Source organism: Panicum virgatum, chromosome 4K, assembly GCF_016808335.1.
Source record: "Panicum virgatum strain AP13 chromosome 4K, P.virgatum_v5, whole genome shotgun sequence".
Classification (NCBI taxonomy): domain Eukaryota; kingdom Viridiplantae; phylum Streptophyta; class Magnoliopsida; order Poales; family Poaceae; genus Panicum; species Panicum virgatum.
The window spans coordinates 46248105-46385565 of NC_053139.1; the positions used below are offsets into that span (position 1 = coordinate 46248105).

A 137461-nucleotide genomic window follows, 5' to 3' on the forward strand; every position below is an offset into this window, starting at 1 on the left:
AAGGCGTCCGCGCGGACGCCCCCGCGGCGCATGCGGCGGAAGAGGAGGACCGGATGGTCTGCGCCGGTCGACGCGCGGAGGCAGGCACGCAGGGCAGTGGCGAAGAGGAATGTGGAGTGCAGAGGCAATCGATCGAACAGGCTGAGCGCGTAGCTGAGGTGGAGCGGCGCCGAGAGGCAGTTGGTGAGGGAGTTGAAGAGGTGCCCGGCGGAGGGCGGGTGGGCGATCTTTCCGGATGTGGTGAGGACGGCGTGGAGCTGGGACGCTTGCCGCACGGAGCGAGGGGTCGGCCATGGCGACGCCGGCATGGCACATTGGGGGCCGCCGCTCGCAGCTGAGGAAGAGCGTGTGCGGTTGTGTGCCGGCGCGGCGCGGTGAAACGAAAGCTCGAGTTCTTTTGGCCTGTTTTTTTTTCTTTTTTTTTTTTTTGAGAGAGAGAGGATCTTTCGGCCTGTTTTGGTTGAGAAAAATTGCAGGAGGCCGTGACAAGAGGTGGTAATGGGTCATGGCTCTAGTAGTCTCTTTATAGTCCAACAAGACTTTTAAATTATTTAGTTTAAAATTATATAAGATTAGTCTGGTTTTTTTAGTCCGGTCTTTAGATTTTTTTTTTAAAATCTTAGACCCTTTACCACCCCTAGCCGTGACCAAGCCCAAGTATACTGAAAGGAAGGCCTGGTGGCCCATCTTTCCAGTGAAACCTTACTCGGCCTGATTAAACATTTATTGTGTTTCTACCGGAGCTAAAAAAAGAAAGTATAAATAAAAAAGATATAAATCAGCCAATAAAAAACAATATTTATCATATATAATGTTGTCGCTCCAAAAGTATTGAGATAAATTAAAGGCAAATGTTAGGAGTCGCTCGGGCAAAACCATCGTATAAGGCCCAATAATTATTTTTTATTACCGAATAAATTTTTATATTGCTAGAACAATTAAAAAATTGTTCCAAAATAAAATAAATTTGTTCTAGAATAAATTAGACTATGTGCCAGTTTGTTGGACCAGTTTAGGCCTAAAAATATAAAATCTGGAGTGGGTGGGTGACCCCAGCAGCCGGGGGTGCTCGCAGTCACGCGGGTGACTGCGATGCAATCCATCGCAGCAAGCTGCCCCTGCTTCAGATTTCATGTTTTGGGTCTAAACTAGCCCAATAAACCAGTCCATGTATATAATTCAGTCAAATTTGTTCTAGAAAAAAATTATTCCAGAATAATTTTTTAATTGTTCTAGCAATTCAAAAAATATGTTCGGAAAGAAAAAGAAATTGTTTCAGAACAAAAAATAATTATTGGATCTTGTGCGATAGTTTGACTCCCAATCGCCCGGGCGACTCTTAATATTTGCCCCAGCAGCCCCCTAAATTAAATCCATATGTACACTATTATTATCACCAAGGTCAACAAAGTATCCAAATAAATATACAATAAAGCCAAATAAATCTGTCTAGATTTGCGTTGCATGGGTTGCTCCTGCAACCATCGCCCGTTGTCCCTGCACATGCGATTCCTCTTTTACATGGCAATAGAACGGCGGCGACTAGCATGCAAACAGGCCTTTCGTGCAATCGTGCAAGCAGTGCACTCCGTCCTCACGATCCTCATCCAATGGTGCATGCAGGTTTTGCTCATAAACCCCTCCACTTCTCCCCTCAGTCTCACGCGCAAGTTGCCAATAACCCCTTCAATTACTCAATTGCTAATGTGATTAGCCCACGACCAAACCCAGAAGATCACGTCGATCGTGATTGCCGCGCCCTCGATTGTGGCCGCCGCGCCGCTGCCGTCAAATGGATGGCGCCACCGGAACTGCAAAGGAAGGGAGTGCACGACCTCGAGCGTGACTGCCGCGCCGCCGTCGTCAACTGGACGGTGCCATCGGAACTGCTGCCGCGCGAGTGCGCGACCTCGATCTTGGCTGCCGCGTCGTCGTTGTCAACTGGACGACGGCGCCACCAAAACCGCAGCCGCGCTCCTGACAAGGCCTGCGCATGGAGCGCAGCCTCATGTTGTGATCATCCCAGCACGCTATTGCGGCGCATGTTGCAGTTGGTTGTCTTCACATTGTTCTGCTTGTCAGGTGAGGAACTAGGGCACTGATTGCACAAATGCAAGCAAATTTCTGCTCCAAATATGTGGCCAAGTATGATCCGCTGCTAGCTTTGAGAAGGAAGATGTCAAGCGCGTACAATAAGTTTGAAGATACGTTTCAAATGGCAAAGACAGCAGACGGGGGCATGGATATTCTATTACAAAATTTAGAATATCTATCATTGTTGTTTTAGCCTTGCTCTCGCACCAGACAAGAAGAACATGAACTTTTTATTGGCTGCAGCATTCCAAATGATGTACAAGTTCACCCACCTACGGATGTTCTTTCAAAAGGGAAGTGCAAGAGAATATTGGGACATGCAGACAAAGCCAAGAACAAAAAAAAAAGAGAAAGAACCAGGGTCACGCAAATGCTCGAGATGCAAAGGGCCTGGATATGATAGCCGCAATTGTCCAATTAAGGAGGGCTGAAACATCCTATAAATTTTTATTGGTTTTCAAACATCTTGCTTTTGTGTTTCAGAACTTTCAAACAGCCTATAATTAATGTTTCGTGCTGGTTAAAATCTATTTGAATTTATATAGTGGAATATTATATATAGAGTTCATTAAAATACTGACACATCAGTTTATACAGACTGTTAATGCTTCAGACTGTTTCTTTTATGTTTGAAAGGACGGGAAAATAAAACATCACTTTGTACAAGCTGAACATTGAACTGAGTTACAAACTGAACATTAAACTCAATTACAAGCAGTGACAGATTGAAACATATGGCATAGATTATAAATACAAGCTGAACATTGAACTCATTACAGATTTGAGGCAAGTCACACTGACCCTCGGTTCTTTACACTTGCAGAGGGCACTAGATTTCAAGTCATTCTCAATTTCACACAACACATGGCAGCAACCTTCATCGCAATTATCTCACAAGAAGCTCATATTTCAATCAGTCTTTATTCTGTCAGTACATGCTATTTTTTTTTCACACCACATAACAGAAAATCGATTACAATCATCTCACAGCCGAGAGCAACAATTACACAGTAACATCTTCCATTCCATAGACGGGCATCCCTGCAGGCAACCGTTGCAGCCTACATGCCAGCTTGGATGGAGGGGCACCGCTGCATGCCGTCTTGGAGGAGCGGTGGCGCAGGTGTATCAGCTTCGAGGCGGCGCCGACGCAGCAGCGGCCCAGGGGCAGACCTATTGAAGCCTACAGGCCAGCTCTGATGGAGGTACTGCACGCCCGCTTGGAGGAGCGGCAGCGCAGGTGGATCCGCATTGGCGTTTGGGCGCGGCTGCCCTGGCCGCCTGGCGGCGGCGCGGTGGCGGACCAGGGGCTGGGCACTACCGTGCATATCGGAGGAAGGAGCAGACCTCCATTGACGGCCAGGAGGCCACGAGACAGGTGCAAGCCCGTGGACCTAGTGGCTCTAGAGGCGGCGCAGGACCTGGGCGTGCCCGGCGGCGACGGTGCAGGGACGCCCGACGGCGACGGCGCAGGTCGTCCCAGGCCGAGCGAACAGAGGAAGTACTCAAACGCAAATGAATGCAAATGAAGGGAGGTTTTGGTGATTTCCCTTTGCACCGGAGAGAGGACCGTCGGGGGCTTCTGTGTGAAAATACAAGGTACCGTAGGATGACCATCGGGCGGCCCAGGGGCGCTGCTTGCACCTTGCACGGGTGTGCTGTTTGCACCCAAGTTGGACCCCAATAGAACACCTTCCTAGTACGACAAAGAAAAAGACTAGTACACATCAGCCAATTAAAGGAAGCATCATGATAAGATTTTATATAGTAAAATAAACAAAAAATAAATAATATGTTGTAAATATATTACCTCATCTATAGATCTCCTTGTACATAATATTTTTTGTGTATGTATTGTTTCTCGTTAGTGTCTTTTTCTTCTTGTTATTCGGCAATTTTTTTCTTCTCCTTTACACTTGGTTTTTTCTTGTCATTCTTTTTGGATTTCTTTATATCCTTCTTTTCATCTTCCTCGTCGCCTTCATCAGTATTAGGTGCGAGTGCTAGGATCTTAATGTTTGGCCTGACAATTGCTCTACATAGCGCAACGTACAACTAACTATGTGAGAACATGAGTTCTGGCAAAGTATGGGAGGGCGATGTGCCGATGTGCGCGTGGATCAATGTGGATGAAGCTGCTTCGATCCCCTTTGGCCTTTAGACTTTCTCCAGCGGTGAACTGGACATAGCCCGGTATCCCGTTTTAGGGGGTGGAAAGGATCCGGCAAATATGAGGGGAGGAGAGAGAAACACCATTTGTGGGGGTGTACGATCGGCTTGTATCCTGCGCGTTGTCGGGCCATCAACGCTGACGGAGGCCAACGGCCATCCTTCGCTGCCGACGTGTTGAGGAAAAAATAAATATAATATTAGATGGTGGGGTATAGAGGGTGTGGTATGGAGTGTATTGTTGAAGAGGATTTTGATATGGAGTGCAGAATCTGTTTAGAGTGAGGAGAATATTCTTTTTAGGGGGTGGATTTTAAAGGGTACCCTGGAGACAGTCTTATGTCTCCCAGTGGCCAGTGCTAGAGCTGCTGCTGCCTGCTGCAACCATGGGGCCAATGAGCCATGAGATAGCGGTGGTGTCTATTTATAGCTTTAAGCGTTTCGATTGAGTCGCAGAATAAATTGCTGAAGGTGAATGTGGGCAGGCGCGGTGTATGCACCGTGCAGACGCGGAAGCTAATTGGAGGCCCATGAAGCCGTTGCCCAAAAGCTAACAAGAGGCCAGTCATTTGCTGCAGGTTTTTCTATTTTTTAAATAATTCAAAATGTTCTAAATGTTTTTGAACAGTTTGAAAACAATTAAAAGTGTTCCCAGAAAAGTTGATGAAATAGTTCCCAAAAAATTATTTCGCACTTCTTTAAAAGTTAGTACACATTTCGTAATGTTCCGAATGTTTGAAATATTTCAAATTTGTTTGGAAACAATTAGAAGTTTTTCGAAAAAAAATGGTGATTCCCAAAAAAATGTTTCGAGCTTTTCTAAAAGTTAGTAAACATTTCAAAATGTTCCAAATGTTTAAAATATTTCAGATTTGTTTGAAAAACAATTAAAAGTGTTCCTAAAAAATGTTGATTCCCAAAAAAATGTTTTGAGCTTTTCTAAAAGTTTTGTAAACACTTCAAAATGTTTCGAATGTCTGAAACATTTTAGATTTGTTTGAAATCAATCGAAAGTTTTCCGGAAAAGTGTTGACTTTTCTTCCATTTTAGAATGTTCTCACTTTTAATCTAGCTTGAACCTTACAAAAAAAAATCTGGGCCAGGCCAACTGTACGCCTTCCTGGACTAGGCCTTAACCAAGTCGGTCACTGCCCACCAAACTGCACGGGCATCCTAAAAAAAAACAAACCGTACGCGCCGTCCGAACTCGAAAGGAACAACGGGGCGCGCAATAAAACCTTCTACAACACAACAGCACCCAGCACCGCGCTACAAATAGACGTCATGGAGATGGCTGACTAGTGCTGCTCTCCTGATATGATGGAATTGAAAGTCAGTGCATTTCAAATGTTTGATTTGAACAAAAACTTTGTCAGAAACTTAAACATTGTTTCCAGTTATTGCGGAATCTACTTGAAGCACTGCATTCATGTGTGTGTGTTTGTTTAACTTGCAATTGCTTGAAAACATATTGTTCTTATCAGAGTTCCATGTTTGCAAGAAAGTCTTTACCAAATTGAAACTATCCTTTCAATCAATAAAAGAAATATTGAACTGTCGAAATTTGCTTGAAACATGTTCTTTTTTTTTTTTTGTCCAAGAGCGGGTGCGCAGCCTTTCGTCCAATGGTCAAGTAGTCAAAGCATCTCTAGCATGGTCTCTAAACAGGGCTCCTACCCTATTTTGGGGCTGGAGGGTAAAAAATGAGGTCCAACATAGCCCTTACTCCAGCACCTAAAATGAGCAGGAATCCCATACACCGGATGTCTGGCTCCGGTCCATAAATCAGTCAGCTTTAAGATTCGAGATCTGACGGCTATGATATCGTCTCCTTCCTCCCGGTTGCGACGGCAGAGCTCGCGTGCGCGGACCCTTTCTTCCTCCTCCTGCTGACCCTGTGCCTCCTTCTCCCTCGTGTCACTGCCACCCTCCTCTTCCACGCCCACCTGCGCCGCCACCTCGAGCTCACCCACCGGGTTAGGGTTTTAGGGGTTTGGGTTGCCGAGGTCCTCCATTTCCGACGGGCCTAGAGGGAGGTCCTGGGGGAGGCCGGTGGCCCAACGGCGGTGAGCACGGGGGCGAGACAATGGGCAACGAGGGCGCAGCGCTGTCGTGGGCAGTGGAAGAGGACGGTGAGGTGGGGTTGGTGGTGGGGAAAGGTCGACGACGATGACCTCGGCGGAGCCGGGTTAGGGCGGCGGCGGATCCAGCAGTGGTAGCCACCAAAGATAGAGGAGGAGGGTGCGGCAGGAGAGGCGGCGGCGGCGAAAATTAAGGTTTCATGGGCTAGATTGGGCTCAGTGGGCTGGTTGGGCCGTCCAAGCGTCCACCGCACTTGGACATTTACTGCATAAGAGTGGGCACCAAAATACCCCACCCCCTAGCCCCTATCTAGAGATGGCAACGGGTACATACCCGTCGGGTATTGGCCACCCATACCCGTACCTGCTAGAACTAAGTTTTACCCGTCGGGTTACCCGTACCCGTACACGGGTAGGAAAATGCTTCCATACCCGTACCCGGCGGGTAATTTATACCCGACGGGTAACCCGTACCCGAAAAGCATACCTGAGAATTACATATAAATATCACATATTCATATGAAAAATAATTCATTTCAAACTAAAATTGGAGTGAGTGTGGAGTAGGATTTGAAGGAGAGTTCAACAATATATATACTAGGAGGGATTAATTGGATTTGGGCCAAATTCATGGGCATATGGGCTAAAATGAGTTAGACACTTAAGATGGCTTATTTTTTTGTGCGGGTATTTCTTACCCGCGGGTAGGCGGATATGGGTAGTATACATCCATACCCGTACCCGCCATACCCAACGGGTACAAGATTTTGCCCAATAATATACCCACGGGTAGAAAACTCATTCCATACCCGTCTTCTTATCGGGTAAAACCCGTCGGGTACTCGGATTTCGGGTACCCATTGCCATCTTGACCCCCATCCACTATAGCGGTGGGGCCCACAGCTCCAACTACTCTCTGCCTTCTCTCTCTTCCCGCGTAGCCGCTAAACACGTCGGAGCTGTGCCTCGCCGCCCCCATCCCCGTCCCCGTCCCCGCATGCAAGCTGCTTCATTACGTGCGCCGCCTCCTCCTGACGGCCTGATTGGGCCTCCGGCCAGCCGCCGCTATGAGCTATGGTTAGCAAAAGTCCAGGCGTCGAACATTATATTGGTTGTGCGTTATGTATCCGGTGTGCCTGCTACTTCTCGACATAGGTCTATTGGAATTTCATGATGTCTCGTCGTTCGTGCGCTTGCATTTATGAACACATATATAATCGGTCTGCACTGAGTGTGGCTTAATTTCACAAAGCCTATATATCCAATATTTTATATATCTTGTTTCTTCACGTGTGTGGTCCAAGTATAAGGGCTATGAATATTCATCATAGCTTAAATAAAATGGGAGGGCATCGAAAAATAACGTTTGGTCCACACTGGTGGCCAGGTATATTATGGAGAACTTATTTCAGAATATGCCTTTATATTGTCTTTACATGATGACATGGTGATGGTTTTGGACTGTTGTATATAGGTACTATTGAAACTAGGTGATATCCCGCGCGTTGCTGCGGGAATTTTTTTAAACAAAAGTTAAAGTTTGAAAATAAAAATACTGAGGTGATTGTATGACAACATTCATTTGCTAATGATATTATATATCAAAATTTGTTTATTTTGTTGAGAACGGCTCTTAAGTGATTGATCTTCCGTGTAGAAATTTTATAGCGTGCTACTTGCAAAGACTAATAAGTTGCATGCATAGATGCTATTAGTCATAGAAATTGATGTTAGAAATAAATAAATGATCTTAGTGGATGGTGACGTGGCGTCTGATATAGTGGATTTCTGTATGACATGTCTTTATAGCAATTAATGCTACTTAGTGGGTTGCACGTAAGATGGTTGGTATTCCATAACGGATGGTGAGGATGTAGTTTGTATCTAACATCGAACGGCTGAAACAAAAAAAGTGACATGGATGGCTTGCATGCCAAGAGAAATAGCAATTAATGAGTTGTAGTGGGGAGCTTTTTTATAAGATATATATGTGCTCTGAAGTTAAATTCATATCAACTTATGTCTTTAAAATTTCTGCAGCTAATTTTCTCAGCTTACTGCTATCAATAACTCCGTTTATCTTCTGTTGGCTTCATGGGAATTGGACTGTCACACGACAAATACTCCCTACAAAGGAGTGTTTTGAGGTTTTATGTCATCTACATCATGGACTATATACATGATCCTTGAGATGTATATTGAAAAAAACTATGACAACCAAGATGCACTAATGGTGAACTGCCTCACCATAGGAATGAATGTGGTCACTTTATTTGTCTACTTCTTTGGTAAACTCACTTGGATCTCCTTTGTGTTCATAGAAGGGAAATTGTTTGCCTTATTCTTTTAGAAACTTTTGTATCCTTTCAGTTCTGGGTTTCTTTACTGGTCTTCATGTCGATGGCACAGTGGTGGCATGGTGTGGCTAGTTTGGTACCCAAACATTATTTACTCTTAAGAAACAAAGACTACTTTAGAGAATGAGAGTAACTTATTTGGTTTCGTCAGAATGGTCCTATTCGCGTTCCTGATCTCGGTATGTCCTTATCTACAATCAACTACTACGGGGATACCTGTAGTAGGCTTGGCGGTTAAACACCGATAGTGTAGGGATCTTTGCTTCTTAGATGCCAAAACAAGGAGCATGAACAGTTGAAAATGATAATAAAAGTAGGCACTTAATTCTCCAGTAATAACCAGAAAATTCTACCCTTTATATTGTGGCGATGGGGGCTATTTATAACCCTGGCCCTCGGCTAGATGTCCCCAAATTGCCCCCTTCCAACTCATGTACAGCTCATTTACAGACGGTTTCAGGGTAAAATTACAGGGTGAGAGGTGTACAAATCCGACCTTCTCACGTATTCACGTTCTACACGCACGCCTTATTCCATCGAAGGTCCAGCAACCCTCGTGCGGCTTGTATCTTGTTGTTGGTATCCTTCGGGCTTCGAGGTCCCAGGCTGGTCCCTCCTTCGAAGGTAGGTTCCCTCTCAAAACCTTCGGTCGGCACCTTCGTTACCGAAGGTTATCTTCCCCGTCCCTTCGAAGGTCTTGTTCTCCTGGCTTGTGCTTCCGGGCGAGCAGTTGCATCCTTCGGTCCCCCGAAGGTGGGTTTCCTAGCCTTGGGCGATCTCGCAAGCGATGGTCGCCCTTCGGGTGTGCTCGCCTTCCTTCGTTGGAGCCCTGCAAATGAGTTAGGGAGCGTTTCCGAGGGTGGGATCGACCTCCGGGAGTCTATCCGAAGGTCCAATCCCCAACAGTAGCCCCTCGGGGGCGAGGTCCGAAGCCGACGGTCCGAACCCGTGTTATTGAAGGAAATTGCTCGTAACCTTCGGGAAGCTCTTGAGGAAAAACGTCTCCCGAACCGTCGGCTGCAACAGTTGTTTTTGGGTGGGTACGTGTCAGGCTCCGATTGCGCCGCTTGAGCGGCCGACTCCTCGATTTTACCGTGCCTATATAAGCGAAGGGGAGGGGGGGTTAAACCTGTGCCCTCTTGAGCTTTGCTTGCCTTCGACGCTTTTTGCCGATCAAGCTGCTCGTTTTTCTCGGTGTAAGTAGATTGGCGATTCATGGCTCGCACTAGGCAAACAACAAGGTTAATCGAAGGTTCGTTTGAACCCTTTTTTTCTAATTTGCCTTTCTTTGCTTTTATGTAGATATGGCATTCATTAAGAGGGCGGTTCTCCACGCAGACTCTGATCCCGTTGAACATCCCGAAGGGTCTGAGGTCTCGCGTCCGCCAGTCCAACAAGAATAGGCCAGTGGCAGTTTTTCGGGGGTTTCAGCAAGTGTTTCTGACCTAATGGCTCTTGAGAAGCATAAGACCTTGCTCTTCGAGCCATCTGTCATCTCTCAGAGTACGATCGATTTCTATGTTTCAAAAGGATATTTTCCCGAAGGTGTGTGTCGCGCTCCTGGCCCAGAGGTTTTCCCGGTGCCTCGGTCTAGAGAGGTGGTGGTGTTTAAGGATTTTTTTACCGCTGGGTTGCGCATTCCGATGGATTCAGTAGTTTCGAAGCTGCTGGAGCCATTCAACGTGAAGCTTCACCATTTCACCCCGAATGGGATAGCAGCATTGTCCAAATTTTTGTGGGTTGCGAGGACGTTCGGAGGTGGGGTGTCCGTTGATGCCTTTTGCAGGCTCTTTCAGTTGCACTGTCAGCCTCGGAAGGTTTTTGTGGATGATGATGATGAAGAGAGTGAGGTGCAGAATGGGTGTTGCACCTTCATCCCTCGCAAGTCCAACAAGAAGACAGGCTTGACGAAGGTTGTGCTTGCCGTAGCCCAGAAAAATAAATGGGAGGGGAATTGGCTGGAGTACTGGTTTTATGCCAAGATCGGTTTTCCGGATCCCGAGGGCTCGAGCGAGGAGAGGTTTTTGTTAGCTTCGGATATCGAGGCATTCGATCATAATAATCAACCTGCGTACAACAAGCGTGCGCCGGGCTTTAAGCCGTGTGTGTAAGCCTTCATGACAACTTGCCAGGTTTGTGGCGGTAGAGATGTGGTGGAAGAGTTTTTGGCCGCGGGGATTTGGCCTTTGTCTGCTGGTTGGGCTCCTCGAGGGTTCGAGCGAAAGCGTTTTGCTGGGATGGAGTATGACTTGACCTCTCCAATTTTTGGGCTTCGGAGGCCCGAAGGTTCTAGAGATGAGGTGATTATTGCCGAGTTGGAGCGGGAGGCCTCGGACATCTTGGGGCCTTAGAATAGGAAGGAATATCTTTCCTTGATCGAGGTTTGCAAGAGGAACCTTCGTTTGAACAGATGCTTGGTGCAGATGGGCATGGAGTACGGCCTTCGGCCGGTGCCTGCGGGTGCGGTTCCGAGGATGACGCCTCCGGGCAATGTTGGTTCCGAGGTGGTGTCGAAGAAGTCCAAGGGCAAGGCTAAGAAAGGGGAGGTGGGGACTTCGGGCGAAGGTGGCGGAGGGGGTGGTCGGGGTCGCGGGAGGGGGAGGAAACCTTCGAGCTCGAAGGCTTCGGTTGCGAGGGCCGAGAGCGCTAAGAGGATGGCACGGGACGAGGAGGTTTCTTCGGGAGATAGTGGTACGCCCTCATTTATGGAAGAGCTCATGGGGACAGTGGGCGGGAAGATCGTAGTTCCCGAAGGGAGATTTTTTATATCCCGTTATGATCTTAGCGATGAGTACGAGACCATGCTTTTTGGTTCCGGCCGTCGGGTTGAGGTGGCGAAGGCACTGATTAACCTTTATTGTTCCCCCCAAGGTATAACGAAATGCCGGAGGATTCAGAGTCTTGTTAAGACTGGCGCCAAGCCTTCGGACATTCCGAAGCCGCCTGAGTCGAGGCCCACCGGGCCTGCGGACGGTCCTCCGAAGGCTCTGGTGCCGATGACGGCGGTCGCCACACCTACCCTTGCAGCGGGTGCCGAGGATGGGGAGGTTTTGGTTGGTGAGACGCTGCTCTCTCTCAGGGGCGGGGATTTCCCAGGTGGGTCCTCGGCTCTACCTTCGAATAAGGAGGTGGAGATGTTGGAGGGATTGAACTTCGACGAAACCGGTAAGCTTCATTTCCTTATTTTTGTGAGCTCTTGGTTTGTTTGTGACCTTAGAGGATCCCTCTTTTTATTTCCTTTGCAGCTGTGTCTGCGTCGATGAAGCAGCTTTTGGCTGTGATGCACGGGCCTGGCACGACCGGGATTCTTCCCCCGAAAAAAGGTAAGTTGGCGCAGGGTTCGGTTTAGCTTTTGCTTAAGTTTTGTGATAACCGAAGGTGACCTTGTGTTTGGTGCAGAATTTAACGCAGCAGTGGCGGAGACGTCTACCTCCGATGCTGCCTTTATTGTGGCGGAACTGAGCAAAAAACTTGCCTTCACTAGCCAAGCTTTGGAGAAGAAGGCTAAGGCTGACGAGGACCTACGGGTTAAACGGGCTAACGAGAGGCTGAGCCTGGCGGAGAAGCTGAAGTGGGCCGAGGTGGAGGTTCAGTCTCTGAGGGATGAGAATAGGCAATTAAAGGTCAAGTGTTCGAAGCTAGAGACAACTGCCTCGGACAATGAGAAGGTTCTAGAGAGCCTTCGGAAAACTATTGAAAGGGATGCAAATGAGAAGGCTGCCCTCAAGGGAAGGATCACCGAGTTGGAGAAGGTTCACGCTAAAGTGGGTGAGCTCGAGCAAGTCTTTACTTAGGTTGCCTCGCGAGCCGAGGGAGTGTACCAAGAGTACAAGAAGGCTCTTGCCGCTCTCGGAGCAGAGCCTCTGCCCTTGCCTAAGCCGGCCGAGGGTTCTCAGGTTATCTTTCAGCTTCTGGACTGGTTGCTATCGAAGTTTTAGGGGCTCGGGGAGGTGATGGGCGTTGCAAATGATAACGCGGCATCCGTCTCCTTCGAGGGACTTGTAGGGAACCTTATCCGCGCCGGTGCCGTCGACCTCTCTAGGCTCGAAGGGGACTTCCAGTACGTCCCCTACGAGGGTTTGTCCGAGGAGGTTGCCAAGATACAGGAGGTCAAGATTGCATATTTCGAGCATTTCTGGGAATCGTCGGGTAAGGTCGCCGTTCGGACCCTCGCGGCTGCCTAGACAGGGGTAAGCTTACTTTCAACTGGCTCTGCATTTTTGGTTTTTTGCTTTCTTGTGGTAAAACCTTGATATTTGTGCAGGAATTAATTCCTGACCAACCTTCGGGGGGCGGTGGGACGACCGAGGCCAGTAGGTCTCCATCGGGACGCGACGCGAACGGATCGCCGAGGGCTCAGGTCTAAAGACTAGCTTGTAGGGATTTGTTTTGGGGACTTTAGATTTTGTTTGTAAATATTCCCATGTTGCAGGATGTGAACAGCGCTATGGTATTGATGAGCTGGGAGGCTTTCAGCCTTGCTCGTCCAGGATGCAGCGTGGCAGAATACTTATGCTGGTCCGGTCGTGATTCATTGTAATCTAGTGTTTGTTATTGTGACTTAATTTGACCTTCATGATGTTCTACGAAGTGCATCCTTCGAGGTGCTTTGTTGTGTGTATCCTTCGAGGTGCTTTGTGTATGCATCCTTCAAGATGCTTTGTTGTGCGTGAAGGAAAAACGTCTCTTGTATCCTTCAGGGTCGTGATTAGAGTTGGGACTCGAGGAGTGGTGTGCGAGGGAAATGTTGGGGAAAAACGTCTCCCCCCTTTCTCGCACATGGCTCGTCGAAACTCTTCGTCCGAAGCCTTTGAGGGTGCTTCGGGTGTCGTGTGTTTGAATGTTTTAGAAAAACATCTCCCACTTTCTGGCATCCGTTTAAGGGGCCTTTTCGACAGTTGCTTTTGGCAAGGGTGAGTACCTTCGTGTGAAGATTTGTCGGGCTTGAGTGAGAAAAACGTCTCCGTGTTATGTTGGATGTTGGTTGTGCCCTTCGGGAAGCGAGTTGTTGCCATTGAAAGTAACGAGCGTTAGGGTTATGTTTTTTGGAGAAAAACGTCTCCCCCCTTTCCTAACGGTTCGTTGCTTGAGGGTTACCAGTGTTGGTGGCAATTTGGGAGGAAGGTTCCCTTCTTTCTGTTGGCCTTTGAAAGGTAATTTATTCACTGACGAGGCAACGTGCACAAATTTGGTGTTTTGGAAAAAACGTCTCCCCCCTTTCTTACGCGCTGTTGCCTCGAGGGGTTGTCTTCTTCCTAGTATTTGCTTCGGTCGGGTCGAATGATGGATGACGAGGGTTCGGATGGAAAAACATCTCCCCCCTTTCTGGCATCCATCTTTTAATTCTTCCGAGGGTATTTTTGATCCACGTCTTCAGGGGATCGAGGGCACTTTTTCCTTCGTTTAGAGCCGAAGGTTTTTGATTTGTTTTGGCAGTTATTGTGTTTTTGTGCCAAAGGTTTTGATTTGTGCCTTTTGAAAGAAGGCTGGAGCCCCTTGGCGTTGGTCATGTACTTGTGTGCCTTTTGTGCCGAAGGTTTTTTGATTTGGACCTTTTGAAAGGTAGGAGTGGCGTTGGTCTTGTACTTGTGTGCCTTTTGTGCCGAAGGTTTTTTGGTTCAGACCTTTTGAAAGGTCGGTGCCCCTTGGTGTTCGGTTTGCACTTGTTGTGCCTTTTTGTGCTGAAGGTTTTTGGTTCGGACCTTTTGAAAGGTCGAAGCCCCTTTCTGTTTATTTAGCAAGCACTTATTGTGCCTTTGGGTGCCGAAGGTTTTTGGGTTCAGACCTATTAAAAGGTCGAAGCCCCTTGGCTGTTGTTTAGCAAGCACTTTTTGTGCCTTTGGGTGCCGAAGGTTTTTGGTTCGAACCTTTTAATAGGTCAAAGCCCCTTGGCTGTTGTTTTAGCACTTATTGTGCCTATTGTGCCGAAAGTTTTTTGGTTCGGACATTTTAATAGGTCGAAGCCCCTTGGCTGTTGTTTTAGCACTTATTGTGCCTATTGTGCCGAAGGATTTTTGGTTCGGACCTTTTTGAAGGTTGTTGGTGCTCCTTAAGTACCCATTTTATCCCTTGTTTATCCTTGATAATGGAATGAATTTAATATCAAAATCACTAACCGTCCTAACCCCGGCCTAATTATTGGTCATTTTCATATTTGCACATATATTTTGGAGGAACTTCGTTTTTGCAGATTTTTAGCCTATTTTGGAGCATGAAATGACGAGGCCCGTGATCGAGAGCTAACACAGAGAAAGACGAAAGCCAAAGGCCATGTTGATTCGAAGCCCATTCATGCACATCCATCCTCCAAGAGAGCCCAAAGGACCAAGCCCACGAAGATGAGATCAAGATACTTCGGGATTAAGCAAAGCAAATGAAGATTTAAGGAAGGATTCCCTATCCTATCCTTTCATCGAACATATCTCCAAGATAACGACGTCCAAAGGGGTGCAATCATGAAAGACATAAACTCTAGAAGATGCGAGGAGTCTACACGCGAAAGATGAGACCGAGACAGGCCCGAAAGAGGGTAGGGCGGCCGGCCTAGCCCGTCTCCGAGGCAGTTCGGCCTCCCCATCAACTGGTGGCTTCCTAGGCTCATAAATAGCTCACATCTTATTCAACTCGCGGCATCCATCCACCCAGAACTCGACGAAAACCTAGGGTCAAGACCGGAGGGAGACGATGGCCGCCGCAAGTCTTCAAAGTTGTCTAGGAGATGGCTTAGGCCGCCCCTAGCCGCCATGGCCTCCCTGCGTGGTTGTGCCATGGCGGAGTTCATGAGCTAGTTGGATTCATCGATGGTGTGCACACGGCGATGATGATCCAAACACATCTATTATGTGAGTAATGATAATCATGTCTTCCGAATCTATTAGCGATCATGTCTCTCCTTTTTTATTTCGTTCTTGTCTTGGGTGTGCTTATTCCTAGATCTATTCTCGAGATAGATTGCATGGGGTGTTCTTGTAGCTATGGTGGCTAGGAGTTCATACCGGATCTACCCAAGGGAGTTCGACACGTCTAGTGTGCTTCGGAGTGCTTTTGCCCGAAAGAGAGCGTCGTGACAGGGCGTGGCCTGAGTAGAAGGGTTCCCGAGGGGTTGGATTGGAGGTTTTGATTTAAGGATACTATTGATTGAGATGCATGACTTATTTGCTCGTTAGCTTGAACTACAACTAGATGACGATATGCCTAGTCATGTCTTTGGTTTTGCTATGGTTACGCCTATGTTCATGGATGAGATCAACCTTTACACAACACTCATATCTATCAAAAGTTTACTCTATATGTGCAATTCATGCTTCATGTTAGGATAGATCCGTTAGATTAGATAGAAAACCTTAGGTAGTTCTTTGTCGATCCACGGATTGATAAACCTTGGGGGAGTACTCTAAGGGAAAAACTACCACGATCTGTGCGTTTGCGGTACATAAATTGGGGCGCTAAGGAGCATCAACAAAGGTCGAAGCCCCTTGGCATTTATTTTAGCACTTATTGTGCCTATTATGCCGAAGGTTTTTTCGGTTCGGACCTTTTTGAAGGTCGAAGCCCCTTGGCATTTATTTTAGCACTTATTATGCCTATTCTGCCGAAGGTTTTTTGGTTCGGACCTTTTTGAAGGTCGAAGCCCCTTGGCATTTGGTTTGGATAAGTATGCAAAGTTTGCGGATTCTGCATACTTTGCTAACTTACTGTTTTAAGGAGCATATATATGCTTGCCGAAGCTTGCCATTTGGGCTGCTTAGGCGAAGGGGACAATTTTCTTGGGGAAATTCATTGTATTGAATTAGCTTATAACGGGTCCGCCTCATCAAAAACCTCACCTCCGGTGTGGAGTTTCCCCCTGTGAGGAAAAGAGTACGGCCCTTTACAATGTAAAAAAATGAAAACAGCTACGGAGGTCCGCAATCGCTTATAGTCTTGCGATGCGGCCTTTTTACATGCTCATATGTAGTACTTCTTGAGGCTGTCAGCATTCCACAGATGCAGTAGCTCGTTGCCTTCAGCGTCGGATAGGTGGTAAGACCCTGGCCTGTTGCTTTTGGTCACTAGGAAAGGCCCTTCCCACTTTGAGTTAAGCTTGCCGGAGGTTTCGGGGTTTGGCTTTCTTTTTAGGACCCAGTCCCCGACTGTGATGTTCTTTTTCACGACTTTTTTGTCTCTCCACTTTGTGCTTTCTTGTTGATACTTCTCAAGGTTCTCCGAAGCTTGAAGGATATCTAGTTCCATAAGGTCCTTGTCGCTCGATGGTATGGCCTCGACTTGGTGAGTCACCCTTAGGCTTCGGTTTTTAAGCTCCTCTGGTGTCAATGCTTCGGCACCATAGAGTAGCCTAAATGGGGTGAACTTCGTTGTCCTTGATTCTGAAGTGTTGTGGGACCAGATGACCTTCGAGAGTTCATCGGCCCATTTGCCCTTTTTCTGATCAAACATGCACTTTTTGATGCTGCCTAAGATGATGCCGTTGGCTCTTTTTACGGCCCCGTTGGATTGTGGGTGGTACACCGAGGCGAAGATTACCTTCGTGCCCACACTGTAACAAAATTCTCTGAAGAGCTGTGAATCAAACTGTTTGCCGTTATCGACAGTGATCTCCCTTGGGACCCCGAACCTGCAGATGATGTTCTGCCAGAAAAATTTTCTGATTGTTTCTGATGTGATGTTGATGAGTGGCTTGGCTTCGATCCACTTAGTGAAGTACTCAACAACAACTGCTGCATACTTGTAATTGCCCTGAGCTATGGGTAGAGGTCCCACTAGGTCAATTCCCCATCTTTGAAGAGGCCAGGTCGGAGGTATCATCTGAGTTGACTCCGAAGGTTTAGAGGACTTCAGGCCCATTATTTGGCATGCTTGGCATGTTTTCACTATGTGTTGAGAGTTCTTCAATGCCGTTGGCCAGAAGAATCCTTGCCTGAAGGCTTTGGAGACAAGTTGTCTGAAGCCAATGTGGGATCTGCAAAACCCGAAGTGAATTTCTTTGAGGAGCTCAATTCCTTCGGTTGTCGAGATGCACTTTAACCCTGGGCTGGTGATGCCTGACTTGAACAGCTCGCCCTCGGAGATGACATAGCCCCTCGCTCTCTGGAACATTTTCTTCTCCTCTTTCTCATTTGGCAGCTCGATGTTTCCCCGAAGGTACTCCATTATAGGTACTGAAACTTGTTTTTCTTTTTTCGGCTTGACCGAAGGTTCCGTAATCTCTTCGAAGAATATGTCCGGAGGTAATTGCTCCTTTATGGACGCTGCTTTTGCCAGTTTGTCAGCTTCGTCATTCATATGCCTCGGGATATGGACGATATCGAAGCCCTTAAAATGCTTCTCCATGGCTCTTATGGCATCGAGGTACTCGATGAGTTCTGGTTTTCTTGCTTCTGAGTCTTTTTCAATGTGGTCTCTGACAACCTTTGAATCTGTTCTGACTATTAAGTTTTGATGGCCGAGGGCTTTCATTTTGCGAAGGCCCAGGAGCAAAGCTTCGTACTCGATGGTGTTGTTGGTTGATGATTCTATGTTGCCGAAGCTTAGGCGCGCTGCATATTTTGTTTTTGCTCCTGAGGGAGATTTTATGATTGCAACGATGCCTGCTCCATCGATGCACCAGGCTCCGTCGCAGTGCACGATCCAAGTTTCGGTCGAAATTCCTCCTTGAAGATTGGGGATTCCAATCAACGATGAAATCTGCCAATACTTGTGATTTAATTGCCCTTCTCCTCTCGAAGTCAATGTAGAACTCGAAGAGCTCCGAAGCCCATTTGGCGATTCTGATTGATGCTTCTCTGTTCGTGAACAAATCATGTAAAGGTTGATCTGTAACTACGATTATCTTGTGAGCTTCGAAATAATGTCGAAGCTTCCGAGCAGACAAGACTACTGCATATGAAATCTTCTCTAGCTCTGAGTACAGAAGCTTCGAGCCTGCAAGAGCTTCGGATACGAAGTAGACAGGTAGCTATTTCTTCTTTTCCTCAACTTCTCTCTCGAGTCAAGCATTGCACTGACAGCAGAGTAGGATGATGCGATGTAGAGTAGCAACACATCCTTCGGATCAGGCGAGGTCATTTTGACCATGTTCTGGAGATGATTTTTGAGTGCCTGAAGGGCTTCGCTTTGCTCGAGGCCCCACTCGAATTTGTTCGCATTGCGAAGGACTTGAAGAATGGTAGGCTTCGGTCAGCGGAGCGAGGGATGAATCTATTTAGTGCTGCTATCCTCCCTGTGAGTTTCTGAACGTCCCTGATGGACCTGGGCTCCTCCATGTTCCAGAGCGCCTTCACTTTGTCAGGATTTGCTTCGATGCCTTTTGTTGATACGAGGCATCCTAGCACCTTTCCTTTGTGAACTCCGAAGATGCACTTGTTGGGGTTTAAGGATAACCCTGCTTTTCTTAGGCTAGTGAAGGTTTCAGCCAAATCTGCCACATGGTTGCTCCTTATTGAGCTAGTCACAATAATATCATCAACATAAGCCAAGACATTTCTTCTGAGTTGGTGCTCTAAAACCATCGAAGACATTTTTGAAAAAGATTGTCCTGCATTCTTCAATCCTTCGGGCATCCTCACGAAGCAGTAGGTGCTGAAGGGTGTTATGAAGCTTGTTTTCTCTTCATCTTCTTTTCTCATCCATATCTGATGGTATCCGGAGAAGCAATCCAGCAGAGACATCAATTGACTGTTTGCCGCATCATCAACGACTCTGTCGATTCTTGGCAGCGGGAAGTCATCATTCGGGCAGGCTTTATTGAGGTCAGTGAAATCGATGCACATGCGCCACTTGCCATTCTTCTTTTTGACCGGCACAGTGTTTGCCAGCCATGTTGGGTACTTGACTTCTCGAATAACATTTGCATCTAACAGTCTCTGGACTTCGGCTTTGACGGCCGCAACTTTCTCATTTGCCATTATCCGAAGTTTCTGCTTCTTCGGCTTGATGTCGGGGTCGATATCCAAGCGATGCTCAATGATATCTCTGCTGACACCCCGAAGGTCACTGGCGGACCATGCAAAAACATCTTGATTTTTGCGTAGGAACTCGAGAAGCTCTTTTTCTTCCTCAGGCTCGAGGGTTGCATTGATAGTTACCATTTTGTTAGGAAGGTGCTCATCTAGGGGGATTTTCTTGACTTCGCAATCTTCTTCGAAGGTTGCTTTTTCTTTGTCTTTCTGCCGCTCTTTGAAGGTATGGAACTTGGATTCGGTCCGAAGGTTGTGGACATTTTTTGGCCTGGGGTGTAGCCCCACTCTATGTCTCTTGCAAGCTGCTGGTCGCCACGGACAGTGATGACCCCCGCATGTGCTGGAATCTTCATGCATAAGTACAGTTGGTGAACAACAGCTTCAAACTTATTGATGGTCCCCCTTCCTAGGATTGCTCGATAGGGATAGGGCATCTCTACCACATCGAAGGTGATATGTTCTGTTCTTGCGTTGGCTGTCACCGAAGGACACAGAGAGTGACAATTTGTCGATTGCATTCACTCTTTTTCCTCTGAATCCCATTAAAGGGATTTCCGAAGGCTGAAGCAGGCTTCGGTCGATGCCCATTTTGTCGAAGGTGTCAGAAAAGATGATATCTGCAGAACTGCCAGTGTCAACTAGTATTCTGCCAATCCTCCAGCCCTGAATATTTGTCTCGATGACAAGAGCATTTGTGTGTGGATAGCTGATGAGGTTGACATCTTCTTCGGAGAAGGTGATCGGAGAGTGTGACCACTGGGTTCTCTTGGTTGGACCTTCGGAGACCAAGCAATGGACTTGTCTGAAGTAGTCTCTGCGCTGTCTCTTGTTTTCGAAGTCCAGGGTGGAACCTCCGGAGATGGGCATGATCATCCCGAAGGTTGGTAGTGCCGCGGGCTGGCTATTTGTGGCTTGGTTTTCTTGTTTTAGTGGGTGGATTGGGGGTGGTGGTAGCTGCTCTTGTGTTGGCTGAGCTTGGGTGGTGGGTTGACTGGGTTGCATTTGAGGGTTTGGCTGTGGCTGCCAGTTGTGGTTGTAGTTGTAGTTGTAGTTGAACGTGGGTGGGCGGTATGCTTGGGTAAATGGGGGGGTGGAACGAACGGAGGTTGTGTGTACTGTATTTGTTGAGGTTGAGTTTGTGGAGTCTGAGGCCATATAGTATGTCCAACTAGTTTGGCTTTTTTTCTCGGACTCCATTCTCTCAAGGGTCTTCTTCTTCTCCAGGCACTGGTTTGTTCTATGATCAGAGTCAGACCCGTGGAAGTGACAGAAAAAAAATTTGGGCTCACGCGAAGGTCCGCGACCTAGGCCTCTTCCTCTACCGCGACCTCTGTCCCGTGCTCCGGACGAAGGTTGCTTGTTATTTGTGTGTTGAGGTTCCGACTCTGGTGGTATCATGAAGGGATCAAAGGTTAAATGTTCCTCATCATCTTGTGAGGGTTCCACAGGTAAAATGAGTTGCTGAGCTGGCTGCTTCTCTTGCTGGCATGTTTGCTGGTTGTATTTTTCTGCCTGACGCATAATTCTTCTTTGCTCTACCCTTCTGCGGTGGTCGGCATCTGACTTCGCGTACTTCTCTGCTTCTATATAGAGCTCCTCCAGGGTCCTCGGGGGCTCTCTTGTGAGATGAGAAGCAAGCTGGCCAGGCAGGAGGCCTTCGATGCATTTCTCAATCATATCTTTCTCTGGGAAGTTTGAGATTTGAGCCTTCTTCTGAACGAACCTCCGAAAATAGTCATAGAGAGGCTCGCGGTCATGCTGCGGGCACTTGAAGTCTTTCACAATGTTGGTATTTAGCCTTTTGAAACCCTGGAAGTCCTGGAGGAGCCTTCCTTTCAGCTGGTACCAGTTATTGATTGATTGTTGGGGAAGGTATGAGTACCAGTTGGCCACAGAACCTTCGCAAGCCATGACGAAAGACTTGGCCATGGTTGAGTCGTCACCTCCGGCCGAAGCAATGGTTGCTTCGTAGGCCATAAGGAACTGGGTTGGATTAGTTGTAGCATTGTACTTGGGGAGCTGTGTGGGCTTCTAGCCGAGCGGCCATGAAGTTCGCTGTAGAGCGACTGAGAGTGGCGAGGTTGGGTCAAGTGGGAGGTTGACCGGTGGTGGCTTTCGGTCTTCATTGTGAGCGAAGGTTGTCTGGTGGATGACGCGGTTTTCTTGTTGGGCAGAATCTTCGGGTATTTCTTGGTATGTCCTCTGCAGATTCTCAACTTCTGCCTCCATTTCTGCTAGTTTGCGCCTAGCCTCGGCTAGCTTGTTTGCCTGGTCCAGTGCCCTCTTTTTGGTGGCGAGCTGAGCTTCGATGTTTCTTTTCCTCATTTCAAGGGCCTTGAGCTAGAGTGCTGCTTCTGTGAGCTCCGCGGATTGGGTTTGATGCGCTTTGGTGTCTTCGCTATCTTCAACCGAATCTCCATGAAGACCAGCTTCGGTGGTGATGTTTTCAATTCGTGGGTTGGCTTCTTCGTGCTGTGGTGGAGAGCCGTCGAGGGCAGGGCCAGGTTGAGTGGAGTTGCTAGTGGTGCCGGCGGGGGTTTTCCTCTTTGCTGGGGCCATCGAAGGTTGTTTTTCGAGCTGGAACGGTGGGCGCCGCTGTTGGGATCTTTGCTTCTTAGATGCCCAAACAAGGAGCGTGAATAGTATGAAAATAGCAATGAAAGTAGGCACTTAATTCTCCAGTAATAACCAGAAAATTCCTATTTAGCAGGCTAAGACATTTAGCGGTTGGTGCTTATATAGGCTAAGAAAGGCTATAGCTAGCTAACCCATTTAGCGGTTCTGTAAATACCATGTGTTGAGAAATCAGCACTCCTAACCTTAACACTGACTTCCGAGAAGCGGTACCAAAGTAATGTGATACCACTTCTTCCATCGAGCCTATACTCACACTACACCAATAAGACTTTCACCTAGATACTAATATAAGAGACCAACTCTTTATTCACCATAACATAGTACAAAACAAGACTCTTGCACTTTTTATATGGCTACCCTACCATGACATTACTAAATTATATGGCAACCTTACCATCTCCTACTTGAGACCTCTTATGTCATGCTATGACAAGAAGAGAGGGAGCACCCCTTATTTATAGGACTCTATGTTTTATTTGGTTTTATCATGTGTCCATTTTCTACACACTTCTTTACAAAATATCTAACTCTAGAATTTTTCTCATACTTATCTAACCATATTACCATATAAATATTTCTATAGTATTTTATATTTCACCATGAAGCATGGTAACTATGGTTCATGTATATACTCTCTGATCTTCTAGAATTTTCCCACAATTTTACATTTTTACTTCAACATCATGTATAAATATATGGGTAATTTTGCATATAAACATGAAATCAAGAAAATTTCATATACTGAAGTATGTCTTGGGCTTCATTCCCTCGTTGTATCGTTGATGAAATACTAAATTTTGTAAATGATGAAGTTCAATGCTAAACTAACGATAAATAAAGACTAATTATATAGTTTAGGTGGCTAAATAACTATTAATTTAGCGGCTATAGCGGGATATAACCGATTATTAGCGGATTTAGTCTTTTAGAGCTAAGAGATGGATATCCTATCTTCTCCTCTCCCAAAGTCTATAGCAGGCTAGCCAGCTATTTAGAACCTTGGTTTGCAGTCATGAATGCTATTCCTTTTCTTGATCTGGTAAGAAAATTAATTGTTATTACTACTTAGCATGAACCTTTTCAATCCATCGTGTCTTCCCGTCAAAAGTAATCCATGGTTCCATTTTTAATTGCCTGCAAATTGTGTTAGTTCACGACATTCTTATATTTTTTTTCCTCTCTGTTTTAGTTATTTCATTGTGTCCCTTTGGGGATAGTTGTATTTATTTTGATAAACTATATATGGTACTATAATAGACTTTTAACAGCCAGCCTGATCAAAATTCTGTTAAAAGGCTTGGTTACTATGTGTTCAGCTTTTAGCAAGTGATGATCTCTGATTGGCTGAAAACTCAATATTATTTCCGGTTCCAAGCTCCTAGTGTATCAAAATAATTTCATAATAAAATGGTTTTGTGAATTCCTCTGGATTTTCTGTTATTCAAGACAACCTCCAGTAACATTAGCACTGTTTGGCACAACGTGGCCTCTACTCTCGACAACATTGTTAACTGTTGAAAAACTCAAACCTAGTCTTGCTAACATTCCATCAAATTTGATTCTGCACTATTTTTACTAACACAAACACACCCAAAAGGCTGAAAATGACCAGATCATGATGCTTCAGTTAACCAATCAGCCACAGGCATCATCATCAATTGCACTGCTGTATTATTTATTCTTGCCATTGTTTTTTTGTGAATGCACACATCATGTTATTCTGTAAATTATTAAAGCATCTTTTTCTTTACTAATCAGAACTAAATTTCCCATCAAAACTGGTGCCTTTTCATTTATCATTGTGACATCAACCTCTGTCGCTCCTTCCTTCCCTCTTTGCAGTGGGATATGACCAAGAGTGACAGGAATGACTTCTTGCTACCACCAATTACGCTTAATATTATTCTCAGTTCTGTAGAGGATTTTCTCTGGGGATTTTATGCTAAGATGTTTGTACAACAGGATCCCAACTATATATTTCATGGTCAGTAATAACCTACCTCCACTAGGATGCATGAGTATTGTTACAATTTCTACCTATTTATTAGTAATAAATTTTTCTTTGCTTTTAAATTGCATTGCAGCTGCAAACTTCATGGCTGGTGGAATGATATTCATCCAAGCACTATGGCTATTGATTCTGACTCGGAACAAAAAAAAAATGGAAGGGAAACTACTCGAAGTTGAGAGCTTGAGATGTGTCTTTCTTGATATCTCAAAGTCCTTGAACAGATTAGGAGCAGCTCCTCCACAAGAATCAGTAATCCGGCAGAGGAAACGTGATCTCACTAGGTCACAGGAGAGTCTGATAATTGGAGGCCAGTCGTTTATTGCTGGTGGAAGTTACTTTCTGTCAACTCGACGCTGAACTAGTGGAGAAGATCAGTAATGCTACTGCCATTGCAAGAGAAAACTTGGAGTTGGTGGCTGCTCTTGCCGAAGCAACTATTGGCCAGCGTGAAGCAGCTTCAAACGTGCAGCTGCTGAGGCATGTCAAGCGAGGGGTATGGGACGAAGGCACATTGAACGTACTGAAACACTTTTCGATCGCTTTCGAGACGTAGAGATTTATTCCTTGTAGTTTTGCATTAACCCCTGTAATTTTTCTTTTCGCTAGATATATTCCCCGAGCCTGAGAAAATCCCCCAAACAGCCCCTGTATTTTTTTCCAGTTTTGAGTTTTAGCCCATGAACCTTGTTTAATTACTTTATATATTTGGATTTATAAATCCATTTTTAGCGACCTTTATATGCTTGTGATTTTTGCAGGGAGTATTACACAATCATAGGCTTTATTTCTAGATGTACATTACTGTTGTTTGGTGTATTGCTTATTTTATTCTTGTATGCTTGCATGTTGTGATGTGTGTGTGCTTGGTTGATCGTTTGGCTGGAGCTGTTCGTGGATCTGCAGGAGCAGAAGTTTGAGCTTGCTGAAGGCAAGTGTTGTTAGACATCTTGCGTGTATTTTATTTCTATTGATTTAAATGTTTTATTTAAATTATGTATGTTGGGTTAAATTTGAATACCGGTACAACCTCGGATGCTCACTCGCCTCTATATACACACATACGCAATCCCTCCTCCGCCTATTATATTCCCCCTAAAATGAAGGCATTCGAGATAATTAAGGGACAACTAGCTGGCGGTAAATCCTAAAATAAATTCAAAAAAAAAAAAACACGAACACATGTGTCAAATCAAGGATTTGAACACCACCACAAACCTAACCATGCACCTGAGCGTTCAGTTCACCATATATATCATGATGTTAATTTCAACGTACGTTCTAAATATACGAAAAACTAATCTTACCGTACGTGTAGCTCCTTGTAGAGTAGTACAAACAGTTCCAATACAAGAACGAAATAAATTTGTATATAAACGTACGAATGAGATCGATGTAGCTAGCTATGATCCATAACAGGAGATGCAGCAGTCTTTCCGCAAATGCTGGTCGCATCCGCCGTCCCGACGAGAGCCAAGCCGGCCGTGCAATTGTAGTAGCTACGCGTGATCTCGCCGGTGGTGACGTCCAGGTCGAGAAAGCTCAGGCGTACGTCGAACTCGGCCTCGCCGTCCTGCTGCCGCTGCACCCATATATGGTCGCGGAACGTCTGCGGCAGCGGGGCCTGGTCCTTGCCCGCCGACGCCACGGCTCTAGTCGCCTCCACCAACATGGGCCCGCCGGCGACGTAAAACTTGGGCACGGGGCCCTCGGCCAGCTTGACACCGGCGAACGAGACCGTCACGTTCCCGCCGTCGTGGGCCACCGCCATGTCCTTGCCGAGTTGCAAGAAGCCGATGGCGACGTCGAACTCCACCCTCGCCTGCTCGTCGAGCCCCCGCGAGCCGAGGAGGGTGACGGTGACGTAGGTAGGAGGTGGGAAGACGTAGGCCGTGTTCAGTTCCAAAGTTCCAAATTCCAAATTTTTTTTCCGGCACTTACATGGAGATTTAAATCTAGACGAAATAAAAAACGCATTGCGACTGCTGTCTGTAAATGGCGAGACGAATCTAATGAATCTAATTAGGCTGTAATTAGATGCTAAATTACTACAGTAATGCTACAGTAAATAACCTCTAATGACGGATTAATTAGGCTCATTAGATTCGTCTCGCAATTTACAGACGAGTACTGTAATTATTTTTGTGATTAGTCTATGTTTAGTACTTCAAATATAAAAAAATATCTTTTCAAAAATTTTACAGGCCGCAACCAAATACGGCCGTAGGTAAAGAGAAACCCGGCGCCAAGTATGCCGATTGAAAAAATGAAAACAACAGCAATAGTGACTACGACATCTCTTTCCGGCCAGGCCATCGTCTATCGATCAGCGTATTGCAGTAACAATTTAGCCAATGTGGTAGCGTCGTCGATGGGAGAATAATATAATCTGATGGAGCTTGCAACTAATATATATAGCTCGGGTGCTCCAGCCCTTACCTCTGTTTTAGATTAGATTAGATCCCGGAAGGACCGAAGGAGCACGGATCGGATTGGATTGGAATTTATATAGGACTGGCTATCCTACAGCCGGCTGTAAAAGTTACACCCGATACAACCTTTCTATTTTTGGTAAAACTATTAATCCTATTGTTTGTACTTTACTAATCAGACCTAGCCCATGTGGCTGCTTTTGGATCACGTGGTCCAAGCGACCCGCTGGGACAGTGACACATGCCAGCAACTTCAAAACTAAAAAAAAGTTGTAGTTCTTAAATCATCCATCAAATTCAAATTCCGATTGCACAATTGTATCTCTTTCGAATAGACCTTCAAAACAAGACCCCACTTGAATATATTTCAACGATACTTTTCAAAACATATAAATTACTTTATGTACTGTGAAAAAAAATACCAAAATCAATTAGTCAAAATGCTCAGTCGATCAGCTAAAGTTGCCTATCATTGATCATGCGATCAACATTCACCTACATAACAAAGTTGTTTACCCTTATCCACTATTGACACTAAGCATTCTATCTTCACAATATGAACACCAATATCCACTTAACTGAACTCGGGCATGCAAAAGCAACATTATGTAAACCTATGAGCATTTTCTGCAAAAATGATAAACAAATTAGAATACGCGAAAAAGTACTTTCTCTCAAAAAAATTTATATCATCAAAACATAGTGGTGTGAGATCTTGTTTTGAAGCTTTTATTGAACCAAACACACCTGTGCAATCGGATTTTGATTTCGATGCTCGGTGTTCAAACTATAGTATTTTTTATCTTTGAAATTATGTGCATGCATGCGCTGTTGATTCTGTCATTGTCCCTCACATGCATGCACACATTACTGACAAAGGGCAGTCGTACCATCGATCCAATTTACGGCCGGCCCAAAATAAGTCTTTACCATTTATATAATATATATCGATATATGCACAAACTGCCTACAAGCGGAGAGAGAATCCTTCTCCGCGCGCGATTGACCGCGTGGGAGGAAAAGGAAAGGAAAGAAAAAAGGAAAGAAATGAAAAAAAAGGAAGGAGAGATTATTTCGGCAGGAAACGCAAAACGGGCAATGCAAGCAGCCTGGCTCGCCTCCCACAACCCGTCGCTCGCCTCGACCCTGGTACCGAAAATTCCTAGCTTCACCCCTGCCACCGTGCGCCGTCGTCGGTGCATGCATGTGAGAGCTCCAGGGGCAGGAATAATGGCCAAGCACGCCCACGCCGCGCAGAGCGTGGGTGCCCATGATCAGCCCATGCACTGCACCAGCAGCATCGGCGTCCACCGTCCACGAAAACTTTCCACGTTCCGTTCGACATGCCACGCAGAGCCAGCTCTATAAGTAGAGGCCTCGCTCAGCTCATCAGACGACCAGCCCTCTCACTCTCAACGCCCACTCGATCCCCATCTCACCACCATCACTCCCCACCACTTGCTCGGGCGGCGCTGCAGAGAGATCGATCGGCATCGGCCATGGGCAAGGCAACGGCCACCACCGTGCTCGCGCTCGCGCTCTGCGGCGCCGCCCTGCTGCTGCTGGCCGCGCGCCCGCTGGACGCGGCGGCGTGCAACCCGGCCGCGCTGAGCCCGTGCGGCGGCGCGCTGTTCGGCGGAGCGGTGACGCCGGGGTGCTGCGTGCAGCTCAAGGCGCAGCAGCCGTGCCTCTGCCAGTACGCGCGCAACCCCGCCTACAGGAGCTACGTCAACGGCCCCGCCGCGCAGAGCGTCGCCAAGGCGTGCGGCATCCCCAAGATGAAATGCTGATGAGAGAGCTCCTCTGCCGGCGCGTCACCGGCCGGCCGCCGGCACGCCGTACACCGTTACTACGACGGCAGATCGACGATGGTGAACGTCTAAATAAAAGGCCACGACGGCGAGCTCTAGCTTGAGCTGTTTGTCGCCGGTCGCCAACTCCGGCAGCTCGTCAGCTAGCTTAGCTCAGCTTTGAGCTTGTGTGTTATGCCGGTTAGTTTGGTTGTTTTCGTAATGTTGTTGAGTTTTGTTTCGTGCGAGTAAAGTTGTGTTGGTGTCCTCTATCTGCTTTTCATCTAACTGCAACAGCAGCTACGACCTTGTGAAAATGGCATGAGATTTCGCGCTCACAACACAAGTTTGAACAAAACCGGCAATCAAACACATGTAAAACGACTGAAAGTTGCCATGATCTGATAAAGTTAGTATTCATATATGACTGGTAATCCAGTAAACAGCACCACAAGCAGTATGGATAAACACTCCCAGAACATCACACGCAAAAGAGCTGTCGCAGCATAGCTTGCAGGGTTCGAACTGACTTGAGTACCAAAGCCCAAAGCACCAACCAAGGGGTGTAAAAATCAAGACGACCACCAGGTATTACTCGGTCTTGATGAGCCAACCAAAGGGTGTCAACCGCAAGATAACCACCAGAAATATCTAGCTACTAGTCCAAACGAGCTGAACAAGGGTAACCACCAGAAATATCTAGCTACTAGGTCCTAAAGAGCTGAACAAAGTATTCGAAACTCAGAATGGGGAATGGAAATGGAATCATTGCTTCCACTACTTTGTCCTCCAAGCCACACTTCTGGGCGCAACTAATATGTACATCAGAATGCAGTAATTTGGGTCAAACTGAGCATCTTGACATGAAGATCACTTTGCAGCTGAAGCCCCCGCTGACTTATCATCAGGCAAGCCCTGCTATAAATAAGCGGATCAGGAAAGGTTGTTCAAGAGGGCAAGCGGTGGAGTTACTACGTTACTTCCCACCATTTATCTTCAACAATAATACGTGTAAAGGTATAAACAGCACAAGAAACCCACATACCAGGTCATTGTCGAGCAAATTGATATTTGAGAACTTTGGCAGGACAGATTTCACATCAGAAGTTGTTGCTGAGTTCTCATTCTGCAGACCTTGATTGAGATTGCTGCTACTCTCAGACACTTCAACACAGTGGTAGTTCTCACTAGATAGGCCCTGCGATGAATAAGATGAAAAAAAAACAGAAGAAGTGAGCAATGCACAAGAACCTTGTCCAAAAGGGCACAATCAGAGTTTCGCATCAAGCTTACCAAAATTTAGAGAGAGGGAGGGAGGAAGAATTTAAAATACCTGGTCATCATGCAGATCATTGATATCTTCAGCATCATCATGAAGCATATCTTGTGAGCTCAACTCATTCAGCATATCAACAGTCAGATTTATGTCAAAATCAGTTGACTTGAGTAACTCATCAATGAAATCTGTGGACACATTTGGGAACATTGAAACGACCATTTTGGCTAGAGCAAGTGGATCCATGTCATTTTCCTCAAACTCCGAAGGATCAAAGGTGTCACCAGAAGAGTCACCCTTTGATGATGACTCTGAAAAAATGTTAAGGAGGTCTCAGCTCTGACTGTAGTCATATGAATAAACCAAATTTGAGTATAGAAAACCTGCAGAGCCATCAGAAAATTGATCTTAGTCTCACCTGCTTGGTTTTCTGGGGCCTTGCCTGCGAATGAACTCAGGGATCCAGGGATGAAAGGACTGGCATTTGGGTTCAACTGGAACGACCCTTCCATGGTTCTTTGATCAACAAATCTGTAAATGAGCAGTGGGGAAAATTCAGTGCAAATATCTATGTGGCAATCACAACAACAAACAACACAATTTACAGACGTAGGAAACATAGCTAACAAGTGGCTGGCCATGCATGCCTTATATCAAGAGACAATAATATGGTCCCAAGTGTCAATTCCAAACTGAGAAAGTTAAGAGACTGAGCAAAAACGGTATCAAAATCAGAAGTCTCGACAGGGTTAGTGTTGGAGTGCATCAAATTAATCTTGTTGCACTAGAGTAATCCAGAATACATTAAAGAAGAATAAATTTCCAAAGGCATGCATTTTGCCTTTAATATCACCATACAGGATTCCCACAATAAACATGCGCACAGAATTTCTCAAACATTGAGAATGATAACTACAAAGAAAAAAGTGAAATAAAACAAAATTATTTCATTTTTTATCTAGACTAGAAAAGGCTCCAACGTGGTACACGCACGTTAATCAGAAACTATGCCATTTGTTCATTTGCAGATAATAGGCATAGCTCCCTAACTAGCATCAAGAACAACTAACTAACTGTACACAACAAGCCCATGAAACTTAAGCGAAGATCGCACTGCTTGGAACTTTTGTGGCATAGTTTCCTTCTAGTGAACAATAATGCCTTGCATGAAAGTTAAAAGTGATCATCGACGAAGTTATACACAATCTGTCTAGTGCCTTGAGATATCAAAATGGATTCACAAAAAATAAAAGAGGAGACAGGCTCCTAGATTGTGATTTGCTTGTTGCGCTGGAGTTCTAGAACTAAATTTCTGAGGCAACAAACTGTTTACGGAACCCATTTAGTAGAACAAGTAGTGAGTTCGTAAAGTTACAGTCAATGCCTCCATTGCTGGCCAAGATCTAGTAACTTACATCAAATGGAGAGATTTAAAAGAACAGCATTGACTGCTTATGTGAGCCTAGAAGCAATCTGACCGAAATAACGCCGAAGAACAGCATTGACTGCTTATGTGAGCCTAGAAGCAATCTGACCGAAATAACGCCGAATAATCATAGCAATTAGAGTCAATATGCCATACCAGATCAGAATCAGAATTACAACTAACCTAATACATCAAGATACCACACTGGACCGGTAATAATGCAAATAATAGACACAAATCGGTGTAGATCTTGCTATAACAAATAATTGCCTATTGCTGATAATAATCTACCTGAGCTTGCAGGTTACCAGTTCGTCCATTCCGTGCGCAGGATAAAGCAGCTCTAAGACTAACATAAATCTGGACCAGATTCCAGTCTACTGAAGGAACACCATCACCGCAAACAGAGACAAACCAGCAGCATTCCCCTCTTCGCGTCACTCACCCGATCAAACCAACTAGGGCCTACGAATCCGAACCTCCCGAGACGACCCCCGCAGTAAAAGCGCACGCACGGGAACACAGCAAGCGAAGCAAGCGGCCGACCGAAAAATCTCGCGACGACACGAACGGATCAGATCGGCGCGACGACTCGACTAGACTTGGGGGGTCCGAAATTGACCCGAACGGGACCGCCGAGTGAGGGAGCAGCGCTAGATCGGAAACACGCAGGCAGCCCAGAGAACGGGATCGAGATAGGAACCCTCACCTCGGGGCGGTCGGCGGAGGCGAGGCGGCGCGAGGGGGGTCTCCGCGGCGTCGGCAGTTTGCTGTCGGGGCGGTGGTGGTCTGGCGAAGTGGGAAGGCACCAGAGAGGACGGGGGGGGGGGGGGGGGGGGGGGGGGTATGGGAGTAGAAGAAAGGGAAAAGGCGTGACGAGGAAGGGGAAACGGCAGTGGCGTGACCAGGAAGAGAAATGGGGGAAACATTCTAGCCGAAGGATTAGGCCCATGGGCCTCATACGTTGGTGCGAAAGTTTCTGAGTTGGGCCGAGACCGATACACTTGGGCCCGGCTTTCCGGGCTCAAACAGTCAAACTTCGAGTTTGAGCTCTGTCTGGCTGTACGGCAATACTTCCTTCTCCCAAAAAACATTGCAACTTCCGTTAATAATTTTAAATTTAGTTAAATTAATATAAAATTACTAACATTTATATCTCAGATTTAATATAAAATATATTAAATAATTAATGTAATGATATTTATTTTATAATATTAATATTAATATTATTTTATATAGATATGGTGATCTTTATTTTGTAATATAAATATAAATATTATTTTATATCTCGTCCGTAAATGGAGGAGGGAGTACTTTGAACGGTGGACAGTGCTTAGGTGTACTACACTGTCACACAGCACTCTCGTCTCCAAAAAAATCACAAAAGAAAAAAAACACTTGGCACTGCACCTTGCATTCACCTTGCACGATCCCTAGCTGATAGGTTGTTTGAAGCGAGCAAACCGAAACGACATGTAGAGAAGGCTATCTAGGCTGCTGCCGCCGCCGCACCTTTACATTATTTAGAACTACTGCTATGGACGCTCACGGTCCATGCGCACGAACACACTTGCAGGCAGCAGCAGCCTGCACAGGCAGACACGTTCTCCGGCCACAAGGCTCTACTTGCCTCCCTGGTGGAGGCCTTGGAAATAGCCCTGCGGGTTGGACTCGAAGCCGGCGCGGGAGATGCACCCGCCGTCGCCGCCGGGCGCCTTCATCATCCCGCCGCCGCAGCCACCACCGGCGCTCGCCTTCCCTGCACCGCCGCCGCCGCCGCCAGACTTGGCCGAGCCGGAGCCGTGAGCTCCTCCTCCCCCGGAGCCGCCTCCCTTTCCTCCGCTGCCGCCGCTCCTGCCTCCACCTCCACCCCCCTTGCCTCCGCCACCACCACCTCCTCCGCCTCCTCCCTTCCCACCCCCTCCGCCGCCTCCTCCCTTCCCACCCATGGTGCCTCTCTCTCTCTCTCCTAGCTAGCCTAACAGGATCAGTGATCAGTCGAGGAAGAACGAGAAGCGCACGAATAGTGGAGAGCCCGGCGGTGGCCTTTTATAGAGGAAGGATGGAGCTCGCCGGGACGAGCTAGGAGCTGCAAGCATGGCATTGGCTGGCTTTGCGACTCGTCGCTCGACACGTTGGAGCTCTGCATGCGGTGCACGCACTGTCGATCGATAAGTTCCCACGCCCGGAGAAGTAGATAGGAAGGGAGTAACTGCGGCTGAATTCCGAAGAGTCCAGTCGAGTCCCCTAGCATGCATAGTAATCCGTACGCGCGACTCGCTCGGTCACTGTGACTGTGAGTGATGCGAAGAATGCATGCGCATCCGTGCGATTTTAACCTGACTTTGACTGCCACGAGGCCAGAACTGACAACTGACGCGCGCGGATATGCACCAAGCCACTGATCACCATTGTGGGTAGCGTGCACGTATCTATCCGACGCGATCGATGGGTATGCGGTATGACATTGCCACGGTGAATGCCCCTCACTCTCTCTCACCGTCTAGTAGCCGGAGAGAATTCTTTGGACTTTCAATCTATTTATATGGAAGATAGATAAGCCATTTATTTTTAAAGTCTAATAAAATCTATTATTTTACTTCAAATATATTCCACATTTTTATATGATTAATTCAATATTTTATTAAACTGGTTCAGCGTTCAACTATTAAAATGTTGAAATTGTACGAATGAAATGTTGAACCTAGAATCACAAAATGTTGAACACGATCATCATGTAGCTTCTTCACCGTGCGACGGCAGCGGGAGCGATGGCAAGGTGGCGGCGACGCAGGCATGATGACGGCGCAGAGGGAGGCGGCGGCGGCGCAGCGCGCGACGGGGCGGCGCGGAGGCAGGCAGAGCGGCGCGCGGGGCATGCAGCAGACGGCGGCGGTGCAGCGCGCGGAGGCAGGCGGGGGCGACAAGCGGGGCGGGAGGCGGCTGACAACTCACCCATTAATGAGAGGGATCAAACTCTAAGTGATCCTAGCTTGGAGTTTTGTTGACTAAGTCAATATTGGGTCAACATGGAAAAGATATAGAGAAGTATGCACCTTGCCATGAAACTAAACTGAAAGGGTTGGAGCAGTGATTCGAGCAAGTTTGAAAGCTTCCAAGTTACAAGAAAGCAAGAACAAAAGATTTTTACCAAGTCTGAAAACAGTGACAAATGACTGAGTTTATAGGTGAATAAAATGATGTATGATGTAGCAATTTTGTATAACATGTACCAAAATGAAAACTTGGATGTCCAGGATTTACAATGATACTATTGGTTTATATGTAAAACGTAAGAAACTCAGTTAAATTTGAATGCAAAAACTGGTAAATGGAATAAGTTTGCTGAATTTCTGAAACTCGTTTGAACCAGCCATGTTTCAGAGCAAATTTTGACTATGTTAAGATGGGATGGATGAATGGCATTTCCTGGGCGGATTGTCATACGATGGAGGCTCGTACTGTTGTGGTAGAGCAAGAAGGTTGGGAGATATCCATCCTGTCACAATTAAGGACCGAGTTGATGTGTCATCTTGCCTAACTCAACTATCGTGCAAACCACTCGACCGTTGTGTGTGGCAATGGCTTAGCATAAACCCCACTAGCTAGTTTGATAGCCATCAGGGGAGCTGAGAGCAATGGATGGTTAAGGAGAAGGGATAAGGTTGTGATGACTTATGCCCCGGTTAAACCTCAGTGATAGGTCAATGGCCCCTTGGTGGAGTCCGTGATGGCTAGTCAGGTCTAGCTAAGGTGAGTAATGGCTTTGTTGGGATCTGCACCGACACTAAGGTGATCGTGTTGTGGTACCCCACTTGTGGGTAAAGTTGTACACCTCTGCAGAGTTTAAAACCTATTCGAATATCCATGCCCACAGTATTGGGCGAGTTACGGTTTGGTCACATAACTAGATTTCTAGGACGGATGAATTTATGGTGTGAGTTGTTTTTGGAAGGTGTCTGACAGTTGTGCCGTAAGCTACTGCGGATGAGGAGTCCGGTAGCATTAAAACTTGGATCATTTGTGTAGGATCAACCCCACCCAATATTCGGTAAAGTAAAGAACTGCTTTAAGAAAATTCTTTTCAAAAATAAACCCTTGCATGTGTAAAATCTAGCTTTACTGTAAATAAACCTCAACCCTATCCTTATTTATCTGGTGCATATCTGTGTTATCCCCCTCCGTGGATGGAGTTGGACTTGTTGAGTACTTTTATACTCACAAGATATATATTTGTGGTTTTCTTCGGAAGAAGATCCGGACTTCGTTGTTGAAGACGTTGGGTAGAGGTTACGTCCGCACCCAACCTTGCCTGTGGTGTTGACCCTCTGCAAGATGCTTCTGCTAGCGCGTTACTCTGAGCTCGAGCTGGAAACCGTCTGGGCCGTGCTTTGGTGTATCACCGTAGCTGTTTTACTACTTATTATCGTTTGTATCGAGTGTTCGCCTCCTCGAAGGTTTGTACGGTGACTGAACCATCTGTTGAATAAATGTGTTATCAGTCTCTTGGGACTGATATTTGTATCACATTTAGTCTCTACTTATGTGGGGATGCTTCAGTGAAACTTTCAAATATATATGCTGCTCAGATGCAGTTCACCGTCGTCCTCCCGCCATCTTTCTTTTTCAAGCTGAGCTCTCTGTTCCTGGCCGAATTCATCGCCCTCACGCGTTCTTGGTTTGATTCCTCGCATACACATCACCAACAGCCCTATCTCGATCGATTTGAAGAGATTCTAGTCCCTGCCATCGACCACAGCTGCTAGCTCACCGTCATCTTCTTCCTCTGGCCGTCATCGTGCAGAGAAGCTAGGTCGCCAGTGAGCTCTAGGTTCCCGATCTTTTGGGTCTTGTTTGGGTAGTCTAGGATGTTGGTTAAGGGTCATGGATAGTGAGCGTGCTGGTCGCTGTGTTGGTTCCTGGCCGGGGTGGCCGGAATACGCGCGCGCCGCCGAGGCCAGGCGTGGCCGCCGGGGGGGCGTGAAGCTCTATGCTCCGGCGGTCCTGTGGCCCGGGTTTTGGAAGGGATGGGTTCAGGGGGTGGAGGTGGTGCTCCTCGAGCCCCCTCCCAGCATGGGGAGGCGCCGCCCGCCGCTCATGGTGTTCCTCGCCGGGGCGCGCTGGAAGATGTGGGTTTGGGGGCGCGGGTGGCGCAAGGAGAGGGGGAGCAAGGACGCGCGCCTGGGGTGGCCGCAGGCTACCGGCAGGGCGCCGGAGCTGCTGCTCCCTGCCGTGCGTGCGCCTGGGGAATAGAGACGCAGAGGGCCTTCCGTGAGGGGGAAAAGAAGAAAGGAGAGAAGAAAAAGGTACAGGGGGGTTTTGTGTAAATGGTTTAGATTAATTTTGTTCTTGTGTTAAAAATTCTGTGTTTATCCAAAATTAGTGAAATAAACTTTGTTAGTCTTCTAAAATTATTCTTTATGTTTTAAAAATATAGAAACCTTAGGTTGTGAATAAGGATTTGTATTTATTTAATTCCTTTATTCATAGAGGACTTTAAATAAATGTTTAAATCTGTATTCCTTTTAAAAATAAAATTTCGTTAATTCTTAATTATTTAATAAAAATAATTAGGAATAATAAGAAATAGGAAATTAAGGTTTTTCTTAAGTAGAATAATTCAAGCAACCTTAATTAAATGTTAAAACTTTGTTTAGGCTTAAATAATTAGGATTAAAGTGTTGTTAGGATTTTTAAGTGTGTTTGGGTGTTGGATTACAACTTTATAGAGGTATAAAGTTGTAATTCAATTCTTCCAAATGTTTTGCATTCATGCACTAACATTGCATATCATTGCGACTAGAACTGGGAGTCGCGGCATCGAGCTATGACCCGAGGAACCCGCTGGAGGAGAAGAGGTGATCGTGATCGAGCACGAGCCCGAACTACAAGCCGAAGTCCCACCTGCCATGGCTGATCAAGGCAAGCACCGGAGCATCTACGCCTACTAATTTTCATTAATTTATGTCGTTACTTAAGTATTGCATTTGAATGCTTAAGTCTAGGAGTTGTTTGACTACCCATCTTATGCATGTTTAACTTCCTTGATCTAAGGACATCTATGCCACTTTTCAACTAGTTTAGATGAACCAAGTTGTCTAAAAGTATTCTACTTTAAAAGCAATAATAGCAAGATACTAGAAAAAGGTTCACTCCACTCAATCAAGGAAATACAGGACAAGTATGGTGGTCGTTGAGTGCAGAATAGAAAAGGAGTTCTGATTCTGTGCTCACTTCCGAAAAAAGAAATAAGGATCTATGGTATGTTTAACTATGCATCAAGTATTGAACGTACTGACCTGCATGCTGGCTGAGTAGGACCGGTAAGCCCAGTAACTTGGTTGACCTACATTTTTGAACTCGGTCACTTACCCTGCTCGATGTGGAGAGGTGGCGGGGTCGTAGCCTGAAACTCGTATTGTGGTCAGGCCCCGGGGGGCAATACGGGGGTGCGAGCCCGGGTTCGGGTAAGACGGGTTCAGGGTCTAGTATCTCCCTCGCCAAAGGCTGCCACGTGCGGTTTTCATAGAACTCGTACGTGACGTGTGATCAGGGATCCCCTGCAGGGTGTATAATTGATTTGAATCGCCGCACTTCTCGGATGTGAATATCGCTTGATCTCGCTTAAACATCGTAAAGTAAGTACGATGCAACCTTGATAAAAGTTTTGGTTTGCTGAACCTAGAAGTATCTTGATGAATATGATAACTAAAGTTTAACTTTTGGTTTAATTAGTAATTGGATTTGTTTGAATAAAAGTTAGTATCTAGTAAGTTCAAATGTTTCCACCAAACAAACCAGTCCACTCAACAAGCCTTGCATATCCTTGAAACTTTTTTTTATACTGGTTAGTCGGGTTAGTCTTACTGAGTACCTTTTTGTACTCAGTGTTTGTGCTTGTGTGTGTTCAACTGCTACAGAAGGATCCCGGAAGTCAAGATTTCAAGACCTCAAGGCCCGGAGTGCATGCTGAGTCCATATACCTCTAGATGTTTTAAATAAACTCCTGTGAAATAAGGCCTGCATGCTAACCAACCCTACGACCGTAGGATGTACGTATTTGAAACTCTGTAGAACTGGTTTGCACTAAGGTTTGTGCTTATTGTGTAATAAATCTCATCTTTTTTTCCAATATACATTCAACGTCCATGTGTAATATCTGATGATCCAAAGCAGAACGATCCAGTATGCATATCTGAGATATGGTTGTATGGTGGATGATTCGGGCGAAACCCGACGGACTACTGGATTTATTCCGTTTTAAGAGCGTTGGCTGTATCATTCCTTTAAATGATGATCGGGCGCTCTTAAGGCGGGATAAATTGGGCGGTTCCGCCACAGCGGCTGCGGAGCGGGGTGCGGACGGCGCAGCCGCTGGGCGAGCGCGAGGCAGCGTGCGGACGGTGGGGAGAGAAGGTTGGGAGAGAGAGAGGAAGCTAGGGGTTGGTCTCAAAAAAAAGAGGAAGCTATGGTTGAAGTGGATCCAAGGGTTGTCGTTGTTTGCACGAATCTCAAACACTGAAAGATATGGAAGCTAAAATCTACCGGAAGATATATAGAAATACTGAGATTTTGTGCATCTTTCTTTCTCTGTGTGACGGGTCCAGCTAATACTGGGCCCTGGACCGAGAATTTTAAGCAGAGCACGTAGTTGCAGGACGAGGAAAGGGCCCGAGTAATTCCCCATGTAGCCTTACAACTAGGCTGGGCCCGTTTTCCCTGGGCCAAGACACGGCCCGTGTCCTTCCACGCGGTTTTTTTTTATTTTTATATTTTATATTTTCATTTTTTACAAAAATATATTTTCGTTTTCAAAATTTACAGGAATATACCCCGGCCGCCCCGCTGCCGGGTGGCCGGGACCTGGTCGCCCCGCTGCGGGGCGGCAGGGTTTTTTCTGCAAAAATTTTGCGAAATTTTTTGCAGAAAAGCCCCTGTTGGATCGGTCGCCTGGCAGCGGGGCGGCCGCCTCCCCCCCAATATAAGGGGTTGGCTGCCCCCCACCCCCTCATTTGCCTCACTAAAAATCCAAAAAAAATAAAAGAGAGGGAGGGAGGGAGGGAGAGGAAAGGTGAGGGAGAGGCAAAACGGCGAAGCCCTGTCGGATTTTCAAGCCGGCGACTGCAGGTATCAAAATTTTCTACACTTTACAAATAGATTATGTTATAATTATTTTTGTTGACACAGTAGATTAGCAATCAGTTTAATTATTGTTAGGGGTGATTAGTGATACATTAGCAATTATTTTAATTAATGTTAGTAGTGATTAGTGTTAGATTAAAGATTTAGGTTCGGTTATGTATGGATATGTATTTGAACCAGATGGTAGCATGTAACAATATAATTTTATTATGTATGTATGTGTAGTTGAACCAAATGATAGCATGTAACAATATAATTTCGTTATGTATGGACATATAGTGTTGTACGATGGTACTATTTAATTTAGATGTGTGTGATTGTATTGCATTGTTTTGATCCTACATGGTAGGTATGGCCGGGGTTACTCCTGCGTTGCTGGACCCAACAATAGACTCGGGTCACCGGTCCTTTCTTGCTGTGGTTCAGCACCAACAACTCAACGTGCTGCGTCCACATCCACCTGCAGAGTTGATTCCTGTAGACCCATGATGGCTGCCCAGGTGATATGTCGTCTATTTTCTGTTTTTGTCCGTTATACATTTTGTTATATAATGTACTAACGTTTGTGCACTATACGATGCAGACTGAGCGAGGCAGGTCTTCTTACTGTGGCTCGTCTTGCTGAGAGTGCCTTGATGAAGTTGACAGGTCTCTACTTTCAGCTCTCGTTGACAGATGGAGACCTAAGACACACACGTTTCATCTCCCTTGTGGGGAGATGGCACCGACCCTGCAGGACATTGCGATGCTGCTTGGCCTTCCTATCATCGGGGATGTTGTCGGGCCCCGCGTGGTACCTTCTACGTGGCTGCGGCAGCCCCGCCTAAATTAATCCGGCTTAAGTGCGCTAACCATCATCAAAACGATAATCAGGGTTAACACGCACATAAAACGGAGTAATCCGGCAGTGTTGTCGGGTAAAATCCCGATTAAACCACTTGAACAGGATCGACAAAGCAGTCCAGAGAATGCAACATTCCACAAATTTTACAGTACAGAGTATGAAATTGAATTAATATTACAAACCAAGTTTGAATTTTATAAAAGAACAACAGAGCTCAAGTTTGACGTAAAACGAACGATAGTCTAGTGTCGAAACCAGACGTCATGATGAAGCCCGTACATGACGTCAATCGCAACCTCCGATGCACCACCTGAAAAACAAAGCCACAAGCAAGGCTGAGTATACTAATACTCAGCAAGGCTTACCCGACTAAGGGTATACTTAGCCCTTTATCTAGACATGCAAGGCTTTTGGCTTGAGGGGTTTGTTTGCCGAAAAGCAATAGAGAGTAGATCCTTAATTTCATATTTTAGCTTTCAAGTTCTAGTTCAATTAACCATTCTAGGTGAGCATCTATCCAATAGCATACATGATGGAAACAATTATCTTTCATCATCCAACCAGCCAAATTTACCATCATCATCATCATCATCATCATCTTCCACTTCTTACTCTATGTGGCAAAAGGGTTAAGCAGTCCCAAACCGTGAGAGGCGGACGATTCGAATCGAATTTGTTAACCTGGCCAGGCAGACCTAACACACACGTATGGGAACCAAGTCACCCACACGACTTTTCCCCTTTCTTTTCGGGTTGTGGATCAGGGTCACCGTTCTCGACTACAGAGTATGACGACTCTGCACCCGCATGTGCACGCATGAGAAACGACGTTCAAAGAAGGTGAGGGAGAAGTCCACTCGCCGGGCCAATCAGGTACTTAAGCTTACCGATTACCATATTTCTCGGCATGTGGTTAGTACGTTCAAACGCTTAACCACTACTACCACACACTGCGGCCTTATCATCTTTTACTAAACAGACGGGGTATCACAAGTACCACAACCCCGCCCGTGAGCCTTATAGTTGCAGTATGTAGTAGACATTCAACTCCTATAGTTCTCGCGAGTGACAGGAAATCACTCGACTTCTACCGAACCATTAGCCTAGCCATCTAGCAACCTACACATACTAGTGTTCAAGCATAGGTACCTAAGATTATGCAGCTAAGGTTCCAAGCAACTCCTGCAAACTTAAATGCGCAAGTAGATAAGAATAGTAATAAGTTTCATAAATTTAAAATAGATAGCACATGCTCCGGGACTTGCCTGGAATTAACACTAGGTCAGTGTTAGTTAGAGGACAAGTGCTCGGCGAGCATCTTCCTTCGGTCGTGCACATCGGGATCCATCCGTCCATCTTCTAGACGTGTCCACCATTCACCGTCTTCTGGCTCGGTTCCAACATCACATCCTTCACGCGATACATCTATCGTACCTAAATGAAATGCAACAATGCATATGTATGAATGCACAGTTTCGAGTTGCTCCACAATGTAGATGTTATTTTTTTTCTTCACGATAAAGTTGTAGTCCAACATAAACTGAGTTTGGACGTGAAACTTCCTAATTAATATTTCATGGGTAGTCATTTATAGAGTAGTAATTTAACACAATTTAATTCATAAAATCAAAGTGGGGTTTTCATTATATACCAAAGCATACAAAAGTTATTTCTTCTAACAAAACTAAAGATAACATGCTTTGTCCAAAACTATAGTTACCCATAGCTCGTGGGCTTGAAATTTTGATGCAAGAAACAAAACTGAAGTACCAACTTACAATAAAATTTTCAGCTATTTTCATGAAGCAGATTAAACATGAACAATAAGTTAAACAACTTCTGCTGGGATAAAGATCTATTTTTACAGAACAAAGTAGGAAGTTATTGATTCTCAAAATTGGCATGCATAATCATCTACTCAGAACCAAGCTCTAGTAAAACTATGAGATTTTTCTAATGAAGGAAACAAGGGTTTTTTATTTACAAAGTTTATTCATGAATAAAACAAAAGAACCAGCTATACATTACTAAAAATTCCCAAAAATTTTCTATAGCATCTAGAAACAAATGTAAAACTGTCATAAAAATTTCAGATCAAGAAAACTAGTATATAAACTTGTGGATTTAAATCTATTTAACATAGGCATAAACCAAAATCTAATGAAACCTATAGCTAGATTTGTCAAAATATTCATATACGTTCTAGCACACTGTCCAAAAACTAGCCTTAGTTAATGACTACAACAGAATATACATTTGTGTGCTATTTAATCTAATCTTTATCCTAGATTAAAATAGAAGAATAATATGAATATGTGACTGTAACAAAAGTTGTAGGTTTTGATCTAAGGATTCCAAAATATTTTAGTTTTAATTTTTCTTATTTTTATACGATTTTATATGGAATTTACAAGTTTGCTGTTTTTGAAAACAAAAGAAAAAGGAAACGAACTTTTGCATCTAGGCCCCTGGATTTTTGTTTCTTCTCACGGGAGGTCCTTGGCGGAACTAGACAGAACAGGGGAGGGTCGGGCGGCCGTTTTCCGGCGAGGTTCGGCCCCGGCGGCGAGGGGAAAGTTGGGGAAAAGGGTGAGGGAGCTCGTGCGCACCTTCCGGTAGTCTCAGTTGGGGCTGAGGTGGCCTGTGGTGGCCTGTCCGCGGGCGCCGGCGGCCGGCGGCGGCCCTGTACCGCGGCTGCGGCACTCCGGCGAGGGGGAGGCGGCTTGGCTGGGCTTGGGAGCTCCGTTGGGGCGAGGTGAAGCCGTTCCCGGGGTTGATTGGAGCTGTGGGAGGGCAGAGGTGGGAGCTCGACGTGGAGCGGGCGGCCGGCGGCGGTCTGAACCGCGGCGGCGCCGTTCCAGTGGGTTGGGGCGGCGGTGGAGGGGTCGGGGAGCACCAGTGAGCCGAGAGGGACTCGTTCCCGGAGGTGGCTCGGGTCGAGGGAGGGCGGAGGAGGGGGCTCCGCGTGGAGGCCGTGGGCGGCAGCGCCATGGACGCGACGGCGAGCTCCCTAGCGCAGGGAAAAACTCAGCTCGGCTCTGGAGAAAGGGAAAGGAGTGGAGAGGGGGTCGAGCACGTCTACTGCACGGGCCAAAGGGGAGGAAACAGGCGAGGGAGGAGGCGAGGCGCGGTCGGCTGTCGCTGCACGACGTCGCCGTGGCGCTTCGACGTCCATCCTCGGCGTGCGTGCAGGGGACGGCGACGCGTGGCGGTTCGAGAAGCTCCAGGAAGGCACCAGGGGCGCGGAGAGGGCTGGGGCGCGGCGAGGGAGAGGCGCGTGGCCGACGGCGAGACGGCGAACGCCGTCACGGCGAGAACAGAGAAGGGAGATGGAGGTGATGGCATAGCTGTAATTAGATCGAAGTTCAAAATTCGTTTTGCAATCTCAATTTTTCTCTTTCTATATGGCCTCAAATGAAAAACTTTTGAATACCAAAGTTGTTCAAAATTTCGAGATCTACAACTTTCGTTTTAGGCACTCTTTCATTTGCACACTGGTTTGAAAGATAAAAATTGAAACTTGAATGCATTTGAAATTATCGTATACGCTTCGAAAATCAACTTTTTGTCCCAGTTTTGTGTAGCAACTCGAAAAACTTTGAACACGAAAATTTTTCGTCTTTTGAAAACCTATAACTTTGGTTTTGGGCAAAAGTTCATTTGAGCTATATTTTAGAAATTATTTTCAAAGCATATTTGTTTAAAATTCGACATATTATTTAAAACCTCGAATACTATAGTTGATTTGACATGTCATTTTATGTGCAAAATTTCATATACACAAAAACACACTTAAATTATTTCCCAAAAGAAAAGTTTAACTTGAATTGCTCTTGCTTATTAATGCTGTCCTAACGGGGTGCCCAATTCTACTACAGCTTTGGTCTTACGAGAGGATTGCTATCGGTCGTCCCATGATTGACCAGTCACCATACAAGCCGGATATGTACGGTGACACGGATGACGACAGGCCCACCATGGGGACTCTCTGGTACTCTCAACAGGTAAGGACCCGATAAAAGTTTGTATTCTATGCATACTATGGTTATACATTGTTCCCTCAATACATTCGTTATGGACACATAATTTTTATTTTTGCAGAAAACATGGCCACATGTACAGACCCGGCGGTCTTATCCTGAGTTTGTTGCGGCATTTGATCGATTGACCCCGGAAGATATTGTGTGGGAGCCATACAGACCTTCGGCTATAGCCACACGTGCACCGCTTGAGATATCTTCGGTTTGCACACAGGACCAGGGCCTATGGATGACTACTGCAGCTTTAGTGTACGACGCTGTAGTTGAGGCCCACTGTCCGGACAGAGTCATGAGGCAGTTTGGTCAACGCCAGTCTTTCCCTGTGCGTTCAGCGTTGGATCGTGTTCAGCGCCACGATCATAGGTAACAAAAACGTATAAGTCCCCATGTACTAATAATATGTCACTAATTTCTATTTAACGTGCAGTTTGTCAAGGGCTGGACATCCTTTCTCCACCATGTGGGTCACTGGGTTACAACCGTGGGTGGCTGCGTGGGATAATGCAGACGAGCAGTTGGCTGAGGACACCGGTCCACACACTGAGGCTTCATTTAGGGCGTACCTGACCTGGTACGAACCTAAGACTCATTGCCGCTTGACGTATGTTGACATGCATCCACAGCCGCATGTTGCAACTTCGCAGGATGGCTATGCACGACACAGGGATGAGGCACTAGCTGGGGCGGTGAGTAAATATTGACTGCATTTTCAATCTTTTAAGATTTGTGGACTAAGTTTTCTTGGTTGCAGTTCGAAATGTGTAGGTTGCTTGAATTAGATTGCTCACTGAATGTAATGAGGATTCATGGCAGGTCTACGATGAGCATGACGGCGCAACTCGAGGCCTGGACTACTCAACGTGATAGAGCCTGAGGCATTCTTCAGGTCTTTGGTACGCGGACGGAGTACGAGGATTCCTACGGATCATCGCAAGCGTCCACGTCGGTTCCTTGTGGTGCCGCAGTGCAGCAGCCTTCCCCATACCACCCACAGTACGAATGTATGGTGTGATATTTACCGATCCGTATGTTTGTAGGCAATATTTAAGTACGACTCCACACAGGGTACGGGTACCCCGGTTCTCAGCCCTATGGAGGGTCAGGTGCCTCGCAAGGGGCTCCGTTTCAAGGAACCCAGTTTACCTCTATGACACCAGCTGCAGGGACTTTAGGTAAATATGTGGTGCATAGTTTTATTTGCCTATGTTTTATGGTCGAAAGCTTATACATTACTATTTACACTCAGGATCACAACAGTTCACCGGAGCGGGGCCTTCTTCGTATCACCCTATGCCGCCACCAGGAGGATAGCAAGGAGTTTATTCCTATTCACCACCACCACCACCTCCAACACAGGGTACGTACAATTATTTGTACGGAATTACATTCACCTATTTAACATTGCTTTAAAAAAAAGTTTTTTTGTGATCCGTAGGGTGGTCTCAAGACAACGACGATGTCTCATTCGACGACTTTACACGGTTGTTTGTTACGCCTGCCCAGGACGATTATCCCATCTTGCATACACCTCTGGCTCAGTTACGCCGTCCTGCCAGAGACGTGAGGCCACCGGACCGTCATAGCTACCCTACAGATCATGTACACGCACAACGTAAGAGAGGTCAGCACGGTATGGGTGGTTAGTTGTTGCCACTTGTTTCTCTATTGTTATTATGGACCTGTCCTCTTGGTTTTTATATTTTGTACTCAAACTTCGTTTATGCTACCTTGCAATGCAAGGACATTTTTGCAGTACCAATGAACTGTTAGACCATTATATGTTATATGAATAGTATTACAATAAACCGAGTTCTAAGTAATCCGTGCAGTACAAAATTTGTGGTAGGAACTTCTTTGAGTCATTGTATTTTTATGTTCATACGAAGGAAACGAATATGTGATTTTCCAAATTGGAAAATCGAAATGAAGCCCTTTTTTAACGTTGTTTTCGGGGAGTTGGGCAGAAGGAAAAGAGGCTCCTAGCTAAAGTTGTCTCGCCCTGCTTCAAAACTACAGGGCGCGCTACGGCTTTGACCTACGGATTTGCTGGGAAACGAAGTCATAGGCACATAGGTTCAGAGCCAGGCCAACTACGCCAATAGCACTCATCCATAAACCGGTGACGGGTACAAATAGCATAAAGAAATGTAACCCGCCTATCCGCGAGATCGACTCTATAGCATAAATAAAGCCTTCTGCTGCCAAGGTGTAGTCGTTGGTCTTCTAAATGCACGAGACTGCGCTGATTAGTTCGAATTATGCAAGTACGGGAACCGCCATTGTTTACAAACCAAAGGCACATTCTTTTTATTGTCTTTTATACGAATAGTACTACGACAAACTGAGATTTTTTTCTGATTTTTTTGTGAAGCAAATGAGGGTCGGCGGTATCTGGGAGGCGGCCGCCCCGCTGCCGGACGGCCTGGGGGGCCGGCCGCCCCGCTGTTGGGCGGCCGGTCCTCCAGGGGCTTTTCTGCAAAAAATTTCATAATTTTTTTTGCAGAAAAGCCCCTGCCGCCCCGCAGCGGGGCGACGAGGTCACGGCTGCCCGGCCGCCCTATATTCCTGTAAAATTTGAAAACGAAAATATATTTTTGTAAAAAATGAAAATAAAAAAATAAAAAAACCGCGTCCTTCCCCACCGACGACGGACGTACGGCCCCAACCCAACTCCCGGCGTCGGTGGTGCCGCCGCGAATCTTTCCTGCCGTGTGGGTGACGGCCAGCACGAGCAGCTGCCTACCCGGATCACATGACGTTGTTCTGTTTGTTGCGCCTCAATCAGGGCAGGGGACGCGCACGCTTGCCATAACTCCATGTACTCACATTATCATACAGCAAAATCGTCGCCGCTTTTGCTTTGAGCAACAACGGGGACTCTCTACTAATTGGTTGTACAGCATCTGAAATTTTACATGCCCTTGTCGTGTGATGAAATTCCAAGAGGAGAGAAAAAAAGAAAGGAAAAGAAACATGGTGTCTGTCTGTCGATCACTGTATCTTCCTGTTCCTGTAGTCACAACTCGCATGGAGGAGCCGCCGCCGGGTCAGGCAGGCAAGCAAAGCAAGCAATCAGTGTCAGTTGAGGCCTTTTCCGCCGGTCACCGGAGCAGGCGGATGGCCTTCTCGAGGACGGGCCTGAAGCGGCGCAGGTCGAGCCTGACGTCCTGCTGGCCGAGGTAGATGTCCTTGACGAGCGACCAGCTCTGCTTGTGGATGGGCATGGGGTCCAGCAGCACCGGGTGCGTCCTCGGGAACGCCTCCGACAGCGTGCTCTCCTCCGCCGTGATGTTGTACTGCAGGTACCGCATGTTCATGTCCCGCGGCGGCACCCCGTACTCGTCCATGGCCAGCCCCTCCATCCGCCCCAGCGGCACCACCTGCACCACCACCGCGTTCATCGGCAGGAACACCAGGTTCGTCAGCCCGGACCCGTGCACCGCCACCATCGCGTCGAACGAGTTCACCAGCGCCGACGCGTCCGCCATGCGCGCGTGCCCCTCGTCACCAGCTGCAGCTAAAGCACCCTTCTTGTTCTGCTTCGGCGGCGACATCACGTCCGACGTCGTCACCTCGAACCCGACCTCCTCCGCCAGCGCCACGATCTCCGGCAGGTTCACAAACCGCCGCCGCGACCGCCGGGCGATGATCAGCAGCCGCGGCCTCGCCGCCCCCTCGTCCTCCTCCGTCCGGATGGCGTGCTCCCGCGGCAGCGCGTACCGCCACATCAGGAAGCGCTTGAAGTCCACCATGGACAGGTTGCGCGGCGCGCGGCGCGGGTCGATGCTCAGCTCCTTGTGGCTGCGCAGCCCCAGGGTGGCGCGCCGGAAGCACCGCACCTCGCCGCCGTCGCCGCCCAGGTCCACCGCCTCGTAGTTGGTCAGCCCGTCCACGATCTCCCGGTACTTGTCGAACCACCACCGCTGCTTCTGCGCCACCAGCAGCTGCACCTCGCCGCCCAGGTGCCGCGACGTGATGAACAGCGGGATGATGTTGTCGTTGAAGTCGTGGTAGTAGTTGCCGCAGTACCCGCCGTTGGAGTACACCACCGCCGGCACGTCGTGCCGCACCGTGCACGCCGGGGCCTCGCCGGCGCCCACCACGCGCACCGTCAGCTCCGCGATGCCGCGCATCACGCGGGCCTCGCCCTTGCGCGTGTACGGCTGGATCGTCCACTGCGTCGCGTTCATGCCCGCGCCGGCACCGCCCGGGGCCACCACGAACACCTCCGACGTGCTCCCGCGGATGCGGATGGCGCCCTCCAGCTCGCACACGTCCGACCTCGGGTCCGCGAAGTCGCACGCCACGCGGGGCTCCGGGACGAACTCCTCCACCACCAATTTGAATCCTCTCCTGCCATCCAGCAGCAGCGATGGGAACCCAGGCTTGCCTGCAATCAAACTGGTCTCTGTCAGACGAACTAGCATCAAGTCAACTGATGAGCTAGCCAGATAACTACTCCGACAAATTGGAATGCAAGCTAGCCAGATAACTACTCCGACAAATTGGAATGCAATGTGCGATGATCGAATTTTCGAATGAAACAGCAGCTTGCATACCTTTTGTGATCATCACCATGTACCGATCAATGGCGGGGGAGTAGATGACCAAGAACTGGATGGCCCCAATGAGGAGCAGCAGCGGGAGGTTGCAGAAGGCCCCCCTGCCCTTCTTGCTCCTCGCCGCCGGCTTCATCTCCGCCCAAGCACCCGCACGGCCACAGCTCCCCGTCCTCCACCCACTCCACGGACAAGATCGGCAGCTTTACAACCATACAAAACCGAGAGCCGCTACCCTGGCACCCCATAAATGCATGGCGATTTCATCAGCTTTTTGAAGCACAACAAGAAGTACAATGGCAGGCAGGGGGCGACTGATTATGAATAGAATACCAGCCCGGGATTAACAATCCGATTTGTTAATCGCCAAGAACAGCGGGGCAGGCGGGTAGTGGCCGTGGAGAAGAATCCACGATTTGAAAGGGAGGTGGGTTTTATAATTCGCCGGGGCTCGTCGGTTGGACCAGCTGGGACTGACGTTCATGGAAACCACGTTTCCTCGACGCTTTTCTTTTTCCTTTTTCCGATCACGGGAACCGACGTTGCTCGTCGTGTTCGTTGGCTCCGGAATCGATCGATCGAGCAAGTAGACCTGCGAGAAGCCGCTGGAATTTGCAGGCGAGCCTGTCGCGGATCTTCAGATTGTGTGCGATCGGTTCCGTTCCGTCTGATCGATCGATCGATCGGGATCGAGCCGCCAGATGTGCTACATTTGTAGGAACGATCGTGAGGTCAAACGTGCGCCATGTGGGGATCGCATCTTGGAAAACCGAGTGAATCTTTTCTAAAACAAAAACCGAGTGAATTCAGAAGGCCAGCCGAATGAACAAAGTTTACAGGCAGCAGGTGGGGATGCTGACTGATACCACTGACAGATCTACGAGTTTGGCATCGCCTGGCTGCCCCGGCACAAGGAATTGTCCGGTAGCCGTGGGCACATGGCCGCAGAGGAATCACATGAGCAAAGGCAGCAGCCAGCAACAGAATGACCTGCAGCTGCAGGGGAGATTAACCGGATTGCAAGCTTGTGGGCTGTGCCACACCCTTTCTTTTTCCTCCCTTCTTGCCATTTTTTTCTTTCTTTCCTCCTGAATAGGACTATCTATACTTTATGCAAAGCACTCCGTATTAAAGTGGCAGCTTATCATTAGGTAGTGAACTACTGTCAATTAGTAGTACAGGTATTTAGTGGCGTGAGTGATTTGCGTCATCAGAGTGAGTGGTTGCGGCTCCGTCCCCCTTTCGACCGCCGCATATACTACGACTCGAAACAGTGTCTTTTGCTGCCTTGCCCGGCCATGACAAAGAAAGAATCGTAAAGAACAGCGAGCTCGGGAGACTTGAGAAATACTTTGAAACTGATGAAGCAGGCAGCTTGCTGAAGCCGGAAAGAACAGTCGAACCGACAGGCAACGCCACACACAAAGCGCGATGGGGATTATAAGAGAATAAGAGATGATGATAAGCACTAGGACGGGCATGGAAACTTCCAGTTCCCAACTACCGGCATGGGCGTGCGCCTGCTGGCTCTAGAGCCCCGCGATCGGCATTGAGATGTTGTTCTCTCTCTTCTTTTTTTTTGAAAAAAAAGATAATGGGATATAGTAGTATTTGTTTCTGCGATTTTTGTATCGTATTATACGGTTGACCGACGATTAGGATAGCATGTTTGACGAGCAACTGGTGTCAGAGTAGCAGCAATAATATGCTAGTATCACCATTTACCAAGTGGCCACGATTCTGAACCTGCATCGATGCGGTATTCTGACCTTGCATACGGGAAGAGATAGGGCACCCGCGATGATCTAGCGATTTGGGCAGGAGAGATAGAAAAACAGCAGGCGCTCGGGAAGAGCGCGTGTGAGAGGGAGCTCTCTCGGCAAGTGTGCGAGCTAGCGACGAACTCGTCGCTAGCGACCACTGTACAGCTACTGTTCATCGATTAAAAGAATCAAATCTCCAGCCAAATCGTCAACCGCTGGGGACGCCCATAGTGCTAGCCATGTCTGCAACTGCAAGTAAAGTAGCGCCGTGTTCTACTCTGCTTTTCTGAGTGGACACGTAGCCGCCGCATGTGAACTTTGATCCAAAATAAGGTGAGCGCAAAAAAAAAAAAAAAACGAGACGCATGGCCGTGGTCAACGACTGGCCGCACACCACTGATGACAACGTTGCGCGGCCCGCTAAATAGCCCAAACAAGAGACGGCCCGCGAACTATGAAGTGACAGGCCACGGGACAGCCCACAACCGCATGAGGGTGCGGCCCGCCTGAGAAAATGGCTCTGGACAGGCGACGGCCCGTCAAAGTGGCGCGACCGCCGATCGGACCCGGCGGCGGAGCGCCGCCCACCGTCTCTCTGTACACCGTTTCCCGCCGCCGTACACATCCCGTTCCCGTCCTGCCCATTTTCCTGACGCGACGATCAAGCTGACCAGTCTGGTCAGAGTCCGAGCCGTTGCTAGTATTCGGACCCAGCACAACTCCGCCCGCGCCGGCGGCGGCGTCCGAGAAATACATGGGGCACCGGCACGACGGAACAGCGGCGAGGACCGAGGACCCGGCGGCGTTTAAGTGCCTGCCACCCGCTCGCACGCCTCTCGACGCGAACAACCCGATCTCTTCACGCGATCGTGTTCCGCACGCCGCCGCCGCTAATGCCTACCATGAGCAAGCTCGCCGCCGCCGGCGGGGGGCCGCCAGGCTGGGCCGACCTCCCGCGCGACCTCCTCGTGTCCGTCCTCGACCGCCTCCCCGTGCCGGACCGCCTCCGCTTCCCCGCCGTCTGCGCCGCGTGGCAGTCGGCCGCGGCCGCTGCCGGCAGCGCCGCCGCGCCGCTGTCCCCGTGGCTCATGCTCCCCTTCAACCCGACCGCGCGGAGAGGCGGTGGCGACGCCAGGTTCTCGGAGGCGCGGTTCCTGAGCCTGGCGGAGGGCAGGGCGTACGCCATCCGGCAGCCGGCGCCCGCCGCCTCGGACCGCGTCTGCGTCGGCTCGTCGCCCGACGGGTGGCTCGTCACCGCCGACGCCTGCTCGGAGCTGCAGCTCCTGAACCCGGTCACCGGCGCGCAGGTCCGGCTGCCGTCCGTCGCCACGCTCCCGTTCGTCGGCGCCAGCCACGGCGCGGACGGCCGCGTCGTGAGCTACGACCTCCGGTGCTGCTTCGCCGACGAGGGCGGCTGCGACGGCGAGGTGCTGATACCGCCGGAGACGCTCGCGCCGGACAGGCTCCGGTACGAGGTCTACGAGAAGGCCGTCCTCGTGGCCGCGCCGCGGAGGATCGCGCCGTCGGGGTGCTGGGGCGGCTACGCCGTGCTGCTCATCTGCCAGCCCCTGTCCCGTCTCGCCGTCGCCCGGGCAGGGGACACGGAGTGGACTCTGCTCGGCACGCCGGCGCGCTGCTGGGTCGACGCCGCCGTGCGCGCGTCCTCCGAGGACGGAGCCGACGGGCGGCAGCGTCGTCAAGCGGTGTACACGATGGACGCCGCGGGGTGCGTCGAGGCGTGGGACATGGACGCGACGCCGGCGGCGGCGTCCCGGGCGATCGCGCCGCCGTGCTGCTGCTCTGCCCGCGCGTGCGCCATGTCGGCGGCGAGCCGCAGGTACCTCGTGGAGCTCGCGCCGGGGCACCTGCTCCAGGTGCACCGGCTGTGCGGCGCGGCGCACGCGCGGCACACCTGGGAGCCCCGGCCGGAGCGCGTCGAGTACACGACCACCGGCGTCGAGCTCTTCGAGTGGAAGGCCGGCGCCGCCGCTGAAGCACGGGACCACGACCACCTTCCCCGGTGGACGCGGGTGGACGGCAAGAGCAGCAGCCGCGTCCTGGGCGGGCGCGCGCTGTTCCTGGGGAAGAACACGTCGCTGTGCGTCCCCGTGGACGGCGGCGGCGGCGGGTTGAGGGGCAACTGCGTGTACTTCACCGACGACGGGCCGTGGTCGCACGAGCGGTGCCACGAGGTGGCGCCGGACGTCGGCGTGCTGGATCTCGCCGTCGGGAGCTACCGGCCGCCGCCGGGCGGCGCGGCGCGGGACCTGCTCTGGAAGTGGCCGCCCCCGGTGTGGGTGTTCCCTTCGCTCGCCGACTGATCGACGACCCGATCCCAATCTTGGAAGGTTCCATGACAAATCCATTTTTTTTTCAATCAGCTTCCGTGGTTCAGGAACAGCGGCTCAGCCTGTCGTTGACCTGCTGCTACCTGTGTGCGTGCGTATGACAGCTGGTGTGCTTGTAAAAATGGTGAGTTGAATAAGAAGGCGTGTGAGTGACAGAGGGCAACCTCTCGTTGACCTCGTGCAGCGACATGCTGCTGGCCGTAGAAAATCGGTCAAGCTCATTCTGTACTTCCCTTTCCCTGCAGAAAAATAGATACAAAGCAATAGAAGAGTACTCATTGTGTACTTGTTTTCCTAGAGGAAACTTGGTCTTCACTACTAGAGGATCTCTTTGGCCCTTGTTTTTAGTTTTTTTTTTTGAGCATTAGTACCATCTTGTCGCAAAACAAGTTGAGAAGAAAAACGAGTTTATCAAATCAAAGAGAAAAAAAAAGAGAGAGAAGAAAAAGGCCGACTTAGAAAGGGAAAGTGGCCGAAAGCACAGGCCCGCAGTTGTTGCAACGGAGGATGGAGGCCCGTGCGCTTCTCAAACTGTCGCACACATCGGCATGGCTCTGAGCCTCTGATCCAATTCAGACAAGCTCTCGGCATCTATCTATCTGATCACTTCTTCCTCCTCAAAAAAAAAAATCTGATGACTTGACACGTCCGCCACGCCATCTCTTTGTCAGGCCGCGATGGATCGGTCCGGCCCGGTCGTGTTGGTTTGGATTACTCACTTCAAAGTAAGCCGGCCGGCGACCTTCCTCGTCACTTGTCTAAATTTCTCCGGCCGGTTCAGGAGTCCAAACGCAAACGTTGAGCGGTCACACGCAGAAATGAGAAATCAGCTGGTCGTCCGCTGTCGCCGGCCCTCCTCCCGTGGGAGACCGAAAGCCACGCCTTCTCTACTACTAGACGGACCCTGGCCAGCAGCTACGGTGTATAAGCAGCGGCCGTTGCTGTTGCTGTTGCTTCAATTCGACCACACCACACATGCAGGTGCGGACCTTTTGTTTGCAGCGGAAGGAACACATCCTATTTGCTCTCCGCGGCAGGGCAGGGCAGGGCAGGTACGTACCTTGATTGTTGCCTTCCAGCAGCGGACGCGTGAGAGAGACGCCGCAGCTCCCGTCTTCTCCTCCTCGTAGCAGATCACGCACAGGTTCACAGCAGCTCCCGGCATCTGCAAGCTACCGTGCTGGCAGCCCAGCCACGTGCGCCCGCGCGCCGTACGTGCGTGCACACGGCCCCACTCCCGGTCAACACCCGCCAAACATGCCACTCTATTCGCTGTGTTGTGACTGGTGCTGATTTGTTGTGAGAGAAAAGTACTGTTGGATGACTGCTGGCTGCTGGCTGGTGATGGTTTGGTGTGTGAGAGAAACACTATTAGCTGTTGCAGTGAGAAAACTGCTGTCGCTGCGCACGTTCAGCTCCTCGATCGCTCTCTCGTCAGCTAAGCTGCCGGCGCCTACAGCACCGAAGGCCGCCGCCGCCCGGCGCCGGATTCCCGAAGCAGGCAGTTGTTTTGTTTGGTTACCCGTCTGTAGCCGACACGACACGACACGCCATCCCTGCCATTTCTCGGCACGCGCGCGCTAATAACGAACCCAACGGTCACGCACACCTGCAGCGCGCGCGGCCATCCCGTCCTAGTCGACAAGTGAGGAAACCCCAATTTCCACCTCGATCGATCCCGGCCTTACCGTTGGTGATGCGCGCGGCGACGGACGGAGACGGACACCACGTTCTCCGCCCGCCCGGCGCCGGCGGGGTGGGTTTTTTTTTTTTGAAAGGGGGCGGGGTGGGTTGGTACGCCGCTGGGGCCGGCCGCGGCGGCTACCGGGCGCTGGGCCAGCGGCACTCGCGCGCGCGGGCTTGCCGGGCCCGTCTCGTCCCGTCGGCTGTAGCTGCCGCAGTGGTTGCCGCCTTTGCCTGCCCCGGCCGGGCCCAATCCTTATCGGGCGCCACCCACCCACCAGGCCACCAACTTCTTCTCCTCCCTCCGCGGTTGCTTTGCTTCGCTTCGCTTCGCCCGCCGCGGGGTCGCCATCGATCAACGCGACGCCCGCGCGAACGAACTAACCCCGCCTGCTGCCTTTAATACCCTCCGCTACACCGCTGCCGCCCGCTAGCCGCTGCTGCTTCGCGAGCTCCGGCCAGATCCAGAGACCCGGCGGCCGGCGGCGGCGATGAAGCAGCCGAGGGGCCGGCAGGAACCGCGCCGGATGGGCAACGCCGCCATGGTCGTCACCATGCTCGTCTCCCTCTGCGTCCTCACCTACATCAAGGCGCGATACTGCTCCAACCCCTTCCGTACGTCCCCTCTCTCTGCTTGGTCGAGCACGAGCAGTGTCGATGGTGGCTAGCTGTCTGAATTATTATTGGAGCTCAGCCTGAGCTGAGCTGACGACGACGATCTGAATTGAAGCCTGGCCTGAATTGGATGCTTTCTCCTGCCTGCCTGCAGCCAAGCCGGCGGAGGAGGTGGAGGTGGTGGAGGTGGACGAGGACTACGACAGCACGAGGTACAAGCTGGAGGGCCCCGTCGGGGAGGAGGACTTCGACCCCAGCCGCCCGACCTGCTACAACACGAGCAAGCGCTCGGAGCGGTGCGCGGCGGTGGGCGACATCCGCGTCGACGGCAACCACTCCAAGATCTACATCAGCCCGCTGGACCGCGAGTGGCGCACCAAGCCGTACGCGCGCCGGCACGACCCCGTCGCCATGGACGACGTCCGCGAGTACACGCTCGTGCCCTTCGGCGGCGCCAACGACACCGCCGTGCCGCCGCCCTGCACCGTCAACCACTCCGTCCCGGGCTTCCTCTTCTCCAACGGCGGCTTCGCGGGCAACCTCTACCACGACTACACCGACGTCCTCGTGCCGCTCTTCACCAGCACGCACCACCTCGGCGGCGAGGTCCGCTTCCTGCTCAGCGGGATGAAGGACTGGTGGAACGACAAGTTCACGCCGCTGTTCCGGCAGCTGTCCCGGTACGACGTCATCGACGTCGACAACGACCGGGAGGTCCACTGCTTCCCGCGGATCGTCACCGGCGCCACCTTCCACCGGCCCATGGGCATCGACCCCTCGCGCTCGCCGGGGGGCGTCACCGTCGCCGACTTCAAGCGCCTCCTCCGCCGCGCGTTCCGGCTGGAGCGCGCCGTGGCGTCGCGGTCGGGGGCGCCGCGCCGGGACCGGCCGCGCCTCCTCATCATCTCCCGCAAGAGCTCGCGCCGGTTCTTGAACGAGCGCGCCATGGCGCACGCGGCGGCGCGGGCGCGCTTCGACGTGCGCATCGCCGAGCCGGACAACCACACGGACATGCCCAACTTCGCGCGGCTGGTGAACTCGGCGGACGTGATGATGGGGGTGCACGGCGCCGGGCTCACCAACATGGTGTTCCTGCCCAGCCGCGCCGTGCTCATCCAGGTGGTGCCCTTCGGGGGGCTCGAGTGGCTCGCCAGGGTCACCTTCAAGGACCCGGCCAGGGACATGGACGTCAACTACATGGAGTACAACGTGTCGCTGGAGGAGAGCTCGCTCAGGGACCTCTACCCGGAGGACCATTTCTACCTCAACCACCCCTACGACGTGCACAAGAAGGGCTGGGACGCCATCAAGACGGTCTACCTCGACAAGCAGAACGTCAGGCTCAACCTCACCAGGTTCACCAAGACGCTCGAGCAGGCGCGCGATCTCCTGCCCGAGCCCTGATCATAGATCGATCCTCATGCTCATGGATGCCAATGCCATGCCTTCAGATTGGCCCGGCACCTGCAATGCAAGTGGTAGATAGGCTCGCTCACACCATGTCTTGAAACTTGTTTTTGTTTACTTGTTTTCTCCTCCTTTTTTTTCTCCTTCTCCCCTCTTGTGGCAAGATTCATTTCTTTCATTGTTTTTCCCCCCTTTTGGCAAAGGAGGAGAGGAAACAAAGCAAGGTTGTGTCCTAGACGAGAGAGGGTGTGTCTAAGGTTAATTTACACACACAAACACTGTAAATTGATTGATTGTCGATAAGTGCCAAGGCAGAGAAAAAGGTAAATTATTTGTCCGTAGCCCATAGGGTGTCATGTGATCATGACTTTGCCATCATCTATAATGCTTAGCACTGCTTCCTGCAAACCCAATCAGAAATGTGCCACTCTGGCCTCATCATGTCCCCCTCTCATCCTCGACAACGGAGGCTTCGGACTGAGGACTTGTTTAGGAGGCGGCCTTCGCTTTATCTTAAAGCGGCATGTATGTATGTATGTATGATGCTTAAAGTTCTCGCCAAACATACTGTTGTTATCTTAAAGCACCAATCCCCTCTTCCTCTGTTACTCCGAGAAGCCCGGTTTGCAACGAGTACAACCTGCTAAACATGACCGATCCCTATAGCCTGTTGCCCTATCATGAAGCACGAAAGAGGTCTTAAACAAGGCATGGACGACCCAGCACGGTGAAGTGGTTGCTAAACTGTTTTCCACACGAAAAAGGAAGGGCCCGTCTGACAGGACAGTAGACCAACCTAAAGTAGCCATTTCCTTTCCCTCTGAGCCTACCGGAGATTATCTTCTACCCATACAAACGTGTGCATTAGATGCCATCGATCAGCTGGGGAAAACGCTCAAGCAACCAACCATGGCATCCATCCTGAAGCATCCTGGACACCCCCCCCCCCCGGCCTCTCTCTGTGTCCTTGGCGCGATTATTATTATCAGTAAATCCCTTTCTGATGAGAATCGATTAGCCCACACGGTGAGCAGGTGGAGTATTGAGATTTGGAGACAGCTCAGCTTCCACGACAACCTCCCACTCCTGGATCCGAGCTACCAAATTTTTGTTGCTTCCTCGCCTTTCACGGTGCCATCATTGAGCTGCAGAAACCGGAAAGAACTACTCCAAGACCATCACATGTAAGCCAAGTACCCTTGCTTTTAGGCTGATAGCTCAGTCCTGCCAGATCCAAGATTGGAGCTGCTGCCATGGACCAAAGGAAGCATATATACTTGCACAGAGTTCTTACCATTATGTCTTCAACAATCGAAAACGACCTAGCAGTAGCGTTGAATTTTAGCTAGAATTGATGCTCTAATGGCAGATGCATCCAAAAGGCTGGAATTTCATTATTTCACTATAACTTGCATCTGAAAATTTCAGTTAGAGTGGATAAATGGTGACAGGAGAGGATAAAAGATACCACAAAAGCATTGTCGCCAGCGGCCAAACAAAAAAAAAAGAAGGAAATGCTACTGTTAAACAGGCAATGGGTGTGGTCATTGAAAATACCACTTCACTAAGATGCAGCTTAGACATCTTTGTCTCTGCTTTTGTCCAGTTCACCCCTTTGACTAAACTCGGCAATGTAGCTTTTGGGTGCCTAAGGCCTAAGCTGACTCAGGTACCGCTTGACATAAGTAATACTTCTGTCCCAAAAGGAGGAGGAACATGTATGATAAATGATATCCAAGGATACCTAGTTAAGTACTTTATACTAGTACTGTTTCTATATCATTATCACTTGATTATAGTGAAGCTTCAGAATTCCCTTCAAAATTGTTTAATCAAGCAGCACTCTCATCATAGTGAAGTTTCAGAATTCTTTTCTTTCGGGGATGGTACCATGCGTGAAACATGAAAAATGTCAACTTTATATCATTAGGTAAAATTTATTCAGAAATAGTCCACAATACGACTTCAAAGAAGGTGGGCATATTATAATGAAATGATGCACCTTCTCCATTTTTGCCTGGATCATATGTATAAATCGAGAGAGCCGTATCAACAACTAATGCATGATGGAATGTAACATCAGATCCTTTAATGCTTTCTTTAAGGTCGAAGCTACACTAGATCACTAGCTAAGTAACTTCAAGGAAAAGACAACTTGTTAGGTAGAGCAATGCATCATAATAGTAATTTAATGATTAGTGCTGTTTTTCTTAAACTGATTATGGATCTTAACTGTCTGATCTGGTAAAAAGAAGGGGTGGGGTGGGGGATAAATAAAAGCCTAGTCACACCGATAGTTGACATGCTTTTATTTTCATCTGCTCCAACTGGAGCAATAGTTGACAAAATGTGTTTGCAAAGACAATCTGTACTGTATTTTCTTATAAACTGTAGATCTAAATTTGTGATATACAGATATGTACCATGATCTAGTCACATTGCTAGGTGGACCATGTCTTTTATCCAGTATAAGTCTCAAATGCTGAAGAAGTATGTACTATATAAAAGAAAATAGTACCTTAAGGGAGCGAAAATCACAACTGCTGATATTCAGGCTGATGTTATGCTTCCATCTGAATGCCGAACTCTAGCCTGGGCCTTTTCAGCCTATAGAGAACAAAACAAAAGGTGTACAAGATAAATTAGTTATAAAGAACATAGTAAGATTCAGCACATCGCATCTCCTGAGGTGGTGGCCTGAGTGTAGTGCTGGTTGTAAATAGTACACCAGTATATAATGTTTCTTGCCCACAATATATTACTGCCGAGTTACCAGCGAGCATGAAAGTTAAACGCAAAGTGCTATGCATGTTTAGGCCTGCCCTGGGTGGGGGCAAAGGGTTGAAACAAAATTTGGAACTGAGGTATTCCATGCATTTTGTGATGTGCATTCAACAAATTTAATTAAAAAAAAGATTAATTTATGCTATGGATTTGTTTTTCGAAAAGTAACTTTATAGGGAAGAAACCCTAGCAATCTACATAGATTAATTCTGCATGCACTTCACCATCTATGCAAACCTGCCCCCCACTTGTACATTCATTGCCCAGGCTGCACCCTCAAAGACAACATTGGGAAGATTAAATTTAAAACTAGCTGCTATCCAATTTCAACAATAGAGACTAGACAGCATGCATTACTGATGGCGACATCATAAGTTTAAGGGTGTGCCTCTTCATCCCAGCTGGTTCGAAGTATCAACACTAATGACGGGATAATTAGTCTATTCCTCCAACCCTAGATGGGTGGGTATATATAGATCCAATACATGAGCCTCTAGATGGGCCTCTATACACATGCGCTCAATATACTCCAACACCCCCCCCCCCCCGCAGTCTGAACTACCGGCGCAGCGGTGTTCAAGACTGGACAACAAGAAAGCTAACACCCCCCGCAGTCTGAACTACCGGCGCAGCGGTGTTCAAGACTGGACAAGATGAGAGTACAAGTATAGCACAAAAAGGCTAATACCCCCCGCAGCCACAACTAACCACCGGCTACGTTGAGGCTGGATCGAAACTCCGAGAAGGTCGACGAGGGCAGCCCCTTCGTGAAGATGTCAGCAAACTGGGAGGTAGTCGGGACATGGAGTACCCGAACATCGCCGATGGCGACTCTGTCGCGCACGAAGTGTAGGTCGATCTCCACGTGCTTCGTCCGCTGATGCTGGACGGGGTTGGTGGAGAGATACACGGCGCTGACGTTGTCGCAGTAGACGAGCGTGCTCTTGGCGAGCGGGCTGTGGAGCTCCGCCAAGAGCTGTCGCAGCCAGGACGCCTCCGCCACGCCGTTAGCGACAGCCCGGTACTCCGCCTCGGCACTGGAGCGGGAGACAACCGGCTGCCGCTTGGACGACCAGGAGACCAGGTTGCCGCCCAGGAAGACGGCGTAGCCGGAGGTGGAGCGACGAGTGTCCGGGCAGCCAGCCCAGTCAGCGTCGGTGTAGACCACCAGCTCAGCAGAGGACGAGCGGTGAAGTACCAGACCGAGGTCCACAGTGCCACGGACGTACCGGAGGAGACGCTTCAGCACAGTAAGGTGTGACTCCCGGGGATCATGCATGTGGAGACAGACCTGCTGAACAGCGTAGGTGAGGTCCGGCCTGGTGAAGGTGAGATACTGCAAAGCGCCGGCCAGACTCCGGTAGGCTGTAGGGTCAGCCACCGGATCACCCAGATCAGCAGATAGCTTCGCCTGAGTGTCGACTGGAGTGGAGTAGGGCTTGCAATCAGTCATCCCAGCCCGCTCCAGAATATCGAGGGCGTACTGCCGCTGGTGCAGAAGGAGACCAGACGGGCGAGGCTCAACAGTGACGCCCAAGAAGTGGTGGAGCTGACCAAGATCCTTCATAGCGAACTCCTGCTGCAGAGAGGAGATAACACTCTGAAGCAACTGCTGACTGGAAGCTGTGAGCACAATGTCATCGACATATAGCAGCAGATATGCCGTCTCATCCCCACGGCGGTAGATGAAGAGAGACGTGTCAGACTTGGCCTCGGTGAACTCCCAGTGTCAGCAAGAACGTGGCGAACCGAGAGTACCAAGCCCGTGGAGCCTGCTTCAGTCCATAGAGAGACTTGTTGAGCCGGCAGACCATATCCGGAAGACTCGAGTCCACAAATCCCGCAGGCTGAGAGCAGTAAACAGTCTCTGACAAGGTGCCGTGAAGAAATGCATTCTTCACGTCCAGCTGGTGCACAGGCCAAGTGCGCGAGAGCGCAAGTGAGAGGACCGTGCGCACTGTAGCGGGCTTCACAACCGGGCTGAAAGTCTCATCATAGTCCACACCAGACCGCTGAGTGAACCCCCGGAGAACCTAGCGAGCCTTGTAGCGCTCCAGTGTGCCGTCAGCCCGACGCTTATGCGTCCAGATCCACTTGCCAGTCACCACATTGCAACCAGACGGACGCGGCACGAGGTCCCACGTCTGGTTGGCAAGAAGAGCCGCGTACTCCTCTTCCATCGCGCGACGCCAGTGAGGATCCGCCAAGGCGTCGCGGACAGAGGAGGGTACCGGAGAGACCCGCGGCTCTTCCTCGGTGGCGGAGAGAGTCGCGGCCTGTGACGCCATCCGCCGAGTCACCATGGGATGGATATGTCGAGGATCCCGATGGATGACCGGCGGGTGGTACACCTCCGGCTCTGCGCGAGAGGGAGCCAGAGGAGGCGGCGGCGGCGACGGCTCCGGTGTCGGCGTCGTAGGAGCCTCCGGAGCAGGAGTCGGAGCCGGTGTCGGCGCGGAACGACGCCGGTACACCTGCACCGGCTCAGCGTACCGCTACAGCGCCGGGTTCGGCGCCGGACGACGCCGGTACACCTGCACCGGCTGAGCGTACAGCTCAGGTGCAAGGGAAGGCACCGGGGCCGCGCGAGGCGCAGCGGGAGACACCGGGGCCGCGCGCGGCACGAACGGAGGTCCGGGGGCCGCGCGTGGCGCGACCGCGGGAACCGGGGCTGCACTCGGCGCAGCAGGGATCACCGGAAGTGGTGCCGGTGCGCCGGAAAAACCTGCAGGAAAAGGACAGACAGGAAACGGTGGCTGGACCACCGGGTCAGTCGGAAACAGGGACGCCAGCTCGGGATCAGGAGGTGTGGAAGAGGTGGAGTAGGGGAAATCCGACTCGTCGAAGACAACGTGTCGGGAGATCAGAACGCGGCGAGAGGTGAGGTCAAAGCATCGGTACCCCTTGTGGTCAGGGGAGTACCCAAGGAACACACAACGAGTCGAGCGGGGCGCCAGCTTGTGAGAAGCTGTGGCGGACGTGTTAGGGTAACACGCACACCCGAAGACCCGAAGGTGGTCGTAGCGAGGAGGGGTACCGAAAAGAGCGTGGTGTGGAGTGGGAGCAGGAGAAGCAGTGGACGGAAGACGGTTGAGCAGGTAGGTGGCGGTGTGGAGGCTCTCAGCCCAGAAGCGCGGGGGGAGAGAAGCCTGGATCAGAAGGGTGCGCACGACGTCGTTCGTCGTGCGAATCATCCGCTCAGCCTTGCCGTTCTGAGGAGAGGTATACGGACAAGACATGCGCAGCTGAACACCCCGAGACAAGAAGAAAGACCGGGAGGTAGAGTTATCGAACTCCCGCCCGTTGTCACACTGGACGGCCTTAACGGTGAGGCCGAACTGAGTGGACACCCAGGCAAAGAAGTGGAGGAGGGTAGAGAAAGTCTCAGACTTGGCGCGCAAAGGGAAAGTCCAAGAGTAATGAGAAAAATCATCAACAATGACCATGTAATATTTATATCCAGACATGCTGAGTACAGGAGATGTCCACAGGTCACAGTGGATGAGATCAAAAGCACGCGCAGCATGCGAAGAAGAAGAAGAAAACGGAAGTCTAACATGACGACCTAGCTGGCACGCATGACAGAGGTGCTCAGCAGGAGACTTAGTACAAGGAACATCTGTACTACGACTAAGCTGAGCCAAAACGTCGCGGCCGGGGTGTCCAAGCCGGCGGTGCCAGGTAGTGGAAGAAGGCGTCACGGCAAAAACAGTAGACGAAGAAGAAGCCGAAAGCGGAGAAGCGGAAGCAGGAAGCCGAAGAGTGTAAAGGGGCCCTGGGCTGTCACATCGGAGGAGCGGACGCCGGGAAGCCGAATCCTTCACAGTAAGACCAGAAGAGTCATTCAATAGAACAGGAGTTGTCAGCAGTAAACTGGCGAATGAAAAGAAGGTTGTGAACCATCTGAGGAGCAAAAAGAACATTAGGAAGATGAGGAGCAGAACCCACGGCGGTGACAGGAAGGCAAGACCCATCACCAACCATGATAGAAGAAGGACAAGAAGGGTGTGGGGGTCGGACAGAAGAGAGGATACCAGCATCGGGAGTGGTGTGGAACGAGGCACCCGAGTCAGCGATCCACTCGGTGCTGGTCGGCGGCGTCAGTCCCATGGTGCTGAAGGACTGCGCCAGAGCGGCCTGATCCCACCCGCCAGGCCAGGTCGGCGGCTGGCTGGGCTGAGCGGGCGGGGTCCAGGACGGCGCGAAGAGTAGAGCAGCACCAGTGAACATGGCCGCCGGCTGGAGCTGAGGACGAGGCCCCCCTCCCGGACCCTGGAACGGCCACATCGAGATGCGCCCTGACCATGGGTTGATGAAGGATGGCCAGGGCGTACCTCCAGTGGCAGGGGCAGGAGTGGGAGCAGGAGCCGGTGTCGGCGCGCCCCGACGGCCCCCACCGGTACCGGTGTTCCCAGAGGCAGGGGCACCGGTGCCACCACCACCACCCCGTCGCCGGCGACGTCCACGGCCCCCCTTCCTCCGGTCTGCCCGGCGGAAGCAGCACCTAGGAGGGAGGTGGCAGGAGCGGTGGAGGAGGCCGGTGGAGTAGCAACGAGTGCGGCGGTGGTGGGCGAGGAGGATCCGGGCGCGAGACCACTGGTGATCTCCTCGAGGGCGAGGTCGTCCCGGACCTGCAGGAAGGTGGGGAAGGGCCTCTGGCGGGCGATCCAGCCCTTCAGGTGGTCGTAGGTGCTGCTCAGTCCCCGTAGTACATTGAGCACCAAGACCCGATCGGACACTGGATCCCCGAGGTCGTGAAGAGCATCGGCCATGCTCTTCATCCGCCGGCAGTACTCACCGACGGAGAGGTCCCCCTGCACGAAGGTGCGGAAGGTGGCGTCGAGCTGGAGGGCGCGGTACTCGGCGTTGCCGAGGAACTGCCCCTCGAGCGCCACCCAGGCCTGCCGCGCGGTGCCGCCGTGCGTCCTGACGAGGTCCTGAAGATCCAGGGAGATGGTCCCGAAGATCCAGGACAGGGCGACGCTGTCAAGGCGCATCCACGTCACGTCACGCACCTCGATCGGCGAGTCGACGAGGACGTGGTCGTCGAGGGCGTAGCGGCGGAGGGTGAGGAGGACCTGGTCCCGCCAGCGGCCGTAGGAGGAGGACGCGGGGTCGAGGAGGACGGAGACCAGAGCCCTGATGTTCTGGACGCCGGCCGCCTGGAGGTGGAGCTGGGCGACCATGGGGTCAGTCGGGTCGTACCGAGTTCCAGATCTAGCGGGCGGGGCCTGGTGGGAGGAGGAGGTGCCGTGCTCGGGGTCGACGGGCTGGCCGGAGGAGACGCGAAGGAAGCGCTCCGCCTCGACGACCCGGAGGGCGAGGGCGTCGGCCGCGGCACGCTCGCGCTCCCAAGCGAGGGCAGCCACGCGGACCCGCTCCTGGGCCGCCGAAGCCTCGGACTTGGCGGCGAGGAGGGCCGCAGCGAGAGCGGCGGCGGCCTGATGCCCGCGGAGGGCGGCGGCGGAGATCGGCGCGTCCGTGGGCGACATCCCGAGGCCAGGCCACGCGGGATCAGGCGCGGCGTCGATGACGGGCAGCTTCCCGGCGGCGACGGCAGCGCGGTGGGCGGCCTGCACAGTGGCAGCGGCGGCAGCAGCAGCCCCTGGTGCCTCAGGCAGCAGCAGGGGCGCGTGCGGCCCTTGCTGGGGCGGCAGCTACGGCTCTGGCGGCCCAGGCGGCGTTGCCTGTGGTCCAGGCGGCCCTGGCGGCGCCTGGATCCGCGGCTCCGCGGGTCCCACAGTCCCCACCACCTCCGGGCCGGCGCCAGCCGCGGCGGCGGCGGCGGCGGCTCTTGGCCACGCGACCGGCGGCGCGCGAGAAGGAGTCCAGGCGGCGGCGGATGGAGCGCCTGCGGCCGGAGCAGAGGGCCGGGCCCAGGCGGCGGCGGCGGCGGCTGCAACACCCTGGGAAAGCAGGGGCCCCGCGTCCACGGCGCCTGCAGCCGGAGCAGAGGAGGAGGAAGGGAGGGGAGGGAAAGAGGAGAGGGAGAGGGAGGGGGCCGGCGGCGCCGGCGGCCGGCCGGCCATGAGCCGGCGGCGGCGGGCAGCAGAGGAGGCGCCGGCTGGAGAACAGAGGCGGCTGGAAAACAGAGGAAACCTAAACCTAATCTACTGATACCATAATGACGGGATAATTAGTCTATTCCTCCAACCCTAGATGGGTGGGTATATATAGATCCAATACATGGGCCTCTAGATGGGCCTCTATACACATGCGCTCAATATACTCCAACAAACACGATCAAAGCAAATATTTGCACTGCCATTGCACATATAATTCCCAACCAAAGGCCCTGGGCACATGAAAGGATCTCAGACCAGGAGCGGGAAGATCCACAAATATATTTTAGAATAGCATAAAACATAGAACTTACCATGCCACCAATGTTCAGAACAAATGCAAAAGTAACAGCTGAAGGGAGACCGATAGCATAGTAAGCAAACAAGTTGATAAGTGAACATACTTTCTGCAGCCACATCCTCGAGCCGCTCCTTAAATGCCATAACAGACAACCAAAAAATGTTGAATAATATCAGTTAGATAAAGAATTATTGCTATTATGATTACAAAGTGGCATAAAAAAATCACTGAGAACCGATTATTTTATATGTCAGCACAGGAACTATCACTCTTGTATATAGGACTTGTGTCAGTTTCTTTATTAGTAAAAGAGTTGACGATACGAAACATAGTAAAAGTAATAGTTTCGGAATGGCACTGGTCCCAATTGGGTTGTATGCTTGTTGGCATACTGGTAAAACCCTATCACCTGTAGCTGGCCATAAAAAACATTTTGAATCTTTTTTATTTTGAGATCATCGAGCACATTGGATCTATGATCATTTTAATATCAACCGGCTATGGCGGAAGCAATTAATTTACATGAATTGATTGCACCATGAGTCCAAAATCAAGTGATCAGACAAAACAAAAGTTAGCATCTATGCAATCTGACACACAAATTATGATACCTGCACTTGAATTTCTCAACAGGGAGCAGAAATACATTGTGATGCAAATGTATTTACTAGACATGTATTTATCCCAAACCTGATAGCGTGCATTGTATTCCATCCATGAAGTCAGAAGTAGAAAGAATCGGCATCATCATCGACACATACTTCACAACCTCTTTTTTGTTGCTGTATAAGTAACCCCACATATCTCGCACCAATAAAGTGGTGATAGCTATAAAAAGGCCTTCAGTTAGGCACATGATTCCTGAAATATAAATGGATAGGCGTGCTGCCTGTGGATTCCCGGCACCTAATTCATTGGACACTCTAATACTGCAAAGCAACAAGAACCATGGATCAAAACTAGTTAACCGCAAGTTTTTTATGTTAATGTCGAAAAAACAAAAAACAAGGTGTACATTCCTAATTTATGCTCCTCTGACCTTGTTGCACTGCTGAGGCCACTTGGAATTGTATAAACCATCCACATTGTGTTTAGGCTGCAAAAGAGACGAAGTCACTTCACAACAAACACTGACAGGGTAATCCATGATGCATGGTTGATGCACATGACACGGCTATCATGAGAAATGAAAATGGAAACACACATGCAACTGTAAAGTGATGACCCATGTTACAGAACAATGTTGGATCTAAAAGAAGTTATTAGTTTGGTTTCCTTACCTGATGGACAAAATCGAAGTTTCCAGTTTTGGATCTGGAAGAAATCCTGCTAGCAGAACCACCATCTCAAATGCCCAATACTCCAAGCTGAGCTATCTTGCAATTCAAATAACCAGTTCCATGCAGAAAGTAGGTAAACCACACATCAAAACATAGAGTTATCATTGAGAGCTTATTGAAATACATGTTTGTGTTTTTTTTCCCAATGATGCCCCATATCAGGCTTACCAGGTCATAAAAGTAGATGGAATGGCTAGCCTCATATATCCTTTGACATCCTTTAACCTTACTGCCTCCATAGACCATCCTTTCCAACTCCTTCTGCCAGCTTCAGAGATTTTAACATATATTGCTAGCAATGCCACATTGAACCAATAAGATATTGAGATCGCCAAAGCTGCACCTTTGTGACCAAGGCCAAAAGTTTGAACCAGGAACCAGCATAGCATAATGTGAAGTAGCAAAGTGAGTCCAGAGCAAACTACCAATATTTGTACAATATTTTGGGTCTGCAGGAATCTGGTGAGGCACTGAAGCAAACCATATGCAAAAAGACCAGGAATCAACCACTGAGCATACAGTCCAGCTTCAGATGATATTTCAGGATTTTGACCAAGAGAAATAAAGATTTGACCAGTGAAGGCCAAAATAAAGGCCAGAAGCACACCCATAAGCATAAGAACAATTATAGCCCTTTGTGTGTGTGTCCCAAGCATATTATATTGTCTTGCTCCATATGATTGTCCACAAAAGGTATCCAGTGCGCTTCCCATACCCAGCTTCACATGGAAATGAGGGGCACAGATATCATTAAATTTATTTGTATTACAGTAGGCATCAGTGCATCACGCAGTAGAGCATTCAGCATTGGGCAGACAACTTAAAATACACACTCTGTTGTTGTTACTCAGTACTCACTAGTCACTACTACCAGTTATGTAGTTAGTACAATTATGAAGCACGTGGAAAACCAATTGGATTAATTACACAATATTCACAGAATTCGAACTAATTTTGGTTATAAAGTGCTCAAACAAGTAGCTCCTACGTCTACGATGTACATGTTCCGGTTCACATTTTTTTCCCTGCTACTAGTCATGCACAAGCAGTACCACGGAGTTAAACTGAAGCGCGGTTGCTACGTACTAGGACGCTGAAGCCGGTGACGTTGGCGAAGGAGGCTGCGACGGAGGCGCCGGAGAGCGAGAGCTCCCCGAGGTGCCCGGCGAACATGACGGAGACCACCTGCAGGCTGTACTGCAGCAGGCTGCAGACCACCAGCGGCGCCGCGAGCCCCACCTGCCGCCGCACCTCCGCCCCCACCGCGGCGCGCGGAGAAGCGCGGGGCAGGAGGAGAGGCAAGGACGCTGCCGTGGCGGCCGACGCGCTCGCCTCCGCCTTTTGGTACTCATCCCACACAGACTTTGTGCCATCTCTGGAAACTCCAGATGTGCATGTGTGATTGTAAGTCTTCAAAGCTGCTTCTTCCTTCACCTGTTTCCACATCCTTGAGGGGTATGCCTCCCTGATGTCTGCATCAACTCTGGGTGTGATGGATTCAGTAGTGGCTGCAGTTTGTCCTGATCCTATCAGTTCAGACACTAGTTTTGTGCTGGCATTCCTCTGGTGCTGCCCTCCTTGATTTGCATTCCGTTTGCGTGACCAATGTTTCTATATCATATTTAAGAAGGAAAAATATCGAGAAAGTATTAATAAGTCACAATATTTAAGGTAAAACTGATAATACACTTACGTGGCACTTTAGCATAACAATACTCCACTGGGTCAAGGATGCCAGTGTTTTTAAGGCCCATGGGAGGTACCACTAAATTTGGTTAATAATTCTTTTGAGGTAACATATTATAATTTAGTGGTAGGATGATAAAAGGGTTAATGAGGACGGTGGCTGGTAAGTTAGAGGATTCCACAATCAATCGGTCCCACAAGGGGAAAACAATGACAATGGATAGCCATCCAAAATCCTTTTACCTGCCATGTACCCGAGTCCAAGGCAGTGGGGGGACAGGCAAAAATGTAATAAACAGAAGGGTCGGACAAACTTTTAATATTCAAAACAAAATAAGCCAGCACAGCACAGGTCATCAGCTTGTTGCTGCTTAATCATGACTATCCTAAAATAGTGTATTTTCTTCATTTTACAAGAAGATTCAAGCTAACAAAATTGGTGTACTGCTAATGGAAGCCGCACTATTGAAAATTTAAGTTATAAAGAAGTTTTAACTGATGAGTCCTTTGATGCAAATAATTAATCAATCACCCCACCTGTAGATGGCTACTTATATGCTTACAGGTCAAACCTTTCACATTCATCAGCTTCCGAATCTTCTCTGGTGTAGCATCTGGTACACCCCAAAAAACAAACAGCTCAAGGTCATGTTTTCATTCAGCTAATAAAAAGTAACAAAGGTTAATTCAAATTTTAGATATCCTTAGTCCTTACAGTTGTCCCCAAGAACATCAATAGCATCCAGGAACTTTTCATGGAGCTCAACAGTCCATGTGACTCGATCCAGCTTCTTTGAACAACCATGTGCTTTTTCAACTTCTGGCACTTCAAATTCACTGTTTCCAGGATTGGATAAATTGTTTCCCTCTAGGATAAGCATTTCCTGGAGCCTTTCAGTAGATGATGAAACCATTCCACTTTTGGTCCTATTAGGAATTGGCCCTTGAGGTGTTGCCTTTTTAGACTTGTGTTCTAATGCTTTCTGCTTCAGCATGTTCAAGCTTGCTGTGTCCAATGGCTTGAGCACATAGGAACATGCTCCCAGGGCCACATTTTCAGAGAGTGCCTCCTCATCGTGATGAGCACACATTGCTGTAAATAAGGAAAAATAATCCTGTAACAGTGAGTTTGGGACTGATGCAAAATTCTTAAAATAATAGAACTCTGAATATAAACTTACTGATAACAGGGACTTGAAGTTCATTTAGTATGTGGTGGAGCAGCTCAGAGTTTGCCAAAGAGCCTGGTGCTATATTGCGAAGATGAACATCCACCAATACCAAATCAAGCACCTCCTCGATAGCAGCCCTGCTTTTAACAAAATCTAGGGCCATCTCCACTTTTTGGAAGGGGATAACTATGCAACAATACAGGTAAGATTAAAAATGCTTGGAGAGAAAAAAAATGTTACAATGTATTGAATAGATCTGTGTAACTTGATGGGAATTGAAAATTTGATTGATCAGAAGATTTGATAATCAATTTTCAAGAAATGGGAGCTTTTCTCAGTGTTCCAGTTGTTTGAGTCATCCTCCGAGGACATTTTTAATGTTCTTGGGGAGCCTATTGACAATTTGGGTCCTATGTTTGGCAGGGTGACCCAGAAACTAGCATACTGAAAAAATAAATTCAATAAAAAAATTCATTTACTACTACAGCTTTTAGTACGTAATACTCCCTGATTGAGAGACATTTGATCGGCAATTAATGTTTTGGAGTTCTGAACAAAGCAAACACAAGAATCTAAAATGGCATACCGAAAATGATATTCAGAAATCAGAATCTAAAACGTCATACAGCTTATCATATGCGATAAAAAGGAATGCAACAAAAGGGGATATTCAGAAATTGAAAATTTATGATATGTGACAAAATGGAATATTCAGGCATTTCGAAGTTTGAACCTAAAACGTCATACCGCACATGCAAATTTATGATGTGCGACAAAATGGAATATTCAGAAATTGAAAATTTATGATATGCGACAAAATGGAATATTCAGGCATTTCGAAATTCGAACCTAAAACGTCATACCGCACATGCAAATTTATGATGTGCGACAAAATGGAATATTCAGAAATTAGAATCTGAAACGCCACATTTACACCTGTTTTGCGTGATATGGAATATAAATTATAGAAATTCTGAGAACCCAAGATCGGAATCCAATCAAACGCACACATATAGAGAAGATACTCCCTCCATATAGGAAATAGATGACGTTTAGGACAGCGACACGGTCTTCAAAGCATAACTTTGACTGCTTATTTTTATAAAAATATTTGTTGAAAAGTGATATATTTATATTTTTATAAAAGTGTTTTTTAAGACAAATCTATTCATATAATTTCACTTTTTCAATCTCAATAACTTAAAAGTTATTCATGATTTATATTTCCAATGTTTGACTCAAACCTTGTCCAAAACGTCATCTAAATCCTATATGGAGGGAGTACCAAACATCCTTGAACAGCATCCCTGTGACTATCACATTGTAGGTGCACTTTTTGGGCAGATGACCTGAGTTCCTCTACGCCTTCCTCAAAGAAGAAATTTCTTTTAAAAAAATTTCGAACAGATTTAGACAAATGTGTTTCTTCCCTATCAGCTTCAGGAATCAGACAGAAGCCATGATATTGAGAAGAGCTAACGAATATTGGAATTCTTTTTCAGGGTAACTAGCAAGAATTACTACAAAACACAAGTTCCTCAGCTTTCATTAAAAATCTCAGATTACTTGGAAAGGGTAATGTTTACGGCATCTTAAATCAATTCATAAGATCTAAACACCTACAGGTCCAATTCCTGGGTGATGAACTAAAACAAAAAAGAGTCCCCAATTCAAAAGGGATCTATCTGGAATTAGAAGAAAAGAAAAAAGGTACATAATCCAGGTCGAAGGGTAGAGCATGAATAGTTGAGATGGCCTTTTTGCAGTCGTTATGTCAACCACACCAAACATTCTGAGTAGCTATGAAATAGGTAGTTTATCATATAAAACTTGAGAGTGTCAGAGAGAAGAAAATTTATATATCCATGTTGGTCCTAGATAATAAATATCCTATTAAATGACTAATCGAACACGGTAACGGTTGCTGAAATTCAATAACCATAGCAAATCCGAACCGTGCACCAACTGACTTTCTTCTTTCCTCTAGAACACACTTACTTTTTTGGAATCAAAGCGGAAACAAAGGAACATAAAAAGAATTCCTAAATAGAAATCTTCAAAATTGGAAAGCACCTTTGAAACCAGACTCCACAAGCATGTTTGAAATGATCCACGAGGAAGTTGGGTTATCATCCAGAAGCAGAACTGAAAGGTTTCCCATCACAGGGTGGTGTTCCACCATGGGAAGCAAAGAGAAATCCTGGTGGATGCGCTATCATAGATTCAGAGGGAGACATGGATTCCCAGCATTATATAGACATCATAGATGTTATTAATTTAGAAAAAGACAAGAAACTTAAGAAGTCTGAAATCGCCTCATTTGGATTGCATGTTGACTTGGACTGGTGCACATAAAAGTTCTCATGGACAAGAGACACGATGATGCAATAATACATCAGAACCTTGACATTATATTTATTCATTTTTTATATGGAAAAAGAGTAAAACCATGTTTTTTCACAGCTTCACACCCTTTGAGGTTTGAAGTAATAGTTTCAAGAAAAAATAAATCTACATTGGAAGCTGGATTAAAACTAACCGATAAATATATGCAAACCTCAATTTCTTCCTCTGCTATTTTCATTTCTAGAGTCAAATTTGACATGCTAAGTATGAGGGCAGTTTATGGAAGGACTGAGGTCACTCAGCAGTGAACTGTAATGGCAGTAATTTCCATGATAACTGCCTTTTGGAGTGGTCTTGGGCATGGCATGACCACAGCCAAAAGAAAAATCCCATCAAATGAATCCTGAACGATTCGATGGCATTACTTTCACATAGTAGTTCCCTAAAATACTAAAATGCACTATACCATGAGCGGTCAAAAATGCCACATCACATCGGTATACGCCCAAACCACCGTAAAAATCAGCACTATCCAGTCCCATTTGAACAAGAGTTTAGCAACGATGATCTACTTAAAATAATTTAAGGGCAAATGTTTTTGTTCTGTTTCATCTAGTCCAGTGAATTTCTTTTTCTTAATATTTCGCAGCTGGTTTCCTATGGCCTGCATTCCGGAATCCTGAACTCCGGAAAATCTGGGAGCGCCAAAACAGAGCGGACTGAAATGCTAGGTTTCGGTTTTCTACCAACAACCGGCACAGGGAAGAATCTGAAGAAAAAAAATTAATGCAGGAGCACCACCGAATCCAAACAACTGGAATGCAGCATCAACAGAGACACAGAAAAAAAGGGTTGCAGCCCAAACCTAATCAATGCCGAAGCACCCGCCGAGGATTCACCTGCAGCCGCAGCCACAGGCGCGCGCGCTTCGATTTTCATTAATCAGGGTGGACTCGTGGAGGCCGCGGGGCGTCAGCCCCGCGGAAGGCCGCCGCCCGAGGAAGCCCGGCTGCCGCCAGGCGCAGGCGGGCGCGGGCATCCCGGCTGCCGTTTCGCGGGCGCGGCGGCGCGGGGGCTGCGCGCCTGCGCCTCTGCCCGGAGCGCCCCCTCCCTCGGTCAGCGACTCAGCGGGTCGGTCGGCCGCTCGCCATCTGTCGAGAGTTCGAAATGGGCCGGCAGTAGGAGAAGTCCGGGCCCTATTCCTTACTTACTGGGCCGTCAAAATACCTAAATGGGCTCCAGACTTTCACGCCCAGACGGGGTGGCCTGCGGGGGTAGGTGGGTCCGGACCCAGACGGCATGGGGCGGGCCCGCCACTCCTTGACACGTGATGGTGGAGGGACGTGGACCCACGGGGCCGCGTGGGCGACCGGCGCTGGGTCGCAGGGGACGGGGACGGGGTGGACGGACGCGGAGGGTGGGACCGGGGAACACGCCCCCGGCTTTTCAGACGATTGTGGCATGGGGTTGCTATTCGGAAGGATCCGAATGTTATTTTTTACCACATTTTGATCCGGATACGAATACGAATATGAATCTCGTCGGATATGAATACAAAACGGATAGTTTGAATTCGGATTCGAATTCGGATACCTTCTCGATTTGAAACATAGAGCTATCACGAGTATCAGTTTATTTTGTCAACAATTTTACAGTAGATCAAAATCATTATACAAGTAGGAAATAAATGATTAGAAGATAGCTAATAAAAATAGAATATAATTATCTATGTATAGTTTTTATATTAAATATATAATACTAATTTTAAAAGTAAAATAAATAAATATTTAAATACTTAATAATTAAGCTATATAAAAGATTTTATCATTAAATAAATAAATAATTTGACTCATATAAAATAATGTTAATCATGAAATAAATATATTAAATAATTAAAATTAATTTTTATATCATTACTAATTTTAATAAATATATTATTAGTTATCTAGCTTTCTAAATAATTTAAATAGCGTACATCATTAAGTAATTAGATATAAAGATAAGTTTAACATTGTCTCACTAGTCACTTTTTCTTTGCGGATACGGACGGATACGAATGTGATCGGATATTTTTCGAATACGAATATGGAATCAGATAGAGAAAAGTTCTCAAAGTCGGATTCGGATGCATCCATATGACATCCAAATTAAAACCGAATACGAATACGGATATCCATATTTACATTTTAAACGGATACGAATACGGATAATTCGGATGTTCAGCCATCCGGATCCATCCTTAGCTGGTGGTTTGGTTTCCTTTTCCTCGGCTGTATTTAGTTCCTCCAAACTTTCCGTCACATCGAAATCATATCGAAATATTAAATATAGTAAATGACGCATGCATGAAACACTAAATGTGGGTAAACAAAATAATTTATTGCACAGTTTGGATGTACGTTGCGAGATGAATCTTTTGAGCCTAGTTAGCCCATGGTAAGACAATATTTACTACATACAAACGAAAAGTACTACGGTGCTCTTTTCGCATGTCCTCCAGGCTTGCCTGGCTACCTGTGACGTGAGAGCCGCAGCGCAAGGGGAAGGCGCTGCTGATCATTGGTCTTTGCCACCGCCGCGGCAACGGCAAGGAGAACGAAACCTGCACAGTCGACAGTCCGCTGATCCATGATTACTGTATTTCTTTTGTTCGTTAATTAGTAGTAGTAGGATAGGATCTGTCAAGGAGTCGTTTGAAATTTTTGAACGATTGGATTTGCTTTTAACATTTGATCTAATGGCTATAGCATCCCTTTCCTCTTGACTTGACCCGCAGATGGTGATATTATTGTCAAATCACAGCGCATGGGTCTGCCTCTGGCTGTCGCCTACTATAAGAATATCTAAGTTAAGATTAAAATTAAGAGTCCATACTCCACACTTAACGTGCAATCATGAAACACTGTTATGTACGCGCAAGTCTAATGTTGTTGGCCTCCTTCGATAATCAGATCACTACCAAATAACTCGGTGTTCACGTCGGTATCTGACTACCTGATCCATCATCCAACTGGAGCCAGGGTATACATCATGTGTTAATCACGTTAAACGTTGACCGAGTACAGTAGCTCTCATCCAGGCTCAACAAACTCTGCAACTTCGGTTTTCTCTGTCATGCAGCACAGTAATCAAACCCAACAACATCTCCATGGAAGCTTCACCCTCAGGTTGCAGGGGGCGCACGAGCTGCCAGTTCCAGAGACAGACTGGCAGTTCAGGTCAAGATCGATCTCGACCGAAGAAAGACGCTCACGGAATGTTTCCTCACACGTGCTCCAGTCTTGTTCATCCGTGCAAGTTGATGGATCACTTCTTGATCGCTCGATCGGCTTGTTCGCGTCATCGCGTGTCCGAGCAGAGCCGCCACCACGACGAAACGCGGTTGCAGCTAACGTGAACACAGCTGTATGCAAGGGTGTGCAGTGCTCCTGCAAGCAATTGTCCATCACTTTTTTCTTGAAGGAAAATTGTCCATGACTCTATGGACGAGGCTGATCAGTTCTTGGTTTGTTTTGATTTATCTCAACTTATTTTCTCTCACATATTACTATTTATTCTACCAGTCGAATATTATTCATCACAATCGAATATTATTCATCAGATCTAGAGCAAGTTGAGTGGTGCTGGTGTACTGCTACTGCTAGGATTTTTTTTTCTTTAATTCCCACTGCAGCAGCCTTTTCTAGCTCCAGATTTGTACTCCGTCACCATCAGGATCAGCCACCACCACGGCGGCCCCCGTCTGAACGCTCAGCACATTATCAGGGGGATAAAAAGGAAAAAAAGAATCCGTCGTCCTCCAATCCCAACTGGCATAGATCCTGCTCCTTTGCCATCAACCCCATCGCTGTCTCCTTTCCATTCCGCCCTGCATCCGTCAATCCAATCCCCCACGGTGCCGACGACTTCGTCGTCCCTTCAGCGGGAGCAGCACGCCGTGGGGAGCGAGCAAGCGTCCGGAGCAGCAGCGAGTGACAGCAGCCGCGGAAGAAGTGGGGGAGAGCTTGGAGGCGCGCAGTACATAGCTAGGCGGGCGGGTGGGCAGCCAATGCCGTGGGGCGCGCAGGGCTAGGAGGATGGGCGGAGGGGGCACGATCGTCGACGGCTTCCGCCGCTTGTTCCACCGCCGCAACGGCTCCACCTCCAACTCCCACCAGTCGTCCGTCGCCGGCGAGGGGGAGGAAGGCTCGTCCGATCTCGAGGTCATCGAGGACCCGGATCTCGTCGGCCTCCGCGCCATCCGCGTGCCCAAGCGCAAGATGCCGCTGCCCGTTGAAAGCCACAGGAAGGTGAGCAACCCAGCGCCACGCTCCGGCCTCGCTTCAGTTGCTTTGCTTGCTTTTGTTGTGGCTTTCTCGTGTTCCTTGATTCGCGGTCACGGGAAATTTCTCGCCAAGATTGGATTTTTATGTCCACCGCTTGCTTCCATACTTATACAATTTCTTGCCAAAATACCTTGTTTCTTTCCGCATATGCATTCGGAAACTGTGCTGGCAAAGCTTGTGCCTTGCTGTCTTTGATCTGAATCATGCTTATCGTTTGATCGATGCAATAAGAGGTGGGTTCAGTCCAATTTCTCACCTGGACGGAATGTTCAATTCAAGCACTTCTTCTGTCTTCTGGTTTCTATGCTCGTACTCTTCTAGTTATGTTTTGCGTCATCAAACTTCAATTAGCTACCGGCAGTTGCTTGCATCATTCGCGTTGTAGTGATCCTGAGGAACTCTTCTTCAAGTTGTCCACTTTTCTTTTCGATGATCTGACTGGGCTTCTAATGTTGACTTGATCTGGGCCTCTAGCTCCAGTTCCCTGTTCCCTTGCCTATTTGCTGTTAAGGACCGACTCAATGAGAAAAGGTCTTTGCCCTTGCATGTGTTCCTACTGAATTTACCTGACCCAGCCTTTAGTGAATAAGTCAATCTTTAGTAGTTTGGTCATGAACCTGGTAAAAGATCCTATAGCTTTATAAACCCGCGGACACGAATTAGCAGCGGTGTCATTTGCTCTGCTGGCATATATCTTTCACCGATACGCTACTGTTCAGTTAACCTTAGGTTGTTTGGATAGTTTGTAACCAATCAGTCTATGATGCACAATATTCCATATATCTCTTGTTGACTTCAACATGTTCTTGAAATTTTGATCTTGCAGAACTCAGTGGAAATGGAGTTCTTCACAGAATATGGAGAGGCAAGCCAGTACCAGATTCAAGAAGTCATTGGTAAAGGGAGTTATGGAGTAGTTGCTGCAGCAGTAGATACCCGCACAGGTGAGCGGGTTGCTATCAAGAAGATCAATGATGTGTTTGAGCATGTCTCGGATGCCACACGCATATTGCGCGAGATCAAGCTCCTTCGGTTGCTTCGTCACCCAGACATAGTTGAGATCAAGCACATCATGCTCCCTCCTTCTAGGAGGGAATTTCAAGATATCTATGTTGTCTTTGAGCTCATGGAGTCGGATCTCCATCAAGTGATCAAGGCGAATGATGACCTTACCCCTGAGCATCACCAGTTTTTCCTGTACCAACTTCTTCGTGCTCTCAAGTACATACATGCCGGTAAGTATATGAACTAGTACCAGTCACATGATACCTATGTACTGTATTTGTCAAAGTGTCATGGGCTCATCTGTTCATGGCTCTCTACTTTGTTTTTATAATAATGTGCTTTTGGTCTACATTGGTGCAGCTAACGTATTTCATCGCGATCTAAAGCCCAAGAATATACTAGCTAACTCAGACTGCAAACTGAAAATCTGTGACTTTGGACTTGCCCGTGCATCATTTAATGATGCCCCGTCAGCTATATTTTGGACGGTAAGTTTCTTGTCATTTTATGGAAAGTATTCATGTTCCACTGTCCTTGTTTTAATGTGCGATTTGCTCTGCTTTGTTATTTGAAGGATTATGTGGCAACAAGGTGGTACCGGGCACCTGAATTGTGTGGTTCCTTTTTCTCCAAAGTAATGTCTTCAGCTCTTGAATTTACATGCAATCAACAGTAATGTTGTTAGAGCACTATATATATATGCATGTATCTTGAAATTTCCAATGCACAAAGTGGTCAATTGTGTAGCGCTCATATTTCCTTTTTAAAGAATTTTTTATTGATGTTCCAACTTTTATTCCCTGAGAAGATATTGAATCAGCAAATTTTGCCAAATGAAATATTCGAGCTAAGTTTTTTTTTTGAAAAACAAGTATAATAATACTTAGACATGTTCATTTGCCAGTCTGACAAATGTGATCTAGCGTGCATGAAAAATTTATACCTGGGCTTGCCAGGCTCGGGCCTAGTTCTGCAGCCTAGAGCATTTCATGTGTTGGGCTTATGTTTCAAATTTTGCAAAATGGATAGCCCAGCCTGGTCCAACTGTTGTACTTAAAACAATATTTTCTTTATATGCTTATAAATAATATCTCAAACTCACAGGTCTTGTAGTAAACTCTCTGAAATCTGGAGGTATAATGTTTATTTAGACAAGATTATGTTCCCAAATCTTTCTGCAAAATCCTTATGTTACAGCCATCCATATTCTGACAAATTTTAATTTATATGCAGTACACTCCTGCAATTGATATTTGGAGTATTGGGTGCATATTTGCTGAACTTCTCACTGGAAGGCCACTGTTTCCTGGGAAGAACGTTGTACACCAATTAGATCTCATCACAGATCTTCTTGGAACTCCATCATCCGAGACCTTATCTCGGGTACTGCATCTCAATTCTTGCTGTGTCATTAAATCTCCTAATTTATATCATTAGTAGCTATAGTGCTCTCTAACAAGACACATAAAGGATATGTGAAAATATAATCTTAATATAATGTACCAAAGTCCATTGCACGCCTTTGAAATATTTCCTTCAGTGATCCATATATTTATTTCTTTTGTGTTTTCAAAAGATGAGAAAACATCCTTACTGTTCTCTACAACCTTTGCAGATTCGAAATGAGAAGGCCAGGAGATACTTGAGCTGCATGAGGAAAAAACAACCTGTGCCGTTTACTCAGAAATTTCGAAATGCTGATCCTTTGGCTCTTCGTCTGCTAGAGCGTTTGCTTGCGTTTGATCCTAAAGATCGACCTACAGCAGAAGAGGTGAACTCAGAACACAGATTCTTTTCCTTTGTTGGAACTGCCTTAACAATTTCCACAAAAATGTCTCACATATATTTCAATACAATTTATTGTTTTGATTTATTTAATCTTATTTCAGGCTCTGGCTGATCCATACTTCGCAAGCCTTGCTAATGTGGAACGTGAGCCCTCAAGACAACCAATTTCAAAACTTGAATTCGAATTTGAAAGAAGGAAGCTGGCAAAAGATGATGTTAGAGAGTTGATCTACCGAGAGGTAGGGAGCAATAGATTTTCCTTTATGGGTAAACAAAATTACTCAATTTGTTTGAGAATTGATTATTTTATGAACTGCAAACAGATTTTGGAGTATCATCCACAGATGCTGGAGGAGTACATGAAAGGTGGAGAACAAATTAGCTTCCTCTACCCAAGGTGCAGTATTGCATTAGTTTTTCCTCCTAAAGGTTTTACTGCCATACCATGGGAATAGTGAAGATCAAAATCGAACAAAGTCCACACTATACTTTTTATTTTCCTTACAACCTACAAATTCTTTGCCAAGTTGCTTATCTTTCAGTATGACTGTTTACTTGAATCTGACCTAATTTAGATGACTTCACTTTTAGAACACATGTTTCCAGGAACACACCCACCCACCCACCCACCCACCAGAAAAAGTCCAAGAATTGGATAGGAAGCACTAATGATCATTTTAACAATATAAGAGTGGGATATTGTTTTTATTCTGGTGCGAGGAATTGCTGCAGTTAATAAAGCTTGTATCTAACCTTACTCTTCTTTATAGTACTATTCTTCTTTTATATATTAGGATGGGTATGGTAATTAACACTATTATCTTAACTGCAGTGGAGTTGACCGCTTCAAACGGCAGTTTGCACACCTTGAGGAGCATTACAGCAAAGGTGAAAGAGGTTCTCCACTGCAGAGAAAGCATGCTTCTTTACCAAGGTATATAGCATGGTGGTTAGGATTCAGAAGTACAGAAGCTCTTGCTTTGGTCTCAGTTGTGCTAAATCCTGCTTGGCTTTGCGTGTGACAGGGAAAGAGTGGCTATGTCGAAGGATGGTAATAATGAACAACATATTGGCGAACAGGAGAGAAGTGCAGATTCTGTTGCCCGCACTACTGTGAGCCCACCAAGGTCAGAAGATGTTGGCCAGGATGGCTTGAAATCCACAAGCTTAAGCTCCCGAAGCTACCTGAAGAGTGCAAGCATTAGTGCTTCCAAGTGTGTTGTCATTGCAGATAAACACCCAGAGGTAAATGCTGAACCATCTGAATTCTTCTGTTGGCAAGTAGGCAAGGTGGCAATTGTGCACTCTCAACATCTTTTTTTTTAAAAATGGAATGCGCTCTGTCAATATCAAGAAAGGATGCGTGAAAAGAGCATGTTCAATTGATTCGTTGCATGCAAGTTGCACCTTTCTTTTGTTCACTTTATTAGAGATTAGATATGGCTCCACAACTGATGTTTGATGTCTACATTAGGATGATGAAATCCCTGAGGAAATGGAAGGTGTTGTCGATGGATTGTCTGAAAAGGTCTCTAGGATGCACTCCTAGGCTCCAATGACCGTGGGCTGACAGCAATCTCGTCGCAAGATTTCTGTCAGGTAAACTGTATGCCGATGATAAGACAGCCAGGGAAAGCAAAACACTGCATTGAAAATCTGGACTTTGGGCGTTACTTGAAGAAGAGGAAGACGCAGGGGCGTTTTTCACCCTGTTTGTACTAGCATGGGCCCAGCATGGATCCATGAAGAATCCCTGCAATGTAACACTAGTTAGCCATGGTGGAAATCTAATGAACAATGGATCGTGGTCAGCTTACTCACCATGAGGATGTTTCTTTTTCCAACGGAGTCTGGAGTTTTACAACGGCCATGCCATATGAATTGTCAGCAGCGTCTCATTTTCTTTCCCTTTATCTCTGTATGTACGCTTTGCCTTTCAAGACACAAGTACAAGGTCAAGAAGTATGATTACAGCATGCTGCTGCAATATTTGTGCCTTCATGGGACCAAATTGGTTATTCTGCTAAACATGATTAGACGAACTGCTGAGTGACAAGATTTTGCACGCCCAGGTTAAAGAGCTTAATAAGCCATCGAGAAATACATATACAATACAATACAACAATGACAAACGTCACAGGAAATATCAGTAGTATGCGCGACGTTTGTCATCCAAACAATTGACACAATTGACACACGTCCTGATGGATGTATACAGCAGGTCTGTAGCTTCTCAACGTGACTGGGCAGGCGTACCCAGCTCGTCTCGTCTTGCCTTACCACCTTTAAAACACTGCTTGGGAATTGAGTCGCTGATCAGGGACCAAAAATATTTTTCCTCATTCAAAAAAACCCCCCTAATGCAGGACCCAATTAGCGACAGGCTGCTTCCCCCTAATGTACAATAATCTTTACAGTTACATCTGGTTCTTGCGGCAATCACAAACCACCACCATCTTCAGAAAGGGCTTACTCTCCCAGCGAGCTTCAACATGAATTCAGGAACAAGACGCCGTGCAGCAGGAACGACGAGTTGGTCGGCAGATACGTCTGGATCTTCGCTGTGTATCACACTGGCGATCTCTTCGAGCATTTTATCTCTACCACCACGAAGAGGATCCTGCCAACACGACATTGGTCATTGAAAAGCACTTTTCTATGTTTAACATTTAGTATTGATGTATTCATAGTCTCTTGGGTCATCCTCACACTGAACGGAGATCACAACTTTCCAGTTTCCACGAAATCAAACAAGAATGTCGCTATTACTGAACCAGAAAGTAAAGCAGATTTGGAAAGCGTGACACAATGGCTACCTGAAGGAATAAATCAGTATGCGTCTTTCCTTCATACAAGAATAGGTCTGCTTTTGCACCATGCTGTTGTAAAGCATCAGCGAATGCTTGGCTGCATTTTTTTGATTGATCATCATTATATGTAGAACATTTCTATAAAGTGGCTATACCATGCACCCTATGTTCAAGTATTGTAATTTGACACACCTTTCAGCTGATGGTATTGAATAGTCACTTGTTCCATGGAAAAGGATAATATGGGGCAACAAAGAAACTGCAGATCTAGCAGATGACTCCTTAATCATCACTTGTGGAGAAAATTTCTGGAGTGACTCTTCACCTTCCATAATACTGGAGAATATGATCGAACATGTCATAATACGCTAACAGGATCACAAATTTATAAAAAAGACACTAATGAATAGTAACATAAACCTGAGAAAGATGGATCGGTAAAGGCCACGTCTATGGAAATGATCAACCAAATTAAGGAGATTGTACCTACAGAGATCATTCACAGAAAAATCAAGCCTAATCCACGCATGTTCCAAAAAAAGTTTCTAGCACAGTATACTGTCTGTATAGGCATGTACATGACACTGTTCCTACCGAATCTTTTTTCTCGAATACGCAAGAGAGCTGCGTATCATATGCAGGAGAGCTGTATAGGCTTGTACATGACACTTAATTGTGTAGCTCTTGTCAGATTCGGTAGGAACTTCTTTATTTCTTTGTTCCTACCAAATCTGACAGGAGCTACACAATTAAGTGTGGATGTAAGTGCTAAAGAGGTCCATAATTTACATTCTTTCGAAACTTGAAACTTAAACATATTGTTAAAATATCTTGTTATTTTTCATCCCACTGACTATTGAATGCTAAATCTCATCTACTGAATCTGAAGCAATAATATTCCTTCTCCATTTGGCAGTAAACTACAACAGAATGCAGTCAGATGTCTACTTTATCTGGCAGGGTTGCTCAAATTTGCAGAAGTACTGTCAATAATGCAAACATTCTCACAGGTAAACATATATAGTTTCTTCGTAAGCTATATATACTATTTAGAGCGACGTGAATAATTTACCCGCCAGAAATGCCAAAGTAAGCTTTTATTTGAGAAACACTCCAAGACAAAGTATCTCCTTCACCGCATTCGCTAATGGCCTGGTTTAAGAGGGCACATGCAGCAATATGTGCACCAGCTGATTGTCCCACAAGATAAATCCTGCATGAATGATGTGCATAGAATATGTAAGAACAAAAGTACTTTAAACATGCCATCTTAGGACAGGGGTCTATATTTCTTCATTCTGCTCATGCTGTTTTAGGGATGATAAATATTATTGGAAAAAAACATAATGAAATCAAATAGGCCAATCATCTACAAAAGATGAATGGGCAAACAAAGTGTGTCTTCAATAGTCTACCTCAATAGCACTTATTTTGAGTTTGAAAATGTGCATGCCACAACTTTAATGATTGTAATAGCCAAGGTTGAAAATATGTACAACATAAAAAGTTATAAACCTGTTAGGATCACCTCCATAACTTGCTATATTGTTACAAACAAAAGAGATTCCTTGAGAAGCATCTTCTACCATGTCACCAATGGTCCCTTGAGGAAAGTTTCTGCAAACAAAGCATTTGCATTCTCGTGACTATGGTATGAATGATCATGCTGCTCTATATACTTGGAAATGCTTACCTGTAATCAATGCATGCAACTATGATGCCCCTTTCTGCTAAGCGCCTGCCTAAAAGGGCCCCCCAACCTTTGTACCTGAAAATATATGTTTTGATATGCAAAGTCAAGACATACAAACTTTACCTTAATAGCAAGAACATAAAAAAATGGTTGAGTACATACTTCTACTCACCCTATGATCCATGCTCCACCAGTCACAAATGCCACGACTGGCTTTAACCCTGTCGTACTAGTGGGTATATACAAGTCCAATCTGCAAGAAAACTTACCAAATGATTCATCAAGCAGAAATATTAGATACATCATTCATGGTCATAGAGTTGAATGAATTACCTGTTTCTTGGCTGGTCTCCATATACAACACTCCTATAAACTTGGCTAGAGAAGAAATAATAATATACAACTGGAGTAGAGCAGAGCAAGAATACATTAAGACAGAATAGTTGTATTGTTTGGGTTCAATAAGCTATACCACACAGGCCATTTCAAGAATAAAAAAGCACCTAATATGTGGCCCAATAAAACAATTGCAAAGTTAGTAACACAAACCTTGAATAAAACCTGGCAACAGCAGGAAAGTATAACAGCAGAGGGCTAGAAACTGCCGGATCCATCTATAGCCTATCCTGCATAAATTTAACAAGTTATTACAATAAACTAATAAAGTGAACAAAAACCTGCAGTTTGATAAAGGGCGATCTGCCCATGTGTCCATAATTCAAATCATTTTTACTAGTAGGCTAGTATCAGCTGTATCATGCGCTAGCAACAAGCATGTCTATAAATAGCACTTATATCCATGGTCGCAACTATTTCTCCATTTCCTTTTCAATGAAGACTCCTTTTCAAGCGAAGATAAATTCTCCAATAAAACGTCACTGGGCATGTAGGTGTAGCAGGAGAGTAATGACTAATGAAGCACAAGTGGAAGTGTCAAAGCCCAAGTAGAGGCTCTAGTACATAGCATATATGTAAAGCAAGCAGCACAACAAACTAAATCGCAACTAGCAGCTAGAAGCTAAATCGAAATGGAATTGACATGTACCCGAGGTAACGGAGCAGGATCAAGGTGAGCCTCGTGAGGAGGAAGGTCTCAGCGGCGGCGCGGCTGACCTCGCGGCGGAAGGAGCCGCTGCGCGCGAACCGCCCGCACCCCGCCCGGCGCCGCACGCCCCCGTCGGGGAGGAGCGGCGCGTCCTCCGCCGCGGATGGCGCGGCAGCGGCTGCCGGGGACGGTGGCGGAGTCTCCTCCGCCTTGCCGGTCTGGGAGGTGCGCGCTGCGAGCTCCACCTTCATCGCGGCGACGCGAGATTCCCGAGGTGGTGGTGGCTTCTCCGTGACGCGAATATTCTGATCGGAACTGGCAAAAACCTGGGGAAGCGACGGCCTCTTCGCCTTCTGGCCAGGTAGCAGCTCCGCCGGCCACCGAGACAACCGTGCAGCGGCCTGCTGCGACTTCTCCGTGAGCGAAGGGACGGAGGCGCAGGACGACAGCTCCGGCGCGGCGGTGCTCCGGCGGACGGCGCGGTGGAACAGGCTGTTACAGCGACGCTGACACGTGGGTCCGGCATCTCCGCGCCCACGTCATGGAGAGAAGAGAAACCTTGTGATAACTCTTTTGTTGCCGGTGCCGTCGAGCGGGTCGCCGATTGCGACCGGGCACGTTTGGCCGTCGGATTGACGACGGAGGACATCTGTACGGACAAGATCAAGTACGTCAACCGGCGGCGGTCGTTTTTCACGGGGACCCTTGTATTATCCCGTATTTACGGTTTCCACCTCCAAAACTATTTCGACTCGCGTTAACCGTCCGATCCATTTGTGCGGCCCAGATCGAGTCTGGGGGCGCGTCTGGTCCGTACTTTTGCGCAGAGGCCTCCGCTTTGTCTCCAATTTTGGTTCTCGACCGTCCTGGTCTCCACTCGGCGGAGTCGGCGTGGTTGGGGCGCGGCGCGACGGCGGTCTGAGGGCGGCGGAACTCCGGCGACCGGCTGGACGATCCGCGACTTCCTCTTCGGGAACTGCGGCTGAGGCCGCTGGATTTCTCCCTCTCTAACCATGGCGTCCTCCACTTCCGCCTCCTCTCCCCACCGGAAGCTGCTCCGCTCCGTAAGCTTCACTCCCCTTCCAAACCCCTCCCAATTCCGCACTACGCCTCCTCACGAGTCACTACTCATTTTTCGGGCGCCTCCATTTCAGTTGGTATACTGGGCAGTGCAGCGGTGCCGGATGTCCGAGTCGCCGTGCAGGCTCACGGTCTCCGTCAAACGCCCCGCCGAAGCCGCCAGCGCCTCGCTGCTGCGTGTCTCCGGTAATGTAGGCTGCGGCGGCGTTTCGTCAACTCCGCTTACAAAGTGAGGAGTTGCGCGCTTAAATTAGGTAATGCTTACATTTGGTGGGCTGTTGGCTGTTGCAGTTTCGGACACTGGGGTGGGGAGCAAACTGGAGGAGTTCCTGGAGCTCGACGTCCTGGCGCGTGAGACTCCCGTGGAGAAATGGGGTTCGTAATCAATGCGTGCCCACCTGCTCTTTCAGATTGCTTAAAAAAAATTCAGTTCTGATGTTCTCTAAATTATCTCTAGTGTCCTTAAAAAAAATCTCTAGTAAGCAACAACACCGTTCAGAGTTCTTCTCAATCCACATTTCAATTACAGCATGCTTGCTAGCGAATAGAGACTGCATAAGATATGCGGAATTGTGGAAACGAATCGGCATTTGTTTATAATAATATCGATACATCCAGAACTAAGATGGTATGATGCTAAGGTGGGGGTGGACACCTGGACAAATATTCTTACTGAAATTTTCCTTCTCTGTTATAGTCTTAAGTGAATCTTCAGATGGATTACTGACTTTCGTGTGAAAACTACTTGTGTACCCAAGATCATGGTTTGTTATGATCTTCATTTGGTTTGTACAGTAGGAATGTAATAGTTCTTATTTTCTGTTCATTGTCCTCTGTCTTATACAGTTTCTATCTACTTGCAGATGGCACTCTCCTAATCACAACTACTGGTATGTTTTCTGTTTCAATGTGTGACATAATTCAATGTTCTGTTTGTGCTATGAATATTGCAGTTCAATGTTCTGTTTGTGCCATGAATATTGCTTGAAACCAAGTATTCTACTGGGAGTTCATGACTTTTAGTCATTCTAAATCGCTTGGTTCCTCTTGACATCTTGAGAGAGCATTGGTTGCACAATATCTTTACAAATTTTCTGATAAAAAAACTGTTCAATTTGATAGGGATGATAACAAACAGATAGCAGGAACCCTGTAAACATGGAAGCACAGGATTATCAAACTCTCACCATGATGTTCTGTAATATGAAGTTTTCTTTCTTCCTGCTCTAGTTCAGCTGTTGTTGATCGTCTTTTCCCGTACTGTTTTTTTCTCCTTTTGCAATGTACTATCTCCACCCATAAAAGCTATCTAGTTCAAACACTGGTTCAAACATAAATTAATTTGCTTGTCCTAAACGTCATATCTAGGAGTAGGGTTTTTTTTTTACAGTTTCGCGAATTAATTCAGAAGTGCTAAACCCACAAATGAAAAGTATGTCGAAATTTTCTGCTACCTACTTATATCTATTTATATATTTCAAAGACATACTTTACATACCTTTTGATTTTCTGTTTGGTTGTATGAGTCACTACTGTAATATCCCTCAGTTGCATTTGTTATGGAAAGACAGATATATACCAGAGAAGGTTGTTTTGCATTCATTAACGATTTTGTGAGTTCAAGAATGCCATTGATGATTTCTTGCCTATTTCCCATTCTATAGGAATCAATGATGAAGCCATTTATCGTTATCGTTTTAATCTTCAGGAAGAGATATCAAGTGCAAGATTCACCAAGCTGGCTACCACATACAAAAATCATGCAACATTCAGGTAGGCCATCTTTTGTTAGTTTGATGTTGCTATATGAATGCCGTGGTTGATTAAATCATACATGCATTTCTTGACACAGTGGAACCGAAGTCTGCCTTTGTCTTTCAAATGAAGCTGATGCTGATGGTTTTATATTATGGTTGGTTGGCTTCTTCCATAAGGTCTGTCTTCGCAAACGTATTATTTTTGCCTTAACCTTAGAATGCCAGCTATCGAAACTTGATTTTCTATGGATTTGTATTATCTTCTGTCAGGATGTGCTTGCCAATTACATGTGTCACGTTTGTGTTTCATCTTTTTGATATAATAAGTTCCTAACGAACTTTGACTAAAAATTGCATGTTCGAAGGCTAAATAAAGTTTGATCATTACAAAATCATCTTTTAACATTCACCCAAAAGGGGGAATTAGCTTGGTGATAGTTTTCAAATATGAGATGTTAGTTTTGCACTGCAAGATAATCTGTTTCCATTATCTTTCATCTAGCTGAAAAAATACTGCTCTTTATTGTTTCTAAATTGGTCAATAGCCACTACAAAAATGAATGGTGGATCCAGAGAGTTTTAGGTTGACTTGGAGATTGGCGATGCCATCCAAATTATTTGATTCCACGATTGCTATAGTCCCTTTAGCCTCCAGATAGATGTTATATGCAATAGTTTATTAAATCCATGCCAAATCCTGGTTAATAATTCTTCATACATATCTTTATGCTTTGTTCCATCTACCCTACCAGGAGGCCAGGAACAGTGTTGTATATTACCGCAAATGACGAACTAATTTACTTTTACACTTTTTAACCTTTACTCGATGAATAGTTGTCCCAGACATGGGGAGTCAAGGAAAATAATATCAGTAACTCTGATTTGTCAACCTTTTGGTATTAGAATACTGATAGTTATCTTATGGTAGAGACATACAGAAGTTATTTGCAAATGTGGGACAATTATTCAGCGTCAACTTGGCACTGTGAAACATTTCCCTTTTTTTTGTTGTTGGCTTCAATATTGTCGAAGTTGATCGTTTCCTTTGTTAACCTATATGCAGATACTCATCCTGAGAGCACCAGTAAGTATTTCTGAACTGTTATCTTTCCTCGAGTTGTAAGTGATGTATTTTGCACCCTTTATTTTCAATGCTCCTTTGCAGCTTAATTGGTTCACAGTTTCAAATGTGACCTCAAATTTTACCTATCCTCAATACCTTCAGTCTTTAGTCGATGCATTTTTTATTCAAAATGCCCAGTGCCATAGTTGCTGAGTGACTACTCAAAGAGTGTTGTTTCATGGATGTGTATTATGTCATGTTTTCTTTTCTTGTTTCAAGGGCTAAATCAGCTGGGTTTTTTTCTTGTTCACCTGTTTGGCCTTTTATTGGTTGAAATAATAGTAAGTTCAAATTTAATGCCATCCAGACCTTCTAAAGATCAGATGCACTGGTTTTATTATACCTATCTCATTGTAGTGCTTAATTTATCATAGCTCTTGACATGTTTTAATTTTTTGATGGGCTTCATGCTTTTTCATAGGACACGAAGTATTTATATAGCTCTGTTTGATGGAAACATACTAATATCCAAATTTGGTGTTTGCGGTGTATGCTGCAATGACAAAATAACTGGAGCCTAGCAGTTGGAGCCTCCTACATATGAAAAAATTATGAATGCATTTAGAGCAACACATATGTTTGATCTTGGCAATGCCTGCAGATAATCAGAAGGCTATTGGTCATCAGTTGACTATTAATAATGTCTTTGGAAAGAAAACTAAGTACTTATAGGTTCTATATGGGAAACGAAGTACTAATAGGTTATATATATGTCCCTGAGCTGATTAACTGAAACGAGAAACATAAAAGGCCTAAAACTGATTATTGATGTCAGCAGTCAGTGACGTTACATTTCAGGTGGCATTTAATTTGAATGGGTTGTGGCATATTTTGAATTTTGCTTCTTGAGTGTGAAGGATACATGTAATTGGAGAATGTTTCTGTATTTACCTCCCTTTTTGTTATGATGATAACTTAAGTTACTGTTTTGTTGTTTATTTTGCACTTAGAATTTAGCATGTGAGCTCTTTGTGGAGCAAATAGGCAATGCTGAATCAAGAAATGTCCGTCTCCCACAAGATTCTGATGATGTCCATCATTCTGTTATGGCGTCAAGTAGTGACCGGCTAGTTTCTGGCCTCAAAGACTATGCACTCTCCCATGGAAACACATGTGATAAGTGTGACACATGTATACTGAATAGGTAAGAAAAAAATATTCCATCATGACTGTCTTAAATATTTCTCTCATATGTTGCTAAGATTATAAAATTGCTAATATGTGCTCCAGCCTCCAAGATATTTCTGCTTACCTGAAGGCAACTACAAATGGGTTGTGCTAATTATTTTTTCTTATGCCCCTATACTGATCTTATTCTGTTCCTAGTTACTATTAGTCTTTCCCCCAAAATAAGTGTTGCTAATACCATATATTATATGTATATTTCTGCTATCTTTCTGTATTTGACTCTTTCATTAATACTTGTTTATCATTAGCATTCATCTTTAGCCTTATTTCTTGAACTTGCAATTCAGAAGGCTAAATGATATTGCTGGAGTTTCTATTAGGTGTTTTCTGGAATATGTTGTCGATCAATCTTCTTAAGAAGATCACTTCATTTTTCATTTATTGTTAAATAAATTCTATTACTACAGTTCTTTTCTTTCTTCATGTTCATTAATATCATGCTTTCTGTGTTAGGATATCCATATAGGAGAAAAATAATGAAGAACCACTGCTAAAGCATATTTTGCACTCATTAATTCTAGCATGTTTGCATGATTGGATCGGTACAATTAAGGTTTAAGATGTCAATATACTTTTACTTTTGAAGACAATGAAAGCTTAATGTTACTGCTGGACCAAAGAAGTACAGCTGAAAACCATGAGAAAAAAATGTGTATGGTGGCCAAAAGGCAACAGACCATTCTACAATTAGTATTTGCCCCTTTTCCTCATTGCCCAAACCCCATCTCTTTGGATCTTTCTGTCACGCATGTGCTAAGCTAGCTCCTATGTCCACAACTTGGTACTATCTGGTCTGTTTTCATTACATTAAGCCATTGGCATGCTAATAAACACATGTGTATCATCCAATTATGGCATTATAAATCCTCAGCTTGCTGTGCTGCCATATTTAACACGATTAGTAAGTTTACTCTACTTCCTTACTTCAGAGATCTTCTTAAGATTGGAACTGGAGCAGCAAACAATGTAGATAGAAGAAAAGCTAAAGGGCTACATGTTGAAGTAGTCATAGTGATTGCACGCACTGCATCTGATTTATGTTGTTGGATGGTAAATTGTCCGTCCACACAGGTTTGCACCACAGAGCTTTCAGTTGTACATTTCTTTCCCCTCTGAATGGGTGTTTCTTGTACCCCCATGCCTGGGGACCAAATTCAGGTTGCAGGCGACACTTTCCCATGCCAAGCCAAACTGATTTTATGTTGACAACAGAATTACTCGTTCATGTGACTTGTAACTTCTAGACATAGTATACTATCAATAAAATAGCACTTTTGAGATGCATACTTGCTTGTGTTCAGTGAGATTAGAGGAGTTAAAACGCATGATGTGTGATTCAACTAAGCTGATTGTTTATGCAACTGTTGGTTGGAACAATTGCAGGTTTTGTATTTTGAAGATTTTGTGCCTTGTCCCATATCACAATCCTCTTTCAATGTGTTGGTGAGCACAGACTGGCAAAGCTATGGCTTTAAGTTAAAAGGAGGTTTTATAGATGATGAAGGAAATGCTGTTCTTGAGTGGGATAGCATGACATTTGCTCGTGTTGATATTGCGATTCACACTTACCTTGAATGATATCCTGTTTCCATTCTTTGCACTGCATACCCTTTTGACATTTACAACCATTTTTTTTCCTTTGCTTTCTTATTTTGTTGAAAGCCTCAATTTACATATGGACGGTTGGGATTTTTCTCTGGTTGCCCTTAACTTCTCTAGCCACTGCTATGCAAGATGGCCAGGGATCTCAACAAGATAGACACCTTGTAAGAAAGGCACTCAAGTCTGCATTATCTCACTTGAAAGCCAACCACGCAAGAGACTTTCTCAGTTGTCATGGTCAAAGAGTATGTGCCTTATGTTTCCCAGTAACTAACATTATACAGTATGCTTTTGAATGTCTTTTATATTGAAGAAATTTTGTTGCTAGTCCGATAGAAGCTAAGACTAAGCCGCATCAGATAGGTTCAGACCAAAATTTCTTATCCTATGCAAGTTACACTGCAATGACCTCCTATTTACTAGATGTGGTAGTGGAATTACTTAAAAATGGCACCAGAATAACAAAATATCTATGTTATACCATATGTTTCAAGTTAGATGCAGGGCCATACATCATGTGTTACATCATGGAAATTACTATAAGCATGGTAAAATAAGTAGAAATCTGGTCTGAAAAAGGAATAAAGAATAATTTCTTCTCATGTGTGGGTTGCAAGTTTTTTTTTCTAAAAATATGCTCAGTTATACAACTTGAGCAGTTGAGCATCTTCACATTTGCATGTCATAGTCATTAATAAAAATATTAATTTTGAAACTTATCAGGACATATTTTTACTCTATTGATTCCTAACTGTATTGTGATTACTTTCACTTTCCTCAAACTGTTGTGTTATCCACAAAAGAAATTATATGCGCCAATTCAGTGCATTTTTGGCTTGAGCTCGTTATTTATGGAGTTACAAGCTACAGCTTCCTAACCTCAACTACACCCTTCTCTATCACTAGGACACATGAATTTCGGCTCGTTTTGAACTGGTTATAGCCTTAAATATGTGTATAGAGCTGAATCATTTGCAACTTTGGGCCTTAGATATAGAATTGTTAGGTGAATTTGTTCTTCTTGCTTTTATACTTATGACTGAACTAAATGCATTATATTCTGTCATTTCAGGTACGGGAATATGTTCCTGACCTTGCAGAATCAATTGCCGGGCTGATCTTGTCATCCAATGATAAAGAGTTTCAAGATGAATGCATCACACTTCTTGGACTAGGCTCAGATCAAGACTCAGAAGGGCTAGTTCGATCCTCAATCTGTGAGAAGATGGTCCATATCATAGAGCTGAATGACACCAAGGAGAATGTAGACGATAATGCACCTTATCTGTTCGAGTGTGAGAAGCTGGACGAAGATAGCCAACTAGACGAAGAATACGAGGATGAAGATATGGTTTTCGATTTCTAGCATTCTCTCATCAGTCTTGTAGTTGTAGTGCTCCACACTCCAGTACCCCTGCCGGGCTACACTAGAGGCAGTTTAAGCAGAAATTTAACGGCCGCTGCTGCTCCATGTATACAAGAATGAGGAAATGTAATTGCAGTATTTAGAACAATTTTCTATCTTCCAGTTAAACAAAATGCTCACGTAGAGATACTAGGACAGACAGATCATGGAAATCTCTCTTCGCCGTTAAGAGTAATTTTCTGGATTCTGTTTTGAAGAACCAAATTTTCTTGTATGTTTCGCAAGATTCAACAATTCGGTCATACATTTGCCTGATCACGGCATATGACCAAAAGCTAAGCATGCAATATTGCCCATGCTATTTTACCTAAGCGGAACGAACTGATTTGTTTGTCTTAAATCTCCCATATTTAGAATTAGAGGAGTAAATATCTGAAAAAGTTGTTTTTGTTTTGTGAAACAGACAAAAAAAAATCTTGCTATAGTAACTTAGTAAGAAGGAGCAGTGGTATACGAATACGACAGTTTCTCTGAACTCTGAAGAAATGCTTCACTGATATTTACGCCTTTGTAGCACGTGAGCTCCGGAACCCACGGCACGTGAATCCTCTTCCTCTGTTCGCGATTGCGATTCACCAGCGTCCGAGCCCCCAGGCACGAAACCTAGCCCACGGGATCCGAAGCGGCGACCATGGAGCCCACTCCCGTCGGCGCCGGCGGCACGGCGGAGCGGTGGGGTGCGGAGGCGTCGCGGGCGTTCCAGCACTACCTGGACCGCGCGGCGCCGCACACGGCGCGGCGGTGGGCGGGCACGCTCGTGGCCGCGGCGGTGTACGCGCTGCGGGTGTACTTCGTGCGGGGCTTCTACGTGGTCACCTACGGCCTGGGCATCTACCTGCTCAACCTCCTCATCGGCTTCCTCTCCCCCATGGTCGACCCGGAGCTCGAGGCGCTCGACGCAGGGCCCGGGCTCCCCACCCGCGGCTCCGACGAGTTCAAGCCCTTCATTCGCCGCCTCCCCGAGTTCAAGTTCTGGTATGCGACTGCGATTCTGTCCTAGCTCAATTTGTCCTATACTTAGCCCCACTGGCCTAGCTGATTGCTTGTAACTAGGGGTCCAATTTTATAAGGCAGTCATAGGTTCATGCTGCTTTTGTGTTAGATTTCATCGAAACAGCTATGCTGGCTAGTCAATATTTCGCCCTTCACAAGCCAAACTAGCTAGCCAATGTTTCTCACAGATTGCGTGGTGCATCTGAAATGATCAAGTGTCTGATATTTACTTCACTAGTAGTGTCCAGTACTATCCAACTGGAGATGCAATTTGTAGAAGGGGTCATAAATATATGCTGATTTAGTGTCAGATTTCCGTTGTAGTTGGCTTGGACCATTTGTGCTTATTTAGATCAGAGCCAGATTTGTCTCATTGTCTCTGGCTCTCTGTACTGCATCTGAAATCGTTTTTCTCTATTTAATAGTACTTATTTAGCTGCTGGAAAACAAGTGTTGGCATCCCACCTCTTCAGTAGTACAGTTGTACTTTGTATAATTGGAGGCTTAGAGCTGTTTGAATTTTATTTACTGATGTAAATGTTATGTGTGTGCCATGGAATACAACAATAAATAAATAGATGGCATGGGATAGCCTAGCTAGTGCACATGAATAGTTTTTTTCCTATGAAAATAATATATTACGTCATTTCTGTCAGATCTCTTAATAGTTACTGGTATACAGAGTTTTGCAATGCATTTGTCTAAGAAATACATGGTGCATTTCCTTATAGAACTGTTGTATTTTTGTAAATTGATTCTTTTTCAGTAAATGCTTACCTTTAGACATTCTAGTTTTAGAGTGCAATATGTTGTCGCTCCTTTGTGAAGTTATTGTGATGTTCTTTCTTTTTGCCAGAAATCATCTGCATTCTTTATGATTCGTATGGAATTGCACAATCTATCTCCATCTGGCTTCTAGTTTGTGAATAATATAAATGTCTCTAAGCCAATGAGCTGCCTTTTTGGCACTGCCCTCTAGGTCCTATCTAGCTGGATTTAGAAAGTCATTTGTGTTTCCCGGGAACAATTTTCTATTTCAGAATTGTAGACTAGGTTAGGAACATCATGTTACTAGCCTACTAGGTCAAGCTTTGGTGTTTCAGTGGCTAGTAGATTTCTGTCCTTTATGGTCCTTTTTTCCAGTAGAAAATTACTCTGAAACTATGCTTAACCAACTAATCTTGTTTCAGGTATGCCATCACGAAAGCATTTTTCATTGCTTTCATCATGACCTTCTTCTCTGTATTCGATGTTCCTGTCTTCTGGCCAATACTTCTCTGTTATTGGATTGTGCTCTTTGTCCTGACAATGAAGCGACAGATTGTGCATATGATCAAGTACAAGTATGTCCCGTTCAGCTTTGGAAAGCAGGTGAGACCTCAATGTTGCTGAATTGTCATGATTACTTTTGCTGCGTGAAAGCTACACAGATCATGCATTGTAGCAGAGTTTCTCAAAGTTAATTTATTCCCAGTGGCCAGTTGATTGTGTCTAGGTCTAATCAAATTGTTAGCATGGTGTCTAGGAAGCAACTGGAATTGAGTTAGTACCTTTGCGTTTCATTCCTAGTTTGTTTTCTAAGTTACTGGCATTAAAATAAAGGAACTTACTTAGGAGCTTGGAAATTACAGTAGTTTGATAACTTTGATTTGGTTATCTGCTTGGTAGTACATTGACCCACCACCATGTATTGGCAAGTCTGTTTTGAGCTTAAGGGTTTTACATCATGTCAAGGCAATACATGCTCCCTTGGAATTGAGTGAAATTTTAAAGCATTGATCCGCAATTCCGTTGATAATTCATCATGTGTTTCTTACTAAACTCTGCTTGTGATTCGAATGCAGAGGTACGACGGAAAGAAAGGCCCGGCTGCCAGTGCATCTAAAGACTGAAGACTGATGGTCTGGGACCTGGAGAGCAAATGCCTGTGCTATCTTTGGGCAACTATCCTGCTGGCATGGTGTTATTTTGAGTACCAGCTACTGATAGTGAATGCACACACTGCATTCACTAGTGGAGAGAAGCTAAGCAGACTTTTGCATCTGTTGATGATCCTTGTTTTTCATATCGGTAGTTTGTGTACAATGGCTCGGGACATAGCTAGATGACTCTCCAGTTCATCTGTTGTACTGCACTTTTGTGGACAAGTTACGTACCTGTTGAATCGGTGCAACTGCAATGCAACTATGCAGGTGAAAACCGAGAGGACAATGACTGATGACATAGATAGTGGATCACTTTTTACTTCTGTTGTACTGCAATTTTGTGGTCATATGTAGTCTTGTTTTTATTTGGATCGGAGCCGGTTTCTACAGGCTTATACTTATCTACTTCCAGGCTGGCTTAACCACGGGCTATGTTTTCTGTTTAGAGAGCGACAAAATAAAAATCAGTGCTTAAGAAAGAAGTGTTCTTGCTGTTATAAGCAAGATGAAACTGAACTAGCTCGAGACGATGGGAGGTATAGTGTACACTTCTATAATCTATGTTCGAGTAATTTTTTTTAAAAAAACAAATGTTTGAGTAATTTTCAGTTCTAATTTGTGTGCCTATTTCTTTTTTTTATCACTAGTGCCATCAAACTCGAGTTTTTTTCTATAAAAAGAAAAGATGAAATTGTGTTGAACCTGTCCTGAACGTGGAGCTGGCGACGTCGCTGGTGGACGTGGAGGAGAGAGATCAGATACAGGAGGAGGCACTACTTTGGGAACCGGGCATGAGAGAGGGAGAAATTTTGATAACCGTGCGAGACAGGCGAGATGAGAATCGCTAGCGAGTGCCTTTTTATACTGTTCACCGATTAAAAAAACCAAATCGTTAGCCAAATCGTCCACCGTTGCGGAAGTAACCAACTCTCTGACATGTGGGACTGACTTCTCGCGTCTGCCCCATTCGTCAGCCAGCGCAGCTACTCCTCTTCCTCGGTTCCTCCCCATATTTGGTCGTGGCCTCGTGGACTGCAGAGTGAAGCAGCCAACCAGATCTAGAATTCTCTGGACCCCATCGGCGGCGGCGGCGAGGAGAGCACCGACCGGAGATGGCGCCGAGCGGGTGGAGGAGGAGCGCGGGGGCGCGGTCCGTCTGGCGCCCCGCCACGGTGTGCCTGTGGCTCGCGGTTGCCGCCGCCGCCCTGACGCTCGCCCAGGTGCTCGTCAACCTAGTCCGTCCCGTGCCCACCCGCCCATAGTTTGCACCTCTCCTCTCCTCTATGCGTGTTTGTTTGCGCGATCTGATCTGATTAGCACGCGGTGACAGTTCTAGCTATTCGTCGATTTGATTATTTGCGACGGTTGCGGTAGTGTCAGAATCTGTTAGATGCGGATCTAAGTAGCTGGCCAGTGTGTTTGTTGCTGATCCGTTGTCTCTGTATGGATAATTGGTATGGGTGTGCATCCTGAATTTATTTTTTCTGGGTTTCAGGCGAAGAAGGACCTGACGGAGGTCACCCACAAGGTCTACTTCGATATCGAGATTGACGGCAAGCCCGCAGGTTTGTGGTGACTAGCTTTCTCTTGTTCCACAGTCAGATCAGCACGCGATGCTGCATCTCTGTGGAGTAAAAGGGCAACTTTAGAATGTCTTCTTGACTAGCTATTTTGGTCCCATTACTGATGTTACACTTAAACATGGATTGATATCATCTGCTCTACCACCAATAAGCACAGTATAAAGTGATTTGCTTCTGTTGTATGTCATTTAGAGTGATTGCTGCTACTAGGATTATCCAAAATTTGATTTCGATTTGATGTCTGTATATTTTGTTGGCATGATTTCTTTAGTCTTGTTTGTATCAAGGAAAAATGCAGACATGACGAATGTTTGTGTCTGAATATTGCTCTGCTTATTAACTGACTGACCCATTGATGTTTAATATCTTCTTAACTTTAACAGGTCGGATTGTCATGGGACTCTTCGGGAAGACTGTTCCTAAAACAGCAGGTATTATCCGCCTATTTCTCAATGCATAACTGTTTTCTTATATGAGATAAAAGAAATACTAATCATCCCTACATCTCCTTTTCCTGCAGAAAACTTCCGAGCGCTTTGCACAGGTATGTTAAGACATTGTTATTACCCAATCTGCTTGTTAGAGTTTTGAGATGATTAATCTCATGGAAGCCTGGCATACTTAATAAGACCTGCACCATCCAAACATTTTTTTTTGTCATGTGGCATAAAATAGTTTTGTCTGATTGTTAGGTAGCTTAACCAATCAAAGTTTGCATGCTTCTCCAAACAAGCAAGCAAAAAAAAAAATGCACATTCTGAATCTTATTTTATGGGAAAAGTGAAAATGAGTAACCAAATTACAATATGTGTTGTTGCATTTATCGTATACAAGTATACAATACCATTATTTATTACATATAATCAAAAGAGGTCCCGTTCTGAATAGTGATTAGTTCTACAATCTGTGAAATAGCTTTCTGAGTGTTGTCTTTCAAAATAGGTCAATTCACTTGTTTGGATTTGGTTTAATGTGACTCAACTTTCTTGTTATACAGGAGAGAAAGGAGTTGGCAAAAGTGGCAAACCTCTCCACTACAAGGGAAGCACATTCCACAGAATCATCCCCAGCTTCATGCTCCAAGGAGGTGACTTCACTCTTGGTGATGGAAGGGGTGGTGAATCCATCTATGGCTTGAAGTTCGCTGATGAGAACTTCAAGATCAAGCACACTGGGCCAGGTGATCAACTGTCTTGGAATTTTATACTTGACCCTACGAAAAGAGATCCTTATGACCTTATAGTTACCTTTGACTTGGACATTGTCTGAGTGGTTTCTAGGACCTTGAATAGCTGTTTTTCTTGAAAATCACATTGATGCCTAGGATTGTTTTAATTCAAGTATTAAGCTTGTTAAATCCATTAATTGTTGGTTGACTGGTTGTTGGATCAGGCCTTTTGTCCATGGCCAATGCCGGGAGAGATACAAATGGATCCCAGTTTTTCATCACCACTGTAACCACAAGCTGGTAAGTGAATATTAACTGGTCTTTGTTATAGTGAACTGATTGTCTCCAATTTTGACTGAAGAATGTCTTAATCCATTCAAGATGTATGCTGATCATCAACCACGCTTCTTTTTATGTGTGCTAGGTTGGATGGGAAGCATGTTGTGTTTGGCAAGGTGCTGTCTGGGATGGATGTCGTCTACAAGGTCGAAGCTGAAGGCCGGCAGAGTGGGCAGCCAAAGAGCAAGGTTGTCATAGCAGATAGCGGCGAGCTGCCAATGTGATGATATGTACTAGTATTCTGATGAAAAAATAAGAAGTTGCTGCCGCTATTTATCTTCTAGAACTGGCTATAGTGGTCTGTTTTGCGGAAACTGGTCTTTACCAGATTCACTTTACTGCAGGGACTCGCGTATTTACTTAGTTGGAAAGTTTAAAAGATGAGCTATAGCGAATGGTGTCTCGATTCTGCATTGTTTTCAGTTTCATCTGTAAGAATTTTTTTGTGGTTGTTTAGCCGCTACGCCTCTTCAGAAGTTAAAATGTTCTATAGCATACTGAATCGAATGAGCTTGACTGATGCGTTGGGCGAAGACTCCATGGAATCAAGAAGACTGCAAGCATTGATAATAGCATGAACAGTTTTAATTTCTACTCTCCTTGCAGAGGAACTGCATGTGCTCATGTCATTGGTATTAACGAGGTCTCGTATTGCGTGACCCACCTCAAACGTCACAATTTTTTTCCTTTTTCTGCTGTTGTTTTGATTATGGCATCCTCTTCCAAATAGGCTAATAAATAGAGAGCCTTTGGGCTTAGATTTTTATCTTATTCTTAGAAAGAAAATCTTATCCAGATACCTTGTCTCCTCTAGCGTGATACTGTGATCAACACCCCTCCCTCTTGCCGTCCTATTTTTCTCTCCACCTCACTAGTGTTTAGGGTAAAATTAACTAAATTGCATAGTTTAGGGGGTAAATTAAATGCTATAGTTTGGGATGTTATTCAGACTTTGAGTAAATTGAACTCTGCACTATCCGCAAAAGGTTGGTTTGGACTGACATACTCCCTCCTTCCCATAATATAAGAATTTCTAGTTGTGTACTAGATTTATTGCATCTTCAATGTATCTGGACAAGTACTTGTCTGATACATTAGAGATGCTATGAACCTGGACATCTAAAAACATAGATAGGAATGCTTATATTGTGGGACAGAGGGAGTAGAGAGTATGGAAGCTGCACCACGCCGCCGATATATGGAAGAACTCGATCGTACGGAAAAAAAACTAATCCTCCGTTCAGGGGAAAAACGTGAGAAGAAGATGAATAATAGCAGCGTGACACCGGAAGAGAAAGCGGCAATGGCGGCAGCTGGAAAAAAAAAAAGGTGAGAAGAAGATGAATAATAGCAGTGTGACACCAGAAGAGAAAGCGGCAATGGCGGCGGCTGCTGCTGCTGATTATGCATCTTCCCCCGCTAAGACGATGATGACGACGACGAAGAAGAAGCATAACAAGATCGTCTGGCCGGAGGAGGCGGCTTCGGCGGCTGACAATGCTTCTGCCCGCCCCCGGAAGAGGAAGAGGAGGCGGAGGAAGAATCAGAAGGACGAGAGGAGGCAGTACTTGGTGATACGGCACGCTTCCAGGGATCCCTCCTACTCCCTAATCGAGGTTAAGCGCAGCGAGAAGACTACTGCTGATCATCCGGTCCCCTACCCCTACCACGTCGCGTTCTTGGACAGCGAGTTCGACAGGGGCTTCGCCGCCATGTGCACGGATCAGCGCTCGTGGATCGTCGGGGTCGGCGGCTTCCCTGGCCGCGTAGAAGACGGGCCGCCGTTTCGCCAGGCGGAGACCATCGTGTTCGACTGCCAAGGGCCCGCCCCCCACCTCACCCAAGTATTTGCCGCTTGCCTTCGCCGTCGGCGCGAGGGTGTACGCCCTCACCCGCATCCCTTCCATATGAGCGGTGCCCAACGGTCCACCCTGGTTCGAGGTCCTCGACCTCTCCGACGCCGCCTGCGTCGACGGCCGGCTTACCAACTGCTCCTGGCGCACCTTGACACCACACCTCCGCCCTTGTTCCCCGTCCTGGATGAGGAGGAGCTGGACCTGCTCGACGAGGCGCCATGGTCGGCGATTCTCGAGTCCTACGCTGTGGTTGGCCACCACATACTGCTCTCATCGGCAGCGGGAGGTCCTTGCACCGGCACGGTGGCGTTCGATTCGTCTGCGGAGGAGTGGCACTTCGTGGATCGCGAGAAGAACCTGCCTTTCGTCGGCGAAGCCGTCCCATACGGCCGCCACTTCCTCGGCAGATCGAGGAGCAAAGAATCCAAAGACCTCGCCGCCTACGACATCAGCGTGGCGAAGACGGGCACCGAGCGGACGCTGTCCATCGTGGAGGTCCCTCTTACTCTCATCGAGGATGACTCGCCGGTGACGTATGCCCAGTTCTTCTCTTGCTTGGGCAATGGTATCTTGTGCGCCACAGGTTGTGGGACCAAATCAACGTCCTGCAGAGTAGAGAAAGAGGATGAAGATGTCTACATCCGTTTGTACAAGCCTGTCAATGCAGAAGAGACACAGCAGGGTGGAATCGTGCTATCCAGCGAATGCTCTGTGTATTACTTCAAGCTTCATGAGCCATATTACGAGCTGGTTACCCCAACGCTCGTTGCTGCTCCATGCATTGCTATCTAGTAAGCCTGCTTTCTTTCATCTAGTTGCTCAACTCATTATAAAATAAATGTGCACTCCTTCACATGCCAGTCTCAGTGCACAGTTATCTAGATTAAAAATTAGATAATTGTGACAGTTGAATTTTATGGGAATGAGCAAAATTGATGAATTTAATGCCTTAACCTCCACTGAGACTAGCCTCACAATATACACCGGATTGGCGACCTTGTGTTTTGATTATTGATCAGTTCCGGGATCAACGCTAATTAAACTTGGGCGCTTTAAACTAATACAGCTCATCAACAAATGTACTCCCTTTACTGAATCATTAATAAATACCTTCACAATACCAGCTGGTTATGGGCCTAGAATAAAGATGACAAGACCACCGAAAGTTTTTTCCAGGGATTCTTACAGAGGTGTCTCTTCAAATAATGCAGGTGCTTTGGGTGTTTTCTGATCTACTTGGGAGCGACCCATTGGACTGTCTTTTGGCATTTTTCTTCTCAATTCAAGCTCGAGTCTCATTTAAGAAGCATGGAAGACTTAATTGCTTTAAATAAACTGGATTGGCATTGTGCTATTACAACACAATTTGTGTTCCTGTGTACCTTGTGTCTAATATACTCTGTACTCCCTCCGTCCCGCAAAGACTGTTCGTTTAGAAATTTCAAACATACTACTAGTAGTGCAAAATGATCATGTTACCCCTAATTAACTATAGCATTTGTGATTGAAGACCGTGTTTTTTATTTGGTTCTCTAGATCCTCGATAAATGCAAATGCATTGAAACTAAAAAGAAAGACCTACTTAAGCATTTGATTGGCTCCATACTCTTCCCTATGCAATTATGTCTTGGTATTTGATATTGGTTTAATTAGATGGACTTTACTATAATCTAAACGAACAATCTTTGTGGGATAAAATTTGAAGGCTATATGAACAGTCTTTGCGGGACAGAGGGAGTCTGTGCCATTGATAGCAAAGATTTGTCAGAAACAAGGTTTTAAATAACCGGCTATAGCTGCCGCTATAGCCGGATTTAGCCTTTTAGGAGCATAAACGCTAGGAGAAGGTCCATTTGGCGCTAAGTAGGATAGCCTGCTAATAACCCGCTATAGCCAGCTAAATCAGCTAAATTACCATATCTGAGCCCATTAAATTTTGACTGGAGATCGAATGGGTCGCTGTCGCTGGCCGGCCTGCTAAACACAGTGCATCATTTAGGCCCAAAATAGAACCATGTATAAATAGCTGGCCACGCTCTCTAACCCTAAGCACCCTAAGCACTGCTCAGTCTGTCCCACTCGTTTCTCTCGATTCCTCGCAAGCGGCGGCGGCGGAGTTCATTACTGGAAATAGATGATGTCCTTTTAGATAATGGCAATGAGTTCATTACTGGAGTTGTACCACCAGATAATGAAGATCAAGAAAGTGGAGATAGAGCAGCAGCAGAAACACAACCACAATCCAAAAGGAAGAGGATTGTGCAACCAAGGAAGAAGAAAATTCGGAGCATTCAGTCTTTAATGCGTAATACAGAGCAGCTTGAAGCATCTATTTCATCTTCAGAATCAGAAGCTGATGAAGATGGTAACGATTCAATGCATGGGCAAAGTTCTGATTCTGCTGGTGATGATTAGACGGGTAGAAATGATCAGATGCCACTGATGTGTATCAACTTCATATTTATGCTTTCAGTTTGTTTGTGTGAAACTGTGAACTCATTTCTTCGTCGGTCTGTCGTTTGTGTTAGACTTATGGTTGTTGCATCATCTGAACTTTGTGTTAGATTTGTGAAAGCATGAAGTTGAAGTCCTATGTTGTTTCTCTACATGATGAATTGATGATGTACTGAATATTCTGAAACTGTGAACTTGATTTGCAAAACAGCTAAATGGATTAGCTAAGGCTATAGCCGGATATAGCCTTTTCTTAGCCTTTGAAAAGGTAGCCGCTAAGGACCTTAGCAAGATATTTAAAACCTTGGTCAGAAATTGAGAAACAAATTGAAGTACACATGTATATTTTAGAAAGCAAGTGTTGCACAAACTAAAATTTTCAGTGGAAGATAAAATGGGCCAAAAATAGAGGCATCAATTGCAGCAAAAAAGGCTTGGGGCTGTGCTGCTTGGAAGAGGCACGTGTATATTTTAGAAAGTAAGTGTTTCACAAGTTAAAATTTTTAGTTGAAGATAAAAATGGGCCAAAAATAGAGGCATCAATTGCAGCAGAAAAGCGATGGTTTGGAACGGGAGGAGGTTTTACAGGGCAGAGGGCATGTACCAGACAGGGCCATTCCTAATGGCATCTTTTAGTGGGGAGGACCTAGGATATGCAGATTTTTGCACTGCCTCAAACATTGTGATTTTAGCAACCTCCAAGAACCTGCAAGTACAGACTTCATACTCAAGCAGATAATAAAATCATAAGTTATCATGTGTGCTAGTTCTATTTTGATTTGCTACTTCACTGTATTTTTATTATATTTCCCAAATTGACCATGGTATATCATGAACTTTCCCATACTTGCATCTTCTTACTTTTTTAAACTGGTAATGGATGTTTACGCAGAAACAAGTTTCCAAGTATCTAACACAGTCCATTTTCGTTTGTGCAGCAGCTATCGAGATTCTATCAGCATACACCCAACACTAATGCAATGGTAGTTCGTAATGGTAATCAGGGCACCTTAATGTGTTAGTACTGATAAACTTGTGTTCGTACTTGCTTCCTGAACTTTCTATAAATTTGTGTGTCGATTCGTACTGAGTTGCCAGCTTCTTGTTGCTACCATCTTGTATGGTGCTTATCGTATTTGCACCATCTCTGCATGTCTTTTGCCTTGATCAAACACCTTGTGTGGGCAAATAAAATAGCCGTCCTGTACTTTGTACTTTCTGAAGCTCTTCCTCAGAATCCGATATCAGCAGAAGTCAGTAAAATGTTTTCCCATCAGGGCCCTTCTTATTTATCTACACTCGAATGCGTTCTTCTAATTGTCTCTACTTCCAGTTCACCCAACTACTAACTTTGCAATCGCTCATCTAAACTCAAAAGACATGAATCATCTATTATTATTGTCTTTATTAACTTGCATTTATCTTTTGCGTCAGATTGTTCTTTCAAGCATAGGAACTGACGCTGCAACATGACTGAACTGTCAGGCATGTGAACTGAAGCTGCACCATACTAGGAGAGTAATAGGTGTGGCAAAGACTTCCGTGATGATAGACCCAAAACGTATTTTGTGCATTCAGGAGAAAATCAAAATGTTACTCCTAGGGCCGATATCGTAATTTCAATTTGCTGCAATGTTCGCTCTTGCCTCTTATGTGTGTTTTTATCCTCCCTATGTTTCAAATCTTGTCCGCGGCTCCGGCAATCTAAATTTTTTTGTACAGTTGCATAGTGTAAGATATGCATTCTAAAAAGTATATTTTCATATTACGTAGTGTAATATGTGCATAATAAAAAGTATATTTTCACTAGGAAGCATATTGTACATAACTGCTGCTTGCTGATCAAATTAATTTTATACAACTGGTTAACGTTTTGAGCAGTCAAAAAAAATTATACAACCGAGTTTCATAACTTGCATGCCTTGCAGCTTGTCATTTGGACATTTGTTCCAGATGCTATCCAATGGAAGTTCACACCGCCAACTTAAGGCCTTGAGCATCAGTTGTTGTAAACGCCAGCATTGCCTATCTTCAAAATGAAGGCATCTGTTTGCGGGTATGAATTAGTGCAAGACAGGTGACCCCTGGACGCAGTATTCAAGGTACCAAGTAAATGGATAAAAAGTCCAATTAGTTTAAGTAAGCATTCCAAAGTTTAAAATTATATGAATATAAACTTTTTTAAAAAAAAGATACACCATCTTCAATTATGCTACTCATCTAATAGGAATGCCTTTCAGAACACTGGGACTCTGTACAAAAGGATAAGGATCATGTTGGGTTAATGAAATGTCTAAAAAAATTGTAAACTTGACCGAACTGCAAAGTCAACATGTAGTTAACCATGTGCAGAGGAATTCAAATCACTAGATAAAAATAAGTATTGTAAACGTCCTTGTACCGTTGACTGCAACTCCAGTATTTACATATCACTTGGTAAAACAAAAAGTTCCTTTCTGATTCTAGTCCCAATACTGCAATACTTAAGGTGATTCAGGTGAACACTTCTGCAATGACAAATCCAACGTGAGAATGAAAGTAATACTCCAAGTGTCAGCACTACGTTTAAAGAAAATTAAAAGGGGGATAAGTCATCTATGTCCATGTGTTTTGGAATTTGTCTAGCAGGTAGCAGCAAACAGCATTTGGTGACTAACTCATACACCAATTCTTTAAACACATCATTGCCTAATTTTGGATGATCAGCTTTACAAAAGGATATGTTTGCTGGTACAAATTAGTGTAATATACAAGTAATCATGATCGCAGTAAGCAGTCAAGTTACCAAAACAAATGAATAAATGTTCAGTTACACTGAGGGGCCATTGTAACTTATAAGCTTGGGACTTGGAAGACTTTAAATCTGTACATCGCTGAAACAGCATATCCAACTTCAATTGACAGTCTGGTGATGCAATATTATCATGACCCAGGAGTACTGCTTATACTCGTGAGCAAACAGTTCCCCTCAGGAGGCCAAGTAGAAATTACACCATATAGTGGTGCATAATCATCAATATGGCATACTAATCATGGTAAACAAAAGATACATGGTTATCAATTAGCTACTAATCTCACATGAATGCCTTTCAGCACATTGTCTAGAAATTCAGATTGTTGGATCTAGCAAACAACTAATACCCATGCATAAATAGTAAAGTTTGTCTAACGATGAACTCAAGACGTGTGGAGGAACTCAAAATCACTAGATGAACAAAGCCATGCCCTTGGACTACTGACTGCAGCTCCAAAATTTGACTATCACTCAAACGCAACTGTCCTTCAGTTAGTCACAACACCGCTACTTGGATCTAGCAAACAATTAATACCCATGCATAAATAGTAAAGTTTGTCTAACGATGAACTCAAGAAGTGTGGAGGAACTCAAAATCACTAGATGAACAAAGCAATGTCCTTGGACCATTGACTGCAGCTCCAAAATTTGACTATCACTCAAACGCAACTGTCCTTCAGTTAGTCACAACACTGCTACTTGTTAAAGATGAGTTTTCTTTTAAGGTAGAGATACAAACTATTATCCCATGGAGAGGCAATTGTCCTCAGAAGTCCCAAGGGAATAAACAAAACAGGTGAAGAAGTGGCTAGAGTATATACGACAATATCAATTATATACAGATGAAAATATAAGATCTGACTCATGAAACCCTGACTGAAGCAAAACACCCAACAATTGCCAAAACAATATTAATTGTCCAACTTCACTTGCCAGTAAAAGTAAAAGAAAATAAACAAGCAACATATTTGCGCCATTGATCCAGGAGACCCGATCGACATTAACAGTAGTAGCAGCCGTCACCAGCATCACGGCCAAGCAACACATAATTAACCGTGCCGAGTTGCCGGCGACGAGATTGAAACAAATAGGCAGCGGAGCCATAGCCACAGTATAGTTAACACGTCTATCACATGACACAAGCAGCAGCAGTAACGAAAAGTAGCAGCAGAGTAGTAGTACACCGCCGAAGGCCGACCGCGGCAGCGGCCACCGGAGGGCCGGAGGCGGTAGTTTGATTGATTATAGATCGGGTTGGTGGGTGGGGTTGGAATTGGAGGGAATTACCCCAAGGAAGCAAGCAAGCTACTTCTTGAGGCTGCCGCGGACGCCAGGCTTGGGCTTGGAGTTGGAGGAGGTGGCCTCCCCGGCGGCGGGGGTGGAGGAGTGGAGGTTGAGGAGCTTCTCCGGCTCGAAGGGGAGCTTGGGGTGGCGCGCCTCGTGGTGGATCTGCATGGACTTGATGTCGGGCGCCGGGGTGCGGCAGAGCGGGCAGGCCAGCTTGGCGTGGCCGCCCTTGTCCTGCCCCAGCCGGTCCGCCTGCCCCGCCTTGCCGCCGCCCCGGTTCGTCATCGCCGCGTCGATCTTCGCGGCGATCTCCTTGGCCGTGTGCTTCTTCGGCTTCGCCTTGCCCGTCATCCCCGACGCGCTCCCCTCTTCCCTCTCTCGCCGCCGCCGCCGCCGCCGCCGCGCCCTTTCCTAACCCTACTTGCCTTTGTGTTCTTCGCGGTGATGGGCGAGAGGAGGAACGGACCCGGGGCGGGGGCGGCCAATTATTAGGTTCCTGCGGGCGCCCACGGCTCCTCCCCGCGGCGGTCGTCGTCCTCCTTCCGCCGTCGGATCTGGAACTCGCGGTCCAGATGGTGTGGACCCTAAGCCCCAGGGTTTATCTCTCGGAGTCTCTGTATCTGGAAATTGTTTAGTGTACGACATAAAGCGTTCTACTCACTCCGTTTCAAATCATAAGTCGATTGACTTTTTCAACTCCAAGTTTAATCACTCGTCTTATTTAAAAATTTATGCAAAACATCACTTCTTTTGTTGTGGATTGCTTTATCAATACAAGTTCTTCAAGAGTGATTTAAATTTGACTATGTTTGCACAAATTTTTTGAATAAGACGAGTGGTCAAATTTGATGTCAAAAAAATCAAACGACCTATAATTTAGAACGGAGGAAGTACTAAAGTAAAGTATGGGCCATGTAGGGATGCAAGTCCCACATTTTTTTTCATTGGGTCGACCCAAAATTTGATAAAAGGAACTAGAATGACATGCTAAGTAATTAATTTAAGAGAAAAAAATGAACTAGAATGAGAAATCCAAAAATACCAATGGGTACCCACTTACATCCCTAGAGTCATGGCTCGCATGCCTGATATTTTCGTCTACTATCATATTCAAGTTCTTAGATATTCTACTTCAAAAAAAAAGTTCTTAGATATCCGCCGAATCCTTATGAAAAATTGTGTCATTCTGGCGTAATTCAAGAATGTCTCGTTTTGGAAGCGCAGGATGTACGACAAAATAAGGGCAAACACATTTATGTCGTTTTAAAGACAATTTTATACAGTAACACATAATCTCGAGATGACTTACCATATAACTTCTATATGCAATAGCTTGTCTTTTTAGTTGTCTCATAGTTATACCACACCTCTTGATTTTTTTAATAAAATTTAAAAAATATTTTGAGTTGCATGTCAATAACAACTCGTACAATGGTGGGATATAGTCTCATACTCCTAAATTTTAGTCTATGAGACGATTGTTTCGTGAGGCAACCACCTTCTTCTCTCACCTCGCTCTCTCCTCCACATCACTAAAAATCATATGTGGCATTGTATGAGACTACCTATATGAGACTGTTGGCATGTAGCAATATATCTGCTTTAAGGCCAGTGTTAGAGTCCTTTTTTTTCTAAAGAAAAATAGGGCTGACGAAGGAGGTAAGAAAAGTGAAAGAGGAAACCACTTCAATTTCCAATCGATGGTGCTCTGTCTAAGAGCAAGGCTAATGATTTAGCCCGCTGCTGGCTGCGAGAATTTTTGCAGCTTGTCTCTCAGTCTACTTGTATAGTGATTTAGCTCTCCATCATTAATACATGGCTCACTTGTCTCTCTCACAAAGTTTTTTAGTTTCTATGCTCAAGCTGGCTATAAATTTATAACCTGCTTCCCTTTTCTCTCTCTTTTTCTCTCATCCATCTCAACATTTAGCCAGTTTTCAGCCTTTTATTATACTTGCTCTAACCTGTTATGATTCGGAAAGTGAGTTACATATGCTGCCTAGATAGAGGGAGAGGGAACTAGGGGAAAGTCCGCTAATCGACGCTGAAGATGACTGTCCGATGAAACAAAACGGTGGTACCGCGAACATACTCCCTCCTTCCCTGTTTATAAGGCATACACGTATATCAAAATTCAAACCTTGTCATCTTTGACCAATAATTTGACTATTAAAATTTTATTTTTATAATGCAAATTTCATATGATTGGATTCATAATCAAATATATTTAACAATGATTATAAATTTATAATCAAAAGTGATATAATATATGATAAATAAATGGTCAAAATGTTGTTTAGAAGACCGTGTCATGTTCCACCATGCCTTATAAACGGGGAAGGAGGGAGTAGTAGTTGGAGATAGAAAAAAAGTTCAATTTACTTCCTTCAAATATAGCTAGGAGTAATATTTTAATTTTCTCCCGAATGTACAAAATACATTGGGTCCATCATCACGGAAGAACAGTGTTACTCTACTAGTTGTTGGGAATCAATTTATTGGTGATCAACACTAGTAACCGCCGGTGACGGTTACTTGCCCGAAGGGCTTCACACCCTTTCATCATGTATATATATGTACAAACAGATCAATGTAATAGACAGAGATTTCACTCTTGTCATTTGTCTCTCATTTGTGTCTCTCAAATATATTTGTGAACTACTACTCTAAACACGTTATTAGCACTTTGGCTCTCCACCGAACGTGAATACAATGGCAAAGAACAAAGGGAGTTCGCGAGAAGATTGAGAGACGTTTCTTGCACTACGACGACGCATATCGTTTGCCATGTTTTGGATCGGTGAAGAAGCAAGCAATTTTTACTTTTGGCTTCTCCATCGGCGGTGAGTGGTTCATCTTATGGAACTTTCTACTCGTTCTTGCCGCTGAGACGACGAACCAGTGGAGAAGAACGAAGAAATTAATGCCGTACTGCGACTTCATCGGCAACAACGAAGTTGGCCTAGTGCACGCAGCGGCACCAACTTGCCGGCGGCCAGAACGAGGATTCGTGGCCCCATCGATTCAAGCAGCATGGGACTGCAAATCAAACATGGTACTCCATTAATTATGTTCTTAAATTCTGATGCGGTCTTCATGGAAGATGGAACTGCCGTTCCTCTTTTCTGCATCAATATTCTTTACGGCGGTGCATGCTAACATTGGATGAGACTGAGAGAACACTACTGCCTCATCAACGTGAAAGCAATCATTCATGATCGCACTGCACAAATGACGCATGCCAACATCAATTACGAGAGAAAACAACAGAGGAAGAGAAGAGCGGTTGCAAGAATATGTCTCATCGATATGGAGAATGGTAAGCACCAAAGGTTCAACTGATTTTCGTTGGATTTGTCATGCTTCCCCTGCACTGCTCTCAATGTTAGTGCTCATCTGCACTAACGCTCCCTGGCCGTGGCAGTGCCGCCGTGGTTGTGGCCATGCTCGTCGCGGCCATCAACACAAGTTGTTGCTGCCCGTATGCGGCAGCGGCGGTCGGGGACATCGGCAGGGGCAGGGAAAGGGGCGGCGATGGCTGGAGCGGAGGCGGACAGTAACCTTGCTCGGCCACCGACCCCTATGGCTGTAAGCCGGAGCACGCGCGAGCCAGCACGGTTGCAAGCCGGAGCGGCTTCGGGCCGGCACTCGCGAACCAGCGCACCTGCCGCATGCTTGTGCCGTGGTTGCGGGCTGGCGTGGCCGCGGGTCAGCACGGCACACAGGTTGGCTTGGCCACAGGCTGCGCTCGAGGGGCTGTGCCCCGCCAACGGGCCAGCACAACGCCTAAGGTCCAAAGTAGCCTGGAGTTCTCTCTACGAGCTGCCGTAAACGAGCGGTGGCAGGACGGATTTTAGGCTTCCGTCCGGATTGAGTTCATGTATTTCTACTTGATCTCTGATATTCTTTATTATTGTACACTTGCATGTGTTAGTACTCAATTTTTGGTCTTTTTCATGTCACTGAAATTACCTTGCAATTTTAGTCTAGCCCAATTCAAATGCTTCATTCAATGCAATTCATATATTCTCTATTTTGGAATAATTTGTTCCATATTCTTGGACGTTGGTTAGACACAAGAAGTATTTTACATACTTCCGCGGAATCTACCCTATGTTTTCACATAGTGATTATTCTGAAGTGAGATTCCAACTCAGAATTTGGATAAAGTTCAACACCATCTTGGTGATAACCATGAATTCAATTTGAAGATTGAATTCGATTTGGTCTACATCAAATTAGAGATAACCTTGATTCATTTTCAAATTGGTCATACACAAGGTAGTATTTCTATACTACTGCAGGATCTACACTATGTTATACATGGTGACTATCCTCAACGTGCGTATCCAATCTTGAATTTTGAATTAGAAGGTCTACTCTATTTGGATGATCGTCCTCATAATTATTCCAATTAGTTGAGAATTTATGCTGGAATTCAAGTTAATTGAATTCGCATTGAGAATTTCTGTTAGAATCCTCTTGATTGTAACCTGTGAAGTATCATATTGCACTCTTTTCTTTTTATGAGTTTTTCCCTTGAGGTTTCTCATAGAAAAGTTTTTAATGAGGCAATATCAATACAAGGATATATGTCATATCTTCTATTTTTCCCCACGGGGTTTTTTTGGAGGAAGATATGCAGGACATATTGAAGATGTGCATTGCTTCTAAATTCGTGAGGAATTTTTGTTTTGAGCAATGGTCGTATATGCTGTGTCGTTTTCTCCTTATTTTTTCCACTGGATTTTGAAGGAGTTTTAATGGCATATGCATATATATATATAGGTTCCTCATATTTTTCCCACAGGGTTTTTTGGAGGAACTAATCAATTCATTGATATCTGGAGTTGATCAGGGGGGGGGGGGTGTTGGGAATCAATTTATTGGTGATCAACACTAGTAACCGCCGGTGACGGTTACTTGCCCAAAGGGTTTCACACCCTTTCATCATGCCCCTTCATCATGTATATATATGTACAAACAGATCAATGGAATAGACAGAGATTTCACTCTTGTCATTTGTCTCTCATTTGTGTCTCTCAAATACATTTGTGAACTACTACTCTAAACACTAGTATGTTGCAGCTTCAGTTCACACGCCTGAAAGAACAATCATGTTGCATCGTTAGTTCCTATGCCTGAAAGAACAATCTGACGCAAAAGATAAATGCAAGTTAATAACGACAATATATACTAACAGATGATGTATGTGTTTTGAGTTTAGATAGGCGACTGAAAAAGGAAGTAGTTAATCTAAAGTTTATTTTCAGGTACGATGGAACCTAGTTCAAATGCTCGAAATGGTAATTTAATGCTTTTGTGTGATATCTTGAAGATGACTAGGGGTGCAAAGAGGTGACCCTTATGCATGACAGCTTGTCAAGAAATATTAAATGATTTCCATGTAATTGGCTACGATTTTTTTATATTTAATTAGTTTTGATCCCTAAACTTGATCAATAGTCGATATACAAGGTTGCCAAACTAATAAACAAAAGCACAATGCCAATCCACTGTGGAAAGCATACAAAACTTAAAAGAGAAGAATGTGAGTTCAAGCATACCAAAAGACAGCCCAGTGTTTCGCTCCCAAGTAGATCCGGAATAAACCACAGAAGCACCTGCATTTGAAGAGACCTCAATTATCAACCATCCAGTATATATTGTGAAGGTACCTAATTAACCATTAGTAAAGGAGTGCACATTTATTTTTATAATGAGTTGAGCAACTAGGGGACAGAAAGCCGGCTTACTAGATAACAATGCATGGAGCGGCAACGAGTGTTGGGGTAACCAGCTGGCAATATGGCTCATGAAGCTTGAAGTAATACACAGAGCCTTTGCTGGTATTACGATTCCACCCCGCTGTGTCTCTTCTTCCCCTTCCTCTACATTGACAGGCCTGTACAAACGGATGTAGACATCTTCATCCTCTTTCTCTACTCTGCAGAATGTTGATTTGGTCCTGTGGCGCACAAGACACCATTGCCCAAGCAAGAGAAGAACTGGGCATACGTCACCGGCGAGTCATCCTCGATGAGAGTAAGAGGGACCTCCACAATGGACAGCGTCCGCTCGGTGCCCATCTTCGCCACGCTGATGTCGTAGGCGGCGAGGTCTTTGGATTCTTTGCTCCTTGATCTGCCGAGGAAGAGGCGGCCGTATGGGACAGCTTCGCCAATGAAAGGCAGGTTCTTCTCGCGATCCACGAAGTGCCATGTCTCTTCAGACACATCAAACGCGACCGTGCCAGAAGGACCTCCCCCCGCCGCCGGTGAGAGCAGTATGTAGCGGCCGACCACGGCGTAGGACTCGATCCTCGCCGTCCATGGCGCCTGGTCGAGCAGGGCCAGCTCCTCCTCGTCCATGACAGGGAACAAGGGTGGAGGTGTCAGGGTGCGCCAGGAGCAATTGGTAAGCCGGCCATCGGCGCAGGACGCGTCGGAGAGGTCGAGGACTTCGAACCAGGGTGGACCGTTGGGCACCGACCATATGCAAGGGATGTAGGTGAGGAGGTACACCCTCGTGCCGACGGTGAAGGCAAGCGGCAAATACTTGGGTGAGGTGGGAGGCGGGCCCTTGGCGATCGCCTCCGTCTTGCAGTCGAACACGATGGTCTCTGCTGGGCCAAGCGGCGGCCCGTCTTCTTCGCAGCCAGGGAAGCCGCCGACCCCGACGATCCACGAGCGCCGATCCGTGCACATGGCGGCGAAGGCCATGTTGAACTCGCCGTCCAAGAACGCGACGCGGTAGGGGGAGGGGACCGGATGACCAGCAGTCGTCTTCTCGGTGCGCTTAAGCTCGACTAGGGAGTAGGAGGGATCCCTGGAAGCGTGCCGTACCACCAAGTACTGCTTTCCTCTCCTTCTTCTGATTATCCTCCTCTGGGTGCAGGTAGAAGCATTGTCAGCCGCCTGAGCCTCCTCCTCCGGCCACACGATCTTGTTCGGCTTCTTCTTCTTCTTCTTGGCGGGGGCGGAAGCACAATCAGCAGCGGCGACGGCCGCCGCCGCTTGCTCGTCCGGCCTCATGATCTCCTTCCGCTTCTTCCTTCTCCCGTCCGGCATATCGATCTGACTCTCTCTTCTCTCTCTCTCCTTCCTCTTTAGGATGGAGAATTAGGGCTTCGTATACGAGTTGATTCATATAGGGGCGGCGGTGGCGTGGTGCCGACCCGATAGCCAGGCCGAGGCGGCAAGGCATTTTGGGCCTTCTAAATCTACCTCAATTAAGCCCTCAAAAAAATCTACCTCAATTAATTATTTGCCATCAGCCCTCAATTAGATTTTACTTCGTTACAATAATTGTAATCAACACAACGGTTCAATAATCGGATCCAGATGATCTATGTTGCAGGAAAAACAAACTTGAAGTTCCAAAAATTCGTTCACCCACCTCCCATCTACTTCGTCACATGTACGTTGTTTTGTCTATTCGCTTGCATGCTTGCTCTTAGTAACATAGTTGCTGCTGATGGCGCGTACAGGTTTATTCCATCAAATAAAGAGGAGCAAGGCCAATTTACAGTGGCGTCTGGCACGAGAGGCATACGGTGAGGTGGTAGGGAAGCTGAAGCCCGTGAGCCAGGGAACCGATAGATGCCCCTAAAACTAGATAGTTTGACATGGACTGAGGACATGTGGGAGGAACAGAGAAACACAGAGGGAAGGAGCGAGTCAGGGATTCAGGAGACAGCAGGTCGGGTTCCATTGTCACGAATAAGAACAATGGTCTTGACAAAAACCAGATGGTGCCGATTTCGTAGAAATTTAGTGTGGTTTGATTCATATTGAAAGTACTTCTATACGGTGTCGTTCCATGACCAGGTCAAATTGTGCTCTACTTTCTGAAAAGAAGGTAGCAGTGAGCACTCACGCGGTACCAAATAGCCATGCGCCATGCGAGTTCAATTTGTAACTGACTGCATAATCATTTACATATATATAGCTAGCCGGTGAAAAGCATATACAACATTAGAAATAGAGAGGATAAACACATACACAACAAACAGGACAGCACGAGTACTATAACCAATTTTTTACAGAAAAAAATCCGGTATCAATTGGAGTACTGTACTGTCACAGAAGAACAGTTGTCTCGCCATAAGTACAGTAGCTCAAGTGCATTGCAGCTTCAGTTCCCCAGGCCTATAAGAATAGTCTGCTAGCACACAAGACAAATTCAAGTTAGCAAAACTAATGCTAGCAAAATCTGTGCAATACGAATGACAAGTGATACATGTTTCTGAATGTTCAAATACAAATGATTATAAGACAGTGACAAACATGTCAAGCCGTCGCGGGTAAGTACCTTTGATTGGTGAGGTTGTTCCAACTGCTGTTAGCCTTGGACCTGTAACGAAAACTATTGAAGCTGAAGGATCGCTGCAAATTACTCGAGGTACCACAGGCAAGAATGTCCAACTTATGTTCAGGATATGATTTTTTCAGTACCATGCGAGTCTTCCTGAGGATGGTTCTTACTTCAAATGCTTGAAATGGTAGTAGCATGCTTTCTTAAAGCGTGATACCTTGAAGAGGACGACTCTAGGCAAGAAATGTATTAAACTAAGAATACTGTGAAATAAATTTGATGCTGCTGTCCTAGGAAAAACAATTGAACCAATCCATCTACCCCTCCAGGGTCTAGGGATCAATGGAGCCACTGAAGGAACTTCCTGCCTTGGAGGTTGGTAGATCCTCCACAAGAAGAGGTCGCAAATAACTGGCTGTCAGCACTCTCTGAGCTTCATTGTAACGAGCCCAAGTAACCAGGTAAAGACCAGCGATGATGAAGAGTCCCCCGATAACACTGAAAAGAGTAGAAATGCAGATGTAAACAAGGTCAAAATTTACAAGTTGGCGATGATCTCACAGTGAGATAAGCAATAGATCCACAGCTAGATTCATGAAAATGCCATCATTCATCAAACACCAAAACTAATATCATTTAGCTTGAAAGAGTATCAAACTGATGTGCAACTGATTATTTGATAAACTCATGCTGAGCCACGAATTTAAAGGATCCAAAACTTGAGAAATCACCAAAAGACAATGTTGAAACAGCAACTTGGTACAGTTATAGGGTCGAGAGTTGGATCAGACCTTCCGAGATAAATTGGGGTTCCAAGAAATATAGTTGAAAGCAAGGTAGAACATGCTGGCTGGAGTGGATTGTACAGGGCGACTAGAGAGGGTCCAAGAATTTTGTTTGCCCAAGTCATGGTCGCATAGTTCAGACAAGAAGCAATAATTCCCTGGTGGTACAAGCAACAAACGTGGATAAATAACCAAGGAGATTTTTAAATCTCAGGCTCTCAGCATTATCATACAAGTCAAGTCTATATACTTACAGCATAAAAGATAGCTATGACCTCGGTTGTTGTCAGTGCCCACTCGTGGAGCCCACTGGTAGCAAATACCCCAGTCAACACCATAAACAGGGTGGCAAAGGAATAGGAGTAAGCAGTCAAGGATAAGCTTGCAGGATATTTTATCAGCACCGGAGCCTGGAGTAGGACAACAGAAAATGACAACAATCTCTATCAATCTTGAACATAATAAAGTAAACTTCGAAAAAAAGACATTCCATTGAGCCCCCATATAATATCTTCGTGTAAAACAAAAAGAAAAGAACGTAGCATGATTGACTATTAGAGCTCCAAAGTTTGCATTACCTGAATGACTAGATAAGCACCCATCAGGAAGCAATTTCCAATGAGGCACAAGACCCCAAGGTGCCATGTTTCTATACCATATCCGAGCATGGCTGTTGTCAACCACTGAGCAGAATAGGCATTGCTACTCCATGTGCCGGCGAGAGCATTTCCATCTGCTGCAACGGTGCCTCCCGTCCCAATCAAGGATGGGCCTCTGTAGAAGACCATTAGGACAGCACCAAAGACGCACACGGCTGTGCCAAGAACCTTGACAATTCCGTCTTTGGTGAAGATGTTGATCACCTCAACACTGGGAAAATATGTAGAATTTGCATAGAATTCAGTCGACGTTTGAGACCGTGGCCGAGTCAGGAGAAGCGCTACCGATGCTTACCCGACAATTGCGGCCAAGAGGAATGTGAACACCGGTATCGCCGGCTGGAACGCGGCGGCGTAGGAGGCGTTGGTGAAGCTGAGGCCGAGGAGGAAGAGGAGCTGGTTCCCGAAGATCCTGGAGGAAGGCATCAGAGACATGAACCCATTTCCACTTCCAGTATTACGCGACGGGAAACAAGAAAAGGAAAAAAACTGAGGATGTTGTTCTACGGGCAGATAAATTACCCGGTGAAGCCCAGGAGAGCAAACGACGCAAGCAGCTTACGGGTCACCGGGCGCCGCACGTTCCTGCAAGAACGGGACACCAAAATTACGGGAATAATTAAAATTATCATCCTCAGCTAGCTAAACCGACAGTTTCGCTCGAATTGACTCCACACCAAATTCGAATTGCAGAGGAATCCCCTAGGATGAGTACGAGAGAAAATTAAAGATTTTTTTTTCATTGGTTGCCGGAGCGGGGGAAATTGCACCGGAATTGGGTAGGGGAGGGGGAGGGGGAGGGGGAGGGGACGGGGACGGGGACGGGGAGCACCTCTCGCGGAGGAAGGCGATGGGGGCGAGGAGCGCGAGCGCGACGAGGTCGCGGTAGACGCAGAAGACGATCTGGTTCATGCCGACGTTGAGGACGGACTTGGTGAGGACGTGGTACCCGCCGTAGGCGACCTGCACGAAGGCCATGCCGGCGTGCGCCCGCCAGGCCTCGTTGTGCGCCCACTGCAGCTGCCCGCTGCCGGTGAGGGCCCACACCGACGAGGACCACCGCTGCAGCAGCGTCGGCTTGGTCTCATCCTCCGAGTCCGGCTCCGGTCCACGCCCCATCCTCCTCCTCCTCCGCCGCCGCCGCCGACGGTTCCCCTGCTCTCCTCCCGGCGCGGGCAGCAGGAGGTTGCTGCTGCTCTCTGCTTTCGCTGCAGCAGCCTTGGCTTGGCGTGTCGGCGTGGGCCGTGGGCGTGCCTGCGCGCCAGGTTTTATAAACGTCACGCACCCGTTCCGGCGGCTTTCGGCGGGTCCCTCCGACACACCTTCCACGAGCGCAGGCGACACTCTATCCAAACCCTCTCCTGCTGTGTTTAGATCCCACTAAAACTCCAAACTTTCTATCACATCTCCATCACATCGAAATATTAAATATAACAAATGACCCATACATGGAGTACTAAATGTAAGTAAATAAAAAAATTAATTGCATAGTTTTGATATACATTGCGAGACGAATCTTTTGAGCCTAGTTAGGTCATGGTAGGACAATATTTACCACAAACAAATAAAAAGTGCTACAGTGTGCTATAGTGTCCGATGTAACTTTTTCTTCCAACTTTTTCAGGGATCTAAACACAGCCCTTGATGGCTGCAGTGAACCTGAAAAAGCTTGGTTCCAGAACCTGGGTCTAGGGCTGGGCACACAACAAGGGCATCTGAAGTGGGCGTCGACTTGGTTGGCGATTTGATTTCTTTAAGTGATGAACAGTGTCAAACAGTGCTCGCTAGCGACTTGCTCGTCGCTAACTCGCACAGTCGCCGAGGGAACTTCTCTCACGCGCCCTCTTCCTAACGTCTGCCGTTCTCATCTCTCTCCTCCAAGTCGCCGGCGCAAATCGCCCACCCACTGCGGACGCCCTGAAGGGCCATCTTGCGAGGAGAAGGTTGTTTACCTTCAAATAATGAGAAAAGGAGTACCTAGCCTTGACCTTAAAACAAACTACAGCTGATTGTTACAAAGTTTGCAGCTCTTCGCCTAGATGGACTCATCGACCTTGCACGTCGCATTGTACTAACATTAATTTTAAACCTAGTTTTTCTTCTTCTTAAGTGAGAAATGATGATGCGTACTTCTTCCATCTCCAAAAGAATGCAACGGTCGATTCTCGGTGAGTCAAATATTTTCAAATTCAACCAAATTTATACACTATATTATCAATATTTATGTTACAAAATAAGTATTACTAAATCAATCATGTAATATATGTTAATATTAAATCTATGTAGAGATATAATTGATAGTAAATTTTTTATATAAATAGGATTAAATTTATAACTTTTTAATTTGGAAAAGCGAGAGTGGTAGGATGTGTGTCCATCACATGCTGTTGCTGTCCACCTGTCCGGCCGTCTCAGTTCTGGCCCGTGTTTAGATGCAAAAACCAAAATTCCAAAAAAAAATTTCCGGCACCTGCATGGAGATTTAAATCTAGACGAAATAAAAAACACATTGCGACTGCCGTCTGTAAATAGCGAGATGAATCTAATGAACCTAATTAGGCTGTAATTAGATGCTAAATTGCTACAGTAATGCTACAGTAAATAACCTCTAATGACGGATTAATTAGGCTCATTAGATTCGTCTCGCGACTTACAGACGAATTCTGTAATTATTTTTGTAATTAGTCTATATTTAGTACTTCAAATGTAGAAAGATGCCTTTTCAAAATTTTTACATTGCGCAACTAAACCGGGGCCTGCTGTTGCTGTAATGCTGTCCCATCCCAGCAGCCACAGGAAACGCGAGACGCTGGCCTTCTGGCCTCCCACTCCCAGCCCACCATCGTCGATTTTCTCTTTATTTTCTAACAAAAAAGATGCCCCGTGCGATGCCCGTGGCCACTGCATAAACTATGCAAATGCTAACCCCAAAACACTTTTTTTTTAACTTAAAGACAGGAGTGCTCCCAGATCATATAAGAAGTAGAATGCAAGTTCGTATAATAATTGTGATTACATAAATAACTAGAAGACTCAAACTCATACAATCGGGATACATTAAAGAACTAAACGGCCACTGGGCCCTCACACGCATGCCTCCTGACCAGCATTTCTTCCTTGATCAAACCTAGAACTCGAGTTGCTGATTGCGAAGCACCTTGGAAAATCCTTCGTTCCGCTCGTTCCAGAGATTCCAGACCGTGTAGATCAGTATCGCGGCGACTTGCCCTTTGTTCTCAGCGCTTGCGGCTTTCAGCGATAAATTCCACCAATCTTCCACCTCCATTCCTATCATCGGAACACTGATTAGGCCATTAGACCATTCTTGCACCAATTGCCAGACTTCTCGAGCAAAGCAACAATGCAGACAGAGATGCTTAGCCGTTTCGAATTCCTGATCCCACAAGCAGCACATCGGTTCACAAGCTATCCCTTTCATCAGCAAGTTATCTGCAGTCTGTAGCCTCTCCTGAACCAAGAGCCAAACAAAGAACCTGTGCTTGCCCTCAGCCTTTGCCCTCCAAATCGCTTTGCAATCAAATGTGCAGTAGGAGCCACTAAATTGTATGTCATAGGCCGACTTTGAAGTATAAAGTCCAATTGCAGTCCACTTCCACCGAATCGCATCTTGTACTTCTAAGAACTGCACCGCTTGTACATGCTCCCATAGAAGCACAAATTCAGCCACCTCTGTTGCTGTTGACATCCTCCACAAGCCCCTGGTCCATGTCTGATTCTCCACTTCTTCCCTTAACGTTAGTCTTTTCCTCCATGCCAGTTTATACAAATGAGGGGCAATGTCCCTAGGGGCATGACCATCTGCCCAAGTAGATTCCCAGAAACTAGCTTTTCTACCATCTCCTACTGTCACAAAGGTGCTGCATCTGAATAACTGCTTGTCCACTTCAGAACACGGGACCTCCGCACCCACCCAGGGTCGATCAGGATCGACCCACTGAAACCAGAGCCAGCGAAGGCGCAGAGCCCGGCTAAATTTTTCTAGATCAAGCACTCCAAGTCCCCCCAATGATTTGGGTCTTTTAAGTTTGTCCCAAGCCACCAGGCATTGTCCACCACTAGCAACTGAGCTGCCCTTCCACAAGAACCCCCTTTTGATCTTGTCAATTTTTTGAAGTAGCCATTTCTTCGGATGAAAAGCTGTTAGAAAATACACTGGGAGGGATGAGAGCACCGTGTTCAGTAACTTGAGCCGACCAGCCCTATTCATAAATCGTCCCTTCCACGCAGGCAGACGATTTGCCACCTTGTCTATCAGTGGCTGGATGTCAACACGTCGCAGCTCGCGTGTGTGCAGAGGCAAGCCCAAGTAAGAACAGGGAAAATCTTTGATCGAGCAAAAGAAACCCTCCATTACCTCCTCCAAGTTGATGTTGTCACATCTTATCGGGAATACTGCACACTTGCTGAGATTTATTTTTAGCCCTGAAGCCTGCCCAAAAATCTGCAAAATATCGGCAACCGCTTACACTTCTTCCTTGATAGGATTCAGAAACACTGCAGCGTCCTCAGCATATAGGCATAAAAAAGGATATATAAATGTCATACTACGGAACGGCTTGCATGACACTAACAAACGGATATATAATACAATAATAAATGTCATAAACAAGGAATAAAACAAGAGGAAAAGGGAGTAGAGTACGGAACGGCTTGCAAACCACGCCTGGGCCTGCCATACTACGTAGCACGTGCGACAGCCGAGAGATCATCATCAGATCATAGAGGATCTATTTTGATGGATTAAATTGAGTATTAAATTTTAGCACATATTAGTATTTATATACGCGTACTAAATTTTTTTAGATATTAATTAAGATATAGTTTATTCCATCTGTACTTTCATTTAGACAGGTTAGAATTAAAATTTAGTATTTTTTTTAGATATTAACATTTGGATCCAAACGGAATCTAATTACGCGCTCGATCGACGACTGGTTCAGCTTCGTGTGCAGCCTGCTAGGAGTAGCTAATACCAGCTCTTATCCTTTACGTACAAGTTTATGTAACGGACGATAGGTATGTGGTCCAACAAACTAACAAAGCCAAAGCTGTTAGCCTCCCACTCACCATCATCTGACATGTACAACTTCATGTGACTTTCTAAACTCTAAATCTTGGATTCTCCGCGGCTTTTTAATTTTTGCGTCCTTCAGAGAAACTAGAGAAAGGGTCATACAGTATTTTATATGCTAACTTTAAAAAACTCGTTGAGGGGTGGACTCTTATGGGGGTCCGTATACAATACAAGCGTGTTTTTCCTTTTTGATTGGGAGAGCTGTTGTATAGTGATTTTTTTCAGCTATCAATCACTTTTAGCACCAATAAGATTGCGACACGTCAATGCTATGCAGAAAAGCAAAAATGAGTGTTAGATCCATCTTTTCCAATCGGAAAAGCAACAAGTCTGGACAATAAGAAATCGATTGAGTACAAGGGAGAGGAAACCACTCAAAAACCAATTTGTCGTGCTATGTTGCGTGCTTGAAATCCTCGTTTGCAAGAAAGTCAGTAACATCTCTTTCACATGACTCTGCATTCCCCTTGAGAAAAATGAATAAATAAATAAAATGGCAGAGTAAATTTAGGTTGTTGTTCCTTTGTGGGAACTACTACATGGTAATCGAGTAAAAGACGCAACATCATCACTCAATTTTTAGAGTCGATAGAATGAGTCCGCGTAGCATTGACAATTGCCAAAAAAAAAACAAGTGACGATAGGATAAAAATCACTCAATTTAGCCAACTGATCTTCTGAGGTATGAATCGGTTGAAAATTTGGCTACAAATCACTCAAAAAACAACCCCACTCCTACATATAAAACAGACCCATCAGTTACAAAGCAGAAGGATTTCTTATCAAAAGATTAAGAAAGACCGTGACATGAACATGACTCATACTTAAAAATATAGAAAAAAAATAGAAATTTACAATACTAAAACATAACTTGCATTGGACTTGTAATTTGAGCGCAACTCGGCTAGCAAGGTACCTGCCACCTAGATTGAGTTCTCGACTCGATACGAGTAGTGCCCATAATTTTCAAGATTTATTGTAAGAATCAAAAATCTATTAATACAGTGCTAGGTGAATACCCTCCATAGAGAGGTGCCTGTGGTGACTCATCGATCTCAAGTTATTCTAGCTCAATCTTTTAAAGGTGATCGTAGGGGTAAGATTATGTGAGTGTATTCATAGGGGTGGATGCGCTCAAAAAGCGCATGTGCGTATGGGTCTATATTATTATTTTTTTAAAATACATTAGGCTTACAAAATATCAGAAACTATTTCATTAATTTGATTTCACCAGAATATACAACACCATGTGACTTTAATATTGAACTTGACTAAAATAGGCAACATATTCATCCAAATAAAAAGCAGACAAGAAAATATTAATATTACGAGAGCACAAGATTGAGTTGATATGAGGCAAAGAGATTGTACCATTTAATATGATCTTAACAATACAAGAAATTCATGCAAATTTGGATAATGCATTTCACCTCAAACACACCTTGAATGTACAAAACTGGACCGGTCTTCCCGTGATCCCGTTATCTTGACATCTTCGCCAAACAAGAGGTCCGCAAAAACTGGCCTGCACAAGAGGATCGAACGAATGGGTCAAGGGATGGAACAGAAAAAATGGACTGACGCACGTATCAGATTTTTACCCGAGTGATAGTTAGAAATCCCGTTCCTTCTACTAGGGATTTTGCAAGGCAACAAATTTAACATGGCACATTGTGTGGCCTGATGATTATCTGTCCGCTGTCAGGTCTTGTGTTCGTCGCCCTCCCTGATGATGGCTGCAGAAAACGTTCCAAGGTCTGAGGCGATGATCAGTCGACTGATCTCTTCATCTTCTTTGCTTCCTTCGTTTCGAGATAGTATAAGAGCCGGTTGACTGGGCCTGGAAGAGAAATAATGTGCAAAAAAAAGAGAGGATGCGAGGAAAACGTCGTTCGAAGTACATAACTATTTGTAAGCTCATGTGAAAGTATTAGATATTTAGATGTCATGAACTGTTCGCCGCCCCTGCTAGCGGCGCCCGCCCGCTAGCTAATAAGAAAACTAAGTTCCGGTCTTTTTTTTTTTGCAATCGTGGCTGAGCATATATTTCATTAAAATTATATTTCTATTGCGACCTTGCACTTGACATTGTAATCAATTAATTTTCAAAACTCAATATAATGATGATGATGCATACGAGATCTGGCATCCACATGCAGGCTGTAGCTGTCCCCGCCTGTCCGGCCGTCAGTCTATTTGTTGGCCCCGGTCGATAGATCTGCTTGGATAAGCACGAAATGCTGGCCCGTGGCCTCCCAGCCCTACCATAGGTACAATTAAGTGCTGCTAAGCTTCTTATAAAAAAAAGGGTGCTGCTACGCCAAGCTGTATTCCTTCCGATCCCTTCGCTTTCTTTTTATTTTCTCTTTACTTTTTTTTTTAAAAAAACAAGTTGCCTCTGCAATGCCTGCGGGCACTGCAAAAACTACTATGCAAACTAGGTCGGGTGGCGCGTCTCGCCGCTTCTGCTGCATTATGAGATGCCCTGCGTGCACCATGTAGTGGGTTTTTAAAAATGCAGACGACGCTTAATTAATATAGGACTTAAACTACACGTTGTCAGCTGCCCGCGTCGGAGTATTAGTTGCAATGTTAAAAGAAAGACCGTGGCCAGGCTGGAGAGTATACGCGGAAGCGGACGTGCCAGCGATCCTTAAACTTTTTGGCGATGTGGGCAGGTCACTGGAACACGAGCGGCCGAGCGAGGGCACACAAGGACATGCCAGCATGTCACACAAGGAACCTGCAGTCTAAGATTATTATCATATAAGAATAGAAGTTATAATCTAAGCAAAAAAATATTTTATTGAACTATCTCAACTCATCCACCAACTATCTCCAACAATTACGCAGCTCATTTATTATACCATCCTTTTCCACATGAAGTTTGAGTTTAAATATGCCACTAAGCAATATGTTTGACCTAATTGAATCTTTCCACCTATTTATATAGGGAACATATCTGATGCAAATCACAACTTCGTGAAAACCCGTGCAAACCACGGCAAAAAGTTGTATAAATTCATCAAAAAATCATACATCTAGATGATATGATGATATACAATCTTGTAAAATATCTTGTCCAAACTCGACTTCATTTGTGAGATATAAAAATAACAAATTTCAAACCAGAAAACTGTCCATGTGATTTGTCCAGGAGATATTTCATATGTATATCGTCAACCATGTGACAGATCAACGTTCTGCTAGGAACTTTGTGTTTCTTAGCTGGTACATGTAAAAGATCATTGTTCTCTCTCTTTGCCATTCTAACAAAACACAAGAGTCTCAGATAATTATGATACAAAAAAGCACAAAAATATCAATGAACAAAGCAAAACATGTTCCACAACACCTTCACTTGCCCTCCATATTCAAGGAACGGAAAGCCGCGTTTTGTTAACAATGTAACTGACCAATTTAGATTACACTCCGATAAGCAATCACAATCAGACATTATATTGCTTTGTCATGCAGACAGAATTTTTTCTCTCGAATATATAGGAGAGCTGTGCATCATTGTATTAACACCGTGTTCCGCTGGGTTGAAACCAGTTGCTTCGGCTGATTCGGGTTGGGCTTAGCAGCTGCAGCCGTTCGGCTGGTGGGCTGCAGCCGTTCGGCTAGTGTAAAGTGTAAACCTGACAGTGGCCTTCCTCCTTCCTCCCCCCCCCCCCCCCCCCCCCCCCCCCCCCCCCTCTCTCGTTCCGTTGCCCAAGCCTGGTAGGGTTCGATCTCCCTCTCGCCCACTCTGCGCCGCCGTCGTTCCCGCCGCCCCTTCACGCCGTCAGCCTCCCTCCCTCCTCTCCGCGGCCTGCAGCGGCCAGATCGAGTCGGGGCCGGACTATTCCTCGCCGGAAGGGGACGATTCGGCACCACCGCGTCCTCCCTCGTCTACCACAAGCCTCCACACAACCAGAGTCGGGTCGGTCGCCAAGGTTCCGGGGTCCCGCCCACGACAGTGGCGGGCATCCAGGGTCCCGGCGGCCACCGTCTTTGGCGCGGCAGCTCAGACCGGCCGAGTGCTGCACGCCTCCCTCAGATCTTCCGGCCTCCCTCGACCTGCCCGCCTCCCTCCCTCCATCGCCTAGCCGCCGTTCCCCGCAACACCTCACGACCTAATTGTGCGCCGGCCCCGGCTCGCCGTCGCGCTCTCCAGATCTCCGCCCCGCCGCCGAGGTGAGCATCCTTGCGCCCGTCCATCCACGGCTTGGCTCGTTGATTGCTTGCTATGCTCATTCCGTTCCGATTCGATTCGGTTCGATCCGCGGCGGGGGAGGTAGGTAGCGGCCTCTCGAGGCTTCGGATCCTATGTTCCCCTTATTGGATTTACATGCTTTAGCCGGCGGCGCCGCTGATAGGGCGCTCGCGCGGGCCGCCGGTCGCTTCGCGCGCGGCACGTTCGGTCGCTGGGTGCTGCATAGCTGGTGGGCGCGGCGTTGGCCATCGGCGAACTGGAACTGGCAGGCTCCGCTCGGGGCCGCAGGGCGGTGGTCTGAGCGTCCTGATTGGCGGATCTGGGCGTGGTGCTGCCGGGTTCAGAGGTTCCAGATCCTGGAGTTAATTTCGTAGTTGGTGGTTGTGATGTCGGCATAAGCTAGGGTTTTGAGTGGTTTCGTGACAGCTTGGCACTAGGATTTATTTGGGTTGGTTTTGGTAGCAATCGCCGGATTCGGTGTAGGTGGGATATGATTCCACGTCAGATCGATGAAATTTTCAATCGTGGAGAGTTCAATCTTGAGTCCTGTGTAGCTTAGCTTTTTAGGTTGCTCTGTTTCTTGTCTGCGCTAGAATTGCTGGCCTCTTTTGTTGCACAAATTTTGCATATCAATTATATTGTGGAAGGTCATGAATGCACTTGCAGCTCATATTTTGTTCTGATTGACAGCTTATGTTTTGTATTTTCTTGCCATTGCTTTTACAAATGTAGCATAAATTCATTATTTGCTAAGCATATGGGATACACTTATTCATGTTGACGAATAGAACAAGTACCTTGTAATGTCATGCTGTGCTACTGAATTAGCATAACATTACTTTAGCTGTGGGATCATGTAACATTTTGTTGTCAAGTCAGCGGTTTTGCTGTTTACTATCTTACAGAGCTGATTGAATTTCTGAATTAAGCGTGTGACTAACTTTTTCAAACACCTCATTGTGTCTGCAGGAGTCCTGATTTGCTAGGTTTGCTTCAGCCCATACGCTGGCACCGTTGTCTACAGCATCGTGCTCCCCGCCTCGAGCTAGGCACTACAACCTGCGTGCAAGAAAAGGAAAACACAGAGTCAAGGCAAGTTCCCGGTCCTTTCAATACACTGTTTTTCAGCTACCCAAGCACTATTGCATCCACAAATACGAAACCTATGCAATGTATTTGCAAACAGATGAACCGTTGCCATTGGGACCCGGCCAGTACCTCCTTGTTCCTTGACCTCTGCATTGACGAGAAGGAGAACAAATTCAACTGGAACAAAGAAGGGTTAACTACAGACGGGTGGCGTAACGTGCATAAGAAATTCAGAGAACTCGGCGGTTGATTTACTGATAAGCAGATGAGCAACAAGCTGCAAACATTGAAAAAAAGATTCAAGAGGTGGATGGATCTGCAAAAGTACACTGGCCTAGGTCGTGACAAGACTACGGGAGGGGTTGCGGCTGATCAAGAGTTGCTGGAGGCTATAGATGACATCGAGAATGCTCTCGATAATCAGGTGCTTCCCTTCAGATAAGAACTCATTTGTTCTGTGCCACAATTCGCATGAGGCCCATCTAAGTTTGCTAACCATCTTTGCCATGCAGGATACCCAAGATGACGACGCTCAGGCGCCTGGTGCACCACCTCCTTACCTAGAGCAGCTGCTCTGGCTGTACGGTTCCCCCAAAGACAGGGGATCATTCATGTGTGCCGGAGGTATTGCAGATTCAGTCAGCCCCCCAAATGATGCACCCGCTGGCTCGTCAAACAAAAGAGCGGCCGTGGAGACAGAGGTTGACAGCCCACCCAAGAAAAAGAGTTGCAGTACAGAGGACTACATGAGGCAGCTAACTGAATGCATACAAGAACGGAGTGCTCGTGATCGTACCCGTGAGCAGATCGATGTTGCCGAATGCATGGAAATACTGAGACAAGACGGTGTTCAGGAGGGGTCCGAGCTGCACTTCAAAGCAATGGATCTATTCAGGAAGTCGGTTTGCCGTACGTTGTTCAAGAGCTTGCAAGACCCAGAGAACCGCATCAAATGGATCGACTGGACGTGGACCAATGGAAAGCTACAGTAGCATCTATCGTGTATCGCCAAGCAGTTGGCTTGACGGTTGCAGTTGTTTTAGTGTATTTTATGGGACAGATGAACAATGCTTGTAATAATGTTGCTTATGTTATCAATCTGTACTAGTTTAGCTTCCTTCACCTTGGTTGCAGTTACTGAATTTGGTTTGTTTACTTTGTTCAAATTGATTTCATGTATCGCTGCATTTGTCTCTTACACTTATACTCAATTAGAATTCTTTGCGCATCATTTGCAAATAACTGTGGGGTTGTATTGGTGAACTGATTGATGTTTGATGTTTCCAGGTTTGTGAAGGACAACTAGGAGATAGAAAACAGCATCGGGGGGCATAACCAATGGCAGATGAAGGGGCAAGTGATGCTTCAAGTGATTCAAGCAACACTTTCTTGGATTTGGCTACTTGTGCTGCTGCTGTGGCAGCATATGCGGCCGAAAATCCTAATGCAACGGCGATAGCCAAATGCAAGCGGCACCTGTGGCCTTCGAAGTGCACGAGGCTACTGGGCGAGAATGGGTGGAAGCTAGTTTGAGGGACCCATGGAGATGCTATGAGAATTTCCGTAAGTATCCTTTCCCAAATGCATTTAGGTGTAATCCCAGCTTCAAAAACTTTTGGAATATTTTAGCTTATTCTGATCTAGGTTCGTTTATTTGTAGGTATGAACAGCGAGACATTTCATAAGCTGCATAAAATTCTAGTTGTCAACCATGGGCTGCAGTCTACTCAAGAGTTCGGGTCCATAGAGGCTTTAGGAATGTTTCTATGGGCATGCGGGCACAAGCAATGCATGCGACAGGTGAAAGAAAGACCTCGTAGGGCATTGGGAACAGTAAGCCATAAGTTCGGGGAAGTGCTTTGCGGACGTACTTACCTTTGTTCCACGGATGCATAGGCGCTATAGATGGAACACACGTACCTGTGTGTGTCTCTCGGAGGTCACATGATGATTACCTCAACAGGAAAGGTTGGCCAAGCCATAATGTTTTAGCTGTAGTTGACTTTGACATGAGGTTCACATTTATTGGAGTGGGGATGGCGGGAGCTGTGCACGACATGGCGGTGCTAAGGGAGGGGTGGACGGCTCGAACATTCCCTCACCCACCACCAGGTTGGTTTCCTTAACGAAAACCTAGTAGAGACTTGTCGTTGTACGAATGCAATTGAGTAACATGTGCATTTGGTTTCTGTACATAGGAAGATATTATTTGGTGGACTCAGGGTATGCCAAAGAGCGTGGGTATTTGGGACCCCATCGCCACAACAGGTACTGGAAGGAGTTCAAATATAGGGGTCCTGAGCATTTGCAAGAGTTGTTCAACTACCATCATTCGAAACTGCGTAATGTGGTTGAAAGGACATTTGGGGTCGCCAAAAATAAGTGGCAAATGTTGAAAGGTATGCCAAACTATCCTACGGAGAAGCAATGTGAAATTATTGTGTCATGTTTTGCACTGCATAACTTTGTACGGGATGAGAATGCACGGTCATCGACAGTCGGTCCGATGCTGGTACCTCCAATAAGTCAGTATTCCAATAAGTCAGTATTCCAATCAGTGGGTTGAGTCAAATGCGGAAGATGACATGGCAACTCTCCGTGATTGGATTACTACTGGACTTGGAGTCATGGGGTTCGGGTATGTGAGTTTACAAAAAAGATTCGGATTTTGATGTTGGTAAAATATGAACAAATGTATGATTCTTTTTTCTGCCGACAAATTTGTGAACCAGGCTCAGATGATCTGCGGTGGAACCTGGAATGAAGGAGAAGCACAGGACAATGTTTATTTTGGTCCCTACGGTTTCATGAAGTTGGATGTGCCTGTGTGTTGGCTTATTTTGGTACGGAGGGGTTCATGAAGTTTGGATTTGTGACTGTAGTGCATAATGCACAACCACTTGGTAATTTGGTAATTGGCTGACCTTCATTCGGTTATATGAATACATGATGATACAACTGGTGATTGCTAACTAATTTGAGGCAAGTGAGCACCTCACTTGGCACCAACATTTGAATTCAAACTTGAGACCTGAAATCAGCAGCACGGCTGCTCGATGGCTGTAATGAACTTAAATTATGTATTGTAATCTCCTGTTGACTGCTTTGGTGATCTGTTGGTATGGATGTACTGAACATAAATGACTTGTTGTATGCACACCAGATTTGTCGCAAGTGAGCATCTTAGTTGGCGCCAAGAATTCTAACAGCCACAGCTGCTGCACGCCAGCTGCTACAGTGCACGGCTGCAATCAGCAGTCGGCCTGCTTGTCTGCTGCCACTAGCTGGAACACCTCCAGTCAAGAGCAGCCCTTTGTTGGCCAGCCGAACACAGTGTAAGAAGAAAAGAGTTTTGAGCATTACAACCACGCATGGGGCAAGAGAGAGAGACAAGACAGAGACAACCGAGATTCTTGGCTCCAGCCGCGATCCAGTTCTCCCCCTCGAGCTGGATGAGCCGAAGGACCATGGACGGCTGCAGAGCAACACCACAGAAGGTCCGTGCATTGGGCTCTTTCCACAGCTGCCAAGCGATCAAGGCAAAGAGAGAATCAAAGCCTTTCCGCTCGTCCTTCCGAAGCTGCAGGCGAAGGTGAATCCACCAGTCCGAGAGCGACATGCCCGCTTGTGGTGAAATATCTTGGAACCCGACCTTGTGCAGGATCCCCCACCAGACTTGCCCTCAAAAGGGACAGCAGAAAAGAAGGTGATCGCAAGTTTTGTCTTCCTGGTCACAGAGCTTGCAAGTCGCATCGGCCTGCAGTCCGTGCCTAAATCGTCGTTCCGCGGTCCAAAGCCGGCCCAGGATTGCTAGCCAGAGAAAGAACCTCACTTTAGATGGAGCCCAGGACATCCAGATGAGCTTGGCTCCCGTGATGGATGCCGCACCGAGGTGGAGGACACTGTACGCTGAGCGAGCAGAGTACTGTCCATTGGCCGTCCATCTCCAAATGAAGCAATCTGCAAAGGGCTGTGTGCTAATACCCTGAAGACGTTCCCAGAGTATGTGAAACTCTTGCAGAGCCCGCTCAGTCCACGCCCTGGTTATATCCTGGATCCAACGTTGGTCGGAAGTGCCGTAGCCACGGTGCGTGAGTTAAGGGCTTGCTCCAACGGTTGCCTGGAACCGCCCCTCACCTTAGGTGGGAGAGCTTTGGGGGGAAATGTTCTCCAATGGTTCCTCCCAAAGCTCCTTTTATATACGAGGAGAGTTGAAAATCCCCTTATATATAGGGTAAGTTTCAACTCCCCCTATATTCTAATCACACCATTTCTTCACGATATTAATCTCGTTTGAGTCTCGTAACATGATGATAATGTGTATTATGACAGTATAAATACTGTATGATTTTTTTAAAATTCAAAAACGATAAATAAATAATTAGTTAATGAGTGATAATATATAGAGGGAATAGATATGAGAGGAATGATTGGAGAGAAGAAGTTATAGGGGAGGAATCTTTTGGAGTAAAATAGTAAAATATAATAAATAGTATGTTTGGGGGAGTTGGAGAGGGTGAATGATTGGAGATAGTCTAAGGCCTTGTTTGGTTCCAGGACTTTTTTCAGAAGTCCCTATCACATCAAAAGGAATCTTACTATTTTATAGTATTAAATAAAATCTGTTTATAAATGTTTTTTGACAGCTGAGTGCTTTTTCGCGAGACGAATCTAATGAGCCTAATTAATTCATAATTTGCTACAGTGATGCTACAGTAACCATTCGCTAATCATAGATTAAGATACCTCATTAGATTCGTCTCGCAGTTTAGCCCCAGGGTTCTGCAGTTAGTTTTATAATTAATATTTATTTAATACTTCTAAATACTAAAAAGTCCCTAGAACTTTTTTGAAGTCCCTGTTCCTAAACATCCCCTAAGGACTTGGAGAGTGGCTCTGGCAGGGATGCCAAAGTACAAGCATGTAACGTGTCCACTAATACATATTCTAAAATCTAAAAGCAACACTAATCTAGAGGATCGTTGGCTGCAAACATCTCCTGGTTTAATGGGTAAGCATAAAAAAATGACTAGAAAACAGAGCAGTACAAAATGGCTGAGTACCTCAAGGGCTCGGGATTCAGGAATCCGCCGGCAAACTTGCCTTGCAGGTCGCAGCCTCCTCACTCGGCGTCAGCATATGGGGAGCGGAGTGGCATGCGGCGGAGAGGAGGGAACAGGGAAGCAAGCAACACGAGGCGGGCGGCAGAGGAAGGCGGCGGTTTTTTTATTTTTATATTTTTTATTTTCATCTTTTACAAAAATATATTTTCGATTTGGAAATTTATAGAAATATACCCCGGCCGTCCGACTGCCGGCCGGCCGGGACCTGGCCGCCCGGCAGCCGGGCGGCAGGGGCTTATCCGCAAAAAAAAGAAGAAAAAAAATTGTAGACAGGTTCCTGGAGCCGGTCGCCCGGCTGCGGGGCGGCCGGCCCCCCCTGGCCGCCCGGCAGCTGGGCGACCGGCCCCCAACCCTATATAAGGTGTTGGCTGCCCCTCACTCCCCATTTGGCTCACTAAAAATCCAGAAAAAAAGAAAAGAGAGGGAGGGAGGGAGGGAGAGGAGGGGTGAGGGAGAGGCAAAGCGGCGAAGCCCTGTCGGATTTTCAAACCGGCGACTTTAGGTAACTAAAATTTTCTACATTTTATAAATAGATTATGTTGTAATTATTTTTTTGAAACAGTAGATTAGCAATCAGTTCAATTATTGTTAGGAGTGATTAGTGTTACATTTAGATGCAGTTACTTGTAGTGATTAGCGTTGATATAGTACATTTAGTGTTAGATTTAGTATTAGAAAATACTAGAAAATTGTGAGAGAAGTATTAGAAAATAAAAAAATGCAAGATAATATTAGAAAATTGTAGAAAATGTTAGAAAATTGTAGAAAATTATAGAAAATTTTAGAATTTTTTTAGAAAATGTTAGAAAATAGTTTAGCAATCAGTTTAATTATTATTAGGAGTGATTAGTGGTACATTTAGGTGTAGTTACTGATAATGATTAGCGTTGATATAGTATATTAACAATCTGATTGCTCACTTGTGATTGCCAAGGCTCAACACCATGGCATCCTCAGGATCCACCTACATTCCATGGAATAAGGTGACGGAAATAGTCCCCCAAAGAGTCCAGGTGCCTATGTGTTTTTGCGGATCCTTGTGCAAACTAATGAAATCAAGAGTTTTGGGGGACGACTTTGGCAAGAGATTCTTCATGTGCGAGAATTACGAGTACGACCCGCCCAAGCATTACGGCAAGGACCGAGCAAAGGTACTACAAAACACTATCAGAGTTTGTCACTTTCAAATCTAGTAATGACTTCTAACATGATTTGGGGAAAGACTCCACCGCCTCTGTGATTTCGTGCAGTGGTTAGACACCGAGCAATCTCAGCAGGATAAGGACCACATGGAGCGTCAAGCAAGGTGGGCTGCATAAAGGTGGCAACGAATGCTGCATGAAGAACAGATGGAGGAGAAGCGCAAGAAAAATCAGGAAGAGATTCAGAAGAGGATTGCAGAAGTGGAACGTCAGAAGGCAGAGGAACGTGAAGCTGATGGGGAGAGGAAGCGATAGAGGACCCGTCGTGCTAAGGAAGCAGGGTCTGAAGCTATTAGGAAGGGAAAATATCCCCGGTGCACTCAGTAAAGCACCACCATGTAATCCCGGCATTTTACATTTCCTAAGGCATGTTAGTTTTACTCACAACACGAGGTTATCGTGTTGCACATGTCATGGTTTTCATTGTTCAAGTATCTAGTAGTATGAACGCCTTAGGCCTCTGCTTCGTAATCGTAGCATTGTTTACAAAACTGTATTGCAAACCGAAAATTAATGATTCGTAACTACCCTTCTATTTTCAGTACACTTTCCAATTTTTCCAGTGAGATATGAATTTTGAGTTATCACTCTCTTCTGTGTTCTTGGATTGTTCTTCCAGCCATTATATATATAATCAGGGAGCGTACAGTGGAAACTCTATTAAATGCATGCACACTTCTCATCTTGTACGAGCGGAGTCTTTGATTTTTCTTTTCATAATTCTTCAAGGAGTGTTGAAAAGTACATAACAACTCTAAGAAATATTAATTACAGAAACTTTTCCTTTTGCTACCGAAGGAACTTGCCTTCAGATGATGATGCCTTTCTCCTTTACGGATGCTATTATTTTGATTTTCTTTTCTGCAATTCCATCTGGTCAACCAGTAACAGACCATCAAGCAAAACACAGAACAATTCAAATAAAGCTTTGAAAATATTGATAGACATATAGATAGGCCCAGTGGCTGGCCCAAGCGAGCAATATAATTGAACCAACCTACACATTTAGAACTACAACCAAGAAATGTTACTACACAAATACCTTCGTAATATTACATGCTACAATCTGGTGCAAATACATATCCATACATAACGAAATGTAATTATCACATACAGGTCGGAATACATATCCATACATCTGGTTCAAATACATATGCACACATAACGAAATCTAGACGCGACGGGCTCCAAAATCCGGAGGCAATCCATCGGTGAGATTTTCAGAATGTCCAACCTCAGCACCAGCATTATCTTCATGCATTTTAGGGCACTTCTTGTAAGTGTGACCATCTGCTCCACACAGGTGGCATATTTTTTTCTTCTTTCCTGCCTCAGACTCATCCATTCCGTTACAGATACGAAGTGTCTGCCGTCGACCTACCCCTCTCCTAGCATCTGGATTGGGAATGTACATTGGAGAGATATTTAGTGTAGTGAATGATCCCAGACTGCCTATGCCATATATCACATGGCCCCAAGTGTGCATAGCGGTTTCTTTTCTATAATATTGTGAAACAAAAACCCCAGGATCCAACCCAGATTCTGAACATGCCGCAATGACATGTGAGCATGGTAAGTGAAGAAGCTGTGGCTTCTTGCATCTGCAAAAAACCTTGCCTTCTGGCGTTATCAAGCAATCCTAAACGATCCTTTGTCTGCGGACACCCTGCCCTGTCCTGTCCTTGCATGAAACCTCAAACATTTGATCCTTTGTGCCCATGGAGACCACTCTATGATATTGAGCCTTTTCAATCTTTTCTTTCATGTAGTTAGTGACCCTATTACAAAAAATCACACCTGAATCATTAAGTAAGACAACAGCTACCTGGTATCACTCTCTGAAGTACCTTGTGCATCCGTATATGATGAATTCAACTATGCCAACAAGAGGAAATCCACGAACATGATGCATTACCATATTTTAACACTCTGCGTGGTTGGTTGTCTGGATCCCATATCGACGACCACCAGTGTCGTATAGAATTGACCACTTCTCCTTAGGTGCATCCTTAATCCACTGTGTGAAAGTTCCGCCGCCGAAACGTCTCCGGCTGGAGGTTGAGGCCTGTTCCTTTAGCAGCTCGGCGCACATGTTATCTAGCACCTGCCACAATGCATCAAACTTCCGTTGCTGATTCTGAGTGCACAATCTCTTGAACAAATTCATAAGTTCCTTATTCTTGAAGCGCTCATAAAAGTTTGCACCCATATGCCTTATGCACCACCTACTCACAATATCTCACCTTCATGTAGTTGCCTTATTGCTGCTAGAAGACCAGCATGTCTGTCACTGATGAGGCAAACATCAGGCCTTCCAGCAACAACGTGAATCTTCACACGTTCAAGGAACCAGTACCAGCTCTCTGTGTTCTCATTCTCAACAAAAACAAAGGCGATGGGAACCATCTGCTTATTGCAATCAACTCCAATCGCTGTCAGTATTGTCCCCTTATATCTTCCTGTCAAGAATGTGCCGTCAATACATAGAACAGGAAGACAATACATAAATGCCCTCACACATGCACCAAGGCAGAAGAAAGCACGAAGCAGAAACTCAGGTCCCCCATCTAAACTCGGTACAATGTAGGTATCAACCGCGCTTCCAGGATTTCTCTCCACAATTGCTGACAGTATGTGAGGCAAGTTATCATATGATGTCTCATATGTGCCAAATCTCATCTCAAACACCTTTTGTTTTGCCCGCCAAGTCTTTGCATAGCTGATTTTGTATTGAAAACGGTCGTCGATGTCCCTAATTATCAATTTTGGCTCATAATCAATTTTGTCCAGAATCACCCCATACATCTTCTTGGCAACGAAAGTGGATGTGATGTTACGGTGAGTTTGAGCAACAGCAGTTAATCTACATGTATGTGGTGTAACAATTGAACACTCCCAGTGTGTCTTATACTTGCCCTTGTAGGCATGTACTCGCCATGTACAATCGCCATTGACACACTTCACCTCATATTTTTTGCTGCTAGACTTCACAACTCTGAATTCCTTCCTCAACGATATAGCCCAAAGCTTCACAGCATCTTTCACAGCTTCAATGCTAGGATACTTTGCCCCCTGCACAACCTCATTCTCTCTGTATTCGTACTCATTACTCCTAATATCCTGTATCACTGGATTTCCAAAACTCTTGCCTCTCCATTCACCTAGCAACGGGTAGTCCTCATCGTCTGATGAGTCCCCACATTCTTCCATCATTCGAGCCTTTTGGTCTTCATTCTGTACAGCTTCCACAATTCCAGGTATCCGCTCACCCTCATCAGCTAAATCTTGCGGCTCGGGTTGAATGACATGCACGTTCTGATCTTCTTTTTCTCCTACCAGATCAGCTATACCTTGCGGCTCAGGTTCTGTGACATGCATATTCTGATCTTCATTTTCTTGTTCCACTGCTTGGTTCATATGAGATGATGTACTT

The 137461-nt window shown here is 46.3% G+C and overlaps 15 protein-coding genes, 3 long non-coding RNA genes and 2 pseudogenes across 35 annotated transcripts in view; 11 read left to right on the forward strand and 9 right to left on the reverse strand.

Moving 5' to 3' along the window:
- The window catches only part of LOC120704423 (pentatricopeptide repeat-containing protein At4g21065-like), a 7406-nt gene extending 7034 nt beyond the window's left edge, over positions 1–372 (reverse strand). For all 10 annotated transcript variants that reach the window (XM_039988810.1, XM_039988807.1, XM_039988804.1 and 7 more), the window contains exon 1: positions 1–372. This exon is cut by the window's left edge and continues 2049 nt beyond it. In XM_039988810.1, coding sequence (XP_039844744.1) covers positions 1–308 — 308 coding nt within the window. In that variant the 5' untranslated portion in view covers positions 309–372.
- Positions 373–28141: 27769 nt separating this feature from the next.
- On the forward strand, positions 28142–28798 carry LOC120704426 (probable non-specific lipid-transfer protein 2). Its single transcript, XM_039988816.1, has one exon. The coding sequence runs from the start codon at positions 28236–28238 to the stop codon at positions 28524–28526; it is 291 nt and encodes a 96-aa protein (XP_039844750.1). The 5' UTR covers positions 28142–28235; the 3' UTR covers positions 28527–28798.
- Positions 28799–28923: 125 nt separating this feature from the next.
- On the reverse strand, positions 28924–32041 carry LOC120704425. Of its 2 annotated transcripts, none has more exons than XM_039988815.1 (5): positions 31938–32041; positions 30221–30333; positions 29860–30113; positions 29572–29724; positions 28924–29441 (listed from the first exon to the last, which is right to left on the reverse strand). In XM_039988815.1, the coding sequence occupies exons 2-5, from the start codon at positions 30312–30314 to the stop codon at positions 29397–29399; spliced, it is 546 nt and encodes a 181-aa protein (XP_039844749.1). In that variant the 5' UTR covers positions 30315–30333; positions 31938–32041; the 3' UTR covers positions 28924–29396. The 2 variants fall into 2 exon arrangements, with proteins under 2 accessions (XP_039844749.1, XP_039844748.1); XM_039988814.1 differs by having other exon boundaries at positions 28924–29444; positions 31938–32033.
- Positions 32042–32615: 574 nt separating this feature from the next.
- Positions 32616–33192, reverse strand: LOC120705254 (ctenidin-3-like). Its single transcript, XM_039989708.1, has one exon. It carries the CDS (start codon positions 33175–33177, stop codon positions 32851–32853), a length of 327 nt encoding a protein of 108 aa, XP_039845642.1. The 5' UTR covers positions 33178–33192; the 3' UTR covers positions 32616–32850.
- Positions 33193–44521: 11329 nt separating this feature from the next.
- On the forward strand, positions 44522–45562 carry LOC120705256. Its single transcript, XR_005687856.1, has 3 exons — positions 44522–44617; positions 44682–45426; positions 45501–45562. It is a non-coding gene; the product is annotated as an uncharacterized LOC120705256 (long non-coding RNA).
- Positions 45563–47057: 1495 nt separating this feature from the next.
- On the reverse strand, positions 47058–49467 carry LOC120704427 (beta-1,2-xylosyltransferase XYXT1-like). 2 transcript variants are annotated; one of them, XM_039988817.1, is made up of 3 exons: positions 49147–49467; positions 48814–49049; positions 47058–48662 (listed from the first exon to the last, which is right to left on the reverse strand). In XM_039988817.1, exons 2-3 carry the CDS (start codon positions 48947–48949, stop codon positions 47356–47358), a joined length of 1443 nt encoding a protein of 480 aa, XP_039844751.1. In that variant the 5' UTR covers positions 48950–49049; positions 49147–49467; the 3' UTR covers positions 47058–47355. The 2 variants fall into 2 exon arrangements, with proteins under 2 accessions (XP_039844751.1, XP_039844752.1); XM_039988818.1 differs by having other exon boundaries at positions 47058–48644; positions 48814–49444.
- A 1808-nt stretch (positions 49468–51275) lies between these two features.
- Positions 51276–53198, forward strand: LOC120704428. The gene has a single exon (XM_039988819.1). It carries the CDS (start codon positions 51470–51472, stop codon positions 52895–52897), a length of 1428 nt encoding a protein of 475 aa, XP_039844753.1. The 5' UTR covers positions 51276–51469; the 3' UTR covers positions 52898–53198.
- A 1718-nt stretch (positions 53199–54916) lies between these two features.
- On the forward strand, positions 54917–56970 carry LOC120704429 (alpha-1,3-arabinosyltransferase XAT2-like). The gene is made up of 2 exons (XM_039988820.1): positions 54917–55222; positions 55377–56970. The coding sequence occupies exons 1-2, from the start codon at positions 55099–55101 to the stop codon at positions 56624–56626; spliced, it is 1374 nt and encodes a 457-aa protein (XP_039844754.1). The 5' UTR covers positions 54917–55098; the 3' UTR covers positions 56627–56970.
- Positions 56971–58911: 1941 nt separating this feature from the next.
- LOC120704430 lies at positions 58912–73179 on the reverse strand (annotated as a pseudogene).
- Positions 73180–76121: 2942 nt separating this feature from the next.
- On the forward strand, positions 76122–81427 carry LOC120704432 (mitogen-activated protein kinase 12). The gene is made up of 11 exons (XM_039988821.1): positions 76122–76609; positions 77472–77880; positions 78011–78138; positions 78225–78284; positions 78884–79033; positions 79266–79421; positions 79540–79677; positions 79762–79835; positions 80271–80372; positions 80464–80683; positions 80913–81427. The coding sequence occupies exons 1-11, from the start codon at positions 76397–76399 to the stop codon at positions 80985–80987; spliced, it is 1725 nt and encodes a 574-aa protein (XP_039844755.1). The 5' UTR covers positions 76122–76396; the 3' UTR covers positions 80988–81427.
- Positions 81428–81496: 69 nt separating this feature from the next.
- LOC120704435 (probable isoprenylcysteine alpha-carbonyl methylesterase ICMEL1) lies at positions 81497–85547 on the reverse strand. The gene is made up of 11 exons (XM_039988826.1): positions 84987–85547; positions 84491–84567; positions 84275–84344; positions 84114–84194; positions 83942–84016; positions 83764–83865; positions 83321–83461; positions 82669–82734; positions 82441–82584; positions 82255–82345; positions 81497–82058 (listed from the first exon to the last, which is right to left on the reverse strand). The coding sequence occupies exons 1-11, from the start codon at positions 85235–85237 to the stop codon at positions 81897–81899; spliced, it is 1260 nt and encodes a 419-aa protein (XP_039844760.1). The 5' UTR covers positions 85238–85547; the 3' UTR covers positions 81497–81896.
- A 266-nt stretch (positions 85548–85813) lies between these two features.
- On the forward strand, positions 85814–93381 carry LOC120704434 (type 2 DNA topoisomerase 6 subunit B-like). Its single transcript, XM_039988825.1, has 12 exons — positions 85814–86050; positions 86141–86252; positions 86358–86441; positions 86930–86956; positions 87731–87839; positions 87919–88000; positions 88887–88907; positions 89897–90090; positions 91064–91205; positions 91518–91711; positions 91858–91981; positions 92809–93381. The coding sequence occupies exons 1-12, from the start codon at positions 86000–86002 to the stop codon at positions 93100–93102; spliced, it is 1434 nt and encodes a 477-aa protein (XP_039844759.1). The 5' UTR covers positions 85814–85999; the 3' UTR covers positions 93103–93381.
- On the reverse strand, positions 88037–89899 carry LOC120704446. Its single transcript, XR_005687552.1, has 2 exons — positions 89485–89899; positions 88037–89029 (listed from the first exon to the last, which is right to left on the reverse strand). It is a non-coding gene; the product is annotated as an uncharacterized LOC120704446 (long non-coding RNA).
- A 301-nt stretch (positions 93382–93682) lies between the features above and the next one.
- Positions 93683–96473, forward strand: LOC120704443 (protein RER1A-like). The gene is made up of 3 exons (XM_039988837.1): positions 93683–94137; positions 95346–95526; positions 96000–96473. Exons 1-3 carry the CDS (start codon positions 93794–93796, stop codon positions 96045–96047), a joined length of 573 nt encoding a protein of 190 aa, XP_039844771.1. The 5' UTR covers positions 93683–93793; the 3' UTR covers positions 96048–96473.
- Positions 96474–96905: 432 nt separating this feature from the next.
- On the forward strand, positions 96906–99603 carry LOC120704441 (peptidyl-prolyl cis-trans isomerase CYP19-4-like). Of its 2 annotated transcripts, none has more exons than XM_039988834.1 (7): positions 96906–97300; positions 97576–97645; positions 98047–98094; positions 98184–98207; positions 98661–98843; positions 99056–99131; positions 99256–99603. In XM_039988834.1, the coding sequence occupies exons 1-7, from the start codon at positions 97193–97195 to the stop codon at positions 99392–99394; spliced, it is 648 nt and encodes a 215-aa protein (XP_039844768.1). In that variant the 5' UTR covers positions 96906–97192; the 3' UTR covers positions 99395–99603. The 2 variants fall into 2 exon arrangements, with proteins under 2 accessions (XP_039844768.1, XP_039844767.1); XM_039988833.1 differs by having other exon boundaries at positions 97097–97315.
- A 946-nt stretch (positions 99604–100549) lies between these two features.
- On the forward strand, positions 100550–102453 carry LOC120702289 (annotated as a pseudogene).
- Positions 102454–107123: 4670 nt separating this feature from the next.
- On the reverse strand, positions 107124–108025 carry LOC120704444 (protein METHYLENE BLUE SENSITIVITY 1-like). The gene has a single exon (XM_039988838.1). The coding sequence runs from the start codon at positions 107910–107912 to the stop codon at positions 107580–107582; it is 333 nt and encodes a 110-aa protein (XP_039844772.1). The 5' UTR covers positions 107913–108025; the 3' UTR covers positions 107124–107579.
- Positions 108026–115463: 7438 nt separating this feature from the next.
- On the reverse strand, positions 115464–118569 carry LOC120704436 (WAT1-related protein At5g45370-like). 4 transcript variants are annotated; one of them, XM_039988829.1, is made up of 9 exons: positions 118154–118569; positions 117844–117906; positions 117617–117733; positions 117241–117532; positions 116917–117072; positions 116669–116820; positions 116018–116375; positions 115875–115916; positions 115464–115724 (listed from the first exon to the last, which is right to left on the reverse strand). In XM_039988829.1, the coding sequence occupies exons 1-7, from the start codon at positions 118438–118440 to the stop codon at positions 116210–116212; spliced, it is 1233 nt and encodes a 410-aa protein (XP_039844763.1). In that variant the 5' UTR covers positions 118441–118569; the 3' UTR covers positions 115464–115724; positions 115875–115916; positions 116018–116209. The 4 variants fall into 4 exon arrangements, with proteins under 4 accessions (XP_039844763.1, XP_039844764.1, XP_039844761.1 ...); XM_039988830.1 differs by having other exon boundaries at positions 115464–115727; XM_039988827.1 differs by having other exon boundaries at positions 115875–116375.
- An 8441-nt stretch (positions 118570–127010) lies between these two features.
- LOC120704442 lies at positions 127011–128882 on the forward strand. The gene is made up of 3 exons (XM_039988836.1): positions 127011–127706; positions 127801–128127; positions 128216–128882. The coding sequence occupies exons 2-3, from the start codon at positions 127969–127971 to the stop codon at positions 128693–128695; spliced, it is 639 nt and encodes a 212-aa protein (XP_039844770.1). The 5' UTR covers positions 127011–127706; positions 127801–127968; the 3' UTR covers positions 128696–128882.
- Positions 128883–128990: 108 nt separating this feature from the next.
- On the forward strand, positions 128991–130817 carry LOC120704445. 3 transcript variants are annotated; one of them, XR_005687551.1, is made up of 5 exons: positions 128991–129266; positions 129364–129503; positions 129600–129815; positions 129902–130341; positions 130436–130817. It is a non-coding gene; the product is annotated as an uncharacterized LOC120704445 (long non-coding RNA). The 3 variants fall into 3 exon arrangements; XR_005687550.1 differs by having other exon boundaries at positions 128991–129270; positions 129364–129815; XR_005687549.1 differs by having other exon boundaries at positions 129364–129815.
- The last annotated feature ends 6644 nt before the right edge of the window (positions 130818–137461 follow it).

Excerpts from the sequence above, each read along its gene's own strand:
- LOC120704425 (XM_039988814.1), bottom strand. The coding sequence starts at position 30,314 with ATGGAAGGGTCGTTCCAGTTGAACCCAAATGCCAGTCCTTTCATCCCT. Across the intron at positions 30,114-30,220 it reads GGCCCCAGAAAACCAAGCAG|AGTCATCATCAAAGGGTGAC; the intron begins GTGAGACTAAGA and ends ACATTTTTTCAG. Across the intron at positions 29,445-29,571 it reads ATTTGCTCGACAATGACCTG|CAGGGCTTGCCTGATGATAA; the intron begins GTATGTGGGTTT and ends GCTTATTTATAG.
- LOC120704441 (XM_039988833.1), top strand. The coding sequence starts at position 97,193 with ATGGCGCCGAGCGGGTGGAGGAGGAGCGCGGGGGCGCGGTCCGTCTGG. Across the intron at positions 97,316-97,575 it reads CCCAGGTGCTCGTCAACCTA|GCGAAGAAGGACCTGACGGA; the intron begins GTCCGTCCCGTG and ends TCTGGGTTTCAG. Across the intron at positions 98,844-99,055 it reads GATCAAGCACACTGGGCCAG|GCCTTTTGTCCATGGCCAAT; the intron begins GTGATCAACTGT and ends TTGTTGGATCAG.
- LOC120704427 (XM_039988817.1), bottom strand. The coding sequence starts at position 48,949 with ATGAAGCCGGCGGCGAGGAGCAAGAAGGGCAGGGGGGCCTTCTGCAAC. Across the intron at positions 48,663-48,813 it reads CATGGTGATGATCACAAAAG|AGACCAGTTTGATTGCAGGC; the intron begins GTATGCAAGCTG and ends TTCGTCTGACAG.
- LOC120704442 (XM_039988836.1), top strand. The coding sequence starts at position 127,969 with ATGAGCAACAAGCTGCAAACATTGAAAAAAAGATTCAAGAGGTGGATG. Across the intron at positions 128,128-128,215 it reads AGAATGCTCTCGATAATCAG|GATACCCAAGATGACGACGC; the intron begins GTGCTTCCCTTC and ends TTTGCCATGCAG.
- LOC120704435 (XM_039988826.1), bottom strand. The coding sequence starts at position 85,237 with ATGAAGGTGGAGCTCGCAGCGCGCACCTCCCAGACCGGCAAGGCGGAG. Across the intron at positions 84,568-84,986 it reads ATCCTGCTCCGTTACCTCGG|GATAGGCTATAGATGGATCC; the intron begins GTACATGTCAAT and ends AAATTTATGCAG. Across the intron at positions 82,059-82,254 it reads ATACTGATTTATTCCTTCAG|GATCCTCTTCGTGGTGGTAG; the intron begins GTAGCCATTGTG and ends TCGTGTTGGCAG.
- LOC120704426 (XM_039988816.1), top strand. The coding sequence starts at position 28,236 with ATGGGCAAGGCAACGGCCACCACCGTGCTCGCGCTCGCGCTCTGCGGC.
- LOC120704432 (XM_039988821.1), top strand. The coding sequence starts at position 76,397 with ATGGGCGGAGGGGGCACGATCGTCGACGGCTTCCGCCGCTTGTTCCAC. Across the intron at positions 79,678-79,761 it reads GAGAGTTGATCTACCGAGAG|ATTTTGGAGTATCATCCACA; the intron begins GTAGGGAGCAAT and ends AACTGCAAACAG. Across the intron at positions 79,836-80,270 it reads ATTAGCTTCCTCTACCCAAG|TGGAGTTGACCGCTTCAAAC; the intron begins GTGCAGTATTGC and ends TCTTAACTGCAG.
- LOC120704436 (XM_039988829.1), bottom strand. The coding sequence starts at position 118,440 with ATGGGGCGTGGACCGGAGCCGGACTCGGAGGATGAGACCAAGCCGACG. Across the intron at positions 116,821-116,916 it reads TCATAGCTATCTTTTATGCT|GGAATTATTGCTTCTTGTCT; the intron begins GTAAGTATATAG and ends TTGTACCACCAG. Across the intron at positions 116,376-116,668 it reads ACCCCAATTTATCTCGGAAG|TGTTATCGGGGGACTCTTCA; the intron begins GTCTGATCCAAC and ends TACTCTTTTCAG.
- LOC120704429 (XM_039988820.1), top strand. The coding sequence starts at position 55,099 with ATGAAGCAGCCGAGGGGCCGGCAGGAACCGCGCCGGATGGGCAACGCC. Across the intron at positions 55,223-55,376 it reads ATACTGCTCCAACCCCTTCC|CCAAGCCGGCGGAGGAGGTG; the intron begins GTACGTCCCCTC and ends GCCTGCCTGCAG.
- LOC120704444 (XM_039988838.1), bottom strand. The coding sequence starts at position 107,912 with ATGACGGGCAAGGCGAAGCCGAAGAAGCACACGGCCAAGGAGATCGCC.
- LOC120704428 (XM_039988819.1), top strand. The coding sequence starts at position 51,470 with ATGCCTACCATGAGCAAGCTCGCCGCCGCCGGCGGGGGGCCGCCAGGC.
- LOC120705254 (XM_039989708.1), bottom strand. The coding sequence starts at position 33,177 with ATGGGTGGGAAGGGAGGAGGCGGCGGAGGGGGTGGGAAGGGAGGAGGC.
- LOC120704443 (XM_039988837.1), top strand. The coding sequence starts at position 93,794 with ATGGAGCCCACTCCCGTCGGCGCCGGCGGCACGGCGGAGCGGTGGGGT. Across the intron at positions 94,138-95,345 it reads CTCCCCGAGTTCAAGTTCTG|GTATGCCATCACGAAAGCAT; the intron begins GTATGCGACTGC and ends ATCTTGTTTCAG. Across the intron at positions 95,527-95,999 it reads CGTTCAGCTTTGGAAAGCAG|AGGTACGACGGAAAGAAAGG; the intron begins GTGAGACCTCAA and ends ATTCGAATGCAG.
- LOC120704434 (XM_039988825.1), top strand. The coding sequence starts at position 86,000 with ATGGCGTCCTCCACTTCCGCCTCCTCTCCCCACCGGAAGCTGCTCCGC. Across the intron at positions 86,051-86,140 it reads ACCGGAAGCTGCTCCGCTCC|TTGGTATACTGGGCAGTGCA; the intron begins GTAAGCTTCACT and ends CCTCCATTTCAG. Across the intron at positions 91,206-91,517 it reads TAAATTGTCCGTCCACACAG|GTTTTGTATTTTGAAGATTT; the intron begins GTTTGCACCACA and ends GAACAATTGCAG.